Source organism: Bufo gargarizans, chromosome 1 (assembly GCF_014858855.1).
Source record: "Bufo gargarizans isolate SCDJY-AF-19 chromosome 1, ASM1485885v1, whole genome shotgun sequence".
Taxonomy (NCBI): Eukaryota; Metazoa; Chordata; class Amphibia; order Anura; family Bufonidae; genus Bufo; species Bufo gargarizans.
In genome coordinates this window covers 25,428,860-25,573,038 of record NC_058080.1, presented here as the reverse complement: position 1 = coordinate 25,573,038, position 144,179 = coordinate 25,428,860, and the positions used below count along the sequence as shown (strand labels likewise).

At 45.2% G+C, this 144,179-nt stretch overlaps 1 protein-coding gene across 1 annotated transcript; it reads left to right on the top strand.

The window, feature by feature from the left end:
• Positions 1-77,156: 77,156 nt before the first annotated feature.
• Positions 77,157-138,234, top strand: LOC122922710 (vomeronasal type-2 receptor 26-like). The gene is made up of 4 exons (XM_044273448.1): positions 77,157-77,222; positions 77,763-78,428; positions 108,357-108,545; positions 138,148-138,234. Exons 1-4 carry the CDS (start codon positions 77,157-77,159, stop codon positions 138,232-138,234), a joined length of 1,008 nt encoding a protein of 335 aa, XP_044129383.1.
• Positions 138,235-144,179: the final 5,945 nt, after the last annotated feature.

Here is a 144,179-nt window from a genome sequence, read left to right as displayed (position 1 = left end):
CCTGATTCTACTCAGTACAGACGTGGAGAAGGCCTTTGACCTGGTGGACTGGCTTTTTATGATCTATCAGGGAGACACCAAATTTTACATTCTTATTTTGTGCATTAGCAATACTGGTGGATTACTGAGCAATTGCTGACGGAGTGAAGGCGTATGCTCCACAAACAGGTTCCGTTTTTTGGGGGCTATTATTCTGACGGATCAGAGGAAGGGCAAAATAATGAGTGACGTCAACACAAACTTACAGCTGACACCCTCTCCACTCTGTCGGGGGGTGGGGGGGGGGGCTCTACTTGTATAACAGTTTAATAGAACAGGTTCTGTAGACATGTATGTGGAATCAGCCGACGGTGAAAAAGGAGTGCACTTCTTCTTGGCGCTAACATTGACCTGTAAGGCTGAGTTCACACGTGAGTTATTTGGTCAGTTTTGGCCCTGTGACCTACCAAATAAGTGAAGTGTGCAGTGATTCTAATGGCAACGCCTGTCATCTGCATGTTATTTCACTACCACAGCAGACTCTCTATGCGTGTTACTGAAGGCACAGTGTTTTTTAACACGTTTAGCAGCAAATAAATTACAGCCGAATATAATTTTTGAGATATTCGCTCATCTCTAGTTCTCAACTCTAACTGTACATGACTTTTTTTAGGTGCTAGAGAGGACCGTTCCCTCCTGCTGTGATGTGTCTTTGATAGGTCATGTTGACCAACTTTTGTATCTGTTACTATATTTATGCTTTTCAGAATATATATATTTTTTTAAATAGATAAAAGGAACCATGTTTTGATATGGATGCCTTGTACCTTTCTTTGTTGTGTGTTTTTGCAGGTTATAGTGGAGTTGGGGAACTGTAGTTGGCGTGACCTCCAATAATAATAGAGTGGGGTCCACTTGAGTTAGTTATGTCTGCTGAGCAATCCTTTCCATTAAAGTGACATAAACCTTGATCAAACCCTAAGGTGCGCAATTTCACTACAGATATGAGCATAACCTTAAATTATTAATACTGTGAATTTTGGATTCTTTGATGATGGTAGAGTATAATGAGTAGAGATGAGCAAATCAAATCCAATGAAGTGGAATTCAATCCGAATTTCAGGATAAATTTAATTCACCGCAAATCGGAATTTCCTTGTGCTTCGTGGTAGCGAATTGATTTAACCTGAAATAGGGTAAAAAACTAAATGATCATAATTACCTCCTCCAGTTGCTCGTGACGGGCTGGCCGCCGCCATCTTGATAGAAGATCTCAGCCAAAATCCTGTGTGTGGTGACGTATGATGGTAGCGGCCGGCCCATCACGAGAAAATGAAGGCGGTAAGTACGATTTAATTTTTTTAATGTTAAATTTACACTGTATTATTGCTCTCAGATGCCACAATCATGTACAGTATGAACATAGCATCTGCGGGGTACAATGATGGGGAGCGGTGCTATCGCAGCTCCATGTCATTGCAAACACTAAATACAAAAAATGTGCTTCATGACAAAGTAATTAGTCATGGAGCAAAGTTTTTTGTAAAATTTGGCGAAGCAGCCAAATCGAATTTTCGAAAACTTCATTAATCTCTAATAATGAGCAAAACATCTATTTATGACTCAATAGTAAATGATGACTTTCTCAGTCTATAGTCTGCAGATCCAAGTCAATGAAAAAATATATGTTTATTGCTTATTTAAAACTTTTCAGCATAAATTACTTACATTATTAGATGCCAAAAGGTCGATGTAGTGAACTTTGTCCTCCAGGAACCAGAAAGATTCTCAGGGAAGGATATCACATCTGCTGTTATGACTGCGTCCCATGCTCAGAAGGAGAGTTTACAAATGTTACAGGTAAAATACTATAATCATAAAATACTGTAAACTGATGTTTTTTTATTTTTTTTATACTAGTCACATCATATACCCCGGCTGTTTTTAGGCTACATTCACATCTGCGCTTTTCCTTTCTGGTATTGAGTTCCGTCATAGGATCTCAATACCAGAGGAAAAAGCTTCAGTGTTGTCCCTATTCACTGTCCATGCGGACAAACCTGAACTGAACCCGATGCACCACAATGCATTCCGTTCCGTTTGTTTGCGTTCCCATGCCAGAAAGAGAAATGCTGCAAGCAGCGATTTTGAGTGCATCATGGGATGTGGAGCAACACGGATCTGTCCTGACACACAATGTAAGTCAATTGTTTCTCGGACACAAGAAAACGGATCCGGCACCCACTGACTTACAATGGTTTTAGTGCTGGATCCGTCATGGCTATTGTAGAGATAATACAACCGGATCTGTTCATAACCTAGTTCTACTGCTTCATGAGTCCTCTATTGTTCTCCATTTCCTGGTCCTTCTAAACACAGAAAATATGGACACTATCTTCTGGTATATCTCAGCTGGTCCATACACCAGATTCTGAAAGATACACCAGCTCGGAACAGGCATAGGTTTAAGGCATTACTTGTGCCAGCTTTATAGAACCACTGATGCCTGCCCTTTCCTGCCCAGACAACTTCTACCCCGACTACTGTACTTCTAACAACAAGTGTAGAGCGTGTCCGAGAAAAGGCAGAAAGTTGCAGTCTTTTGCTATAACTAAAATGTGCAACTTCTTTACACAATAACCTTCTTGGCAGTCGGTGTATGGTACATTTCAGCCAGCATGAGTAATACATTCACTGTAAAGTAATGTTAGATACGCTGCACTTTTTATTCAATTATCTGTATGTAACAGGGTTTATTCTGTCCTGACTGGAGATGAGAGAGTTAATTTGTAGGAAATGATTCATCCTTTAGAAATTCTGAGAACTGAGGGTCTCCTCCCACTGCTCCAGAGTCTCCTCCCACTGCTCCAGAGTCTCCTCCCACTGCTCCAGGGTCTCCTCCCTCCCTTTTGATTGACATGTGCTGGACATCTTGTCAGACTCTGTCAACCAAGGGTGTGCACAGCTGTTTCTGCTGTTACTACCGGAGCAGTGACTGCGCATGTGCCCCATCACTTCTAAACCCATGATCAGGAATCTGCTGTATTACACAGGTGGCACCTGGGATCTATGCAGCAAGCTCCTCATGTGAGCCTGCTATATACATCCCCTACCCTTTAACAGTGACCTTCACAGTGGCCTTCTGCCTTAACAGTAACATTCACAGGGCCCTCCCTTTTAACAGTGACCTCCACAGTACCCTGTCTTGTGAACAGTGATTTCCACAATAACCCGCCCCTTAACTGTGACCTCTACAGAGCTCTGTTCCTTTAAAGAGGACCTTTCATTGTTTTGCACTAATGGAGATAAATACCTGTACTTGCGGAGATGGAGATAAATACCTGTACTTGCGGAGATGGAGATAAATACCTGTACTTGCGGGGTACCCCCCTCCCAATGATGTTGTCACTCTATATCACTGAGGTACGACTACCTAAAATTTAACCTTTATTTTGGTCAATTAAAATTCCCTGGAAGAGGAACAGCTAGTGCAACAAAACACAAAACAAATACAGTACAATTAACACACGGACGAGCAGGATCAGACAAGCGGATCAATATGAGAGGGAAAAAGGGGAGGAACGCATCAGGGCAACCCGTGCCATAACAATCTCTGTCCCTACGATATCCCTTTATAACTCCTCCTCAGCCCGGAGATGTGTCTTGATGGTAGGCACACTCCGTCCACGTACCTATGCTGTCTATCCTTATGGTGCCCTTTATATACTATCCCATATGGATATCTGGGTAATAGTATATATAGAAAAAGATATCGGTTGTATAATCACGTGTCCCAACGCGTTTCCCCCCTTCCTCTCATTGAAGGGGTTCATCAGGGGACAAAAACAATGTCAATCAAACACATAGAGTGTTCAACAGATATCAATGAAGATGGATCATAAGTCTGGAGGCCACAACCAAAACCAATTCACTGACTATACAAGAGTCCGCACGCGGTTATGTGAAGATAAACAGACTTCAACCCAGTAAAGAGTATACTCAGCTGGTCCACTGGAAGGATATCCAAGTCAGCGGTTCTAGGTGAACATCTTGTAAGGGCCTCCAGGGGGCAAGATGTGTTGTAGCTCCAATTTCTGTGGAGTTCCCACAAACCCTAAATAGCCAGATGGGGCTTGTCCCAACCAAAGGGACCAATCAGGGATGCTGGTGTTAGTCATGTGGTCCTGTCAAAGGGAGGAGCCAATGTAGGTTACAATAATCCTGATAAATGTCCCCCTAAATAAGCGGACATAGCCAAATTAGATCTACCTCCCTAAATGTAGGACCGGGCTATTGGTGAGCCGCATAATTCTTATCAATCTACGCAGCCACTACGATAAAAAACGATCGGGCCGTCAAAGATACAGGTGGAACGCACGCCGAGAGGTAAAATGGCCGTGCGTTCCACCTCCAACCAATAGGGACAGAGCCCCATTGGTCCTCCGTCATGCGTCACCAGAAGTAGGTGGATGGAGCGCACGTCGCTAGGAAATGACCGCGCGCTCCACCTACAGCCAATCAGGGGCCACCGCCGCTTCATATAGTGGGGACGTAGAGGTAACCTATGCCTTCCCCCATTCGGTCAGCTGACCCTGTAAAAGCACAGTGCCATTCATTGATAGAAACAGCCTCCAATATTTTTAAGCAAGATGGGCCGCAATTGGGGATAAGTAATGGCAGGCCTCATATATATATATAATGACGGTCGTAAGGATATCAAAATATGTGTCCGCCGGATAGTTACTTAAATGACCCCATTAATCACAGGGTATGGAGGAGGGGCAAGAGACCCTAAGATCCTTGCGATCTGGATCCATCAATGAATACATTTAAAAACCGATCACTGTAATGCACTTATCATGCACCGGCCACTTCATAGTTTTAACAGGACATCTTTTTGGTGAACTACCACATATTAATGAATAACGGGGTATTGTCAGTCAATGCTATGTTAATGGTGCAAACCGGATATTGAATTGGATGTAATATGGGTAATAGATAAATGTCACCCCTATCAGTGATATTGATTGAATAATTCTACGACCACCCGCTTTATCTATAATTAATGCTGTCACTCTGCCTGATTTTTTAAATAGCGCTCGTATGCCCCGCTGTGCCCCACTGCACTTTTCACGCTCAGTATGCTAATGCCGAGCATCGGTACAGGGAGGAGGAGACCCCAGGGTTTCTCAATGGGTGTCTCCCTCTCCCTGGCTGTGCCGCTCTCCGCTGTGATTGGATCGTGGCACAGCCAGGGAGAAGGATGCGCCCATTAAGAAACCCTGGTGTCTCCTCCTCCCTGTACTAATGCTAAATATTAGCATACTGAGAGCAAAAAGCGCAGGGGGCACAGAGGGGGAGTCAGAACTATTTTCAAAAATCAGGCAGGGTGGCAGCATCAGCGGAGGGTACCCCACAAGTACAGGGATTTGTCTCCATTAGTACAATGCAATGAAAGTTCCTATTTAAGGGGACAGGGACCTGTAGAAATCACAGTTAAGGGGACGTCAGCTATAGAGGTCAGTGTTAAGGGGCGGGGTTCTGTAGAGATCACTGTTAAGGGGGCGGGGTGTTGTGGAGGTCACATTTTAAGGGAACAGAGCTCTGTAGAGGTCACTATTAAGGGGACGGGTTATTGTGGAAATCACTGTTAACGAGACAGGGTACTGTGGAGGTCACTAATAAAGGGGCGGCCGTTGTGGAGGTCACTGTTAAAGGGGAGGGCGCTCTGGATGTTACTGTTAAGGGGCGGACCGTTTTTTAATGTACACTGGGGTCAATATTAACCACTTCAGCCCCCCTAGCTAAAACAACCTTAATGACCAGGCCACTTTTTGCAATTCTGCAGTACACTACTTTCACCATTTATTGATCGGTCATGCGACTTACCACCCAAATTAATTTTACCTCCTTTTCTTCTCACTAATAGAGCTTTCATTTGGTGGTATTTCATTGCTGCTGACATTTTAACTTTTTTTGTTATTAATCAAAATTTAACGATTTTATTGCAAAAAAATGACATTTTTTACTTTCAGTTGTAATTTTTTTTTTTTTAAAACGACATCCATTTATAAATTTTTCGCAAAATTTTTTGTACTACATGTCTTTGATAAAAAAAATATTGGGGGAAAAAAATGGTTTGGGTAAAAGTTATAGCGTTTACAAACTATGGTACAAAAATGTGAATTTCCACTTTTTGAAGCAGCTCTGACTTTCTGAGCACCTGTCATGTTTCCTGAGGTTCTACAATGCCCAGACAGTAGAAAAACCCCACAAATGACCCCATTTCGGAAAGTAGACACCCTAAGGTATTCAGTGATTGGCATAGTGAGTTCATAGAACTTTTTATTTTTTGTCACAAGTTAGCGGAAAATGATGATTTTTTTTTTTTTTTTTTCTTGCAAAGTCTCATATTCCACTAACTTGTGACAAAAAATAAAAACTTCCATGAACTCACTATGCCCATCACGAAATACCTTGGGGTGTCTTCTTTCCAAAATGGGGTCACTTGTGGGGAAGTTTTACTGCCCTGGCATTTTAGGGGCCCAGATGCGTGCAAAGTAGTTTGAAATCAAAATCTGTAGAAAATGACCGGTGAAATCCAAAAGGTGCTCTTTGGAATATGTGCCCCTTTGCCCACCTTGGCTGCAAAAAAGTGTCATACATCTGGTATCGCCGTACTCAGGAGAATTTGGGGAATGTGTTTTGGGGTGTCATTTTACATATACCTATGCTGGGTGAGATAAATGTCTTGGCAAAAGACAACTTTTCCCATTTTTTTATTCAAAGTTGGCATTTGACCAAGATATTTCTCTCACCCAGCATGGGTATATGCAAAATGACACCCCAAAACATATTCCCCAACTTCTCCTGAGTACGGCGATACCAGATGTGTGACACTTTTTTGCAGCCTAGGTGGGCAAAGGGGCCCACATTCCAAAGAGCACCTTTAGGATTTCACTGACCATTTTTTACAGATTTTGATTTCAAACTTCGCACGCATTTTGTCCCCTAAAATGCCAGGGCAGTATAACTACCCCACAAGTGACCCCATTTTTGAAAGAAGACACCCCAAGGTATTCCGTGAGGGGCATGGCGAGTTCCTGGAATTTTTTATTTTTTGTCACAAGTTAGTGGAATATGAGACTTTGTAAGAAAAAAAAAGAAAAAAAGAAAAATCATAATTTTCCGCTAACTTGTGACAAAAAATTAAAAATTCTAGGAACTCGCCATGCCCCTCACGGAATACCTTGGGGTGTCTTCTTTCCAAAATGGGGTCACTTGTGGGGTAGTTATACTGCCCTGGCATTCTAGGGGCCCTAATGTGTGGTAAGTAGTTTGAAATAAAAATGTGTAAAAAATGACCTGTGAAATCCGAAAGATGCTCTTTGGAATGTGTCCCCCTTTGCCCACCTAGGCGGCAAAAAAGTGTCACACATCTGGTATCGCCGTACTCCCATTTTTTTATTCAAAGTTGGCATTTGACCAAGATATTTCTCTCACCCAGCATGGGTATATGTAAAATGACACCCCAAAACACATTTCCCAACTTCTCCTGAGTACGGCGATACCACATGTGTGACACTTTTTTGCAGCCTAGATGCGCAAAGCAGCCCAAATTCCTTTTAGGAGGGCATTTTTAGACATTTGGATCCCAGACTTCTTCTCACGCTTTCGGGCCCCTAAAATGCCAGGGCAGTATAAATACCCCACACGTGACCCCATTTTGGAAAGAAGACACCCCAAGGTATTCAATGAGGGGCATGGCGAGTTCATAGCAATTATTTTTTTTTGGCACAAGTTAGCGGAAATTGATTTTTTTTTTTGTATTTTCTCACAAAGTCTCCCTTTTTCGCTAACTTGGGACAAAAATTTCAATCTTTCATGGACTCAATATGCCCCTCACGGAATACCTTGGGGTGTCTTCTTTCCGAAATGGGGTCACATGTGGGGTATTTATACTGCCCTGGCATTTTAGGGGCCCTAAAGCGTGAGAAGAAGTCTGGAATATAAATGTCTACAAATATTTACGCATTCCGTGAGGGGTATGGTGAGTTCATGTGAGATTTTATTTTTTTACACAAGTTAGTGGAATATGAGACGTTGTAAGAAAAAAAAAACAATTTCCGCTAACTTGGGCCAAAAAAATGTCTGAATGGAGCCTTACAGGGGGGTGATCAATGACAAGGGGGTGATCACCCACATAGACTCCCTGATCACCCCCTGTCATTGATCACCCCCCTGTAAGGCTCCATTTAGACGTCCGTATGATTTTTACGGATCCACGGATACATGGATCGGATCCGCAAAACACATACGGACGTCTGAATGGAGCCTTACAGGGGGGTGATCAATGACAGGGGGGTGATCAGGGAGTCTATATGGGTGATCACCCCCCTGTCATTGATCACCCCCCTTAAGGCTCCATGCAGACGTCCGTATGTGTTTTGCGGATCCGATCCATGTATCCGTGAATCCGTAAAAATCATACGGACGTCTGAATGGAGCCTTACAGGGGGGTGATCAATGACAGGGGGGTGATCAATGACAGGGGGTGATCAGGGAGTGTATATGAGGTGATCACCCCCCTGTCATTGATTACCCCCCTGTAAGGCTCCATTCAGACGTCCGTATGTGTTTTGCGGATCCGATCCATGTATCCGTGGATCCGTAAAAATCATACGGACGTCTGAATGGAGCCTTACAGGGGGGTGATAAGGGAGTCTATATGGGGTGATCACCCCCCTGTCATTGATCACCCCCCTGTAAGGTTCCATTCAGATGTCTGTATGTGTTTTGCGGATCCGATCCACGTATCCGTGGATCCGTTAAAAAACATATGGACGTCTGAATGGAGCCTTACAGGGGGGTGATCAATGACAGGGGGTGATCAGGGAGTCTATATGGGGTGATCAGGGGTTCATAAGGGGTTAATAAGTGACAGGGGGGGGGGTCGTGTAGTGTAGTGTATTGTGGTACTTTACACAACAGCTACCTGTGTCCTCTGGTGGTCGATCCAAACAAAAGGGACCACCAAAGGACCAGGTAGCAGGTATATTAGACGCTGTTATCAAAACAGCGTCTAATATACCTGTTAGGGGTTAAAAAAAATCGCATCTCCATCCTGCCAGCGAACGATCGCCGCTGGCAGGCTGGAGATCCACTCGCTTACCTTCCGATCCTGTGTGCGCGCGTTCACAGGAAATCTCGGCTCGCGCGAGATGACGCATATGTGCGTAACTCTGCGCAGGGCTGCCGCCTCTGGAACGCGAATCTGCGTTAGGCGGTCCGGAGGTGGTTAAAGGGGTTGGCCGATCATAGACAATGGGGGCATATTGCTAGGACCCATAAAGGAGCGGGGAAAGGTAGTGGAGGGCGCACAGCGCAAGTGCAGCCACCCTCTATTCATTTCTATGGGACTGTCGAAAATAACCGAGCGCTGACTTAGCTATTTCTGTTGGCAAAATAGAAATGAATGGGAGTGGTGGCCGTCCAGGTGCGGTGCGCTTCCCTTTACTGTTATGGGGAAAGCACATGGCGGTGGCCAGAACCCAGGGCCCTGGAACCATTGCTCTCCCCGTTCTGTTCTCGGTGTACACCTCAGGGACCCGCACCTACCAGACAATGGGGGCATAGCCTCATGATAATCCCCCATTCTCAAAATAATTATGTAGACATCTCTCAACATCACACCTATTTGATTCTTCCTCCAGTAGTGTCTCATTCAACCTCCAGACCCAGGATCTCGGAGGCAGAGCATGAAACTTAATCTTCACACTCACCGGCGCATGATCCGAAACTACAATATTCCCAATGCAAGCCTCAGTCACCGAGGTCATCAGGTGATTAGATAAAAGTATGTAATCTAGACGCTGATAGGTATCATGCGTCCGCGAGTGGAAGGTGTAGTCATTGTCCTCTGGATGCAGAAGACGCCAAGCGTCCGAGACCCCTAAGTCCTTAAAAGAGATAAGCAATCTCCTCATCTGCCTCTTGGAGTGCGGCCTATTCCTAGATGTTGAATCTCTGGAGGGATCGAGTGTGAGGTTGAGGTCCCCTCCTATAATGAGAAAACCTTCTCTAAAGGTCTTGAGGATCTCCAGGGTGCTGATCAGCCAGGAGGTCTGCTATTTGGTGCATATAGATTCACCAGAGTATACATAGTATTTGCCACTTTTCCTTTCAAAAACAGGTAGCGCCCATCAGGATCAGTCAGTTTAGACGTCAGTGTGAAGGGGAAATTCTGGCCTAACGCTATTGAAACCCCTCTTGCCGCTGAGGAGTAAGAGGCATGGTGCCATTCAGGGAAGTGCTTGTTCACAGTTTTGGGTATGTGCAAGTGCCTAAAATGAGTCTCCTGAATAAGCACCATGTCAGCACACTCCCTCCTAAGCAATTGGTAAATCTGACTCCTTTTCTGTGGAGTGTTCATACCATTCACGTTACAAGACAAAATCTTCAAATCAGCCATAATAGTAGACTGTAAGTCTGAGGAAATAGGCTAGAGAATCAGGTATGGGTTGACACAGGGGAACAACACAGAACAACAGAACATAAACATTGCTGTTATACAGAGCATAAAGATTAATACGGAAAGGGTAGTATCTACCTAATGGGTTGTAAAAACCCGATATGGGGGATTCGTGTGAAAGTACCCGGAGGCCAGGTCTCACACACTAGGCCCAGCGACTCTGCAACAGACAGTAGGTAAACATTGTAAAGAGCGAGCATGAAGGCGGAGATAAACCCTCTAAGGAGCTAAGCATTACCTTCCACCATTTTGAATAAAAACATAACTGGATCTAGTACGTAGCTATAGAAAAATAATCGAGCACAATTTTTCTCACTACTAAGAGAATGCAGTGACAGAATGATAGGGGAAGAGAATAGGAAGGAAAAAATTATGCGAGAGGGGATGAGAAAGGGTGAGAATAGTGAATGCAAAGAGAAGGGAGTCGAGACAGACAAAGTCCAGCCATGAAAAAGGCAGGCAGAAAAAACAGGGCTTGGAACCTGCAGGATACATTAGATCATCCACAGTCTCAGTGGTCTAAGGATCTGTAATCCCGGTTCAAAGGGTCCTCAAGTGTCCTTGCAAGGATCATATCAAGGGATCCTTTTCTTCGGGGTCTTCTTCTTCTGAGCAAGCTGCCAGCCTTCCGTCTGCGGCAAACATGGGAGATCAAGCGCCGGATTGCAGGGCAGCCACGATGGTATATCTCGGGCCTCTGATCCCAAGGCCTCCCATATAGGTGGTGAGTCCTCTGGGAACCTTATAGTGAACTGCTTCCCTCCGATCGCCGTGCTGAGGCCGAAGGGGAACAACCAACGGAACCGGCAGTTTCTTGTTCCTAAGCAGCGCGGTTAACGGGCGCAAGTTCCTTCGCTTGGCCAAAGTACTCGCCGCAAATCTTGAAAAAAGAGTATTTTATGGCCGTCTAGTGAGATATCTTCTTTCTCTCTTGCTGCACGCAGGACAGCCGCGGTATCAAGAAAGTTCATTAGGGCACATACAACGTCCCTAGGCGGTTCGCCGTTAGCTGGTTTGGGCCTGAGGGCCCTATGGGCTCTTTCTATAATGATGGCGGCCGAACGCTCTTCTCCTACCAAGGAGGAGAACAAGCGACGCACAGTGTCAGTCAGGTCTTCTGCCTGCACCGTTTCTGGTATACCCCTCAGGCGGACATTCTTCCTCCGTCCCCTGTTCTCCTGATCCTCTAAGTTCAGGTAGGCAGTGTTAACCATCTTGGACATAGCTGATAGATGGTGCTGGACTCCCGCGCCGTGACGGACTAGGAGGTCCTGGTTGCCTTCCAGGGTTTCCACCCGGAGGCCGAGCTGCTGGAACTCAGCTTTAATGTCCGACAGTTCTTTCATCACTGGCGTAAGCGCCTGAGCCAGTGACTGCTGGAGGAAGCTTCTGGTGAGTGGAAGGGAATCCGACTCACCTCTGCTGTATGCTTCATTGTCAGAGCTGTCGGCATCTGAATCGGCACATTCCTGCTCCGAGTTATTGCGCGCTTCACGCGCCATCTTGCCACTCTCCGGGTGAGACGAAGATCTACTATAAAGGAACTTATTCAGGTCTCCCTGAGTCTTCTTCGCCTTCGAGGTGATCCCCGAGGCTCCCTCTTTGTCCCTGAGGGTTTTTCCCATCTTGGGGTCTTTATCTACTGATTATAGCTGAAAAAAGCTGGGCTAGCGGTGAGGAGCTCTGGTGAAGACGTCCTACACCATGGCTTGCTGGCTCCGCCCCTCCATAATCCCCCATTCTCTATGGTGGGCCAACCCCTTTAATAATTGCTGTATAGTGTATACAGGCATTAATGCCACCATACACTGTACAAAATAAAGTAAATTTAATATATCCTATATACTACACATCACACACACTATTACATACTACACATACTACACATCACAGGGGGAAGTCGCAGAGAGCGATGAGGAGAAAGCAAAGCTGTTAAATATTTTTTTCTCCAATGTATTCACTGAGGAAAATAAATTGTCAGATGACATGCAGAATGCAAAAATAAATTCCCCATTATAAGTGTCCTGTCTGACCCAGGAAGAAGTACATCAGCGACTTAAAAAGATTAAAATAGACAAATTGCCAGGACCGGATGACATACACCCCCGTATCCTAAGGGAATTAAGTAATGTCATAGCCAGACCCTTATTTCTGATATTTGCAGACTCTATACTGACAGGGAATGTCCCACAGGATTGGCGCATGGCATATGTGGTGCCAATATTCAAAAAGGGGCCAAAAACAGAGCCTGGAAACTATAGGCCGGTAAGTTTAACATCTGTTGTGGGTAAACTGTTTGAAGATTTTCTGAGGGATGCTATGTTAGAGCATCTTAACGGAAATAAGCAAATAACACCATATCAGCATGGCTTCGTGAGGGATCGGTCATGTCAAACTAATTTAATCAGTTTCTATGAGGAGGTAAGTTCTAGACTTGACAGCGGCGAATCAATGGATGTCGTGTATCTGGACTTCTCCAAAGCATTTGACACTGTACCGCATACAAGGTTAGTATATAAAATGAGAATGCTCGGACTGGGAGAAAACGTCTGTAAGTGGGTAAGTAACTGGCTCAGTGATAGAAAACAGAGGGTGGTTATTAATGGTACACACTCAGATTGGGTCACTGTCACTAGTGGAGTACCTCAGTGGTCAGTATTGGGCCCTATTCTCTTCAATATATTTATTAATGATCTTGTAGAAGGCTTGCATAGTAAAGTATCAATTTTCGCAGATGACACTAAACTGTGTAAAGTAATTTACACTGATGAGGACAGTATACTGCTACAGAGGGATCTGGATAGACTGGAGGCTTGGGCAGATAAGTGGCAGATGGGGTTTAACACTGATAAATGTAAAGTTATGCACATGGGAAGGAAAAATGCAAGTCACCCGTACATACTAAATGGTAAAACACTCGGTAACACTGACATGGAAAAGGATCTAGGAATTTTAATAAACAGCAAACTAAGCTGCAAAAACCAGTGTCAGGCAGCTGCTGCCAAGGCCAATAAGATAATGGGTTGCATCAGAAGGGGCATAGATTCCCGTGATAAGAACATAGTCCTACCACTTTACAAATCACTAGTCAGACCACACATGGAGTACTGTGTACAGTTCTGGGCTCCAGTGAACAAAGCAGACATAGCAGAGCTGGAGAGGGTCCAGAGGAGGGCAACTAAAGTAATAACTGGAATGGGGCAACTACAGTACCCTGAAAGATTATCAAAATTAGGGTTATTCACTTTAGAAAAAAGATGACTGAGGGGAGATCTAATTACTATGTATAAATATATCAGGGGTCAGTACAGAGATCACTCCCATCATCTATTTATCCCCAGGACTGTGACGAGGGGACATCCTCTGCATCTGGAGGAAAGAAGGTTTGTACACAAACATAGAAGAGGATTCTTTACGGTAAGAGCAGTGAGACTATGGAACTCTCTGCCTGAGGAGGTGGTGATGGTGAGTACAATAAAGGAATTCAAGAGGGGCCTGGATGTATTTCTGGAGTGTAATAATATTACAGGCTATAGCTACTAGAGAGGGGTCGTTGATCCGGGAAGTTATTCTGATGCCTTATTGGAGTCGGGAAGGAATTTTATGTTCCCTTAAAGTGGAGAAAATTGGCTTCTACCTCACAGGGTTTTTTTTTTTTTTGCCTTCCTCTGGATCAACTTGCAGGATAACAGGCCGAACTGGATGGACAAATGTCTTTTTTCGGCCTTATGTACTATGTTACTATGTTACTATGTTACTATTACATACTACACATCACACACACTATTACATACTACACATCACACACTATTACATACTACACATCACACACACTATTACATACTACACATCACACACTATTACATGCTACACATCACACACTATTACATACTACACATCACACACTATTACATGCTACACATCACACACTATTACATACTACACATCACACACACTATTACAAACTACACATCACACACTATTACATACTACACATCACACACTATTACATGCTACACATCACACACTATTACATACTACACATCACACACACTATTACATACTACACATCACACACTATTACATACTACACATCACACACACTATTACATACTACACCTCCCGCACTATTATATACTTAACATCATACACACTATTACATACTACACATTACACACTAATACATCCTAAACATCACACACTATTACATACTGCACATCACACACTATTACATACTACACATCACACACTATTACATACTACACACCACACACTATTACATACTACACATCACACACACTATTACATACTACACCTCCCGCACTATTAGACACTTAACATCACACACACTATTACATACTACACATTACACACTATTACATCCTAAACATCACACAGTATTACATACTGCACATCACACACTATTACATACTACACATCACACACACACTATTACATACTACACATCACACACAGTATTATATACTTCACATCACACACTATTACATACTACACACCACACACACACTATTAAATACTGCACATCACACACACTATTACATACTACACATCACACGCTGTTACATACTACACACACACTATTACATACTACACATCACACACACTATTATATACTACACATCACACACTATTACATACTACACATCACACACACTATTAAATACTACACATCACTAGAGATGTCACAAACATAAAATTTTCCGTTCATGAACAGCGAACGCGAATTTTCGCAAATGTTTCGCGAACGGGCGAACCGGGCAAACTGCCATTGACTTCAATGGGCAGGCGAATTTTAAAACCCACAGGGACTCTTTCTGGACTGTGGCATGCCGGAGGGGGATCCATGGCAAAACTCCCATGGAAAATTATGTAGTTTACGCAGAGATGGATTTTAATCCATAAAGGGCATAAATCACCTAACAATCCAATTTTTTTTTGGAACAACGTGGTTTAAAACATCCAGTGTGAGTATACGATCAGGTATGATGCTGTATCGATCAGGTAGTGTAAGGGTTACGCCCGCTTCACAGACATTGACAGACCAAACTCCCCTTTTAATGCACCGCAAACAACTTCAAACAGTCCATTAGTCCAACCGCAAACTTCCAATTTGCACAAAGTTGGATACCAAGCTAGCCATGTCCTGTTGATGTCATTGAAGGTTTCTTCCTCCACCCAGCGACGTACAACACCAAGGGTCCTGGAAAGGTGAATTGAATTGATTTTTCGAACGGGGAGATGGTTAAAAAAACGCTGGCTCCCTCCCCTTTGTTTGAATCCACGGTCACTGCGTCTGCGCCGTGCAATTTACTGTCACACCCGATATGAGTGCTATTTTCTATAGTTCTCTCTTCTCATCAGTTTAATCCCTGTTATGTCCCCAATCTGGGGTCCATTTAGTAAATAGATTTTTCGAACGGGGAGATGGTTAAAAAATTGCTGGCTCCCTCCCCTTTGTTTGAATCCACGCCACGGTCACTGCATCTGTGCAGTGCAATTTACAGTCCCACCTGATATGAGTGCTATTTTCTGTAGTACTATTCTCATCAGTTTAATCCCTTATACCGGGGGTCTAGTAGTGTGGCCACCCAGTACAAGTCATTCTCCTTCATCCTTTTTATACGAGGGTCTCTCAACAGACATGAATGAGATGTTGCAGTGGAAACTGGGAGCTAAAGATCATCAGTTTGCAAAATATCCTGAGGAAGGAAGAATACAGAGGTGGACATACTCTTCCTGAGTACTGGGTGTCCGTCATATTTGTGGCAATCGGTGGGATGCGCTTCCTTGCCTGAGGAGACATTCAAACCACCACCGAGATGTATTTTTCAGCCGGCTGAGGAGAACTGACTCAAGCCGCCATAACCCTGGCAGTGGAGTACTCCGAATCTGTCCAATGGGAGAAAAGGGTCTGTCTATGGAAGACTACTTCACCCTCAGGCAGATGGCGCGAACAGCTCTATGGAATATTGCCAAGGCACACCAGGGCCGGTTTCATCCATTTCCAGAACAAAGGGTCTGGGATCAGATGGGCCTGCAAATGATTATCCTGGAAGAGCAGCCTCAGGAGCATTGAGTGGCTGATTTGCACAAGTTGGTTCAGCGAGAGGTAAAGCTGGATGAATGGTATTGTGCAACGCGTTGGTATGCAGAACAAACACAGCCGGGATTTACAGTTGAATATCTAGAGGGCTACAACTCTGATTACCCTGGACTGTTGTGGGACACCCTGGTGGATATGTTTGAGTTTGGGGATGAGGGAAACTCTGCCCTGGAGGGCCTTTTTGCATACCGGGAAGACTGGCTTGGTTTGGGGAGAGTCTCAGAGCTGAGAGCTGATTTGGAGTATGTGGTAAAACAAGAATGGCTACTGGGAAAGGCATAAAAGGAGCTGCTAGGACACATCCAGCAGAGTGTCTCAGACCCAGTGGAAGCCACGTACCCAGAGACTGTGGATTGAATTGACTTTTCTTTGGAGGTTGTAAAGGTCATTGAGTCCCCAGGTGAGGTGCTGACAACAGGGCAGATGGAGACCTGGGGAGAAGAGGTAGCCAACCTCTCTCCCCAGCAGCAGATGGAAACCCGGGGAGAAGAGGTAGCCAACCTCTCTCCCCAGCGGGATATGGAGACCCAGGGAGAAGAGGTAGCCAATCTCTCTCCCCAGCAACAGAGGGTGTTCCAAGAAGAAGAGGTAGCTGACCTCTCTCCCAGCAGCAGATGGAGACCCAGGGAGAAGAGGTAGCCGACCTCTCTCCCCAGCGGCAAATGGAGACAGCAATACCCAGTGACCCCATCCCGGTGGAAAAGCTGGCATCTGGGCACAGAGCAGTTGGCCTCTGCCCACCAAGTACCCACAGTTCCAAGCTAGAGAGCAACAATGCAGCAAGGACTAGCAGATGCCCACTCAACTGCTGGAGAAATACAGAACAGAGCCAGCCCAATAGTTCAACAGGACTAGTGTTTGGTTATGGGTGGGCTACTCGACTAACTCAGGCACCGACCGACAGGAGGTCAGGTACCTGGTTAGTCTACCTTTGGGGGGGGAAATGTCACGAAATCCACCGTGACCTGGGCTCCTGGAGGGAGCTAATGGGAAGCCTCCTTCCTAGCAACTACGGACCTAGGAATTTGGAGACCCCCCCTTGTTTGGTTGAACCGGGTGTCCGGGGCCCAGGGATGTATGTTGCGGTCGAGCCTGGCCCTATAGCCATCCAATTTCCCAATTCAACACAGGCTCTGGAAACCAAGGTCAATGATCATGGACTATCTCGGCAAACGGAACTGAAGAGGGTGACTGTACCCTCATGGACATCCCCAAGTGGACCCGTAGATGGTCTCACCGACTCTGCCATCCTTTAACTTAGGGGAGCTATGTGACAACATGGTCATCAGTCTGAGTTAAATGTGTACTGGTGTTGGATTATGTGTAATTATGTTATGTTGTGTAACTTGTTTCAAAAGACTGTCAGTACCCCTCCCCCTTTCGTTATAGTATCTTTGGAGGAATGAAGAATACAGAGGCGGACATACTCTTCCTGAGTACTGGGGGTCCATCACACCACGCCCAGGATTGCGAGCCCTACGTCCATCAGGGTCTCCGCCGGCAGCTATGTTACGGGCTCCAACCCCCACTTCTCCTCCGTCGCATCCTCCTCCACTTCCACCTCCAGCAGCAGTCAGCCATCAGTCGCTAGCTGGAAGCAGTGTAGCACTGCTGTGGGTAAGCGTCAACAGGCCGTGTTGAAGCTGATCTGCTTTGGGGACAGCACACCGGTGCATAACTTTGACAAGGGACCAGACCGAGCTGTGGCTCTCCCCACTCAACCAATAACCAGGCATGGTTGTGTCTGACAATGGCGGTAACTTGGTGGCGGCTTTGGAGCTCGGCAACCTGACACACATGCCATGCCTACCCACGTCTTAAACTTAGTGGTTCAGCGGTTTATTAAAACCTACCCCAATTTGCCAGAGCTACTAGTAAAGGCGCACCGCATTTGTGTGCCCAAGTCGTCCACAGCTTCAGCTGGTCTGTCAATGCTGCCGCAGCGCTTGCGGCTTCCAGCTCACCGACTGTTGTGCGACGTGAGCATGCACTGGGACTCTACGTTCTAAATGTTGGCCAGGCTTTGTGAGCAGCAGAGGACAGTTGTGGAATACCAGCTGCAACATGGTCATCATCTTTCGAGCCAACTGCCACTATTCACAAGCGAGGAGTGGGCATTGATGTCAGACCTCTGTGAGGTTTTAAAAAACTAAACACTATTATCAGCGTAACCATCCCCCTGCTGTGTCTACTCAAACGATCGCTGCTCACAATTAAGGACGACGCTCTGAATGTGGCAGACAAGGATATGGGGGAGGACATTACACAGGGTGATACCCAGACCACCCACAGTTCGTCTTCTCAGCGCAAATTGGACCATGAAGAGGAGGAGGAGCTGGAGACAGTTGCCTCTGCTACAGAGGGTAGTACCCATGGAACTTTAATTCCATCTGTTCAGAGTGGGTTTGCAGAAGAGGAGGAGAAGATAGAGAGTCACCCTGATGTCGACATCTATGTCTTGCCTGTTGGTACTCTGGCACGCATGGCTGACTTCATGTTATATTCACAGATTGAACATAGTCCTGTTCAGGGGATTCTATAGTAGAATGTGGTCGTTTAACGAAAATTCACAGAAATACCACCATTCTAAAACATAACCTTTAATGCTAATATATTAAAAGTCAATACACCCTTATGAATATAGAAATAATTGCTAATAAGAAAAGAAAAGAAAAATCTGGGGTCAGATTGCTATACCCTTCTAGGATTTTTGCATAAGTATTAGGATGTGTTAGTGGGGCCTAATGGGAGTAATATCCCTGTTTCTGGCCCTGGTATAGTGACCCTGCCTAGATACGGAATAGCCACCCCGATAGGGGCGATCCCGTTTCTCGTACCTCCTATTGTCCCTGGATGGACCCTGGCAAGGGAAGGAAAACCTAGGTAGGTTGCCCTGGCAGAAGACCTAGGCTATTTAAAGTACAAAAAATAATAAACTATTCAAAATAGGTACCCAGAAGTAGTGACAGAGAATATCCTAGTTAATGAAAAATAGTATCAAGTTAATAGAAAAATTTTGTTAATAAAGATGTTTAATATCGTCCCTACGCGTTTCGCCTGGTTGGTGTCAGGCTCATCAGGGGACATGATTGACCATGGAATACCCATCACCATAAGTAGTCACCTGAGCACTTCAAATAATATTATATACAAATTAATTCAATTTGACTTCATGTTAGGCTGAATTTCCCGCCACCCTCACGTTATACGCATTTTTGATAACACGGATTACTGGGTGTTCACTCTTCTCGACCTCCACTACAAAGAGAGCTTCTCATCTCTAATTCCTGTGGTGGAGAGGGCAAGTAAAACGATGCAATACCAGAAGGTACTTGAGAGATTGCTCCAAAATTTTCCATCTGACAACGCTGGCGGCAGAGTCTGTACTTCCAGAGGCAACCGAGGAAGGGAGACAAGGGGAACACACAGCAGTTCAAACAAAGGCAGGGCAACACTCTCCAAGGCATGGGACACTTTCATGACACCCGGTCAGCAACTGCACCCTGAAGCGAGGCCTAGTGGTATAAGGAGGGAAAAGTTTTGGAAGATGGTGAAAGAATACATAGCAGACCGTGTCAGTGTCCTCGGTGATTCCTCAGTGCCTTAAAACTACTGGGTGTCCAAGCTGGACACGTGGCATGAACTTGCGCTCTATGCCTTGGAGGTGCTGGCCTGCCCTGCTGCCAGCGTTTTGTCTGAGCGTGTTTTTAGTGCTGCTGGTGGCATGACTTAAAGGATGGAAGGTACTCAGGCATATAAGCCTACCATCTACCTTACTACCCCCTCCTATCCCCAATTAACACACCGAGACATCTTCTTGGGAAAAGAGCCTTCTCGGCCAATTTTATTCAACAACATTAATTATCACTTAACATAAATACGTAATAACACGCATAACATATCAATCACCATAACAATTACCATAACATCTGAACCATTGAATAGGATCCTAGAAGGCAACAGGTAAGCTGTGTTTTTCACCATTCACCTCCACTTGTCATATCGCCTTACCCTCGGCCGCGGTCACCGACCCGAGAGCACCGAATACTCCAAACTGTAATTATTCTCCCCTGTAGGCCCATCTGCCCAACAGGAGCCCCATGCACAAGCTTACCGAACCTCCTGAGATGCACACTCCACCTTGGCATGCACCTCTTAAACTTATCATTGCCTTCCAGGACCCTCCATTACCACGCCACGAACGACCATGGGAGACACCTCACCTATGGGAGTCCCGCCAAACCCGAAAAGCCGTCTCCAGACCCTCCTGAACTCCTAATGCCCACATGTCAATACCCACCTCATTCAGGTGGACACCATCAGCTCTAAGGAACTGAGGCGATCCCGCCTCCAGCTCCCGGTGTCGCACCACAATTCCACCATGACGCCTCACAAAACGTCCGACCTCCCTATTAAGTTTAGCCCGGGCCTTGTTGAGACGCTCAACCGACCTCGCAAAACGCCAGACTCTCCGAGCCACCACCTCAGACCAAACCACCAACACACCCGGAAAATCTGACCACAAACGCAGGAGGTCCAGCTTCATATCACAAATTACCTCCCTAGTACTGCGCACACCCAGGTCATTCCCCCCAACGTGCAACACAACAATATCAGGTGACCTATCCAACAAGACCGAAGCATGAAATTCAGGAAGCACCCTACCCCACAAAAGGCCCTGTATTCCAATCCAGCGCACTTGCATGTCAGCCGGATCAAACCCCAACTGCCGTCCGTTCCTCCGCAAGTCCGCCCGCAAAGCTCCCCAGTACACGTAGGAGTGTCCGAAGATCCACGCCATACAAGCCGAACCTGGAAACACAGAAATATTAAAAACCTAACACACTAATCAGCGCAACAAAATACTGAACAACCACTGAACATCATCCCCGTTGGCACTCACAACATGTGGGTGCGAACATACAATTGATAACACCTAGACTCCCATCGGCCAATACGTTTAATGGCCTCCTCCCCCAGGCCCCATCTGGCTGCCTCCGTAGCCGCCCCAATCCGAAAGGAATGGGACGCAAAGTCCTGAGCCGGGTAGCCCGCTGCAACCAAACACTTACGAAAAACCGCAACAAACTGATACCTTGACAACGCTGACCCATCCTCATGCATCAACAACGAACCCATCACCTCCGGCCTAACCACCAACAACTCTTCCACGCACCTGACCGGACACAACACCGACCCAAGCAACGGGCGCAGTGTAACAACCACCCCTTTTCCTTCCTGATCCGTTTTAGACCTACGCAAAACGCAACGCAAACCCCCCCAGAAAAACACACATCCTGCCGCAACAAACCTCCCCCACACGACCGATTCCCCGACACCAACTCGGACACCCGGAAATCCCCAAAAAAGGCCAAGGAAAAAGCAGCCCTAAACAAACAAACCTCATAAGGCGTCAAGCACACCACACCAACCTTCTCCCACAACGACTGCAACACCGCCCACGAAACCGGCCTACGCGTGTCCGGCCGTGCAGCGCTACGCCTATAACCCTTCAAAGCTTGCCTAACCAGAAAGCAGTTAGCCACACCCATCAGACCCCGCAACCGCAACCAAAAATTGACAGCCGCCACTCGCTTGGAAACCACCGAAACAGACACCCCCGAACTATAAGACAAACCGATAAAATATACCAACAGCATCTGAAAATCCTCCGCTACCACACAACCCCCCACCTGATCCAGCAACTGCTCCCACTGAGACCACACCGAAGAATACACCAACCACGTACTACCACTCACGGACCGTCAAATCAACTCAGAGGAGACCCCAAGGCCAAGTTCCAGAGCCACTGAGGACATGATAGACCCGTCTCGTCCGCATCCGGCACCAGCCCGCGAAAACGGTCCCACTGAAAGCGAGAAAGTGAATCAGCAATGTCGTTCTCAACCCCCGGAACATGCACAGCCACGAAACAAGCATTCAACCGCAAGCCCCTAAGCACTAAATGGCGAAGCAAGCGCACAACCGGGGGCGAATTAGCCGACTGGCTGTTAATCGCCTGAACCACCCCCATGTTGTCACAGCAAAACCTCACTCTTTTATTCCGGAGCACGTCCCCCCACAACTCTACAGACAAAACGATTGGAAACAACTCCAACAAAACCAAATTCCTCAAAAAACCTGCCTCCACCCAAGCATCCGGCCAGGCACCTGCGCTCCACTGACCCGCACAAAAAGCCCCGTAACCACAAGACCCCGACGAATCCGTACACAACTCCAAATCCGCACTGGACACAGGAGCCCCCATCCACACAGAACGCCCATTAAACTCCTCCAGAAAACGCTCCCACACCAGCAGGTCATCCCGTACCTCAGATGACAATCGCAAAAAATGGAAAGGCCTCTGCACCCCCGCCGTCGCCATGGCCAAGCGCCTACAGAAAACCCGACCCATTGGCAGAATTCTGCATGCAAAATTCAACTTACCCAGGACTGACTGCACACGCCGCAACTGCACCTTTCTAGCCCTACTCAAGAAAACAATATCCTTGCGCAAATCCGCCACCTTTTCCTCCGGCAACCGGCACTCCATGGCTACACTATCTATCACTATACCCAAAAACTTCACGGACGTCGCCGGGCCCTCCGTCTTCTCCGGCGCCAACGGGACACCGAGACGACCCGCTATGCTCTCCATCGTGTGCAGCAACACTGAACAAACACGCGACCCAGCAGGCCCCAAAAACAAAAAATCGTCAAGATAATGCAAAACAGAAGTCCACCCCGCCTCCTGCTTCACCACCCACTCCAAGAAGGAAGCAAACTTCTCAAACAAAGAACAGGAAATTGCACAACCCATCGGTAGACAACAATCAACATAAAAACTGCCCTCCCACTTAAATCCCAACAAATGAAAACTGTCCGGATGAATGGGCAACAAACGAAAAGCGGCCTCAATATCCGTCTTCGCCAACAAAGCCCCTTCCCAAAACGACGCACCCACCGAACTGCCTCATCAAATGAAGTGTACGAAACCGAACAAAGCTCCCCAGCAATACCATCATTAACAGAACCACCCTCAGGAAAAGACAGGTGGTGAATGAGCCTAAACTTGCCCGCCTCCTTCTTCGGGACCAAACCCAAAGGCGACACCCACAAACCCGGCAACGGGGATTCCGCAAATGGGCCAGCGACCCTACCAGCCGCGACCTCCTTACCAATCTTCTCCGCCACCACAGCAGGCTGACACAAAGCCGATGCCAAGTTACGAGGAGCCACCCCCGGACTAACCGAACAACACGGGATCCGAAAACCATCCCTAAAACCAATGAACAACAAAGCAGCAGCAGCCCTATCTGGGTACCTCTCTAACCACGGCAGCATCTCTTCCACCTTCACCGGGGTCACCCCTCTTCTGACCCCATCAACACCCTTTCCTCGCCCCCGCTTGAAACAGCGCGACAGACTGTGCGCCGGAACACTCATGCTTGAACCGACAGTCCGCGAGGTATCTGCAATAACCCTCGTTGAACTGCCAGCAGCAACCCTTCTTATGCCCGATACCAGGCTCGGACGCCGGGGGACCCCCGGCCGCCCCCCGAAAGGACTGCTGACCCACCTTCGGAGCCGCCATAAGCCGCATCCAAAGGCCGATATCCTTGTGATCCCAGCGAATACTTGCCCGGACCGCCTTACGCTGACGAAATTGCTCGTCGTATCTCAACCATGCCACACCCCCATACGTCCTAAAGGCCTCACCAATGGCATCCATGTAACAGAAAAGAGCGGAACAGTGTTCCGGCGCCTTCTCTCCCACCACACTCGCCAAGATGGCGAAAGCCTGCAACCAATTTAAATACGTCCGCGGTATCAACCGATACCGACGCTTCTCCTCCTCATCCTTTTTGGACTCATCAGGCCTAACCCTATCCAAACCAAACTTCTCCAGCTGGAGCAAAGAGAAAATCTCCACATACTCGCCCCTCCAAATTCTCTCCTTAACCTCCACCTTCAAATGAGCCCCCAGCGGCCCCTCAAAACAGACGTACACCTCGCCCTTAGCCGCGTCCGCCAACCGCACCTCATCCCCGACTTTCCCTTTCTCACCACCACCGACCGACACCTCCTCAGTCACTGGAACCGCCAAATCTGCCCCAACACCACTCGCGCCAGCCCCTCCAGACTGACAACCCGCACCACCTGCCGCCACCGGAGCCCAAACCGCCGCAGGGGACTCCCGCGCACCCGACCCCAACCTAGACAATAGGGACACCATCCCCTCCAGCAATTCCCGCGCCAACCCCTGGCCCTGCAAAACACCCCCCCCCCCCAGTTGCTCAACAGGAGCTCGCTGCTGACCCGAAGGCCCCTCACCTGACCGGCCCTGAGGTATCCGCCCAGCAGCTGCGGTCCGCCCAGCCGCTCCCACCACCGATGGTCCGCTCAGCTGCGCCGCTGCCGGACCGGTTCCCTCCTCGTCCATCCGGCCGTCGTCAGCTCCCCAGTCGTCCTGGCTCAACTCGCCTTCCTCCACGTCCGCCAGCCGTCCAGGCCCACCAGCAGGCGGCCGCTGCCACTCATCGCCCCCAGCAACCGACGGAAAACGCCTCTGTCCAGGCTCACCGGCAGAAAAACCGGCAGCCGCATCCGAAACAGCACCATCACTGCCGTCGTCCTGTGCTGCAGCACCTCCCAATCCAGCTCCCACATCAATCACAGGCTCCTGAACAGACCCGGCTGCAGTACCCACAACAGCCACCGGTGTCGCTGCTGCGCTCCGCCCGCTCCTCTGCAGACACACAGAAGAACGCCGCCGGCCCGGAGACAAGGGCCGCGGCGCAACCCGCTCCACCGCCGACCGCACTCCAGGATCCAGGCCCCCACCAGAAGACCGCAGGGCCGCACGCTCCTCTCCACGCCGTGGCCGACACACCACCCGCTCCTCAGGTAAGGGCCGACGTCCGGCTCGCTCCACATCCGGCGAGGCCCCCGGGGGAGACACCGCACCGCCGTAACACCTCCCACGCTGCGTATAGGACGAGGTGCCGGGGGTAGCCCGGTCCTCTCCCGCTGGTGCCCGGCACCGACCAGGATTCCTCCCGCTGCGGCGGTGAGGCGCCGGGCTCACAGCCCTCACCGCCCGCAACGAAGGGTCCCTGCTGGGGCTCCTTAAGCGCCGCCGCACCCGTGGGACAATTTCAGGGCTTAGCCTCTCTGGGGGCACAGACCGCCTATCCCTGGTACGAGCAGCAGGGGCGGCCGGTGTGGGAACCGGACCCGCCAAGACGGCCTGCAAGCTCTGCTGCAGCCAATCGGCCCCATGACTCTCTGCCGCCGCCCCCACAGCCCCCAACAATGCGTCCAAAGCCTCCATAACTCACAGAAAAAACCTTCCTCCTTCTTCCCCAGCACCGTTTGGTCAACTCCGCCCCCCAGTCCCCTCATATACTGCCCGGGAAAATGCATGACCCAAGGCCCCTCCCCAAGACTTAACCTTAACCCCTAACTGCCTGGACTTCCCCCCAAGTCAAAGAGCACTACGCCCAGGCTGCGCCTAGCTCCGTTTTCTCCCATTATAAGAGATAAGCGTATCCGCTTGTCCACTGGCAATGCTGACAGGGCCTGGATTGCCCCTGACTTCTCAACTCCACCAGAGGAAAGCTCAGCTGATGATGAACATAAAGGTCATTTCAATCTATCATTTGTAATGTACTTAATCTACTGTAGTGTATTTACATGCACCTTTTCCACCACAAAAAAAAAAAAAAAAGAGTATATGGTTGAATCTTGTTTTCTCTTCCTCCTCATCCAGATTGTATATATTCCCTCCACTCTATTTTTTTTTTTTATAGGGTCAGTACGACTGCATGCCCTCAATTCTAATTTTTTTATAGGGTCAGCTGAACAGCATGCACTCCCATATATTGTTTTATAGTGTCAGCTCATCTGCAGGCACTCACATATCATGTTTTAGAGCGTCAGCTGAACAGCATGCACTCGCATATAATGTTTTAGAGCTTCAGCTGAACAGCATGCACTTGCAGTGGCCAGGTACAGGTTATTCAATGTTCTGAATTTGTTGTGACGCCAATTGCAACATGCGCAGGGTAATACCCCAGGGCCCTTCCAAGATGTTATACTTCACATCCCAGATTAGGAATGCCAGAGTGGTGTAATGGCTTATAATGTCTTTATAGGTGGTAGTGGTGTTAACGGTGTCTCCTACCTGGGTACGGCTGGGCTCACTTGCAATAAATTTGAGTGTAGTTATTAGAGGCGTAATAGAGGAATTTTGCAGCAGAAATTATGTCCAGACATTTAGATGAAGTTTAAACTTTTCTTTACTGAAGATAACTTGAATCCAAACAGTATGCAGCTTTGGTCTCTGGTCTCAGCAGGTTTTGGCAATCATTGGCAGGAACTAATCTTCTGCTTTAAACTGTACCTTCTGCTTTGTGGGGACAGACTAGCTGAGGAGGAATGGCTTCTCCTAGGTCTTTGGACTTATCTCACAAATATATTCTCAGGGGATGCTTTCTTCCTGGAACTGGAGGTTGTCTGCTTTCTTTCTGGTTTCTTTTAATCCAGTTGAGCTGCAGGACTCAGACTGGGAATTTGATCAAGTCTCAGAACGAGACTTGGTCCTTGCTGTCTTCCATATGCAGGGGGAACTAGAACAGTTTTTTTCCTCCCTTGCTGCAGGAAGCTGGAAACCTCCACTTCTTTTCAGCAGGGAGGCAGAATAGAACAGGATAGTTCCACTCTGAACGGCCATAACATTAAAACTATCTCTACCAATGATGCTGCCACCTGCTGGTGAACATGAAAAATTACAAGGAAATTTACATTTAACATAGATTTAAATGCAAAGACATGATACAAATTATATCTGATGACAATATACAGGGAGTGCAGAATTATTAGGCAAATGAGTATTTTGACCACATCATCCTCTTTATGCATGTTGTCTTACTCCAAGCTGTATAGGCTCGAAAGCCTACTACCAATTAAGCATATTTGGTGATGTGCATCTCTGTAATGAGAAGGGGTGTGGTCTAATGACATCAACACCCTATATCAGGTGTGCATAATTATCAGGCAACTTCCTTTCCTTTGGCAAAATGGGTCAAAAGAAGGACTTGACAGGCTCAGAAAAGTCAAAAATAGTGAGATATCTTGCAGAGGGATGCAGCACTCTTAAAATTGCAAAGCTTCTGAAGCGTGATCATCGAACAATCAAGCGTTTCATTCAAAATAGTCAACAGGGTCGCAAGAAGCGTGTGGAAAAGCCAAGGCGCAAAATAACTGCCCATGAACTGAGAAAAGTCAAGCGTGCAGCTGCCAAGATGCCACTTGCCACCAGTTTGGCCATATTTCAGAGCTGCAACATCACTGGAGTGCCCAAAAGCACAAGGTGTGCAATACTCAGAGACATGGCCAAGGTAAGAAAGGCTGAAAGACGACCACCACTGAACAAGACACACAAGCTGAAACGTCAAGACTGGGCCGAGAAATATCTCAAGACTGATTTTTCTAAGGTTTTATGGACTGATGAAATGAGAGTGAGTCTTGATGAGCCCGTGGCTGGATTGGTAAAGGGCAGAGAGCTCCAGTCCGACTCAGACGCCAGCAAGGTGGAGGTGGAGTACTGGTTTGGGCTGGTATAATCAAAGATGAGCTTGTGGGGCCTTTTCAGGTTGAGGATGGAGTCAAGCTCAACTCCCAGTCCTACTGCCAGTTTCTGGAAGACACCTTCTTCAAGCAGTGGTACAGGAAGAAGTCTGCATCCTTCAAGAAAAACATGATTTTCATGCAGGACAATGCTCCATCACACGCGTCCAAGTACTCCACAGCGTGGCTGGCAAGAAAGGGTATAAAAGAAGAAAAACTAATGACATGGCCTCCTTGTTCAACTGATCTGAACCCCATTGAGAACCTGTGGTCCATCAATAAATGTGAGATTTACAAGGAGGGGAAACAGTACACCTCTCTGAACAGTGTCTGGGAGGCTGTGGTTGCTGCTGCACGCAATGTTGATGGTGAACAGATCAAAACACTGACAGAATCCATGGATGGCAGGCTTTTGAGTGTCCTTGCAAAAAAAAGGTGGCTATATTGGTCACTGATTTGTTTTTGTTTTGTTTTCGAATGTCAGAAATGTATATTTGTGAATGTTGAGATGTTATATTGGTTTCACTGGTAAAAATAAATAATTGAAATGGGTATATATTTGTTTTTTGTTAAGTTGCCTAATAATTATGCACAGTAATAGTCACCTGCCGACACAGATATCCCCCTAAAATAGCTAAAACTAAAAACAAACTAAAAACTACTTCCAAAAATATTCAGCTTTGATATTAATGAGTTTTTTGGGTTCGTTGAGAACATGGTTGTTGTTCAATAATAAAATGAATCCTCAAAAATGCAACTTGCCTAATAATTCTGCACTCCCTGTAACAGCTCTTAAAGGGCAGTAGCAGAGTAGAGGAGTGTAGTAACACAACTCTGGGACTTACCACTTGGTCCTACACTGGGTACCTAGGATATACAACACCGGGTGTAGGCCATTAGTATTAGGTGTCCGGATAGGCAGTCCGTAAAAAGAGAACAGAGCTGTAAGGCAAGGCACACAGAAGTAAGGTGCTACTGCTCTGGCTAAAGGCAAAAGTTAGTGCAGTTTCACGAAAAAAGTGCATACATTCACATTGTGGCATCTGTAAAAGAGTCCATACAATGGGCATAAGTACTTGAAAGTTGCTCAATCTGTAAACAATTAGGCAAAATTAGTGCAAGATTAGAACAGTATAAGTCACAAAGAGCTCAGGTACACGTTTGAGTCCTTTCTTTGGGTGCAAGCTTGTAACGTTGCATAACTTGTAACAAGTAGAAAAAAACTAAAATAAAATAAAAAATATTTGTAATCCAACATGAGGTATGGCTTGGCTGATAGATGGAGTCCATTAAGTCCAGGCACAAAAAAGGGTGGATGAAAAAGGCCACAAATGTAAACAATAAACAGGTGGCAAAGTTTCTTACCAGTTAAAATGTGTCCATGTCTTGGCTCCTATTGTCTTTGTAGCTAAACACTGATTTCAAAGAATTCCCGATAACGTGCAGGTGGTTTACCTTTATTGGTCTGTTGGGATTTCCGCAAGGGCAGTTCTGAGTATCCAGGGGTAGAAGTAGAATCCTGGACTTGTGCAGGAGGATCAGCTGTCTGACTTGGAGTAATTTCAGCAACTGGCATCAGGACTCGAATTTGAGGCTGGAGTAACCACTGAATGGGGTCAAGCATGGAAGGCAACTCTGTTGGATTCTTACTTACTGAAGACAATGGCAGCTCGGGTGATGTATCATCTGTTCTTGGCTGCTCTCGAACAGGTTCCTGTAGGCATTTCTTGAGCCTGTTACGATGGACTCGCTGAGTACCTTTATCCTCTTTCTGGATTCCGTAGACCTCTGATGAGGGAATGGCCACTCTTGTATATGGCTCCCAGCGACTATCCAGCTTGCTTACTAGGTGATTGTTTTTTAGCCAGACCTGGTTTCCAGGCTGTAAGGGCTCAGCATGTACATACATATCAAAGTCCTGTTTTTGTTTCTGTTGGGCCTTATCAATTTTAGAGTCCACTATTTCTTTGGCATCTTCCAGGCGCTTCTGATGGTTTTTGGCACACTCATATTGGGGAAGGAGTGGTTCAGAGTCCAGCAAAGGGACGTCGAAGGCAAGATCTGCAGGTAGACGGCCATGTCTTCCGAACATGAGCTAGTATGGAGTGTACCCAGTGGAGCAATGAGTTGTATTGTTGTACAGGTACACTAGTTCAGGGAGGAGTAATGGGCATTCAGTCCTCTTGCAAGGCAGCACAGCCTTCAGCATGTTGATCAGTGTCTGGTTCATCTTTTCGCACAGTCCATTCCCCTGAGGGTGGTATGCGGTGGTCCTCAGTTTTTTGCAGTTGTACAAGGCACAAAGTTCATAGAATAACTGAGACTCAAATGCATCCCTGATCGGTGAGTATCTTGTCAGGACACCCATACAGCAGAATGAAGCTCTTCCACATGGCAGCAGCTGTAGTTTTTGCAGTTAAGTCCTTTATAGTTAAGAAACAACAGTCACAGAAAACACATAGATTTGCGTTCACTTTTGGTGATCCTATGTGATGGGAAGTACCCTATATAGTGAGATACCCACTCAGTGTACATAAGCATACACGAACAAAGGATAAACTGAGACTAGACGGGTATAGTAGAAAAAATATACATATACTTTATTAAACAATACATTTAAAAAAATCATATTTTAATGGGTGATATATCACATCAGATATAAAAGTGGACTACACCTGAGGGGACATAACATAATTACATACAAAGAAGGGGGCAATGAGGTCAACACTCATCTATGCCTCAGCTAAGGTTTGCGAGTAGCTAGAAAAAGTGCAAGTGCGTATCTCGAAGCTTGTAACATATATAAACATATATATAGGACCTGTTTCACATACAGAAAGATTCTTTACATATATCACCAGTATCCACAAATTATGCTGATATAACAAATTAGGACATACATATGTATATCGCACAGACCCAACCCCTCATGGGAAGAGGGACTAGTGCCTTTAACTCAGCAAAAAAATGCATATGTGCATATTAACATCTATTGTAACAACTCGAAACAGAGTCCCATAAGGATGCATGAGCATGCATGTGCATGTCGCCTCAAGGGCAGATGAAAATCACTACTAGTGCCCCAAAAGTGGAGCAGTGTAAGGACACGCACATACAAATATATGCATCCTAGAAATCGATCAACTGAATGACTATATCTAAATGGATACAATCAAAGCATCAGAACCAACACAAAGATCGATTCCTGCACTAAAAAAGAGACATGGCTGAATTATGCTGCAGAACCATTAGCTATCAAAGCAAAGAGTAGCCTCATACTATAACATTACATACCCATATAATAAAGACAGTCCAAACTCAGGAGAGCCACGTACCCCGGGCACATTCTGCGGGATGTGGCTCAACCTGCAATGTGTCTGTATTTAAAACGCCCAGCTCACCCCTGCGTTCAATCAAAGTTAGATTTGTAGACTGCTGCGTCTGCCCTTGATAACATCACTGTTTGAAAGGGGCGTGGAGTGTGTGCTCGGTGGCCAATCAAGCGGCAGTGCACACAGTACCGCCTCATGACGCGGCGGGTCACGTGATGGCCAGTCACGTGACCAGCCACTTCATACACCAGGAAGGCCCTCAAACCAAGGAGCAGGGATTAGCCCCCATCACAAAGGTCCTTGACTCAAACAATCGTAGTAACTATATTGTCACAGTTTCTCCTAACATAACATGCATAAAAAAGGGGGGAGGGAAAAGAAAAGAGAGAAACAAGAAAAAGTACACATATAAAAAATAATAAATAAATAAGAAGTAGAAAAAAGGAATAGGGGAAAGCAAAGCCAAACAGGAAAGATGAGATACCAGACTGCAGATTAACAAAATAAGGTGAATTTAAAGGTATAGACCATTAAATAGATATCAGTGCATGTCCAATGAATGTGCATTGAGACATAATTACCGTGCAATGTATATTGCAAAAAAAGAGAAAGTGGTATATTACATAGTGTGATAAGTGTACCCAAAACAGATAATGATACATACAAATGGGAACACTAAGTACTGAATGAAAATAAATAAACCTAAAAATAAAATATATAAGGAAAAAATATATATACATATATCGGGAAGAGAAACAACATATAAAAACATAAAGTGTGATTGATAGAGCAAAATATACTATAAAATGTATCTCGTCTCCAAAAAGCTAAGCAGCCATATTCCTTATTACACTTCCACACAGTAATAGCAACATTCAGTTCAAATGGGACGGAGGGCATTCAATAGATTCTCTTCCCTTTCTTCTCCTCTCTCTCCCCTCCGGGAATTTGCGCCAGGAGTCAACGAGGATGGAAAACAACACATATATATATATTAGAAGGAAATGAGCTAGGTGTATAAAGAATAAAGAGGGAATTATTAACTAAAAACACTTAAGCAGAAATGAGCGCAATAGATAAAAAATAAAGAAGATTATAATGACACTAACATAAAAACATAATAATAATTATAATTAAAAAGGAGGCGTGGCACTCAGAGAAAAGGAGCGAAACCGCAGACATCATTGAGACCCTTTGGTTGTATTGCATCAAGGGTCCAGATCCATCTTGTCTCACGCTGAGCAAGCATTTTCATAACATCCCCCCCTCTAATTCCCACATTCACGTGGTCAATACCACGTATTTTTAAGAGAGACGGATTTCCTTGATGGAATTTCTTAAAATGCTTTGGGATTGGTTTCAAATTGACTAACTCGACCACATCTTTAGCTTTCAATATTTCTCGTATGTGTTCCCTCACTCTGATCTTTAGTTCCCTGGTAGTGAGACCAACATAGATTTTTGGGCATGGGCAAGTTGCATAATACATCACTGCTTTGGTGGTGCAGGTGATGGTGTGTCTGATTTGATATATTTTAGTCTGCGCTGAGTTACTGAAATCCATGGCCTTCTCTATTTTTGGACACACTTCACATCTGCCACATGGGGAGCAACCCCATTTTGGTCCCCTAGAACCAAAGATTCCTCCGCTATCTGCAGGTGTATAATAGGATTTAACGAGATGATCACGCAGATTTCTCGAGCACCTGGCTACCAATGATGGATGAAGGGGTAGGTATTGTGCCAGGACCGAATCAGTCCTCAAAATTGTCCAGAACCTTTTCAATAGTTGATACATATCCTCCCACTGGGAATGATAGTTGGTAATGTACCTCACTGTTTCAGTGGATTGGTGTCTCACCTTAGGGTTCACTAAACTCTCCCGTGGTGTATTTCTTGCTCTGTTACAGGCTTTTTTTTATCGATCTTTTGCTATATCCCCGTTCAAAGAAGCAATTTTTCAAGATGTCTGCCTGTTTCTCAAAATCTTCATTGCTCGAACATATCCTCCTTATCCTGATGAATTGACCAGTTGGAATCCCTCTAATAGTTTGAATTGGATGTGATGAGGACGCATGCAGTAAAGTATTAGCAGATGTCTAATTCCTGAACACATCAGTCTGTAAATAACCCTTGTCATCAGTCCTGATCTTGACGTCTAGAAAGTCCACCATTTTGGGACTAAAGTTGCTGGTTAGATGAATATTATAATTGTTAATATTCAAACTATCCATGAACCCCTGTAATTCACCAACGGAACCATGCCAGATCAAGAAGATATTGTCGATGTACCGGGCCCAGAAAATGACCCGGTCCATCGACATACCGTGATCTGACATGAATAGCTCCCTCTCCCACAGCCCCAGGAAAAGGTTGGCATACGAAGGTGCAAAGGCCGCCCCCATAGCCGTTCCCTGGAGCTGCAGGTAGAAGGAGCCATTAAATGTGAAAAAATTGTGTGTCAACACAAAGTACAAGAGTTCCGTGAGGTATTTAACCATAGCTCCATCATTGTCACTCATGGATAGAAAATACGATGCAGCTTTCATCCCATCCTCATGTTTGATGCTAGTATATAGCGACTCCACATCGCACGTCACTGGGAGCATGCTAGAGTCTATGTAGATGCCGTCTATCTTTTGGAGTAGGTCTGCTGTGTCTCGAGTGTATGACGGTAGGCATTTAACTAGTGGCTTCAAGTGTGATCCAGAAACTTACACACATTTTCAAAAGGCCCCCCACAACCCAATATTATGGGCCTACCTGGTGGTTTTGCCACATTTTTGTGGACTTTGGGTAGAAGATAGAGGGTCGGTATTATTGGCTTATCCACCGTAAGTGCCTCCGGCAATTGTTTTGAGATGATGCCTTCTTCGACCAATTTGTCCAGGAGATTTTGTAAGTGTACACTGTAGGATAGTAAAGGATTTAACGTGAGTTTCTTGTAGCAAGCCGAATTTCTCAACTGGCGATAAGACTCCACCTCATACATTTTGCAAGGCCAAATGACTGGCCAATCGAGCGGCAGTGCACACAAGACCGCCTCATGACGCGGCGGGTCACGTGATGGACAGTCACGCAACCAGCCACGTCAAACACCACGAAGGCCCTTGCACCAAGGAGCAGGGATTAGACCTCATCACAAAGTTCCTTGACCCGAACAATGCTAGTAACTATATCTGGCTCCTCCTGCTTCCTCTGGAGTGACAGTGCCACCTGCCAGCCCGCAAACAGAGGATCTTCCAGCAACACCACCACCTGGGTCACCAAGCATCTCCACAATGTCTCACGGAAGCGTTCAGCTCTCGATCTCCCAAACACTGGAGCGGAGAAGAGGAAGTACCCACCTACCCACCCGCGATCCCTAGCCCTGAATGCCAGCATTTCAAAATTACTGGTCTTTGAAATGCTGTCATTCCGTCTGGTGGAGACGGAGAGTTTTAAAGGCCTTATGGCGGTGGCTGTCCCACAGTACAACGTGCCCAGCCGCCACCACTTTTCCAGGCATGCCATCCCTTCCCTGCACAACCAAGTTGGGGACAAAATCAGGTGTACACTGTGCAACGCCATCTGTTGCAAGGTGCACCTCACTACAGATATGTGGACCATTAAGCACGGTCAGGGCCGTTATATCTCCATAACAGCACACTGGGTAAATGCAGTTCCGGCTGGGCCTGAGGCGGATAGCAGTTTGGCGCATGTCCTTTCACAACCAAGGATTGCAGGGCGCTTCAGTTTGCCTCCTGTTAATTCCTCCTCTACCGCCTCCTCATCCGGTCAGCCTAACACCTTCACCACCAACTTCAGCACAGCCAGGGGTAAACGACAGCAGGCTGTTTTAAAACTTATCTGTTTGGGGGACAAACCCCACACTGCGCAGGAGCTGTGGACGGGCCTTGAACAACAGACCAATGAGTGGTTGGTTCCAGTGAGCCTCAAGCCTGGCCTGGTGATGTGCGATAATGGGTGAAATCTCGTAGTAGATCTGGGACTAGCCGGTTTGACGCACATCCCTTGCCTGGCGTATGTGCTGAATTTCGTGGTGCAGAGGTTCCTTAAAAATCACCCCAATATGTCAGAGCTGCTTCAGAAAGTGTGGGCCGTCTGTGCGCACTTTTGGAGTTCTCCCCCTGCTGCTGCTCGCCTGTCTGCACTGCAGTGCAGCTTCGGCCTTCCCACTCACCGCCTCATATGCAATGTGCCCACAAGGTGGAACTCCACCTTGCATATGCTGCCCAGACTGTGCGAGAAGAAGCAGGCGATAGTGGAGTTTCAGCTGCAGCACTCACGGATGAGTCACTCTGTGGAACAACACCACTTCACCACCATTGACCTGTGTTTCTTGATGAGCTGTTTCGAGTACTTCACCAACATGGCCAGTGCTGACAACGCTGTTCTCAGCATTACTATCCCACTTCTATGCCTCCTTGAAAAAACACTGCTGCCGATGATGGAAGAGGATGTGGCACAGGAGGAGGATGAGGAAGAGAGATCAATTCATAGGATTTCTGGCCAGTCATTTACAAGTGGCTCCGAGGGTGTGTTCCTGCACCCACAAACACCAGGTACACAATTGTCCAGCCAGGGCACAGTTCTGGAGGATGACGTGGTGGAGGATGAGGAGGAGGAACCTTGTTCACAGCAGGGTGGCACCCAGACCAGCTCATCGCCATCACTGGTACGTGGCTGGGGGTATACAGAGGACACAGACGATATACACTCACCTAAAGAATTATTAGGAATGCCTGTTCTATTTCTCATTAATGCGATTATCTAGTCAACCAATCACATGGCAGTTGCTTCAATTTGTGGTCCTGGTCAAGACAATCTCCTGAACTCAAAACTGAATGTCAGAATGGGAAAGAAAGGTGATTTAAGCAATTTTGAGCGTGTCATGGTTGTTGGTGCCAGACGAGCCGCTCTGAGTATTTCACAATCTGCTCAGTAACTGGGATTTTCACGCACAACCATTTCTAGGGTTTACAAGGAATGGTGTGAAAAGGGAAAAACATCCAGTATGCGCCAGTCCTGTGGGCGAAAATGCCTTGTTGATGCTAGAGGTCAGAGGAGAATGGGCCGAATGATTCAAGCTGATAGAAGAGCAACGTTGACTGAAATAACCACTCGTTACAACCGAGGTATGCAGCAAAGCATTTGTGAAGCCACAACACGCACAACCTTGAGGCGGATGGGCTACAACAGCAGATAACCCCACCGGGTACCACTCTTCTCCACTACAAATAGGAAAAAGAGGCTACAATTTGCACAAGCTCACTAAAATTGGACTGTTCAAGACTAGAAAAATGTTGCCTGGTCTGATGAGTCTCGATTTCTGTTGAGACATTCAAATGGTAGAGTCCGAATTTGGCGTAAACAGAATGAAAACATGTATCCATCATGCCTTGTTACCACTGTGCAGGCTGGTGGTGGTGGAATGGTGTGGGGGATGTTTTCTGGGCACACTTTAGGCCCCTAAGTGCCAATTGGCCATCATTTAAATGCCACGGGCTACCTGAGCATTGTTTCTGACCATGTCCATCCCTTCATGACCACCATGTACCCATCCTCTGATGGCTACTTCCAGCAGGATAATGCACCATGTCACAAAGCTCGAATCATTTCAAATTGGTTTCTTGAACATGACAATGAGTTCACTGCACTAAAATGGCCCCCACAGTCACCAGATCTCAACCCAATAGAGCATCTTTGGGATATGGTAGAACGGGAGCTTCGTGCCCTGGATGTGCATCCCTCAAATCTCCATCAACTGCAAGATGCTATCCTATCAATATGGGCCAGCATTTCTAAAGAATGCTATCAGCACCTTGTTGAATCAATGCCACGTAGAATTAAGGCAGTTCTGAAGGCAAAAGGGGGTCCAACACCGTATTAGTATGGTGTTCCTAATAATTCTTTAGGTGAGTGTATACCTCCCACAGAGGACAGCTTTTTGTTGCCTCTGGGCAGCCTGGCACACATGAGCGATTACATGCTGCAGTGTCTCTGCAATGACAGCCAAGTTGACCACATTCTAACTTGTGCTGATTACTGGGTGGCCACTCTGCTGGATCCTCGTTCAAGGACAACATACCATCCTTAATTCCATCACTGGAGCGTTATCGTAAGATGCGTGAGTACAAGCGCACGCTGGTAGACGCGCTGCTGATGGCATTCCCACCTGACAGCAGGGGCACAGTGGAAGCACAAGGCGAAGGCAGAGAAAGAGGAAGAGGTCGCCAACGCAGCTGGGGCACCGTCAGCACCTCAGAAGGCAGGGATAGTATCCCGAAATGTGGAAAATCTTTGTCAGCACGCCACAACAACCAGCACCACCAGCTGATATGGAACGTCTTAGCAGGAGGCAGCATTTCATCAACATGGTGGAGCAGTATGTGTACACACGCCTACATGTACTGAATGAAGGGTCTACCCCCTTCAACTTCTGGGTTTACAAATTGGGCACATGGCCTGAGCTTGCCCTTTACGCCTTGGAGGTGCTGGCCTGCTCTGCTGCCAGTGTATTATCTGTACGTGTGTTTAGCACTGCAGGGGGCGTTATCACAGACAAGCGCAGCCACCTGTCTACAGCCAATGTGGACAAGCTCACGTTTATTAAAATGAACCAGGCATGGATTCCACAGGACTTGTCCGTACCTTGTGCAGAATGTATACCGGCCTTAACCAGCCATTGTTATACTACAGCGCAATTGCTCATTGTTGTATTTTGGATATTTCACACTCTTTTGGAGTTTACCCTAATAAAAAAAAAGAATAATATAAAAAAAAAAAAAAAAAAAAAAAAAGCTGTGTTGGCTACCTCGTCCTCCTCCACAGCTGCTTCCACCTACGCTGCTACGTCCACCGACTCCTCAAACTCCTACTCCATATGGACCTCCACCTCATAAATCAATATATATATTTTTATTGTACGTATTTAATTTTATGTAATTTCAAAAATTTGTCTGTTACATTTTCGGGTGACATTAACCAATTTTTGGCTGTGATATGCCACTGCTCTACCTAGTAGACAGGTTAAAAAAATTCACTAATATGTCTGTTACATTTTCGGGTGAAATTCATCAATTTTTACCTGTGCTATACCACTGCTATACCTAGTAGACAGGTAAAGAAAATTCACTAATTTGTCTGTTACATTTTCAGGTGAAATTAACGAATTGTTGGCTGTGATATACCCCTGCTCTACCTAGTTGACAGCGTTTTTTATTTTTTTATTTAATATTTATTATTTTTTTAACATACAAATTCATTTTTACAAACATTTAATTAAATTATTTAATAAGACTTACATCCCATCATCCCACCCACCCCCTTATTCATTGGCCACTTAAAAATAAAAATAAAAAAAGAAGTCATCCTCTCTCCGTCGCCTCCACCCCCCAGCCCCAACTCATGATATTTGTGACGGTCACGTACACTACACACAGGGGGGAGGATAGTGACCACTGTGCTCCACCCTCACCCCTGGCCCTGCCTACTTGCGTCGCAAGTCCTAATGACAGGAGACAACTAGACGGCAGTCCCTAACTTAGAATAGGTGCTGGGAAGACAGACAATACAAATAACGGAATGTGAACGGACCGGGTCAATACCTAGAGAGCTACGCAGTACTAAGGAATGAGCAGAGAATAGTCAGGAAAAGCCGAGGTCAAATACCAGGAGAGAAACAAAGTACCAGAGGAGTCCGCAAAGAATCGTCAGGTGGAAGCCGGGGTCAGGATACCAGGAGAGATTCGCAGTACAGGAGGAGCAGGCAAAGGATTGTCAGGGAACAGGATCAGGTAGTATTCAGTAGTCCTACAAAATGCCAGGAACCTAGAATTAACAGGCAACCTGTGGCCAGCAGGCTTCCTGTATTTATAGTGGGGTCTGAGGGTCATGTGACGTGGCCAGCGTCACATGACCGACAGACAGACAAGTCGAGCACAGAGTGATCAGCTTGGCGCTCAAGGCAGACCTAGGAGCAAGGAGCCTCCCAGCTAGCAAAGCCGCCCTGGGAACGAGGCCAAACACAGATCCTCGCTCCTGAAGCTAAGGAGCAGGTTTGTGGCTGATGGGAGACCGAGTGCGCCCTTGGTGCCCCGTGACAATATTTCCCCTCATCTTGGGACCCTATACCAACCATTTCTGCCATATTCTAGAGAATCTATATGTTTTCTTATTGTTTACAAGATGAGCTTCCTCGCAAACCAATGAAATTCTAACCAAATTCTCTCATTCCATGATCGTGGGTACAACACTACCTCCCCAATATCAGATAATACACCTCCTAGCTTGAAAAAGTAATTTGGAAGCTATTTCTCAATGTTGAGAGATATCCATTTTCCCCATCACTCCCAGTATACATATCTCGAATTGGCTAGGGACTTTAATACAATGGTATTGCTCTATTCTATCTCTGACTTTTCTCCAGAACTGGATCTTCACACATGTCCAGAGTATGTGAATATCATTCACCCCTATCTCCCAGCACTTTAAACATCTGAAGACTTTGGGTTTGTAACACTTCATTAAAAACTTGGGGGAATAATAAAGGAGATATAGTATGTTGAATTGGGTAATTCTATGGGAAAAGTTCTTTGAGATCCTATTTTTCCCCTGTATAGCCAAATCCCAGAATTCTTCTCGCTGGGGCCGACTGATTCATGCCATTTATGCATTAAGCTGTTTACTGCTATCCTCTTAGTCTTTTGTTTTAACAGACATTGGTATATTTTAGAGACTAATTTTCCCCTTTTTTTAAACCAGAAATGCCAGCTAAAGGCTGCGGAAGGGTAGATATCAATGTACCCCGCCCCAGCAACTTTCCCAATAATTGTTTTATTTGTAAGTGGAAAAACCACAGTTCTGTATTACCCAGACCATACTCCTTTTTAAGATCTTCATATAATATTACATTGCCCTGTCTCCATATCTGGCCCAGTTTATAGACTTCATGCCTCCACCAAACCTCTTGTTCAATTACTTTTAATTCTATTAAATGGGTATTATCCCACAGTATGGTGTCAGCATTTAGTCCAGCCTGGGTACAGAAGGCCCTTGCTTCCTTCCAAACCTTTTCCATCCGCTCAAACAGCGGTATCTTTCTACTTCCCTGTTGTGCCAACACACCTGCTTCTATGTGCTGAAAGATAGTACAGATCTCCAACCTTGCATTAATCCCTACTATCATGGACTTATATCTTTGTGTGTTACTCCACGTTATCATGTTTTTTATATGGCCGGAAATAAAATATAGTTCCAAGTCTGGGACTGATAGTCCCCCCTCCCTCTCATGAATATACAATATTTGTGCTTTTATCCTTGGTTTTTTCCCTCGCCATATCAAATCCATTAAAAGACTGGACTGGCAATTATTTTGAATATTTTTGGGGGGATTATTGACGGTGCATTCCACAGAATTAGGGATGAGCGAACCCAAACTGTATAGTTCGGGTTCGTACCGAATTTTGGGGTGTCCGTGACACGGACCCGAACCCGGACATTTTCGTAAAAGTCTGGGTTTGGGTTCGGTGTTCGTCGCTTTCTTGGTGCTTTTTGAAAGGCCGCAAAGCAGCCAATCAACAAGCGTCATGCTACTTGCCCCAAGAGGCCGTCACAGCCATGCCTACTATTGGCATGGCTATGATTGGCCAGAGCACCATGTGACCCAGCCTCTATTTAAGCTGGAGTCACGTAGCGCCGCACGTCACTCTACTCTGATCAGCATAGGGAGAGGTTGCAGCCGCGACGTTAGGGCGAGATTAGGCAGTGATTAACTCCTCCAAAGGACTTCATTCAGAGATCGATCTGCAGCTGTGGATGATTGAACTGCTGCTATTGAATTGCTCACTGTTTTTAGGCTGCCCAGAGCGTTTTTCAGTCACTTTTTTCTGGGGTGATCGGCGGCCATTTTGTGTATTGTGGTGTGCCAGCACAAGCTGCCACCAAGTGCATTTAACCCTCAATGGTGTGGTTGTTTTTTGGCTATATCCTACATCAGGGTGAAGCTGTCGCACCAAGTGCATTTAACCAGCAATAGTCTGGTAATTTTTTGGCCATATACTACATCAGGGGCAAGCTGAGCCTGTCACCAAGTGCATTTAACCCTTAATGGTGTCGTTGTTTTTTGGCTAAATCCTACATCAGGGTGAAGCTGTCACACCAAGTGCATTTAACCAGCAATAGTCTGTTATTTTTTGGCCATATACTACATCAGGGGTAAGCTGAGCCTGTCACCAAGTGCATTTAACCCTCAATAGTGTGGTTGGTCAAGCTGTCACACCAAGTGCATTTAACCAGCAATAGTCTGGTTATTTTTTGGCCATATAAAACATCAGGGGGAAGCTGAGCCTGTCACCAAGTGCATTTAACCCTCAATAGTGTGGTTGGTCAACCTGTCACACCAAGTGCATTTAACCATCAATAGTGTGGTTATTTCTAATTCTGTCAGTAAACTTATACCTGTCACCCAGCGCCTAAATACTAGGCCTCAAATTTATATCCAGCAAAATCTGTCGTTACTGCTGTGGCTGGTCAAGTTATTTAGTGTCCATCAAAGCCCAGTTTTTGTTCTGGGTTGAAATACAATTCCCAATTTAGCAATTTCCTAATTTAGTGGTTTCTGCTGTATCAGAGCTATTTTAAATCTATCCCTAATAGGGTATATAAGATTCAAGGTGCACATAGGGTCATTCTGAATAACTTCACACACACACGCTACTGTGCATTTCCAAGTCGAATTCTGTCAGTAAACCTATACCTGTCATCCAGCGCCTAAATACTAGGCCTAAAATTTATATTCAGCTAAATCTGTGGTTACTGCTGTGCCTGTATTAGTGTAATACGGTACCTAAATAGATAACCAGATAGTGTCTGTAAAAAAAGGCCTGAATTTGAATTCAATACATTGGGCCAAATAATATTTTTGTTGTTGTGGTTAACGATAACAATGAGGAAAACATCTAGTAAGGGACGCGGACGTGGACATGGTCGTGGTGGTGTTAGTGGACCCTCTGGTGCTGGGAGAGGACGTGGCCGTTCTGCCACATCCACACGTCCTAGTGTACCAACTACCTCAGGTCCCAGTAGCCGCCAGAATTTACAGCGATATATGGTGGGACCCAATGCTGTTCTAAGGATGGTAAGGCCAGAGCAGGTACAGGCATTATTCAATTGGGTGGCCGACGGTGGATCCAGCACGTTCACATTATCTCCCACCCAGTCTTCTGCAGAAAGCGCACAGATGGCGCCTGAAAACCAAGCCCATCAGTCTGTCACATCACCCCCATGCATACCAGGGACACTGTCTGAGCCTCAAGTTATGCAGCAGTTTATTATGCCCGTTTGAAGACTCTGCTGGCAGGGTTTCCCAAGGGCATCCACCTAGCCCTTCCCCAGCGGTGGAAGACATAGAATGCACTGACGCACAACCACTTATGTTTCCTGATGATGAGGACATGGGAATACCACCTCAGCACGTCTCTGATGATGACGAAACACAGGTGCCAACTGCTGCATCTTTCTGCAGTGTGCAGACTGAACAGGAGGTCAGGGAGGAAGACTGGGTGGAAGACAATGCAGGGGACGATGAGGTCCTAGACCCCACATGGAATGAAGGTCGTGCCACTGACTTTCACAGTTCAGAGGAAGAGGCAGTGGTGAGACCGAGCCAACAGCGTAGCAAAAGAGGGAGCAGTGGGCAAAAGCAGAACACCCGCCGCCAAGAGACTCCACCTGCTACTGACCGCCGCCATCTGGGACCGAGCACCCCAAAGGCAGCTTCAAGGAGTTCCCTGGCATGGCACTTCTTCAAACAATGTGCTGACGACAAGACCCGAGTGGTTTGCACGCTGTGCCATCAGAGCCTGAAGCGAGGCATTAACGTTCTGAACCTTAGCACAACCTGCATGACCAGGCACCTGCATGCAAAGCATGAACTGCAGTGGAGTAAACACCTTAAAACCAAGGAAGTCACTCAGGCTCCCCCTGCTACCTCTTCTGCTGCTGCCGCCTCGGCCTCTTCTGCTGCTGCCGCCTCGGCCTCTTCCTCCGCCTCTGGAGGAACGTTGGCACCTGCCGCCCAGCAAACAGGGGATGTACCACCAACACCACCACCACCTCCGTCACCAAGCATCTCAACCATGTCACACGGTAGCGTTCAGCTCTCCATCTCACAAACATTTGAGAGAAAGCGTAAATTCCCACCTAGCCACCCTCGATCCCTGGCCCTGAATGCCAGCATTTCTAAACTACTGGCCTATGAAATGCTGTCATTTAGGCTGGTGGACACAGACAGCTTCAAACAGCTCATGTTGCTTGCTGTCCCACAGTATGTTGTTCCCAGCCGGCACTACTTCTCCAAGAGAGCCGTGCCTTCCCTGCACAACCAAGTATCCGATAAAATCAAGTGTGCACTGCGCAACGCCATCTGTGGCAAGGTCCACCTAACAACAGATACGTGGACCAGTAAGCACTGTCAGGGACGCTATATCTCCCTAACTGCACACTGGGTAAATGTAGTGGCTGCTGGGCCCAGGCGGAGAGCTGTTTGGCGCACGTCCTTCCCCCACCAAGGATCGCAGGGCAACATTCTTTGCCTCCTGTTGCCACCTCCTCCTACTCAGCTTCCTCCTCCTCTTCTTCCACCTGCTCATCCAGTCAGCCACACACCTTCACCACCAACTTCAGCACAGCCCGGGGTAAACGTCAGCAGGCCATTCTGAAACTCATATGTTTGGGGGACAGGCCCCACACCGCACCCGAGTTGTGGCGTGGTATAGAACAACAGACCGACGAGTGGTTGCTGCCGGTGAGCCTCAAGCCCGGCCTGGTGGTGCACGATAATGGGCGAAATCTCGTTGCAGCTCTGGGACTAGCCGGTTTGACGCACATCCCTTGCCTGGAGCATGTGCTTAATTTGGTGGTGCAGAAGTTCATTCACAACTACCCGAAAATGTCAGAGCTGCTGCATAAAGTGCGTGCCGTCTGTTTGCGCTTCCGGCGTTCACATCCTGCCGCTGCTCGCCTGTCTGCGCTACAGCGTAACTTCGGCCTTCCCGCTCACCGCCTCATATGTGACGTGCCCGCCAGGTGGAACTCCACCTTGCACATGCTGGACAGACTGTGCGAGCAGCAGCAGGCCATAGTGTAGTTTAAGCTGCAGCACGCACGGGTCAGTCGCACTGCGGAACAGCACCACTTCGCCACCAATGACTGGGCCTCCATGCGAGACCTGTGTGCCCTGTTGCGCTGTTTCGAGTACTCCACCAACATGGCCAGTGGCGATGACGCCGTTATCAGCGTTACAATACCACTTCTATGTCTCCTTGAGAAAACACTTAGGGCGATGATGAAAGAGGAGGTGGCCCAGGAGGAGGAGGAGGAAGAGGGGTCATTTTTTAGCACTTTCAGGCCAGTCTCTTCGAAGTGACTCAGTGGGAGGTTTTTTGCAACAGCAGAGGCCAGGTACAAATGTGGCCAGCCAGGGCCCACTACTGGAGGACGAGGAGGACGAGGATGAGGAGGAGGTGGAGGAGGAGGATGAGGATGAAGCATGGTCACAGCGGGGTGGCACCCAATGCAGCTCGGGCCCATCACTGGTGCGTGGCTGGGGGGAAAGGCAGGACGATGACGATATGCCTCCCACAGAGGACAGCTTGTCCTTACCCCTGGGCAGCCTGGCACACATGAGCGACTACATGCTGCAGTGCCTGCGCAACGACAGCAGAGTTGCCCACATTTTAACGTGTGCAGACTACTGGGTTGCCACCCTGCTGGATCCACGGTACAAAGACAATGTGCCCACCTTACTTCCTGCACTGGAGCGTGATAGGAAGATGCGCGAGTACAAGCGCACGTTGGTAGACGCGCTACTGAGAGCATTCCCAAATGTCACAGGGGAACAAGTGGAAGCCCAAGGCCAAGGCAGAGGAGGAGCAAGAGGTCGCTAAGGCAGCTGTGTCACGGCCAGCTCCTCTGAGGGCAGGGTTAGCATGGCAGAGATGTGGAAAAGTTTTGTCAACACGCCACAGCTAAATGCACCACCACCTGATACGCAACGTGTTAGCAGGAGGCAACATTTCACTAACATGGTGGAACAGTACGTGTGCACACCCCTCCACGTACTGACTGATAGTTTGGCCCCATTCAACTTCTGGGTCTCTAAATTGTCCACCTGGCCAGAGCTAGCCTTTTATGCCTTGGAGGTGCTGGCCTGCCCGGTGGCCAGCGTTTTGTCTGAACATGTATTCAGCACGGCAGGGGGCGTCATTACAGACAAACGCAGCCGCCTGTCTACAGCCAATGTGGACAAGCTGACATTCATAAAAATGAACCAGGCATGGATCCCACAGGACCTGTCCATCCCTTGTGCAGATTAGACATTAACTACCTCCCCTTAACCATATATTATTGTACTCCAGGGCACTTCCTCATTCAATCCTATTTTTATTTTCATTTTACCATTATATTGCGAGGCTACCCAAAGTTGAATGAACCTCTCCTCTGTCTGTGTGCTGGGCCTAAATATATGACAATGGACTGTTCCAATGTTGGGTGACGTGAAGCCTGATTCTCTGCTATGACATGCAGACTGATTCTCTGCTGACATCAAGCCAGATTCTCTGTTACGGGACCTCTCTTCTCTGCCTGGGTGCTGGGCCTAAATATCTGACAATGAACTGTTGCAGTGGTGGCTGACGTGAAGCCTGATTCTCTGCTATGACATGCAGACTGATTCTCTGCTGACATGAAGACAGATTCTCTGTTACGGGACCTCTCTCCTCTGCCTGGGTGCTGGGCCTAAATATATGGCAATGGACTGTTGCAGTGGTGGCTGACGTGAAGCCTGATTCTCTGCTATGACATGCAGACTGATTCTCTGCTGACATGAAGCCAGATTCTCTGTTACGGGACCTCTCTCCTCTGCCTGGGTGCCGGGGCCTAAATATCTGAGAATGGACTGTTCCAGTGGTGGGTGACGTGAAGCCAGATTCTCTGCTATGGGACCTCTCTCCAATTGATATTGGTTAATTTTTATTTATTTTAATTTTATTTTTATTCATTTCCCTATCCACATTTGTTTGCAGGGGATTTACCTACATGTTGCTGCCTTTTGCAGCCCTCTAGCCCTTTCCTGGGCTGTTGACTTCAATGGGGTTCGGGTTCGGGACGAAGTTCGGATCGAGTTCGGATCCCGAACCCGAACATTTCCGGGAAGTTCGGCCGAACTTCTCGAACCCGAACATCCAGGTGTCCGCTCAACTCTACACAGAATATAATTCAGGGAGGGTAATAAGCACATTTTCACTAAGGAGATCCGACCTGCCATTGAGACATATAATCTCTTCCATACGTCTATTTTCTTCCTAATTTCTTGTATTTTTGGGATCACATTCAGCTGGACATATTCCTTAGGATTACCCAGATATTTAACGGGTTCATTGCTCTTCTTAATTTCCAATGCTCCTGGTATAAAATTGTTCAGTGGATCAATCGGGACACAAGCCGATTTAGACCAGTTTATCTTAAGACCGGCATGTTTACCGTACTGATCAAATACCTGGAAAATCTTTGTAAGTGATCTATGTAAACCTACAAACAACATAATATCGTCCGCATACAAAGCAATTTTTCCTTGTGCGCACCAAACCTGAAACCCACAATTTCTTCATCTTGCCTAATCATATCCGCCAACGGCTCCAAGGCTATAGCAAAAAGCAGGGGGAAAGGGTCTAACCGCCCCTACCAATACCAATATTATCACAATGCTCCCCATTTAGTATAACTTTTGCTGAAATTTCAGTATACAACAGCCTTACCCATGATATAAAGCCATCTCCAAAGCCTATTTTCTTCAATGTTGTAAACAGAAAGGGCCATTCTACAGTGTGAAATGCCTTTGAGGCGTCTATGGTAACAATTAGTCGTTTGCTGCAATTCGTGGGTTCAAGCTGGGTGTTCACAAAATAGCGCATAACATTATCGTTGTAGTTTTGCCTGACATAATTCCCGTCTGATCCTCATGAACAAGTCCCGAGACCACACTTCTAAGATTTTATTGTCGGTATTAATTAGTGAGATGGGACGGTATGAGTCCAGAAGGGTTGGATCTTTCCCCGGTTTTAAAATCAATGTAATTTGGGCTTCTCTCAATGAGTCTGGCAGCTTCCCTACCTTTCTCGAGTCCTCCCACATCTCCAGTAGTTTGGGGGTTAGCATTTTTTTATATTGCGCATACACTTCGAACGGGATGCCGTCTATTCCTGGGGCCTTATTTTTGGTGATGCTAGATAGTATTTTATCCACTTCCAGGGCATTTAGGGGGGCCTCCAATTTTTCACTTTGCTCTTTTGTTAGCGTAGAGATAGTAGTAACCTCCAGAAAGTATTGTATTTGTATTGAGTTCTTATTTGTCTTACTACTATACATATCTTGAAAGTATTCTTTAAGCAGTTCTAATTTAGCCGCTTGTTCAGTGGTTTTATGGCCTAATTTATCTGCTAAACAGTGAATATATATATATATATATATTTTTTTTTTTATCTGGGTCCCCACCAAGGCCGCCAACTTTTTACCCGGTATATGTGCAAAAACATAATTATCCCTCACATATTTTTCTTTCTGTTGTTGGGCCAGTAGAAGCCGCTCACCTTTCAATTTGGATACTACCTCTATCCATTCCTTATAATTTTTATCTGTGGGGTTTCCAGTATACTTATTTTCATATCTTTCCGCCTCTTGTTCCATGTCCAGTATTTTTTTCCTTAGCCCTTTTTTATACCCTGCTGTGTATTTTGTTAAAATCCCTCTAATATATGCCTTTGCGGCCTCCCATACTATATTGGTTGCTGCTGAACCTTCATTCCAATCAAAAAGCTCTGTTATCTCTTTCAAAACCTTTTTGTGTATACCCATTATATTTATCCACCCAAAATTTATGTGCATCCCTCTACTTTTTAATTTATTTGTTTTTATATTTGTGATGATTGGGTTATGATCCAAAATCTAACGCTGTCCATATTTGACCTTTTCAATTTCGGATGATCCCCTATCATTAGTGAAAACTAAATCAATTTGTGATAAACTTTTATGAGTCTTTGGAAAACATGAATACTTTTTCAATTCCGGGTGCATTACCCTCCAAATATCTATCCAAGCCAATTCCTCTGTGATATTTTTTTAATTTTGATCCCGTGCTAACATTTTGAAGGTTCCCAACTCTACATCTATCCATTTTGCTCTCCATAACGTTATTGAAATCACCCATAATGGTTTATCCCCTACCTTAACCTCCTTAACCTCTACCTCCTTAGACTGAGTGTGAGGAGTGCTGTATCCACGATCTAGCCAGTCCATTTATCGTTTCACCTGTCAGATGAGTTTCTTGTAAACAAACTATCGCAGGTAAAAATCTATGTATTGCATCAAAAACTGCCACTCTCTTTACACCCCTACTCAAACCCCTAATATTCCAAGATATAATACTCATAGAAGGCTATTTATATATCTGCCCATCTCAAGGATGTACTTGGAAGGCCCCTGGGGGGGGGGGGGGGGGAGAGAGGAGGAGAGAAGAGGAACAAAACACAGAGAGAGAGAAAAAAACTGTGGCACTTCGAAATTCCGACTGAGGTCTTGCCCTTCCGCCCCTTCTGGGATCCCCAGACATCTCAGATTATGCCTCCTGGACCTATTTTCTAAATCCAGTACTCTGCTTTTCAATTCCCTATTTTCCTCCTTCAAGGAGTCTTTTTCTACCCTAATTGTCTGTAAGAGATCCTCAGAGTCAGACGTTCTTTTCTCTATTTCTGTTAACCTTTCTTTATATTTCTGAACGTCTGCTCTGAGTGATCCCACCGACTCCCTGATATTCCCAGTCTGGAGAGAGAGAGAGGTCCTGTTTTGCCAGGCTGATTTTTTTTATTTCTTGGAATATGTCCTGCAAACCAGGAACCTGCTCCCCTTCTGTTGTCTCTTTTCCCTCCTCCCCCACCCTCACCTGTTGCTCTCCCCATCTCCAGCCTGGAAACTCACCTCAGTCACTTTCATTACGGAATTTTCCTCTAGGATAGATTCACCCTCTTGAGAGCGAGTCAGATGCTCTTTTCTATTTTGGGGGGCTACTTTGTACTTGCATAGTGGTCAAAGGTAATTGCCTAGTTTTTTTATTTTATTTTTTTTGTCATGGGGAAATTGAAGTGTTTAACTCAACTTGGCCCTTAGCCCTTTTACCCACCCCCTGTCTAGCCATCTTTAGAGTTTCCTCTTTCTCTTAATCTGTTATACTGCAAAAAACTTGATTGGAGATTGCGTTATTTTAGAGCTCGCACAGTTAATAGCCTAAAAATCATCAGCAATGACTCAATTGTTTTTTGAACGTTTGTTGAATAAACTTGAGCCATCCGTTCATCCAAACATTTCGTATTCAACCACAGCTCAAAACAGTTAATACCATAAAGTTAGTGGCAGTCACTCAGTTGGCTCAGTTCATTTGCAAAGTTAGTTGGATTAGTTCAAACCTTCAAGTCATCCAACCATCCCCTGTTTACAATATATATAGCCTATGGCAAGGCTGTCATGTTTTTAATATTCACAGCAGGAATAGTTAAACATGGGGATCGGTAGGACTCGCTTCTTTTGCAATATTAATCAAGTTACTTCAGCCCCTCATTTCATCCAGCCACTTAACTTTCAGCCGTATACCCCGTGTCAGGCTGTTAGCCACTCATACTGTTAGTATCATGCATCCAATAGCAATCAATAGCAAACACTTTTCATAGTTCTGCTAGTTTGGAAAGTTCTCCACCACCTTTCTGCAGACCTTCAGAGGGGGAGGGGGGCCACACAGATCCCACATGTGTGCCTTTAGGATCCGTTCCATGGCCCCCTTCCAACAGTCCCCAACCTACTCCCTCTCTCCACTGCCGTCCCAGACCACCAATCAGACCTCAGGATCTCCAGGCAAAAAGAGAGGCAACAAACAACTCACGTCCCGTTCGCAGGAGGAGGAGGGGGGGACGTGGCACTCACTAACCACCAGGTCGGCCCAGCCTTCCTTCTGTCACAGCTCAGCGATCAGCTCCAGTTCCGTGCCCCTGCATCACGGCGATCACACATGCTCAGCAGACCCAGGGCAATCGGCTGATGAGCGGTGGCAAGGCAGGTCAGAAGTGTGGGCCAGACCGTCAGATGTTAAGCGGCGGTGAATCAGGAGGTTTCCACAGTGTGTCCAGGCAGCAGGTGGGGTGGGAGGGGAACCAACACAGCAGCAGGGCAGCCTCATCAGGGACTAAACTTCTCATCAGGCTGGGAGCTCCGTGGCTGGGACATCGGTGCGTACGTCACCTGCGCGCGCCTGCCCACATGTCCGGACTTGGGTATTGGACTCCCTTGTTGACAGCTTAATAAATTAATTTCAGTAATTTTTCTTTTACATTTTCGGGTGACATTAAACAATTTTTGGCTGTGATAGACCCCTGGTCTACCTAGTAGACAGGTTAATAAATTTCACAAATTTTTCTGTTACATTCTTGGGTTGACATTTTACAATTTTTGACATGAATAAAATCCTACTCTGCATAGGTGACAGGGACCAAAATTTAAAAAAATAATCTGTTCCATTGGTGGGTGACATAAACCCATTTTTGGCAAAGAAAAACCCCTACTCTGCATAGGTGACAGGGACAAAAATTTCTAAAATTCATCTTTAATTGGCCCTTTCCTTCGATCCTTCTGCTTTAATAACTTTTCCCAATTTTTCCACTCGATCAAAATTACATTTAATCCATTTATCTCCCTTGGATGAGGTCTCTCTTTCTCACACTCCCTCTCCGGCGTGGAACCCTGATTCGCCGATAACCGTGATCAACATGGTAGGCTCAGAAAAGAACATCAAAAGTTGATAGAGAAGATATCCAAATGGATGGTGGACGTCACGGGGGAACCTCGGCATAGGTGACAGGAACATAAATTGAAAAAAATCGTCTGTTACATTGTCAGGTGACATTTTACAAATTTTGCCGGATATAAATCCCTACTCTGCATAGGTGACAGGGACTTAAATTTCTAAAATGTATCTTTAATTGGCCTTTTCCTTTGATCCTTCAGCTTTAATAATTTGCCCCACATTTCCACTTCATCCCATTGCAGCCATTAACCTCCCTTGGATGAGGTCTCCCTTTCTCACGCTTCCTCTCTGGCGTGACACCCTGATTTGCCGATAACCATGATCAACATGGTAGGCTCAGAAAAGAACATTGAAAGTTGATAGAGAAGATATCCAAATGGATGGTGGACGTCACAGGGACGTGCGATCAGGCAGAACTTATCTAGAGTCAACAAAGCAGCAGCAGGGCCTCTCCTGTCTAACGTTTCCTAATACAAAATACCGCAGTGACATTCCCTGTAATTTTTAATTAACCATTCAAATAACAGGGCATCATAAGAGTCCTTTACTGTTATTTATCATGATTAGCTCCCCGAGTCAGGAGTGGTCAATTGCCCCACGCCCCCTCCTTTCCTTCAATTCTTCCGTTTTAATAGCTTCTCCCAAGAACATCGAAAGTTGATAGAGCCGACATCACGGGGACGTGCGACATGGTGGGGCAGTATGTTTGCACACGCCTACACAAACTGACTGACAGGGGTCAGCGCCTGCAACTTCTGGGTCTCCAAATTGGGCACATGGCCTGGGTTGCCCTTTACGCCTTGGAAGTGCTGGCCTGCCCTGCAGCCGGTGTATTGTCTGAACATGTGTTTAGCATGACTGGAGGGGTTATCACAGGTTATATTTCTCAATGTTTTGGGGTGTACCCTAATAAAAAAAAATATTAAAATTAAAACCAAAAAGCAGTGTAGGCTACCTCATCCACCACCGCTTCCACCTACACCACCACATCCACCGCCTCCTCAACCTCCAACTCCATATGTACCTCATCCTCCTAGATCAATATTATTATTATTTTTTTACATATTTTATGTTATTTGAAGTAATTTCCCTATCCACATTTGTTTGCAGAACACTTGCTATGCTCTTAACCACATTTTGCTGGCATTTGCAGCCCTCTAGCCCTTTCCATTACATTTTTACAGACATTTCAGTGATCAAAAGTTTGGGGTCCCTATTGACTTCAATGGGGTTTGGGATCAAGTTCGGGTCCCAAACTCAAACTTTTTTGTGAAGTTTGGCCGAACCTGTTGAATCCTAACATCCAGGTGTCCGCTCAACTCTATCCGATAGTAACTTGCAAATCCGAGGAAGCTCTTAACCTCTTTGACTGTTTTGGGGGCCGGCCAGCTTTGTACTGCAGCTATCTTGTCGGGTTACGGTCTCACGCCCTCCGCACTCACAACATGTCCCAGATATTTAATTTGGGGCTTCAGTAAGCGACACATGGAAGGCTTCAGTTTCAGTCCATGTTGGGTCAAAGTCTGGAACACTTACGCCAAGTGCTGTAAATGCTCTTCGTAGGTCTTAGAGTAGATGATCACATCTTCCAGGTACAGCAACACGGTCTCAAAGTTTTTGTGTCCAAAACATCTTTCTATGAGTCTCTGGAATGTCCCAGGGGCATTGCTTAACCCAAATAGCATGTAGTTGAACTCGAAAAGACCCATTGGGGTGGCAAAAGCTGTTTCTTCTTTATATTCTGGTGCCATGGGGACTTGCCAATAGCCACTGGTTAGATCCAGGGTTGAAAAGTATGCAGCAGATCCAAGAGCTGCCAGGCATTCTTCAATTCGTGTCAGGGTGCACGCATCCTTGCGCGTAATGTTGTTGATCTTCCAGTAGTCCACACAAAAACTGATAGTTCCATCGTTCTTCTTTACCAGGACTAAGGGGGCAGCCCAGGGTCTGTGACTATCCTGGATGACATTAGCTGTCTTCATATCCTGGGGGGGCGCCAACATACCTAGACATAAAGGCTGGATCTTTAGGTTGTGTTTATGTCACTTTCTGACTTTTTCCAATGGACCAGGCACCCTCCTCTCTTCAGATCAGGGGGTGCCAAGTTGTCTCCCATTGACTTCCACTATACTCGGTTGCTCGGCCAAGCACACAAATATAGCAATGTGTTTGGGCTGAACACCCGAATACTTTGGTGTTCGATCACTACACATCACACACACACTATTGCATACTTCACATCACACACTATAACATACTACACATCACACACGCTATAACATACTACACATCACACACTACTACATACTACACACCACACACACACTATTACATACTACACATCACACACACTATTATATGCTACACATCACACACACTATTACATACTACACATCACACACGCTATAACATACTACACATCACACACGCTATAACATACTACACATCACACACTACTACATACTACACACCACACACACACTATTACATACTACACATCACACACACTATTATATGCTACACATCACACACACTATTACATACTACACATCACACACGCTATAACATACTACACATCACACACACTATAACATACTACACACCACACACACACTATTACATACTACACATCACACACACTATTATATGCTACACATCACACACACTATAACAGGGATGGCCAACCTGTGGCTCTCCAGCTGTTGCAAAACTACAACTCCCAGCATGCCTAGACTGCTTACAGCTATCAGCCTCCAGCAGGGCATGATGGGAAATGTAGTTTTACAACAGCTGGAGAGCCGCAGGTTGGCCAGCCCTGCACTATAACATACTACACATCACACACACTATTACATACTACACATCACATAAACTATTACATACTACACATCACACACACTATTATATACTACACATAACCCATACTATTACAGAGATGGCCGACCTGAGGCTCTCCAGCTGTTGCAAAACAACTCACAGCATGCCGAGACTACCTACAGGTATCAGCCTACAGCAAGGCATGGTGGGAGTTGTAGTTTTACAACAGCTGGAGAGCGCAGGTTGGCCACACCTGTACTATTACATATTACACATCACACAATAATACATACAACACATAGGACACACTATTACATATTACACATCACACAATAATACATACAACACATAGGACACACTATTACATACAACTAGGGATGAGCGAACTCGAACTGTATAGTTCGGGTTCGTACCGAATTTTGGGGTGTCCGTGACACGGACCCGAACCCGGACATTTTCGTAAAAGTCCGGGTTCGGGTTCGGTGTTCGTCGCTTTCTTCGCGCTTTTGTGACGCTTTCTTGGCGCTTTTTGAAAGGCTGCAAAGCAGCCAATCAACAAGCGTCATACTACTTGCCCCAAGAGGCCATCACAGCCATGCCTACTATTGGCATGGCTGTGATTGGCCAGAGCACCATGTGACCCAGCCTCTATTTAAGCTGGAGTCACATAGCGCCGCCCGTCACTCTGCTCTGATTAGCGTAGGGAGAGGTTGCGGCTGCGACAGTAGGGCGAGATTAGGCAGATTAACTCCTCCAAAGGACTTGATTAACTGATCGATCTGCAGCTGTGGATCATTGAGCTGCTGATCCTCAATTGCTCACTGTTTTTAGGCTGCACAGACCGTTTGTCAGTCTCATTTTTCTGGGGTGATCGGCGGCCATTTTGTGTCTTGTGGTGCGCCAGCACAAGCTGCGACCAAGTGCATTTAACCCTCAATGGTGTGGTTGTTTTTTGGCTAAAGCCTACATCAGGGTGAAGCTGTCACACCAAGTGCATTTAACCAGCAATAGTCTGTTCATTTTTTGGCCATATACAAAATCAGGGGCAAGCTGCGCCTGTCACCAAGTGCATTTAACCCTCAATGGTGTGGTTGTTTTTTGGCTAAAGCCTACATCAGGGTGAAGCTGTCACACCAAGTGCATTTAACCAGCAATAGTCTGTTCATTTTTTGGCCATATACAAAATCAGGGGCAAGCTGCGCCTGTCACCAAGTGCATTTAACCCTCAATGGTGTGGTTGTTTTTTGGCTAAAGCCTACATCAGGGTGAAGCTGTCACACCAAGTGCATTTAACCAGCAATAGTCTGTTCATTTTTTGGCCATATACAAAATCAGGGGCAAGCTGCGCCTGTCACCAAGTGCATTTAACCCTCAATGGTGTGGTTGTTTTTTGGCTAAAGCCTACATCAGGGTGAAGCTGTCACACCAAGTGCATTTAACCAGCAATAGTCTGTTCATTTTTTGGCCATATCCCAGTCTAATTCTGTCACTAAATCCATACCGGTCACCCAGCGCCTAAATACTAGGCCTCAAATTTATATCCAGCTAAATCTGTCCCTAGTGCTGTAGCTGGGCGAGTTATTTAGTGTCCGTTCAAGCACATTTCTTGTTCTGGGTTGAAATACAATTCCCAATTTAGCAATTTCATAATTTAGTGGTTCCTGCTATATCAGAGCTATTTGAAATCTATCCCAAAAAGGGTATATAATATTGAAGGTGCACATAGGGTCATTCAGAATAACTTCACACACACGCTTCTGTGCATTTCCAAGTCTAATTCTGTCACTAAATCCATACCGGTGACCCAGCGCCTAAATACTAGGCCTCAAATTTAAATCCCTCTAAATCTCTCGTTACCCACCGCTGTACTGTTGTTGCTGGGCAAGATATTTAGTGTCCGTCAAAGCACATTTTTTGTTCTGGGTTGAAGTACAATTCCCAATTTAGCAATTTCATAATTTAGTGGTTCCTGCTATATCAGAGCTATTTGAAATCTATCCCAAAAAGGGTATATAATATTGAAGGTGCACATTGGGTCATTCAGAATAACTTCACACACACCCGCTACTGTGTATTTCCAAGTCTAATTCTGTCACTAAACCCATACCTGTCACCCAGCGCCTAAATACTAGGCCTCAAATTTAAATCCCTCTAAATCTCTCGTTACCGCTGTACTGTTGTAGCTGGGAAAGTTATTTAGTGCCCGTCAAAGCACATTTTTTGTTCTGGGTTGAAGTACAATTCCCAATTTAGCAATTTCATAATTTAGTGGTTCCTGCTATATCAGAGCTATTTGAAATCTATCCCAAAAAGGGTATATAATATTGAAGGTGCACATTGGGTCATTCAGAATAACTTCACACACACCCGCTACTGTGTATTTCCAAGTCTAATTCTGTCACTAAACCCATACCTGTCACCCAGCGCCTAAATACTAGGCCTCAAATTTAAATCCCTCTAAATCTCTCGTTACCGCTGTACTGTTGTAGCTGGGAAAGTTATTTAGTGCCCGTCAAAGCACATTTTTTGTTCTGGGTTGAAGTACAATTCCCAATTTAGCAATTTCATAATTTAGTGGTTCCTGCTATATCAGAGCTATTTGAAATCTATCCCAAAAAGGGTATATAATATTGAAGGTGCACATTGGGTCATTCAGAATAACTTCACACACACCCGCTACTGTGTATTTCCAAGTCTAATTCTGTCACTAAACCCATACCTGTCACCCAGCGCCTAAATACTAGGCCTCAAATTTAAATCCCTCTAAATCTCTCGTTACCGCTGTACTATTGTAGCTGGGAAAGTTATTTAGTGCCCGTCAAAGCACATTTTTTGTTCTGGGTTGAAGTACAATTCCCAATTTAGCAATTTCATAATTTAGTGGTTCCTGCTATATCAGAGCTATTTGAAATCTATCCCAAAAAGGGTATATAATATTCAAGGTGCACATTGGGTCATTCAGAATAACTTCACACACACGCTTCTGTGCATTTCCAAGTCTAATTCTGTCACTAAATCCATACCGGTCACCCAGCGCCTAAATACTAGGCCTCAAATTTATATCCCGCTGAATTTGAATACAATACATTGGGCCAAATAATATATTTGTTGTTGTGGTGAACCATAACAATGAGAAAAACATCTAGTAAGGGACGCGGACGTGGACATGGTCGTGGACATGGTCGGACATGGTGGGTGACGTGAAGCCTCATTCTCTGCTATGACATGCAGACTGATTCTCTGCTGTCATGAAGCCAGATTGTCTGTTACGGGACCTCTCTGCTCTGCCTGTGTGCTAGGCCTAAATTTATGACAATGGACTGTTGCAGTGGTGGCTGACGTGAAGCCTCATTCTCTGCTATGACATGCAGAGTAATTCTCTGCTGACATGAAGACAGATTCTCTGTTACGGGACCTCTCTCCTCTGCCTGTGTGCTAGGCCTAAATATATGCCAATGGACTGTTGCAGTGGTGGCTGACGTGAAGCCTCATTCTCTGCTATGACATGCAGACTAATTCTCTGCTGACATGAAGACAGATTCTCTGTTACGGGACCTCTCTCCTCTGCCTGGGTGCCGGGGCCTAAATATCTGAGAATGGACTGTTCCAGTGGTGGGTGACGGGAAGCCAGATTCTCTGCTATGGAACCTCTCTCCAATTGATTTTGGTTAATTTTTATTTATTTAATTTTTATTTTAATTAATTTCCCTATCCACATTTGTTTGCAGGGGATTTACCTACATGTTGCTGCCTTTTGCAGCCCTCTAGCCCTTTCCTGGGCTGTTTTACAGCCGTTTTAGTGCCGAAAAGTTCGGGTCCCCATTGACTTCAATGGGGTTCGGGTTCGGGACGAAGTTCGGATCGGGTTCGGATCCCGAACCCGAACATTTCCGGGATGTTCGGCCGAACTTCTCGAACCCGAACATCCAGGTGTTCGCTCAACTCTACATACAACACTTCTCACACAAACTTATATATAATACACATAACACACACTATTACATACTACACATCACACACTATTACATACTAGACATCACACACTATTACATACTACACATCACACACTATTACATACTACACATAGGACACACTATTACATACTACACATTACACACTATTACATACTGCACATCAGACACACTATTCCATACTGCACATCACACACTATTACATACTGCACATCAAACACACTATTATATACTACACATCTCACACTATTACACACTACACATCAAACACACTATTACATACTACACATCACACACAGTATTAAATAATACACATCAAACACACTATTACATACTGCACATCAAACACACTATTATATACTACACATCACACACTATTACATACTACACATCACACACACACACACACACTATTACACACTACACATCACACACTATTACACACTACACATTGCACACTATTACATACTACACATAAAACACACTATTATATACTACACATCAGACACTATTACATACTACACATTGGACACTATTACATACTACACATCAAACACACTATTATATACTACACATCACACACTATTACATAAAACACATCACACACTATTCCATACTACACATCACACACTATTACACACTACACATCACACACTATTACACACTACACATTACACACTATTACACACTACAATACACACTATTACACACTAAACATCACACACTATTCCATACTACACATCACACACTATTACATACTACACATCAAACACACTATTATATACTACACATCTGACACTATTACATACTACACATCGGACACACTATTACATAAAACACATCACACACAATTCCATACTACACATCACACACACTATTACATACTACAAATCACACACTATTACATACTACAAATCACACACTATTACATACTACAAATCAAATAATATTACATACTACACATCACGCATACTATTACATACTACACATCACACAATATTACACACTACACATTACACACTATTACACACTACAATACACACTATTACACACTAAACATCACACACTATTCCATACTACACATCACACACTATTACATACTACACATCAAACACACTATTATATACTACACATCTGACACTATTACATACTACACATCGGACACACTATTACATAAAACACATCACACACAATTCCATACTACACATCACACACACTATTACATACTACATATCACACACTATTACATACTACAAATCAAATAATATTACATACTACACATCACGCATACTATTACATACTACACATCACACAATATTACACACTACACATTACACACTATTACACACTACAATACACACTATTACACACTAAACATCACACACTATTCCATACTACACATCACACACTATTACATACTACACATCAAACACACTATTATATACTACACATCTGACACTATTACATACTACACATCGGACACACTATTACATAAAACACATCACACACTATTCCATACTACACATCACACACACTATTACATACTACAAATCACACACTATCGCATACTACACATCACACACTATTACATACTACACATCACACACACTATTCCATACTACACATCACACACACTATTACATACTACAAATCACACACTATCGCATACTACACATCACACACTATTACATACTACACATCACACACTATTACATACTACACATCACACACTATTACATACAATACATTGCACACACATTTATACATAATACACATCACACACACTATTACACAAGACAAATAACACACTATTACATACTACAAATCAAATAATATTACATACTACACATCACGCATACTATTACATACTACACATCACACAATATTACACACTACACATTACACACTATTACACACTACAATACACACTATTACACACTAAACATCACAAACTATTCCATACTACACATCACACACTATTACATACTACACATCAAACACACTATTATATACTACACATCTGACACTATTACATACTACACATCGGACACACTATTACATAAAACACATCACACACAATTCCATACTACACATCACACACACTATTACATACTACACATCACACACTATTACATACTACACATCACACACTATTACATAAAACACATCACACACAATTCCATACTACACATCACACACACTATTACATACTACAAATCACACACTATTACATACTACAAATCAAATAATATTACATACTACACATCACGCATACTATTACATACTACACATCACACAATATTACACACTACACATTACACACTATTACACACTACAATACACACTATTACACACTAAACATCACACACTATTCCATACTACACATCACACGCTATTACATACTACACATCAAACACACTATTATATACTACACATCTGACACTATTACATACTACACATCGGACACACTATTACATAAAACACATCACACACAATTCCATACTACACATCACACACACTATTACATACTACAAATCACACACTATTACATACTACAAATCAAATAATATTACATACTACACATCACGCATACTATTACATACTACACATCACACAATATTACACACTACACATTACACACTATTACACACTATTACACACTAAACATCACACACTATTCCATACTACACATCACACACTATTACATACTACACATCAAACACACTATTATATACTACACATCTGACACTATTACATACTACACATCGGACACACTATTACATAAAACACATCACACACTATTCCATACTACACATCACACACTCTATTACATACTACACATCACACACTATTACATACTACACATCACACACTATTACATACTACACATCACACACTATTACATACAATACATTGCACACACATTTATACATAATACACATCACACACACTATTACACAAGACAAATAACACACTATTACATACTACAAATCAAATAATATTACATACTACACATCACGCATACTATTACATACTACACATCACACAATATTACACACTACACATTACACACTATTCCATACTACACATCACACACTATTACATACTACACATCAAACACACTATTATATACTACACATCTGACACTATTACATACTACACATCTGACACTATTACATACTACACATCGGACACACTATTACATAAAACACATCACACACAATTCCATACTACACATCACACACACTATTACATACTACAAATCACACACTATCGCATACTACACATCAAACACACTATTATATACTACACCTCTCACACTATTACATACTACACATCACACACACTATTACATACTACACATCACACACTATTACATACAATACATTGTACACACATTTATACATAATACACATCACAAACACTATTACACAAGACAAATAACACACTATTACATACTACACATCACACACTATTACATACTACAAATGAAATAATATTGCATACTACACATCACGCATACTATTACATACTACACATCACACAATATTACATACTACAAATCAAACACTATTACACAAGACAAATAACACACTATTACATACTACACATTACACATGCTATTGCATACTACACATCACACACTATTACATACTACACATCACACACACTATTACATACTACACATCACACACACTATTACATACTACACATCACACACACTATTACATACTACACATTGCACACACTATTACATACTACACATCACATAAACTATTATATACTACACATCACACACTATTACACACTACTAGAGTTGAGCGAACACCTGGATGTTCGGGTTCGAGAAGTTCGGCCGAACATCCCGGAAATGTTCGGGTTCGGGATCCGAACCCGATCCGAACTTCGTCCCGAACCCGAACCCCATTGAAGTCAATGGGGACCCGAACTTTTCGGCACTAAAAAGGCTGTAAAACAGCCCAGGAAAGAGCTAGAGGGCTGCAAAAGGCAGCAACATGTAGGTAAATCCCCTGCAAACAAATGTGGATAGGGAAATGAATTAAAATAAAAATTAAATAAATAAAAATTAACCAAAATCAATTGGAGAGAGGTTCCATAGCAGAGAATCAGGCTTCCCGTCACCCACCACTGGAACAGTCCATTCTCAGATATTTAGGCCCCGGCACCCAGGCAGAGGAGAGAGGTCCCGTAACAGAGAATCTGTCTTCATGTCAGCAGAGAATTAGTCTGCATGTCATAGCAGAGAATGAGGCTTCACGTCAGCCACCACTGCAACAGTCCATTGGCATATATTTAGGCCCAGCACCCAGGCAGAGGAGAGAGGTCCCGTAACAGACAATCTGGCTTCATGTCAGCAGAGAATCAGTCTGCATGTCATAGCAGAGAATCAGGCTTCACGTCACCCACCACTGCAACAGTCCATTGTCATAAATTTAGGCCCAGCACTAGTGTTGAGCGGCATGTCCCATATTCGAATTCGCGAAATTTTGTGAATATTCGAAAGAATATTCGTAAAATATTCGCGATTATTCAAATTCGTTATTATTTCGCATATGCGATAATTCGAATTTTCGCATCGCATAATACATATATTTTATGCAAAATTCACATGTGCGCTAATGAAATCGCCTTACGAAGATTCGCAACTCAATTCAATCACTAATGTATGAATGCAATGCCCTTTGCCTCTGTTCTGGGACAAGTGTAGATATTCGCATGTGCGCTAATAAAATCGCCTTACGAAGATTCGCACCTCAATCACTTTCTAGGGAATGTGAGACTTTTGGGAATCAATCGAGATACAGTGGGGGGTGATGACAGTAGTTGACAGAGTACAGATCAATGTAATCTGTAAGGTGGAAAGTAAAATAAAAAATACGAATTTTCGTTAATCGAATTTTACGAAGTTCTACGTATTCGCGAATATGGTGCTATACTATATGAATGCACAGGCCTTTGCCTCTCTGTTCTGGGGACAAGTGTAGATATTTGCATTTGCGTTAATAAAATCGCCTTACGAAGATTCGCAGCTCAATTCAATCACTAATGTATGAATGCAAAGCCCTTTGCCTCTGTTCTGGGACAAGTGTAGATATTCGCATGTGCGCTAATAAAATCGCCTTACGAAGATTCGCAACTCAATTCACTAATGTATGAATGCAAAGCCCTTTGCCTCTGTTCTGGGACGTGCCGATATTCGCATGTGCGCTAATAAAATCGCCTTACGAAGATTCGCGCCTCAATCACTTTCTAGGCAATGTGAGTAAGATCTGAGCTGTTGGACCTTTGGGAAACAATCAATTATATGTGTACTGTAATTTTGTGGGGGGGGGGAAAAAAACAAAAAACGAATATTCGTTTTTACGAATATATAGCACTATATTCGAAATATTCGCGAAATCGCGAAGTTGCGATATTCGCGAAAAAAATTTGCTTTTCGAATATTCGCGCTCAACACTACCCAGCACCCAGGCAGAGGAGAGAGGTCCCGTAACAGACAATCTGGCTTCATGTCAGCAGAGAATCAGTCTGCATGTCATAGCAGAGAATGAGGCTTCACGTCAGCCACCACTGCAACAGTCCATTGGCATATATTTAGGCCCAGCACCCAGGCAGAGGAGGGAGGTCCCGTAACAGAGAATCTGTCTTCATGTCAGCAGAGAATTAGTCTGCATGTCATAGCAGAGAATGAGGCTTCACGTCAGCCACCACTGCAACAGTCCATTGGCATATATTTAGGCCCAGCACACACACAGGCAGAGGAGAGAGGTCCCGTAACAGAGAATCTGGCTTCATGTCAGCAGAGAATTAGTCTGCATGTCATAGCAGAGAATGAGGCTTCACGTCAGCCACCACTGCAACAGTCCATTGGCATATATTTAGGCCCAGCACACACACAGGCAGAGGAGAGAGGTCCCGTAACAGAGAATCTGGCTTCATGTCAGCAGAGAATCAGTCTGCATGTCATAGCAGAGAATGAGGCTTCACGTCAGCCACCACTGCAACAGTCCATTGGCATATATTTAGGCCCAGCACCCAGGCAGAGGAGGGAGGTCCCGTAACAGAGAATCTGTCTTCATGTCAGCAGAGAATTAGTCTGCATGTCATAGCAGAGAATGAGGCTTCACGTCAGCCACCACTGCAACAGTCCATTGGCATATATTTAGGCCCAGCACCCAGGCAGAGGAGGGAGGTCCCGTAACAGAGAATCTGTCTTCATGTCAGCAGAGAATTAGTCTGCATGTCATAGCAGAGAATGAGGCTTCACGTCAGCCACCACTGCAACAGTCCATTGGCATATATTTAGGCCCAGCACACACACATGCAGAGGAGAGAGGTCCCGTAACAGAGAATCTGGCTTCATGTCAGCAGAGAATCAGTCTGCATGTCATAGCAGAGAATGAGGCTTCACGTCAGCCACCACTGCAACAGTCCATTGGCATATATTTAGGCCCAGCACACACACAGGCAGAGGAGAGAGGTCCCGTAACAGAGGATCTGGCTTCATGTCAGCAGAGAATCAGTCTGCATGTCATAGCAGAGAATCAGGCTTCACGTCAGCCACCACTGCAACAGTCCATTGTCATAAATTTAGGCCCAGCACCCAGGCAGAGGAGAGAGGTCCCGTAACAGAGAATCTGGCTTCATGTCAGCAGAGAATCAGTCTTCATATCATAGCAGAGAATCAGGCTTCACGTCACCCACCACTGTAAGAGTCAATTTTCATAAATTTAGGCCCAGAACCCAGGCAGAGGAGAAAGGTCCCGTAACAGACAATCTGGCTTCATGTCAGCAGAGAATCAGTCTTCATATCATAGCAGAGAATCAGGCTTCACGTCACCCACCACTGTAATAGTCAATTTTCATAAATTTAGGCCCAGAACCCAGGCAGAGGAGAAAGGTCCCGTAACAGACAATCTGGCTTCATGTCAGCAGAGAATCAGTCTTCATATCATAGCAGAGAATCAGGCTTCACGTCACCCACCACTGTAACAGTCCATTGGCATATATTTAGGCCTAGCACACAGGCAGAGCAGAGAGGTCCCGTAACAGACAATCTGGCTTCATGACAGCAGAGAATCAGTCTGCATGTCATAGCAGAGAATCAGGCTTCACGTCAGCCACCACTGCAACAGTCCATTGTCATAAATTTAGGCCCAGCACCCAGGCAGAGGAGAGAGGTCCCGTAACAGAGGATCTGGCTTCATGTCAGCAGAGAATCAGTCTGCATGTCATAGCAGAGAATGAGGCTTCACGTCAGCCACCACTGCAACAGTCCATTGTCATAAATTTAGGCCCAGCACCCAGGCAGAGGAGAGAGGTCCCGTAAAAGAGGATCTGGCTTCATGTCAGCAGAGAATCAGTCTGCATGTCATAGCAGAGAATGAGGCTTCACGTCACCCACCACTGCAACAGTCCATTGGCATATATTTAGGCCTAGCACACAGGCAGAGCAGAGAGGTCCCGTAACAGACAATCTGGCTTCATGACAGCAGAGAATCAGTCTGCATGTCATAGCAGAGAATCAGGCTTCACGTCAGCCACCACTGCAACAGTCCATTGGCATATATTTAGGCCTAGCACACAGGCAGAGGAGAGAGGTCCCGTAACAGACAATCTGGCTTCATGTCAGCAGAGAATCAGTCTGCATGTCATAGCAGAGAATGAGGCTTCACGTCAGCCACCACTGCAACAGTCCATTGTCATAAATTTAGGCCCAGCACCCAGGCAGAGGAGAGAGGTCCCGTAACAGACAATCTGGCTTCATGTCAGCAGAGAATTAGTCTGCATGTCATAGCAGAGAATCAGGCTTCATGTCAGCCACCACTGCAACAGTCCATTGGCATATATTTAGGCCTAGCACACAGGCAGAGGAGAGGTTCATTCAACTTTGGGTAGCATCGCAATATAATGGTAAAATGAAAATAAAAATAGGATTGAATGAGGAAGTGCCCTGGAGTCCAATAATATATGGTTATGGGGAGGTAGTTAATGTCTAATCTGGACAAGGGACGGACAGGTCCTGTGGGATCCATGCCTGGTTCATTTTTATGAACGTCAGCTTGTCCACATTGGCTGTAGACAGGCGGCTGCGTTTGTCTGTAATGACGCCCCCTGCCGTGCTGAATACACGTTCAGACAAAACGCTGGCTGCCGGGCAGGCCAGCACCTCCAAGGCATAAAAGGCTAGCTCTGGCCACGTGGACAATTTAGAGACCCAGAAGTTGAATGGGGCCGAACCATCAGTCAGTACGTGGAGGGGTGTGCACACGTACTGTTCCACCATGTTAGTGAAATGTTGCCTCCTGCTAACACGTTGCGTATCAGGTGGTGGTGCAGTTAGCTGTGGCGTGTTGACAAAAGTTTTCCACATCTCTGCCATGCTAACCCTGCCCTCAGAGGAGCTGGCCGTGACACAGCTGCCTTGGCGACCTCTTGCTCCTCCTCTGCCTTGGCCTTGGGCTTCCACTTGTTCCCCTGTGACATTTGGGAATGCTCTCAGTAGCGCGTCTACCAACGTGCGCTTGTACTCGCGCATCTTCCTATCACGCTCCAGTGCAGGAAGTAAGGTGGGCACATTGTCTTTGTAGCGTGGATCCAGCAGGGTGGCAACCCAGTAGTCCGCACAGGTTAAAATGTGGGCAACTCTGCTGTCGTTGCGCAGGCACTGCAGCATGTAGTCGCTCATGTGTGCCAGGCTGCCCAGGGATAAGGACAAGCTGTCCTCTGTGGGAGGCGTATCGTCATCGTCCTGCCTTTCCCCCCAGCCACGCACCAGTGATGGACCCGAGCTGCGTTGGGTGCCACCCCGCTGTGACCATGCTTCATCCTCATCCTCCTCCACCTCCTCCTCATCCTCGTCCTCCTCGTCCTCCAGTAGTGGGCCCTGGCTGGCCACATTTGTACCTGGCCTCTGCTGTTGCCAAAAACCTCCCTCTGAGTCACTTCGAAGAGACTGGCCTGAAAGTGCTAAAAATGACCCCTCTTCCTCCTCCTCCTCCTCCTCCTCCTGGGCCACCTCCTCTTCCATCATCGCCCTAAGTGTTTTCTCAAGGAGACATAGAAGTGGTATTGTAACGCTGATAACGGTGTCATCGCCACTGGCCATGTTGGTGGAGTACTCGAAACAGCGCAACAGGGCACACAGGTCTCGCATGGAGGCCCAGTCATTGGTGGTGAAGTGGTGCTGTTCTGTAGTGCGACTGACCCGTGCGTGCTGCAGCTGAAACTCCACTATGGCCTGCTGCTGCTCGCACAGTCTGTCCAGCATGTGCAAGGTGGAGTTCCACCTGGTGGGCACGTCGCATATGAGGCGGTGAGCGGGAAGGCCGAAGTTACGCTGTAGCGCAGACAGGCGAGCAGCAGCAGGATGTGAACGCCGGAAGCGCGAACAGACGGCCCGCACTTTATGCAGCAGCTCTGACATGTCGGGGTAGTTGTGAATGAACTTCTGCACCACCAAATTCAGCACATGCGCCAAGCAAGGGATGTGCGTCAAATTGGCTAGTCCCAGAGCTGCAACGAGATTTCGCCCATTATCACACACCACCAGGCCGGGCTTGAGGCTCACCGGCAGCAACCACTCGTCGGTCTGTTGTTCTATACCCCGCCACAACTCCTGTGCGGTGTGGGGCCTGTCCCCCAAACATATGAGTTTCAGAATGGCCTGCTGACGTTTACCCCGGGCTGTGCTGAAGTTGGTGGTGAAGGTGTGTGGCTGACTGGATGAGCAGGTGGAAGAAGAGGAGGAGGAAGCCGAGAAGGAGGAGGTGGCAACAGGAGGCAAAGAATGTTGCCCTGCGATCCTTGGCGGCGGAAGGACGTGCGCCAAACAGCTCTCCGCCTGGGGCCCAGCTGCCACTACATTTACCCAGTGTGCAGTTAGGGAGATATAGCGTCCCTGGCCGTGCTTACTGGTCCACGTATCTGTGGTTAGGTGGACCTTGCCACAGATGGCGTTGCGCAGTGCACACTTGATTTTATCGGATACTTGGTTGTGCAGGGAAGGCACGGCTCTCTTGGAGAAGTAGTGCCGGCTGGGAACAACATACTGTGGGACAGCAAGCGACATGAGCTGTTTGAAGCTGTCTGTGTCCACCAGCCTGAATGACAGCATTTCATAGGCCAGTAGTTTAGAAATGCTGGCATTCAGGGCCAGGGATCGAGGGTGGCTAGGTGGGAATTTACGCTTTCTATCAAATGTTTGTGAGATGGAGAGCTGAACGCTGGCGTGTGACATGGTTGAGACGCTTGGTGACGGAGGTGGTGGTGGTGGTGTTGGTGGTACATCCCCTGTTTGCTGGGCGGCAGGTGCCAACGTTCCTCCAGAGGCGGAGGAAGAGGCCGAGGCGGCAGCAGCAGAAGAGGCCGAGGCGGCAGCAGCAGAAGAGGTAGCAGGGGGAGCCTGAGTGACTTCCTTGGTTTTAAGGTGTTTACTCCACTGCAGTTCATGCTTTGCATGCAGGTGCCTGGTCATGCAGGTTGTGCTCAGGTTCAGAACGTTAATGCCTCGCTTCAGGCTCTGATGGCACAGCGTGCAAACCACTCGGGTCTTGTCGTCAGCACATTGTTTGAAGAAGTGCCATGCCAGGGAACTCCTTGAAGCTGCCTTTGGGGTGCTCGGTCCCAGATGGCGGCGGTCAGTAGCAGGCGGAGTCTCTTGGCGGCGGGTGTTCTGCTTTTGCCCACTGCTCCCTCTTTTGCTACGCTGTTGGCTCGGTCTCACCACTGCCTCTTCCTCCGAACTGTGAAAGTCAGTGGCACGACCTTCATTCCATGTGGGGTCTAGGACCTCATCGTCCCCTGCATCGTCTTCCACCCAGTCTTGATCCCTGACCTCCTGTTCAGTCTGCACACTGCAGAAAGACGCAGCAGTTGGCACCTGTGTTTCGTCATCATCAGAGACATGCTGAGGTGGTATTCCCATGTCCTCATCATCAGGAAACATAAGTGGTTGTGCGTCAGTGCATTCTATGTCTTTCACCGCTGGGGAAGGGCTAGGTGGATGCCCTTGGGAAACCCTGCCAGCGGAGTCTTCAAACAGCATAAGAGACTGCTGCATAACTTGAGGCTGAGACAGTTTCCCTGGTATGCATGGGGGTGATGTGACAGACTGATGGGGTTGGTTTTCAGGCGCCATCTGTGCGCTTTCTGCAGAAGACTGGGTGGGAGATAATGTGAACGTGCTGGATCCACTGTCGGCCACCCAATTGACTAATGCCTGTACCTGCTCAGGCCTTACCATCCTTAGAACGGCATTGGGCCCCACCATATATCGCTGTAAATTCTGGCGGCTACTGGGACCTGAGGTAGTTGGTACACTAGGACGTGTGGATGTGGCAGAACGGCCACGTCCTCTCCCAGCACCAGAGGGTCCACTAACACCACCACGACCATGTCCACGTCCGCGTCCCTTACTAGATGTTTTTCTCATTGTTATGGTTCACCACAACAACAAATATATTATTTGGCCCAATGTATTGTATTCAAATTCAGCGGGATATAAATTTGAGGCCTAGTATTTAGGCGCTGGGTGACCGGTATGGATTTAGTGACAGAATTAGACTTGGGAATGCACAGAAGCGTGTGTGTGAAGTTATTCTGAATGACCCTATGTGCACCTTGAATATTATATACCCTTTTAGGGATAGATTTCAAATAGCTCTGATATAGCAGAAACCACTAAATTATGAAATTGCTAAATTGGGAATTGTATTTCAACCCAGAACAAGAAATGTGCTTGAACGGACACTAAATAACTCGCCCAGCTACAGCACTAGGGACAGATTTAGCTGGATATAAATTTGAGGCCTAGTATTTAGGCGCTGGGTGACCGGTATGGATTTAGTGACAGAATTAGACTTGGAAATGCACAGAAGCGTGTGTGTGAAGTTATTCTGAATGACCCTATGTGCACCTTGAATATTATATACCCTTTTAGGGATAGATTTCAAATAGCTCTGATATAGCAGAAACCACTAAATTATGAAATTGCTAAATTGGGAATTGTATTTCAACCCAGAACAAGAAATGTGCTTGAACGGACACTAAATAACTCGCCCAGCTACAGCACTAGGGACAGATTTAGCTGGATATAAATTTGAGGCCTAGTATTTAGGCGCTGGGTGACCGGTATGGATTTAGTGACAGAATTAGACTTGGAAATGCACAGAAGCGTGTGTGTGAAGTTATTCTGAATGACCCAATGTGCACCTTGAATATTATATACCCTTTTAGGGATAGATTTCAAATAGCTCTGATATAGCAGAAACCACTAAATTATGAAATTGCTAAATTGGGAATTGTATTTCAACCCAGAAGAAAAAATGTGCTTTGACGGACACTAAATAACTTTCCCAGCTACAACAGGACAGCGGTAACGAGAGATTTAGCAGGATATAAATTTGAGGCCTAGTATTTAGGCGCTGGGTGACAGGTATGGGTTTAGTGACAGAATTAGACTTGGAAATACACAGTAGCGGGTGTGTGTGAAGTTATTCTGAATGACCCAATGTGCACCTTGAATATTATATACCCTTTTAGGGATAGATTTCAAATAGCTCTGATATAGCAGAAACCACTAAATTATGAAATTGCTAAATTGGGAATTGTACTTCAACCCAGAACAAAAAATGTGCTTTGACGGACACTAAATAACTTTCCCAGCTACAACAGGACAGCGGTAACGAGAGATTTAGCGGGATATAAATTTGAGGCCTAGTATTTAGGCGCTGGGTGACAGGTATGGGTTTAGTGACAGAATTAGACTTGGAAATACACAGTAGCGGGTGTGTGTGAAGTTATTCTGAATGACCCTATGTGCACCTTCAATATGATCTACCCTTTTAGGGATAGATTTCAAATAGCTCTAATATAGCAGAAACCACTAAATTATGAAATTGCTAAATTGGGAATTGTATTTCAACCCAGAAGAAAAAATGTGCTTTGACGGACACTAAATAACTTTCCCAGCTACAACAGGACAGCGGTAACGAGAGATTTAGCAGGATATAAATTTGAGGCCTAGTATTTAGGCGCTGGGTGACAGGTATGGGTTTAGTGACAGAATTAGACTTGAAAATACACAGTAGCGGGTGTGTGTGAAGTTATTCTGAATGACCCAATGTGCACCTTGAATATTATATACCCTTTTAGGGATAGATTTCAAATAGCTCTGATATAGCAGAAACCACTAAATTATGAAATTGCTAAATTGGGAATTGTACTTCAACCCAGAACAAAAAATGTGCTTTGACGGACACTAAATATCTTTCCAAGCAACAACAGTACAGCGGTAACGAGAGATTTAGCAGGATATAAATTTGAGGCCTAGTATTTAGGCGCTGGGTGACAGGTATGGATTTAGTGACAGAATTAGACTTGGAAATACACAGTAGCGGGTGTGTGTGAAGTTATTCTGAATGACCCAATGTGCACCTTGAATATTATATACCCTTTTAGGGATAGATTTCAAATAGCTCTGATATAGCAGAAACCACTAAATTATGAAATTGCTAAATTGGGAATTGTATTTCAACCCAGAACAAGAAATGTGCTTGAACGGACACTAAATAACTCGCCCAGCTACAGCACTAAGGACAGATTTAGCGGGATATAAATTTGAGGCCTAGTATTTAGGCGCTGGGTGACAGGTATGGGTTTAGTGCCAGAATTAGACTTGGAAATACACAGTAGCGGGTGTGTGTGAAGTTATTCTGAATGACCCAATGTGCACCTTGAATATTATATACCCTTTTAGGGATAGATTTCAAATAGCTCTGATATAGCAGAAACCACTAAATTATGAAATTGCTAAATTGGGAATTGTATTTCAACCCAGAACAAGAAATGTGCTTGAACGGACACTAAATAACTCGCCCAGCTACAGCACTAAGGACAGATTTAGCGGGATATAAATTTGAGGCCTAGTATTTAGGCGCTGGGTGACAGGTATGGGTTTAGTGCCAGAATTAGACTTGGAAATACACAGTAGCGGGTGTGTGTGAAGTTATTCTGAATGACCCAATGTGCACCTTGAATATTATATACCCTTTTAGGGATAGATTTCAAATAGCTCTGATATAGCAGAAACCACTAAATTATGAAATTGCTAAATTGGGAATTGTATTTCAACCCAGAACAAAAAATGTGCTTTGACGGACACTAAATATCTTGCCCAGCAACAACAGTACAGCGGTAACGAGAGATTTAGCAGGATATAAATTTGAGGCCTAGTATTTAGGCGCTGGGTGACAGGTATGGGTTTAGTGACAGAATTAGACTTGAAAATACACAGTAGCGGGTGTGTGTGAAGTTATTCTGAATGACCCAATGTGCACCTTGAATATTATATACCCTTTTAGGGATAGATTTCAAATAGCTCTGATATAGCAGAAACCACTAAATTATGAAATTGCTAAATTGGGAATTGTACTTCAACCCAGAACAAAAAATGTGCTTTGACGGACACTAAATATCTTTCCAAGCAACAACAGTACAGCGGTAACGAGAGATTTAGCAGGATATAAATTTGAGGCCTAGTATTTAGGCGCTGGGTGACAGGTATGGGTTTAGTGACAGAATTAGACTTGGAAATAGACAGTAGCGGGTGTGTGTGAAGTTATTCTGAATGACCCAATGTGCACCTTGAATATTATATACCCTTTTAGGGATAGATTTCAAATAGCTCTGATATAGCAGAAACCACTAAATTATGAAATTGCTAAATTGGGAATTGTACTTCAACCCAGAACAAAAAATGTGCTTTGACGGACACTAAATAACTTTCCCAGCTACAACAGGACAGCGGTAACGAGAGATTTAGCGGGATATAAATTTGAGGCCTAGTATTTAGGCGCTGGGTGACCGGTATGGATTTAGTGACAGAATTAGACTGGGATATGGCCAAAAAATAACCACACTATTGCTGGTTAAATGCACGTGGTGACGGGCGCAGCTTGCCCCTGATGTAGTATATGGCCAAAAAATGAACAGACTATTGCTGGTTAAATGCACTTGGTGTCACAGCTTGACCAACCACACTACTGAGGGTTAAATGCACTTGGTGACGGGCGCAGCTTGCCCCTGATGTAGTATATGGCCAAAAAATAAACAGACTATTGCTGGTTAAATGCACTTGGTGTGACAGCTTCACCCTGATGTAGGCTTTAGCCAAAAAACAACCACACCATTGAGGGTTAAATGCACTTGGTCGCAGCTTGTGCTGGCGCACCACAAGACACAAAATGGCCGCCGATCACCCCAGAAAAATGAGACTGACAAACGGTCTGTGCAGCCTAAAAACAGTGAGCAATTGAGGATCAGCAGCTCAATGATCCACAGCTGCAGATCGATCAGTTAATCAAGTCCTTTGGAGGAGTTAATCTGCCTAATCTCGCCCTACTGTCGCAGCCGCAACCTCTCCCTACGCTAATCAGAGCAGAGTGACGGGCGGCGCTATGTGACTCCAGCTTAAATAGAGGCTGGGTCACATGGTGCTCTGGCCAATCACAGCCATGCCAATAGTAGGCATGGCTGTGATGGCCTCTTGGGGCAAGTAGTATGACGCTTGTTGATTGGCTGCTTTGCAGCCTTTCAAAAAGCGCCAAGAAAGCGTCACAAAAGCGCGAAGAAAGCGACGAACACCGAACCCGAACCCGGACTTTTACGAAAATGTCCGGGTTCGGGTCCGTGTCACGGACACCCCAAAATTCGGTACGAACCCGAACTATACAGTTCGAGTTCGCTCATCCCTACACACTACACATCACACACACTATTACATACTACACATCAAACACGGTTACATACTACACATCACACACTATTACATACTACACATCAAACACGGTTACATACTACACATTACAAACAATTACATACTACACATCACACACACACTATTACATACTACACATCACACACACTATTACATACTACACATCACACATTATTACATTGTCGCGACTGTGACTGATCCAGACAGGTCTGGGAGGAGAAGGTCGCAGCGACTTGCTACTCGCGATAGCTTGTGAGTTTGCTCTGTGGTTCAGGGTATGTCATCCAGGTTTTGCCTTGTGAACCATTTTGTCCTGACTGGGAGTTTGTAGGCATCCTCCTCAGGTGAGTCCTGTCTGCCACTCCCAGCTACTATATTAGTTTCAGTTTCACTTGCAGTCATTGCCAGATATAGTCCTTACTTCCAGTGCTATTCTGACCTGTGAAGGAGATCGTTTGATGGTATTGCTGTGGAGCTCTTGTCTGGTGTGGACTATCGTTATTGGGATCACCTTCTCTGCTCGTGACTGGATAAGTCTATCTATGTTTGATTGTTTGTTTGTTTGTTGCTGTCTTCCCCTGTTGTTCTCCTAGACGTGAGTGATGGTGACTAGTGCTCCCATCTGCCTTTCCCCAGTCTAGTCTTGTTAGGGTGACTGAGGGTTTAGGCATCCTGCTCGCCGCACGGGTTCACACCCCGTCTAGGGTATCAGGGCAGACAGGTGCCAGCTTAGGGTTAGTCAGGGGTGACCGTTCTATTTCCCATCCGTAGATAAGGTTACCCCTTCCCCTCCGTCTGGTGCGACACGACTATAGCGGTCGTGACATACATACTACACATATGCACTCACTTTTTTGCAGGATTCCAGGGGCTCCATCATGCAGTAAAAGGACAGTCCTGAAGCTAGAGGGGTGGGCACAAGGCAGGACCACAGTACACGCTGTAGGCCTGACACACACACTTGCAGGCAACTGCAATTATATTACAGTCTAAACAGTTATTTTTTATGTAATCTACTGTGACACCAGATATGAGTGATGGCACTGGGCATGTGGGCACAGTATACGCTGTGAGCCTGACACACACGCTGGCAGACAACTGCAATTCGATTACAGAGGAGAAGAAAAAAAAAGCAGACTGATATTCTAGCCCTAAAAAGGGCTTTTTGGGGTGCTATCCGTACAGCAGAGATCAGATGAGTCTTTCAGGACTGGAGTGGACACTGAATACACTGGCCTAGCTATTGATTTCTCTATTGAATCAGCAGCAGCAGCAGCACTCTCCCTCCTCTCACTAAGACTTCAGCTTCCGAATAATCTAAGATGGATGCTGTCCTTGCTTTTTGCTAGGATGTGGGAGGGTCTCGGAGGGAGGGTCTGCTGCTGATTGGCTGGAATGTTTCTGCTGACTGTGAGGTACAGGGTCAAAGTTTGCTCAATGATGACAAATAGGGGGCGGACTGAACATCGCAAATGTTCGCCCACCACGGCGAATGCGAACAAGCGATGTTCGCCGGGAACTGTTCGCCTGCGAATAGTTCGGGACATCTCTACCCGGGATGCACCCTGAGTAACTCTAAATGAACCAGAAAATACTGGCGATCTGACAAAGAAAGCTTCTCTTGAGTTCTGACCAACAGGATACAAACTATAATATATAGACTCTGTGTGTGTGCAGTATTTGCTGAATTTATGGATTTGCTGAATTTATGTGCCTGGCTGTCACATATGCAGTGCAGGCCTCAGTGGTACTTTACACCCAAAAATGGGAATTTGTAGTCCAACAATGTAACAGTGGTATTTACTGGTTTTATTTGACTGTCGGGAATACAGTGCAGGCCGCAAATGTACTTTCTAGCACCAAAAATTGGAATTATTCAACCAACAATGTAACAGCAGGATGTAACGGATTTAGTGGACTGTCAGAAATGCAGCACAGGGCAAAAAGGTCCTTTCTTGCCCCAAAAAAGTTTTTTTTTTTTTTTTTTCACCCACATTGAAACAGATGGATTTTACTGAGATTATATTTTACTCTCACAAATGAAGCTCGGGGGTACACTACAGAAAAAATGTGGATATGTCACCCCACAATGGAACAGATGGATTTCACTGATTATATTTCACTCTCACAAATGCAGCACAGGGGTACTTTACAGAAAAAAATGTGGATATCTCATCTCCGGGGGCCCTGAACTCACAGACGGTATACTTTTCCCTTCCCCTGGCACATATGCAGTGCAGGTTCACTGCACTGCACTTGCACAAAATGGCCGCCAATGCCTACATAACTAACAAATGGATTAAAACCTTTTTTTCAGTGTCACTGGGCTCAGAGCAGGGTACTAAAATGTTGCATTGCACCCAGACAAAAAAATTGTTGTAGAATGCAGACTTTACACCAAGTGCAGATATCAGATTAAGATTCTTTCCTAATCTTTCTCTCACAGCAGCTGCAACCTCTCCCTACACTGGTAAGAGCAGAGTGACGTGCGGCGCTACGTGACTCCAGCTTATATAGAGGCTGGGTCACATACTGCACTTGGCCAATCACAGCCATGCCATTAGTAGGCATGGCTGTGATGGCTTCTAAGGACACACAAATTAAACACTTGTTGTCCTGCAGCCTTTCAACAAGCGCCATTAAATCGCCGAACTCCAACGAAATTGTTCGGGTTCGGGTCCTGGTACAAAAAACTCTAAAGTTTGGTACAAACCCAAACTTTACAGTTCAGGTTCGCTCAACCCTACTCCTGAGTCCCTGCTTAAGTTGCTTGTGGGTCAATGACTCAATGGCCCACAAGCAAGAAGCGGGGAGGAATGGAAAAAAAATGTTTTATTCTAAATATGTGCAAATTCTCAAACTTACAACATTTGCGATTAAAATTTGCTGTTCGAATGTTCGCGCTCTACTCTTTTCCTATTGTACACAATTGCCTTTTCTAGACTTTACCTTCACAGTCCCTGACACTAGAATAGAAGCTGGATTGTGACTGTACACTGCCCCTAAGATGGTTTTCTTGCAGACAATGCACATGCCCATCCAACCTCATTCTCAGCCCAACACAGAATGACGTTCTGCTCGTTCTGCAAGGGCACCCCCTTGCCTGCTGCAGTTCTGATTGGCTGTCAATCTGTGAGCCAATTAGGGCAACCCCACCTGCACACTTTCTCTTAGGGTTATGTGAAAATCCTTCTTCTTCCTCCCTAATGCATTTTCCCGCTGATATGTGCAGTAAAATGGTGATGCTCCAAAATGAGCCAGAAAAGCTTTGGTTTTGGCTGCCAAACTAAATTTTGGAACGTTAAAAATGAACCCGGTTCATTACAGACTGGCTCGCTCATCTTTAATAGACAGTATATAATCAGTGAGAGAACACCTTGACAAAGTTTTGCAGTAAAACAAATTTATATTGAACTTTAGAAAAAATCTCCAATTATGGAAGGATGAAGAGATGCTTCTTTTTCATTTGTGTTTTACTTTTTCGTAGACACTGAAAATTGCCAGAGATGTCCTGATCACGAATGGCCAAATGAGTCTAAAAACAAATGTGTCGTCAGAGATGATGAGTTTTTCTCCTATGAGACTGATGTTCTTGCTGTAGTCTTTTCCATCCTCTCCATATTACTTGCTCTTATAACTTCATTTATAATTAAAATATTCACTTTATTCCAGAAATCTCCCATTGTCAGAGCCAATAACCAGAACCTCAGCTTCATTCTACTGACCTCTCTCATGTTCAGCTTACTCTGTGTGTTTCTATTCATCGGTCGTCCAGTGGATATAACCTGCACGCTACGACAAATCTGCTTTGGGATCTTCTTTACAGTTGCTGTGTCTTCTGTCCTGGCCAAGACCATCATAGTCTGCATAGCATTCAAGGCCACCAGACCTGACAGCTCCTGGAGAAAGTGTATGGGAGTTAAGCTTCCTTATTCTGTAGTGTTGGTCTGTTCATCTATTCAGGTCCTCAATGCAATTATCTGGTTGTCAGTTTCTCCTCCATATCAAGAACTAAACCTGGATTATCCTGGGAAGATCATCCTCCAGTGTAATGAAGGTTCTGTCTTGGCTTTTTACCTCATGTTGGGTTATATGGGGTTTCTGGCGGCTTTGAGTTTCGTTCTGGCTTTTATGGTGAGGACATTACCTGACATCTATAATGAAGCCAAGTTCATCACCTTCAGCATGCTGGTGTTCTGCAGTGTCTGGATCTGCGCCATCCCAGCCTATCTGAGCAGTACAGGAAAGCACATGGTCATCGTAGAGATATTTGCCATATTGTCCTCAGGAGGTGGAATATTGAGCTGCATGTTTTTACCTAAATGTTATAATATTCTGGTAAAGCCCGAAGTGATCAGTAAAGGACAATTTTTAGAGAAATGTCCTCAATACAAATAAATGAATATATAAATAAATAAAATAACGGTTTATATTAGATAAATGCTTAATTAAAATACAGAATTGCATGACCATTAAATACAAGAATGCAGTGTATCTTATTCATTCTTTTGATAAATGTACCATATTCTTCAGACTATAAAACACCTCGGGTTTAGACAAAAAGAAATAGAAATTAAATATTTTCTACTTACTGTATTACAAACTCCTCTGATAGTTTAATGAAGGTGAGGGGTCAATGCCTCTGACATTAGTATCTAGGGTAGAGAGATTTACTAGATTACAGTTGCAGCAGTGGTTCACCGGCAAAGGGGGTTTTCATATGCATTTCTGGATGAATGCTACAGAAAAAAGGCTAAAACTGATAAAAAAAAGTGGATGAAAAGATCCAAAGATATATCTAATAGCAGGCTAGAGGCAAGGAGGAAGAGGAGGGAGGAGAAGTCCCTTGGTGAAACGATTCCTTTTAATGGGTCTGTGGACACAGTTTTCACACATCATTAAAAATCGCTGATTGTTCTATATTCTGTGATTTTCAAGCAGCCCTGGTTCCATAGAAGTGAATGGGACTCGCATGAAAAAAGGATTGCATCCGGATGCATTCAGCAGGTAATGTGTATTCACCGATGGTTGCTAGGAGATGTAGCTTGTAATTATTTAGGTTTTTTTGGGGTGAAAATAGATCAACTGTTGGAGTAATTTTTAGAAAGGAAGAGGATAAAGACGACTGTCAGTTTCCCTTGGACTGGGGCTCCATGCAAGATTTCACCTTGTGGGGTTTTACTGATAATAAGAAAGGTGAGGAATCAGCCAAGAACTACTCAGTAAGCCAAGGACTGAAGGAAGGAGGTTGTTGCTCAAAATCTCACAATAAATGTCCCCATACATCCTCGCCTTAATATAGTGCAGTTGTCCTGTCCCCTACACAGAAAAGCACCCCCAAAGCATGATGTTACCCCCTCCATGCTTCACAGTAGGGATGGTGTTCTTGGGATGCAACTCATCTTTCTTTTTCCTCCGAAAACACGACAAGTAAAGTTTGTACAAGGGAGGAGCTGGTAAATGACATGAAGAGAGTTGCGACCACAGTATCAAAGGTCACTGTCGGTAGAACACTACGTCGTCATGGTTTCAAATCATGCATTGCATGGAAGGTTCCCCTGCTCAAGTCATCACATGTCCAGGTCCGTCTGAAGTTTGCTAATGACCATCTGGATGATCCAGAGGAGGCATGGGAGAAAGTCATGTGGTCAGATGAGACCAAAGTAGAACATTTTGGTCTAAACTTTACTTGTCATATTTGGAGGAAAAAGAAGAATGAGTTGCATCCCAAGAACACCTTCCCTACTGTGAAGCATGGAGGGGGTAACATCATGCTTTGGGGGTGCTTTTCTGCCAAGGGGACAGGACGACTGCACTGTATTAAGGAGAGGATGTATGGGGACATTTATTGTGAGATTTTGAGCAACAACCTCCTTCCCTCGGTCAGAGAATTGAAGATGGGTAATGGCTGGGTCTTCCAACAACAACGACCCAAAGCACACAGCCAAGATAACCAAGGAGTGGCTCCATAAAAAGCATATCAAGGTTTTAGAGTGGCCTAGCCAGTCTCCAGACCTAAATCCAATAGAATTGTTGCACTTACTTCACCGGGGAGGGGGGTATAGGATGAAGCTCAAGACACCTATAACTCAACCTCCCCCGCCGAGATTGCTTCAAATGATGTGATAATGGCTTCCTGGTCCCCAAAAAGATGACACCGGGGCTCCAATGTAGTTGAGAAGTTTATTTGTTCAGCTCGACGCGTTTCGGGAATATATCCCTTTCTCAAGAGCATATACATATAATACAAAGACACAAACTTATATAGGGGGATACAAGCACATGGTATAGGGTCATCCTCCTTAGGGGAGGGGAAAAGGTCAAAGAAGTGGGGTTACTTCCTGTCTACTATTTTATTCACTATTAGTAGTGGGAAAACCTAATCCCTTCCAAGGATTCCTGTTTATTTATTGCAAGGAGTTCCCAATATATTCATAAATATACATTATTTAAAAGCCTGTCCCTAAAAATCAAAAGGAAGTGATGGGACCGGAAGTCAATGTGTCCTGCGTTCCACTGTGGAACGAAAGAGTTTCCAGTATGTATATTATTGTAGGGCTCAATATGAGCTTAGGGCAGAGGGGGACATGTCTCTTAAGTATTTGTGAGTCGATGCGCTTTCATTTCTGAGCGCATCGAATGCATCACTAGTAGAGTGGGACTGTGCTTTGAAAAAGACGCTCCGATGCGTTCCACTGTGGAACGTACCATACAGGAAGTGAACCATATCAAAATTTCGAATGGTGTAAAGATATGATATGGGTAACTTTAGACGTATCCTCTCTATATAGCAATATCATACATACTTTGGGCATTCAAGCAATAAATAAATTTCTCTCCATGGACCCCTATATGCCACCGAAACAAATTAGCTTTATTTTAGACTCAATAAATTTTATCCTAAATCATAACTATTTCACTTATAATGACGGGTTTTATATCCAGAACCGTGGGACAGCGATGGGCACGAAATTTGCACCATCATACGCTAATTTGTTCATGGGGGCATTCGAAGAAACTTTTGGCCTATTGGATCATCCCAACATTAAACTTTATAGACGGTATATTGATGATATCATTTTTATCTGGGAAGGACAAAGAGACACACTAGACAATCTCATTTCACACATTAATCATAACGATTGGAATTTGAAATTTACTGCGCAGATGGATTCCTCGACCACCGTCTTCCTCGATTTGAAACTATCAATAATGATAGAATTGAGACGAGCACGTATTTTAAAGAAGTCGATGCCAACAGCTATCTGAATTATAAAAGCTGCCACTATCATAAGTGGAAACGGAATATACCGTATGGCCAAATGAGGCGGGTCAGAAAAAACTGTTCCAACGATGCTATCCTTAAAGACCAATTAAAAATTATAGAGTCTAGGTTCTTAGAGAAGGGTTATCCAGAGGGCCTGATTTCAGATTCCATTAATAAAGTCGGGAAAATCACCCAGACCGAGTGTCTACGACCAAAACCCCAAACACAACCCAGTGAGAATAATCAGTATATCTATAATTTTCTCACCCGATATACATCATCTCACAACTCAATTACAGCAATTTTTAAACAACACTGGCCTTTGCTATTAAAGGACCCCATTTTGAGCAAATCAATACCAAAGACACCTCACATGACATTCCGTAGAGCTAAGACTTTAAAACAGATTCTAGCACCATCCCGTCCGAAGCTAAATAAACTTAGTACTGCTATTATCCCCGGAACAAAACCCCTGGAATCCGTAGAGAAACCCAAGGGATCCTATAAATGTGGGCACACACAATGCAAATGCTGCCTCACCATCACTAATGGCACAGACGAGGTAACCATTAAGTCGTCGAAAGAACGAATTCCCATTTTAAGTTATATGGACTGCGGCACTACAAATATAGTATACATGCTGGAATGTCCCTGTGGGCTACAGCATATAGGTCGGACCACCCAAAGCATCCGAGAAAGACTCAATTCCCACCGTTCTAACATCCGGAAAAAGTATGATAAGCATAGTGTCTCAAGACACTTTGCATTGAAACATGATGGTGATACATCACTCCTACGTCTGACTCCCATTGAATGGGTCCCGAAATCCTTCCAACAATTGTGTAGGAAGGAGATGTATTGGATCTTCCGGTTTAATAGTCTAATTCCTTTTGGTCTAAACGAATCCCTCGAATATAGCAATTACTAAAAATCTGCGTAAGATTGATAACTACCTAAACATTAATCCAATTACTTATACATACCCTTTACCCTTTCCTTCCCCCACCCCCCTAATTTATTACGCTGATTATATATATATTCTTTTATACACCAAACCCCCTCCAACCAGTCCGCTTTAATAACTCAAACTGTGCATTGATTTATATATATATATATATATATATATATAATATATACTATATTTTATATTTTATATTTTAGGCACCCCCCCCCCCCTTTTCTTATGTATACATCAAGTGTATTTTTACACATCATATTTTTTAGATATGTTTGTCCCTTTATTTTATTTTACTTTTAAAGTGATTTATTTTATGTATAGTTTCCATTTCTCTTAAATATTTAATGGTTTCTAAATATTTAATAGTTTCTATTGAATATTTAATAGTTTATATTTCTCTTAAATATACATTTAATCCCATTTAAATGTATATGTACTTGACATGTATATGTACTTGACATTTAATTGTATACCCCTATAAATCTTTGTAACAGCATAGTCCACCTACAGATGAAACATATTCCTCCTCCCACCCACAATCGAATGGGGCGTACTTCCCTGGTCCTGAATCCGCCCCTGCACTCCTGTAGTGAAGCACTGTGCAGCTGATGCGGACTGCTTCCTGTCCGGTGCGTTCCACTGTGGAACGCATCGGGATTGATATGGTTCACTTCCTGTATGGTACGTTCCACAGTGGAACGCATCGGAGCGTCTTTTTCAAAGCACAGTCCCACTCTACTAGTGATCCATTCGATGCGCTCAGAAATGAAAGCGCATCGACTCACAAATACTTAAGAGACATGTCCCCATCTGCCCTAAGCTCATATTGAGCCCTACAATAATATACATACTGGAAACTCTTGCGTTCCACAGTGGAACGCAGGACACATTGACTTCCGGTCCCATCACTTCCTTTTGATTTTTAGGGACAGGCTTTTAAATAATGTATATTTATGAATATATTGGGAACTCCTTGCAATAAATAAACAGGAATCCTTGGAAGGGATTAGGTTTTCCCACTACTAATAGTGAATAAAATAGTAGACAGGAAGTAACCCCACTTCTTTGACCTTTTCCCCTCCCCTAAGGAGGATGACCTTATACCATGTGCTTGTATCCCCCTATATAAGTTTGTGTCTTTGTATTATATGTATATGCTCTTGAGAAAGGGATATATTCCCGAAACGCGCCGAGCTGAACAAATAAACTTCCCAACTACATTGGAGCCCCGGTGTCATCTTTTTGGGGACCAGGAAGCCATTATCACATCATTTGAAGCAATCTCGGCGGGGGAGGTTGAGGTATAGGTGTCTTGAGCTTCATCCTATACCCCCCTCCCCGGTGAAGTAAGTGCAACAATTCTATAGTGTATCCACTATAATTGCAAAATACTTTATTGTCTACACTGGAGACTTTGTGGCGCCCCCTGGGTATCATTAAGACTCCTGTGATACCTGCCTCATCAGCAACCTTACTTATATTTCAGTCCACTAGTTGGTACTGATTCTTTTCCCCCTTTTTTTCTTGGGGGTTCTTTGGGGAGCTGCCTATTCTTCTCCACCTTTTCATATATTCCACACACACATATTATATACATCCTCCTCAATATTGGGGTCACCCCTTGGCGCCTTCTTCATCTCCTTTACCCTTGTTTCTGTACAATCGTGCAGAACATCCCGTCTTCAAAATCTTTTTTCTTTCCACTAAATCCAATAGAACATCTTTGGAGGGAGCTGAAACTCTGTGTTGCCCATCGACCGCTCCGAAACCTGACAGATCTAGAGGAGATCTGTGTGGAGAGTTGTGGGCCAAAATCCCTGCTGCAGTGTGTGCAAACCTGGTCAAGAACTACAGGAAACGTTTGACCTCTGTAATTGCAAACTAAGGCTTCTGTACCAAATATTAACACTGATTTTCTCAGGTGTTCAAATACTTCTGTTCAGCAGTGCAAGACAAATACATTCTTTAAAAATCATACAATGTGATTTCCTAATGATTATTTTTTTTAATTCTGTCTCTCAGTGTGGTAATGCACCTACAATGTGAATTTGAGACGCCTCCATGAATTCTAAGTGGGAGAACTTACAAAATTGCAGGGTGTTCAAATACTTCTGTTCCTAAATGTATATACAGTATATCTCTTATATGATAAAAATGAGCTTCTGTCTGTCTAGACGTCTGTCTGGACATTCTTTATGCGTGACCAAACGACTGGACCGATCTTCACCAAATTTGGCGCACAGGTACATCAGGTGTCCGGGAAGGTTTTAGACCAGGTCTCAGCTCTCCAGGATGTACCGTTCCTGAGATATTCCCAAAAAAAGACCTGCATTATCCAATACAAAACAACCCAGCTATTTTTCTTCACTGCTATAAGTCAGCTTTAGGCTAGGGCTACACAACGACATGCACAGCTCAGCAGAGAGTATCACACAATAGACTTAGATACACAGCAGACAAGATAACACATCATAGGATTAGATACACAGTTCAACAGACAATATCACACATAATAGGATTAGATACAGCAGACAGTGGGGCGAGGTGCTGTAGAGGTCACTGTTATGGGGGAAACTGTTGATATCGTTTTATGACACACGGAAACATGAAAGGAAATAGATGAAATATACCAGTGCAAAGCCGAGTCCTTCTGCTAGCCTCTGATATATATATATACAGTCATGTGAAAAAATTAGGACACCCTTTGAAAGCATGTGGTTTTTTGTAACATTTTTAATAAAAGGTTATTTCATCTCCGTTTCAACAATACAGAGAGATTAAAGTAATCCAACTAAACAAAGAAAACTGAAGAAAAGTCTTTTCAAGATCTTCTGTAAATGTCATTCTACAAAAATGCCTATTCTAACTGAGGAAAAAGATAGGACACCCTCACATGTATTCCCTCTTAAATTGGCTCAGATCTCACACAGGTATATCACACCAGGTGCACATAATTAGTAGATCGTTACTCTGCATGTTGAATGAGGCTTGCCCTATTTAAACCTCAGACATTTAGTTTGGTGTGCTCCTGACTGTTGAAGTGAGAGTGAGCACCATGGTGAGAGCAAAAGAGCTGTCAGAGGACTTCAGAAAAAAGATTGTAGCAGCCTATGCGTCTGGGAAGGGATTTAAAAAGATCTCAAAAGATTTTGAAATCAGCCATTCCACTGTCCGGAAGATAGTCTACAAGTGGAGGGCTTTCAAAACAACTGCCAACATGCCCAGGACTGGTCGCCCCAGCAAGTTCACCCCAAGAGCAGACCGCAAGATGCTAAAAGAGGTCTCCAAAAACCCTAAAGTGTCATCTCGAGAACTACAGCAGGCTCTGGCTACTGTTGATGTAGAAGTACATGCCTCTACAATCAGAAAGAGACTGTACAAGTTTAACTTGCATGGGAGGTGTGCAAGGAGGAAACCTTTGCTTTCCAAGAGAAACATCGAGGCCAGACTGACATTTGCCAGAGATAAAGTTGACAAAGACCAGGACTTCTGGAATAATGTTCTTTGGACAGATGAGTCCAAAATTGAATTATTTGGACACAACAGCAGAGGACATGTTTGGCGTAAACCAAACACAGCATTCCAAGAAAAGAACCTCATACCAACTGTGAAGCATGGAGGTGGAAGTGTCATGGTTTGGGGCTGCTTTGCTGCAGCAGGACCTGGTCAGCTCACCATCATAGAATCCACGATGAATTCTACTGTGTATCAGAAGGTGCTTGAAGAACATGTGAGACCATCAGTTAGAAAATTAAAGCTGAAGCGGAACTGGACCATGCAACATGACAATGACCCAAAACATACTAGTAAATCAACCAAAGATTGGCTGAAAAAGAAGAAATGGAGAGTCCTGGAATGGCCAAGTCAAAGTCCAGATTTGAATCCCATTGAGATGCTGTGGGGTGACTTGAAAAGGGCTGTACGTGCAAGAAACCCCTCAAACATCTCACAGCTGAAAAAGTTCTGCATTGAGGAGTGGGGTAAAATTTCCTCAGACCGATGTCGAAGACTGGTAGATGGCTACAAGAACCGTCTCACTGCAGTTATTTCAGCCAAAGGAGGTAACACTCGCTATTAGGGGCAAGGGTGTCCTATCTTTTTCCTCAGTTAGAATAGGCATTTTTGTAGAATGACATTTACAGAAGATCTTGAAATGACTTTTCTTCAGTTTTCTTTGTTTAGTTGGATTACTTTAATCTCTCTGTATTGTTGAAACGGAGATGAAATAACCTTTTATTAAAAATGTTACAAAAAACCACATGCTTTCAAAGGGTGTCCTAATTTTTTCACATGACTGTATATATATATATATATATATATATATATATATATATATATAAATGAGTTTCTGTCTGTCTGTCTGGACGTTCTTTATGTGCGACCAAACGACTGGACCGATCTTCACCAAATTTGGCACACAGGTGCATCTGGTGTCCAGGAAGGTTTTAGACTTGGTCTCAGCTCTCTAGGACATACTGTTTCTGAGATATTCCCCCCAAATCACACACATTAGCCAATAAAAGCCTTCAAGTCTTTCTCTTCAAATTCCAACTGCCATAAGCACAGTTTTACTCCAGGTTTCCATAACAACTTAGAAATTTTTCTAAACTGCTTAAAGGGGCGGGCACTGTGGAGGTCACTGTTTTTAAATGGGTGGGCACAGTGGAGGTCACTGTTATTAAAGGGGCGGGCGCTATGAAGGTCCTTGTTAAAGGGGCGGGCACTGTAAAAGTCACTGTTAAAGAGGCGGTCACTGTGAAAGTCACTGTTAAAGGGGTTGTCACTGTTAAATTCACAGTTAAAGAGGCGCCCACTGTGAAAGTCACAGTTAAAAGGGCAGTCACAGTGAAAGTCACAGTTAAAGGGATGAGCACTGTAGAGGTCAGTGTTATGGGGGAAACTGTTGATATTTTATTTACGACACACGGAAACATAAAAGGAAATAGATGAAATATACCCGTGCGAAGACGGGCCCTTCTGCTAGTCTATTATATATATATATAAAAATGAGTTTCTGTCTGTCTGTCTGGACGTTCTTTATGCGCGACCAAACGACTGGACCGATCTTCACCAAATTTGGCACACAGGTACATTAGGTGTCCAGGAAGGTTTTAGACTGGGTCTCAGCTCTCTAGGACGTACCGTTTCTGAGATATTCCCCCAAAATCACATATATTAGCCAATATAAGCCTTTAAGTCTTTCTCTTCAAATTCCGACTGCCATAAGCACAGTTTTACTCCAGGTTTCCATAACTACTTAGACATTTTTCTTTTCTGCTTAAAGGGACGGGCACTGTGGAGGTCACTGTTTTTAAAGAGGTGGGCACAGTGGAGGTCACTGTTATTAAAGGGACGGGCACTGAAAAGGTTACTGTTATTAAATGGGCAGGCACTGTTGAGGTCACTGTTATCAAAAGGGCGGGTGCTATGAAGGTCCTTGTTAAAGGGGCGGGCACTGAGAAAGTCACTGTTAAAAGGGCGGTCACTGTGAAAGTAATTGTTAAAGGGGTTGTTACTGTTAAAGGGGCAGTTACCGTGAAAGTCACAATTAAAGGGTTTCTACCACCTGATTTTGACCTAATTAGCTCTCAGACACTAGCGATCTGCTAGTGTCTGATCTACCTAACAATGCTATTTTAAGACCTTTGTGTGGATCCGTTTCACTAAAAAACGAACTTTTATTGATATGCTAATGAGTCTCTAGGTGCTATGGGGTGTCTTTTCAGCACCTAGAGGCTCGGTCTACTCACACTGCATGCCTCCCCGCTCATCCGTCAAGCCTGCCCACCTCCTCTAGAATGCCATCCTCCATCTCAGCTATAGAGAGAAAGAAAAAATGTGAGGGTTAATCCAATCTAGTGGATGACACCAAGAGATAGGATATAACTAGAGGCGCCAGTGGATGGAGAACAGGAAAAAAGCAGAAGCAGGAAGAAACAGGTGTATCAGGGTAGGCAGCTGGAAGGGGTGTCCACACTGAAAGAAATCAGTGTGTGGAAGGGAGTGAACAATAAAGACTTAAAAAGTCCAGGAGATTACACCCCTATAAGAAGCGCCAAAAACCCAAAATGCATATCAAAGAAAATAATTTATATGTGACAGGGTGATCAAAGGCTAATAAGCTGTAAATAAACGTTAGGCGTTCACCCTAATCAGGGTGACTAAAAGAAAGAGAGGGAGTGAGTGGACAATAGACACACCACTATATCGTACCTATAATCATAATAGGTGGAAATAATCACATAAATTAGCTGTATAACGGTATATTGAAGTAGTCAAAGATAGTAATTAACTCACTTCACGGGGGGTGGCCTGCTGGATAAACTCAAGACACCTGCATGGACCAATAACCCCCCAGCCAGAAGCGCCCGTAGAGTCCTCAAAACTGATGGTTGCCCAATAGGAGGAAAAGGAGCTTCACCTCAGTGTTGTTGTTGAAGGCTTTGGCTTCTTTATTGTAGAAAACTGGTACATAAAAGGCTCAACGCGTTTCGGGGTATGCAAACCCCTTCATCAGGAGCAGGTACAGATAAAAAATGGCTATAATAACAATAGTGGTATTTACCTGGCGCCAAAAGACATTTTAGACATGGGACGCTGAAAATAAAGGAGCGCCTCCTTCAAAAGCCCGCTCACGGCTTTAGTCAGTTTTAAGAAGGGACGGAAAACGAACTTCCGGTCTACCATGCGCTCCACCCTGGAACGCATCTGGGGCTTCCGGTCTGGCAAGCGCTCCAACCTGGAACACATTGAAAACTTCCGATTCCTCCCTCAAGATGTTCGATCATGGACTTCCGGTTCTTGTTGTGTGCCTCACGCTGGACCGCATATGTGAACTTCCGTTCTGGCGGTGATATAGAATTTTTTAGCACAATACAGTGGAGGAGGGAACTAATATAAATGCTTAACAATCACATAAAAGAAGGCCGGATGTGGATGTACACTGAAAATGCAAAGGCATACATATCATATTGTGGAAGACATATATGTCCTCAAGTGTGCAAATATATACTTGTCCATAACGATCGTGTACATGTATACATCTGAATATGTTATCCCAACCAATAAATATATATATACATGGATAAAAAATATAGATAGATAAAAAATATATATATAATGTATTAAATGGGGGGAAATACTATATATGGGGGAAAATGAGGTTGGCCACAATAATATGGTCAAAAATATTAGCACTATTATAAGAAGGTATTTTAATCATCCTATATGGAATGAAATAAGATTATATAAAATAATGAGATAAGATTATAAAAATGTTATATTACTGTAATTACTTGGTGGTAATTAGGGGATGCCTAAAAACATATAATAATACAATAATCTATCTAAAAGCAGAGGAAACTCCCATCAATAGTTGACATATTCGAGTGCCTCATTAAGGCCAAAAAGCGTTAATGTATTAAGGTGATATATCCAAAACATCTCTTTGAGGCTAAGTTGCTGGAAGGAAGAAGATACATGTTCTAGAGGAATCATTTTTAACATACTCAAATTACCCTCGTGCTTTAGAGCAATATGGCGTGATTTTTTTTTTTTTTACAATGTGCGACAGATGAATTCGAACTACCAGCATCTAACAATAAAATCACCTTCAAACACCACATGAACTGTGGCACAACGAACGTCATATATCTACTGATGTGCCCCTGTGGTCTCCATTATGTAAGTCGTACCACCCAAACGCTAAGGGAGCACATGAATGAGCACCGCTCCAACATTAATAGAAAAATCACAACCCACAGTGTATCACGCCATTTTGCTCTAAAGCACGAGGGTAATTTGAGTATGATAAAAATGATTCCTCTAGAACATGTATCTTTTTCCTTCCAGCAACTTAGCCTCAAAGAGATGTTTTGGATATATCACCTTAATACATTAACGCCTTTTGGCCTTAATGAGGCACTCGAATATGTCAACTATTGATGGGAGTTTCCTCTGCTTTTAGATAGATTATTGTATTATTATATGTTTTTAGGCATCCCCTAATTACCACCAAGTAATTACAGTAATATAACATTTTTATAATCTTATCTCATTATTTTATATAATCTTATTTCATTCCATATAGGATGATTAAAATACCTTCTTATAATAGTGCTAATATTTTTGACCATAATATTGTGGCCAACTTCATTTTCCCCCATATACAGGGAGTGCAGAATTATTCGGCAAATGAGTATTTTGACCACATCATCCTCTTTATGCATGTTGTCTTACTCCAAGCTGTATAGGCTCGAAAGCCTACTACTAGAGTTGAGCGGACACCTGGATGTTCGGGTTCGAGAAGTTCGGCCGAACTTGCCGAAAATGTTCGGGTTCGGGATCCGAACCCGATCCGAACTTCGTCCCGAACCCGAACCCCATTGAAGTCAATGAGGACCCGAACTTTTCGGAACTAAAAAGGCTGTAAAACAGCCCAGGAAAGGGCTAGAGGGCTGCAAAAGGCAGCAACTAGAGATGAGCGAACTTCTGTTTTAAGTTCGGCGTCTAAAGTTCGGGTTAGGATTAGCGGAGAATCCCGATCTGGAACCGGATATGGATTCCGACTTCCGTTGTGGTCCGTGGTAGCGGAATCAATAATCGGCCATTATTGATTCCGCTACCACGGACCACAACGGAAGTCGGAATCCATATCCGGTTCCAGATCGGGATTCTCCGCTAATCCTAACCCGAACTTTAGACGCCGAACTTAAAACAGAAGTTCGCTCATCTCTAGCAGCAACATGTAGGTAAATCCCCTGCAAACAAATGTGGATAGGGAAATGAATAAAAATTAAAATTAAATAAATAAATAAAAATTAACCAAAATCAATTGGAGAGAGGTCCCATAGCAGAGAATCTGGCTTCACGTCACCCACCACTGGAACAGTCCATTCTCAGATATTTAGGCCCCGGCACCCAAGCAGAGGAGAGAGGTCCCGTAACAGAGAATGTCAGCAGAGAATCAGTATGCATGTCATAACAGAGAATTAGGCTTCACGTCAGCCACCACTGCAACAGTCCATTTTCATAAATTTAGGCCAAGCACCCAGGCAGAGGAGAGAGGTTCCGTAACACAGAATCTGGCTTCATGTCAGCAGAGAATCAGTCTTCATATCATAGCAGAGAATCAGGCTTCACGTCACCCACCACTGCAACAGTCCATTTTCATAAATTTAGGCCCAGCACCCAGGCAGAGGAGAGAGGTCCCGTAACAGACAATCTGGCTTTATGTCAGCAGAGAATCAGTCTTCATATCATAGCAGAGAATCAGGCTTCACGTCAGCCACCACTGCAACAGTCCATTGTCAGATATTTAGGCCCAGCACTCAGGCAGAGGAGAGAGGTCCCGTAACAGACAATCTGGCTTCATGTCAGCAGAGAATCAGTCTTCATATCATAGCAGAGAATCATGCTTCCCGTCAGCCACCACTGCAACAGTCCATTTTCAAAAATTTTGGCCCAGCACCCAGGCAGAGGAGAGAGGTCCCGTAACAGACAATCTGGCTTCATGTCGGCAGAGAATCAGTCTGCATGTCCTAGCAGCGAATCAGGCTTCACATCAGCCACCAATGCAACAGTCCATTGTCAGATATTTAGGCCCAGCACCCAGGCAGAGGAGAGAGGTCCCGTAACAGAGAATCTGGCTACATGTCAGCAGAGAATCAGTCTTCATGTCATAACAGAGAATCAGGCTTCACGTCACCCACCACTGTAACAGTCCATTTTCATAAATTTAGGCCCAGCACCCAGGCAGAGGAGAGAGGTCCTGTAACAGACAATCTGGCTTCATGTCAGCAGAGAATCAGTCTTCATGTCATAGCAGAGAATCAGGCTTCACGTCACCCACCACTGTAAACAGTCCATTTTCAGCTGAGGTAAGGGACTCAGGCTGGGAAGGTTGATCTTGGGCCTCAGCAGAGGCTTGGATCCTTGGTTGGGGTCCCTGTTTCTGGGAGCTCCTATTCACACAGCCTACCCCAACAGGGGGTGGCTGGTACACTGCCTAGAACTTTCTTTCCTCCCTCTGAAGTAGGATGTGGGAACAGTCCACTCCTCCTGAGAAAGGGGGAAGCTAGCCTGGAATGATCTACTCTAGTCTAGATCTATTAACTAACTGTGGCCTACTTACATATTGCTGCCACCTGCTGGTGTACATTGAGAATTACAGCAAATCACATGAAAAAGTCACAGTAAATCCATATAATACACAGGATGTTAATACATTTACACTTTAACATCATATAGCAGGGTGACAGAGTTTTAGTGACATACTCTAGGATGTTACATGTCCCTTTGCCAAACTCTCAGTAATATACTTTTGCATAGCAACTCTTTCGGGTTCAGAAAGGTTATACAACCAAGACTTTGGCAACTTAGCTATGGGAATCAGATTGACAGGGCAATCATATTCTCTATGAGGGGGCAACTCCTGATCCACACTCTCAGTGAACACATCAGAAAAATCTGAGAGAAATGGGGGGAACATCTTAGTTGATATCTCAGCAAGCAGGGGTGTTGCTAGGGTCTGAAGACATCCGGGGCACGAGCCCACATGAAACCACGCCCACATCCCATGAAACTACGCCCCCATCTAATGAAGCCACTGTCACGGAAGGTGTACAGGAAACAAGACAACACAAAATTAATATACGACTCACTGGATCCAAAACTAAGGAACAAAAAGGGAGACCCCTGCATCAGACCTGGCACTCTCCCTGACTGCTCAGCCTATGCGAAAATCCCAATGGTAGATGATCGCATATCCTCGTACCTCGACTGTATAACACCTGAACACCCTATAATAGTGAGGGGACACGACCACCGGCTCCCTACACTAGATACGGAGGGAGTCAGGGTCACCTGGGATCCAGCAAACATAAAATCACAAATTAATGCACAACACTTATCTTGTAGAAGACTGGGAAGTAGGATCAGCATGCACACATAGGAAGAACTATAAACCGCACACTAATGCACTATGGGGAGGAATATAAAGGGATGCAATCAGTACAACTACATGACAGCTGAGAGAGGCTAACGAGATAAGGAACTGAAAGCAAAACAAAGGAAGCTCAAGGAGGAGGTTCTGAAAGGCATCTGTCCTTCTACGAGTGGACTCCGGACACTCAGAGCCCACCTTCTCAGGATGAGACCTATGGAAAGCCCTGATGAGACAAGTGGCCTTAATGTCCGTCACATCCTCTCCTCAGGACCATAACCCTCCCAATGAACGAGGTACTGGAGAGAACCGCGGACAACACGAGAATCCACAATCCTAGAGACCTGAAATTCAAGATTACCATCAACCATAATCGGAGGAGGAGGCAAAGACGAGGGTACAATGGGCTGGACATAAGGTTTTAATAAGGACTTATGAAAAACATTATGGATCTTCCAAGTCTGAGGAAGATCAAGACGGTAGGCAACAGGATTGATGACAGACAAGATATTTTAAGGCCCAATAAACTTAGGACCCAATGTCCAGGAGGGAACCTTCAATTTGATATTCTTAGTAGACAACCACACCAGATCACCAACATTCAGGTCCGGACCAGGCACACGTCCCTTATCCGCCACACGCTTATATCTCTCACTCATGCTCTTTAGATTATCCTGAATCTTTTGCCAAATAGATGACAAAGACGAGTACAATCTGTCCTCATCAGGTAAACCAGAAGACCCCTCTCCTGAGAATGTCCCAAACTGCGGATGAAACCCATATGCACCAAAAAATGGTGACTTATCAGAGGACTCCTGACGACGGTTATTTCAACAAACTCAGCAAGGGACAAAAAAGAACACCAATCCTTCTGATTCTCCGCCACAAAACAGCACAGATATGTTTCCAGATTCTGATTGACGCGCTCTGTCTGGCCATTCGACTGCGGGTGGAAAGCAGAAGAGAATGAGAACCGAACCCCGAAGCGAGAACTGAAAGACTTCCAGAATCTGGAAACAAACTGAGTGCCCCTATCAGAGACTATGTATGAAGGAATACCATGCAATTTGACAATGTGATCAATAAATGCCTGTGCCAGCGTCTTAGCATTGGGCAAGCCAGGAAAAGGGATGAAATGCACCATTTTGCTAAAACAGTCCACCACCACCAGAATCACAGTCTTCCCCGAGGAACGAGGCAGGTCCGTTATGAAGTCCATGGACAGATGTGTCCAAGGACGGGAAGGAATGGGTAACGGAAGGAGAGGACCTGATGGCCGTGAATGAGGGACTTTGGCACGAGCGCAGGTCTCGCAGGCTGCCACAAAACCCTCAACCGACTTACAAAGCGCAGGCCACCAGAATCTCCGAGCGATGAGATCCACTGTGGCTCTTGCCCCCAGGTATTTGTTCCTTACAAATCTTGTGTCTTAAAGCAAGACACAAACAACCTCCCAGGAGGACAAAGATCAGGAGCCTCTGACTGGGCTACCTGCACCTCTGCCTCCAATTCAGGATAAAGAGCAGAGACCACCACACCTTTAGCCAAAATGGGACCCGGGTCTTCAAAATTCCCACCTCCCGGAAAACAACGCGACAGGGCATCTGCCTTCACATTCTTAACCCCAGGGTGGAACGTGACAACAATATTAAACCTTGAAAAGAACAAAGACCATCTGGCCTGTCTCGGGTTCAGACGCTTGGCTGACTCCAAGTAGGCAAGATTTTTATGGTCAGTAAACACAGTAATAGGGTGTCTGGCTCCCTCTAGCCAATGGTGCCATTCCTCAAAAGCCAACTTGATGGCCAACAACTCCCTATCTCCCACATCGTAATTTCTCTCTGCGGAGGAGAGTTTCTTCGAGAAAAAGGCACGCGGTCGCCATTTGGCAGGAGAGGAACCCTGAGACAAGACCGCCCCCACACCCACCTCAGAAGCATCAACCTCAACTATGAAGGGTAGAGAAATATCAGGTTGTACCAAGATGGGAGCGGAAGCAAAACTCTCCTTGATATTAGAAAAGGCCTTACGCGCCTCTACCGACCAGGAAGAAAAATCTACCCCCTTTCTGGTCATATCAGTGAGTGGTTTAACAACAGAGGAATAATTCAAAATAAACTTCCTGTAATAATTGACAAAGCCCAAAAAACGCATCAGCGCCTTCTGATTCTCAGGAAGCTCCCACTCAAGCACAGCGCGGACCTTCTCAGGGTCCATGCGAAAACCAGAAGCGGAGAGAAGAAACCCCAGAAATTTAATTTCTGGAACCGCAAACACACATTTTTCCAGTTTCGCGTACAATTTATTCTCTCGCAGGATGAGCAAGACCTGACGTAAGTGTTCCTTATGAGTTTTGAAATCAGGAGAAAAAAATCAAAATGTCATCCAAATACAAATTTCCCCATTAAATGATAAAAAATGCTGTTCACAAAATGTTGAAAAACGGCTGGAGCATTCATCAAACCAAAAGGCATAACAAATTCTCAAAATGGCCCGCAGGGGTATTGAAGGCCATCTTCCATTTGTTTCCTTCTCTGACCCTGACCAGGTTGTATGCCCCTCTTAGATCTAATTTGGAAAAAAACTTTAGCCCCAACAATCTGGTTAAACAGGTCCGGGATCAGAGGAAGCGGATAAAGGTCACGAATTGTGTTACTGTTCAGCTCCCTGAAATCCAGACAAGGTCTTAAAGAACCATCTTTTTTCTTAACAAAGAAAAAAACCAGTGGCAACAGGTGACTTTGAGGGTCGTATGTGTCCTTTTCTTAGACTCTCAGAGATATAAGCACTCATAGCGACCCTTTCAGGTTGGGAGAGATTGTATAAACGAGATTTAGGCAGCTTGGCGCCTGGGATGAGATTAATAGGGCAATCGTACTCCCTGTGCGGGGGCAAATCCTGAACTCCACTCTCAGAGAAGACATCCGAAAATTCAGAGAGAAAGGATGGTGCAGTCTTAGTAGAAACCTCAGAAACAGATGTCGTGAGGCAATTCTCTCTGCAAAAGTCACTCCAACCATTTATTTGCCTCGCTTGCCAATCAATGGTGGGGTTATGTTTAGTGAGCCAGGGTAGCCCCAACATTAGAGGAGTAAGCAATCCGCTAAGGACGAAACATGACGCATTCTCAACATGAGCATCACTCACAATTAAACAGATATTGTGAACTATGCCCTTTAATTATTTCTGAGAAAGTGGAGGGGAATCAATAGCAAAAACAGGAATATCCTTTCCCAAAGTGCATACCTGGAAACCATGAGTTATCGCAAATTGATTATCAATGAGATTGACAACTGCTCCACTATCTACAAAAATCTCACCAAAAATGTTCTTGCTCTCTAGCGCCACCCTGGCAGGCAGGGCAAAACAGGAACTACAAGCAAACGGAAAACCTTCAATTTCCGCCTCAACCATGCCAATGGTAACAGATGGAACATTTTTAAAGGATTTTTTCCTTTTTGTTTCTTTATTGCTCCCAAAAAACTGCCTGAATCTCCTAGAGGGACAAACATTTGCTAAATGATTTATACCTCCACAACAAAAACAAACCTTTCCATGCGGGCTGAATCTTCTATTGTCAGAGGCATTCAACCCCAGCTGCATGGGCTCCTGCTCAGAAGAGGTTGACAGCCACTGAGACCCCTGCGCAAAAAAAAAAGACCGCTGCACTGTCCTGGGATTGAGTATGACAGGAAGGAGTGATCTCTCCTCTCTCTCTAAGACACCTGTCAATACGAACGGCCCGAGACATAGCAGGAAGGAAGTAGGCCTCTCATGAAAGGCAAATGCATCTTTCAATCCCTCTGAAAGACCATGGCAAAATTGACTTCGGAGTGCAGCATCATTCCAACCAGTATCAGCTGCCCATCTCCGAAATTCTGAGCAGTATATCTCTGCAGATTGTTTACCCTTGCATAACAGACGTAGTCTAGACTCAGCCAAAGCAATACGATCCGGATCATCATATATCTGACCCAGGGCTAAAAAGAATTCATCCACTGAACAGAGGGGCCGTGCCCCCACTGGCAGAGAAAAGGCCCACGACTGAGCGTTACCCCTGAGCAGCGATATAATGATCCCCACCCTCCGTTCCTCATCACCAGAGGAATGGGGAAGAAGGCGAAAATGGAGATTGCAAGTCTCTCTGAAACGCACAAAATTCTCACTCCCCCCGGAGAATGTATCCAGGAGCAAGATCTTCGGCTCAGAACAAACTCCATGAACGCAAGCTGAACCGGTCACTTGAAACTGAGAAAGAGTCTTACGGAGATCAGCTACCTCCAATGAAAGACCCTGGAAGCGTTCAGTCAAAAGTGAAACCGGATCCATGCTTGAGACGGTTTAGGCGGTTTATAATGTCACGGAAGGTGTACAGGAAACAAGACAACACAAAATGAATATACGACTCACTGGATCCAAAACTAAGGAACAAAAAGGGAGACGCCTGCATCAGACCTGACACTCTCCCTGACTGCTCAGCCTATGCGAAAATCCCAATGATAGATGATCGCATATCCTCGTACCTCGACTGTGTAACACCTGAACACCCTATAATAGTGAGGGGACACGACCACCGCCTCCCTACACTAGATACGGAGGGAGTCAGGGTCACCTGGGATCCAGCAAACAGAAAATCACAAATTAATGCACAACACTTATCTTGTAGAAGACTGGGAAGTAGGATCAGCATGCACACACACTCCAGGAAGAACTATAAACCGCACACTAATGCACTATGGGGAGGAATTTAAAGGGATGCAATCAGTCCAACTACATGACAGCTGAGAGAGGCTAATGAGATGAGGAACTGAAAGCAAAATAAAGGAAGCTCAAGGAGGAGGTTCTGAAAGGCATCTGTCAGAGCTTCTCAGATGTCTGGTGGTGACAGCCACACCCTCATCGCTACTAAAAAAGGGGGGGCCTTCACAGTAGTTATTAACCCCTTTCAGCAGTCCTCCCTTCAGTGAATAGGCCCTGGGGTACTGCTGAATGGGGTTAATAACTACAGTGAAGGGCCTAGCCGTCTGGGCAACCCCACAGAACATCCATAACAGTGCCATCCACAGATCCCCCTCCCCATAACAGTGCCATCCACAGATCACCCTCCCCATAACATACAGTGCCAACCACAGATCCACCGGCCCTCCCCATAACAGTGCCATGCCATCCATAGATCCCCGGCCCTCCCCATAACAGTGCTACCCACCACAGATCCCCCTCCCCATAACAGTGACATCCACAGATCCCCCTCCCCCACTCACAGGAGTGTACAACTGTACATTATTTTAAACTGTAATAATCCTAGTAACTTTAACTCATAGTGATTTAGTCTTACTCAGATCAGAGTCTCGAGTCTCAGCTAGTCAGATCCAGGCAGTGCGGGTGGCGCTCACTCACTGACATCACGCGCCTGCGCCACCTAGTGGGAGGAGCAGGTGCCTGACGTCAGTGAGCGAGAGCCGCCAGCACTGCCTGCTGTTACCGGAGGGGGCGCTGCAGTGGAATCTAGTGAGATGAGCAGCCGGCTGCAGAATCTGTGGATGATTTTTCAAGTTAAGTTAAATCTGCACTCTGCAGGCACAGGGCAGGCGGCGGATTATGATTATTTACACATGAGCGGCGGTGCAGGAAACTCAGAGCGCCGGCCGGCCCTGCCAGTGCCAGCAATGCATTCGGGGCACTGGTCAGCTGGAGATGAGACGAGACAGTTGTCCATACAATAATCACTCCAGCCCTTGATCTGTCTCACTTACCAATCAATGGTAGGGGTATGTTTGGTCAACCATGGCAACCCTAGCACCAGAAGAGCCGGCAGACCCTTCATTATAAAACAAGAAATACCCTCAACATGAGAATCCCTCACCCTTAAATGGATATTCTGCACCATGTGAGTCAAAGATTTTTGAGAAAGGGGAGCAGAATCAATAGCGAACACTGAGATCTCTCTGTCCAGTGCATTAGATTTAAAACCATGCATCAGGACAAACTGGTAATCCACAAGGTTAACCCTTGCCCCGCTGTCCAAAAATACCTCCACATCAATATTTTTGGAATCTAGTGCCACCCTGGCAGGCAGGAGAAAACAGGTACTATCAGTAAAAGACAAGAGCATGTTCTCAGATGCCCCAACTACTCTGCCAAGAGCTAGAGAACAAAACTTATTGGTAACTCCTTTTTTTAATTTTTATTCTCGCCTTGATATTCCTGTGGTGGGGAGGACTAGCAAAATGGTGCAATACCAGAAGGTGCTTGTGTAAAAATTGCTCCAAAAATTTCCAGCTGATAACGCTGGCAGCAGAGTACGTAGTTCCTTGGGCAACCAAGGAGGGGATATGAGGGGAACACACAGCAGTTCCAACAGGGGCAGGACAACACTCTCCATGGCCTAGGACAGTTTCATGGCACGCCAGCGTTTTGTCAGAGCGGGTATTTAGTGCTGCAGGGGGCATAATAACTGATAAGAGCATCCGCCTGTCAACTGAAAATGCTGACAGGTTGACTCATAAAAATGAGGAAAGCGGCTGAACATAAAGGCACTTTAAATGTGGCTTTTATGGTGTATTGAATGCACTGTATTCCCATGCACCCCTTCCACCACAAAAAAAGGTATATGGTTCAATCTTCCTTTTCTCGTCCTCGTCCTTCTCAACATGCTTATTAGGCTGCCCTCGCTCCTAACGTTTTAGAGGGTCAGCATAGCAGCAGGCCCTCAACCATAATTTTTTCTATGGTCAGATCAGCAGCAGTGGCGTCTCTGGCTTTTAAATTTTGGGGGGGGCACACTGGGGGCCAGGACAAAAGTGTGTGTGGGGGGGCAGATATAACAACGATACATTTACACAAGTATGGTTAGAAATGCTGCAATACTTTACCCAATGCCTAAAACCGCAACAGGGAAGAAAAAAAAAAAAAATCACTCAGATTTCAACATGTCCTAGCTGCCTGGGCATGCTGGAATTGCTCCTGAGTCAGAGGTAAGTCCCCTTCTCTTTGTCACATGGCATGACCCGATAGTATCGCTATCGGCGAGCACCTGAAGTACTTGTACAAAGACAATATCTGTAACAAAAATAGAGGCACAAAGGAAATGGTGGAAAATTGTGTGCAAATATTACTCCTAAATAACTACTGTGTAAGGAATATCTTCAGTTTTATACATACCTTTGCAGTCTTTGCTTCTTTTCTGCAGGAGGGTATCAAGCTCTTATGGGCCCACCACACTGAAGCTGAGCCTCACCCACTGCCCTTTCACGATAAAAGAGTTCGTGTCCCAGGGATTTATCTTGTGTGCTTTGGACCTTCAGCAATGATTTAAAAAAATAAAGTAAATAAAAAATATATACAGTACAGACCAAAAGTTTGGACACACCTTCTCATTCAAAGAGTTTTCTTTTTTTTCATGACTATGAAAATGGTAGATTCACACTGAAGGCATCAAAACTATGAATTAACACATGTGGAATTATATACATAACAAACAAGTGTGAAACAACTGAAAATATGTCATATTCTAGGTTCTTCAAAGTAGCCACCTTTTGCTTTGATTACTGCTTTGCACACTCTTAGCATTCTCTTGATGAGCTTCAAGAGGTAGTCACCTGAAATGGTCTTCACTTCACAGGTGTGCCCTGTCAGGTTTAATAAGTGGGATTTCTTGCCTTATAAATGGGGCTGGGACCATCAGTTGCATTGAGGAGAAGTCAGGTGGATACACAGCTGATAGTCCTACTGAATAGACTGTTAGAATTTGTATTATGGCAAGAAAAAAACAGCTAAGTAAAGAAAAACGAGTGGCCATCATTACTTTAAGAAATGAAGGTCAGTCAGTCAGCCGAAAAATTGGGAAAACTTTGAAAGTAAGGGCTATTTGACCATGAAGGAGAGTGATGGGGTGCTGCGCCAGATGACCTGGCCTCCACAGTCACCGGACCTGAACCCAATCGAAATGGTTTGGGGTGAGCTGGACCACAGAGTGAAGGCAAAAGGGCCAACAAGTGCTAGGCATCTCTGGGAACTCCTTCAAGACTGTTGGAAGATTATTTCAGGGGACTACCTCTTGAAGCTCATCAAGAGATTGCCAAGAGTGTGCAAAGCAGTAATCAAAGCAAAAGGTGGCTACTTTGAAGAACCTAGAATATGACATATTTTCAGTTGTTTCACACTTGTTTGTTATGTATATAATTCCACATGTGTGCAATAGTTTTGATGCCCTCATAGTCATGAAAATAAAGAAAACTCTTTGAATGAGAAGGTGTGTCCAAACTTTTGGTCTGTACTGTATATATACAAACCCCTGTTTACAGTAGAAGAGCAGGGGTTCCTGTCAACATGATAGGAGTTTCTGCACTTTAATGTTATTCTAAGTGCAAAAGGTGTGCCAACTCTAGCTGGGCCTGTGACCATCTGCACTGCAGCATAGTATAACTGTCAGTATATTATGACAGTTTGCCAGTGAGATCCACTGGCTTCCAGACAGGTTCTGCCACCGATCTCGAGGTGCAGTGAGAATGCAGGACGTATGCATACGTCCAGTTGTGTGAACATTGCAGCTGCAAGAACATAGGCATACATCCTGAAGTAAGAAGGGGTTAAAGGGTTTTTCCCTATCTCATTAAGTTATATATATCCACAGTATCGGGGATAACAAGCAGATAGGTGGGAGTCTGACTGCTGGAACCCCTGCCGATCCTGAGAATGTAGACATGCATAGGGAATGGATGGAGTGGTGGACACGCAGGTGCAGTCCGCACCATTCACTCCAGGCACAATTATGTCCCATTCTCAGGATTGGTGGGGGCCCCAGTGGTCAGACCCCCATGTACTGCTTTGGCTTATAGAGCAGTGGTCTCCAAACTGTGGAGCTCCAGATAGTGCAAAACTGCAACTCCCAGCATGCCTGGACAGCCAACGGGAGTTGTAGTTCACTGAGGGCAGTGATACAGCTGAATACAGGAAAGCGCCCACAGCTGCTGGCCAAGTGCATAAGTACCTAAAGCTCCTAGCATTAAGTAATGCTGAGAGCATCAGATCATTATGATCTGCTGATGGCACTGTTATGGGGGGGGATCTGTAGATGACACTGTTATGGGGGAATGGGGATCTGTGGATGGCACTGATATAGGGGGGGGGGATCTGTGGATGACACTTATAGGGGGATCTGTAGATGACACTGTTATGGGGGGATCTGTGGATGGCACTGTTATGGGGGATCTATGGATGGCACTGTTATTGGGGATCTGTGGATGACACTTATGGGGGATCTGTGGATGACACTTATGGGGGATCTGTGGATGACACTTATGGGGGATCTGTGGATGACAATGCTATGGGGGGGTCTGTGGATGACACTTATGGGGGGGATCTGTGGATGACACTTATTGGGGGGATCTGTGGATAACACTGTTATGGGGGAGGGATCTGTGGATGACACTGTTATGGGGGAGCGATCTGTGGATGACACTGTTATGGGGGATCTGTGGATGACACTGTTATGGGGGGGGATCTGTGGATGACACTGTTATGGGGGGATCTGTGGATGACACTGTTATGGTGGGTGAAGGATCTGTGCCACTCTGTAGATGACACTGTTATAGGGGGGGTCCCAGGATGACACTGCTATGGGGGATCTGTGGATGACCAATACCGTATATAGCATCTTATGCTATATGTGTCACCCACAGATCCACCCCATGACAGTGTCATCCTGGGATCCCCCGCCGATAACAGTGTCATCTACAGAGTGGCACAGATCCTTCCCCCCACCATAACAGTGTCATCCACAGATCCCCACCACCACCATAACAGTGTCATCCACAGATCCCCCCCACCACCACCATAACAGTGTCATCCACAGATCACCCCCCACCATAACAGTGTCATCCACAGATCACCCCCACCACCATAACAGTGTCATCCACAGATCCCCCCACCACCATAACAGTGTAATCCACAGATCCCCCCCACCATCATAACAGTGTCATCCACAGATCCCCCCCACCATAACAGTGTCATCCACAGACCACAGATCCTCCTGCCTGCCGCTCACATTTGACATTTGAACATTTCTAAACAGTAAACACTGTAATCCATATCCTGCAGATGGTAACTGATGGGATATAGGTAACTCCATCTTGTCTCTCTAAGCTGACCAGTACATCTGTTTAAGATCTCCATCTCCCTTTGGAATGTGAGAAACTTCCTGAGCGGTTTCAAGAATACCCAAACATTCCTAAAAGTTGGAAGGTTTACCCTATAAGGTCATCAGGATTTTAAATGCATAGTAGCCCATGTGTCCATACCTAATTGGTCAAGTGCTGTTACTACTGCATCCTTTATGTTAATGCAGAGCTCATGTGTATGAATACTATAGGTTGTGATAAATGCTAACACATGATTGGATGTAAAGAAAGTTCAACCCCTCCTATATCAACTGTTGCTCTTCTGCCATTAAACAGAGTGAATTTGAACAAGGCACATGTTTGTCATTCATTCACCCTCCTGGTACCAGACAGACTTAATCCAAGCTGATCACCGAAATCATGTGTCAGGGACACGTTAGGCAAGAGAGTATATTGCCCAACAGTTTTGGGGGCTCGGGTCCGGGATTGGGAGGGTCCTCTTCAGGTCTACAGTGAAAGACATCAATTCTTGTCCTCCTCTTGGACCTGGAGCAATGACCAAAATCTCAACCAAGTAAGTTGAACCATCTATTTATGATTTTGGTAGATTGCTGTGTCCGGGACACGCAATTATAGCTCAGGGAGCTAAAGTTGGCAGTAAGAGGCTCCGGGAGCCCATGCCGTTTGTAGTACGTACTAAGAGATACTGTTCAGGGAACAGAAAGATTAAAAGCTTGGATTAACTCTTATATATATATATATATATATATATATATATAGTATAAGTATTTTAGAAGTGATAAGATTATCTGTTTGTGTGAGATACTGACCGGGTGGTAAGTGTACGGTCATATCGCACTGTTATTGTCAAATTGATGTATTTTGGGTTATTTACTGTTAATGTGTAAAATTGTTTGTGCTGTGGAGGACCGCAAGACGCCCCATTTTTTCGGCTAGGAATAATCTGATGACCCGGAAAATATGAACGCAAGTGGCGGTCCGAAACAACAATAGTCGATAGGGGTCCAAAGAGTATAGAGAGACATTAAGATAAGAATCAGCTGAATCAGTTGACAGGATTTTTGTAGGCACTTTCACGGGTCAGTACAGCCAGTCCTGACAGCGATTGTCTCACTTATTCTTTGAACTATAAATACTAACGTGGGAGGACAAGGGTCTCAAACTAAATTCCCTAAACCAGAACCAGGAGAGACTTGCAAAATCAATGTAGCTTGTGTTAGTCCAACAAATTATTACCTGATCAACCCGTGGGTAGATAATCTAGCAGGCTGGACTGAGGTAATGGATGCTGCAGATCCATTCCCCAGGGACGGTGATAATAGTATTTATCATATGGATATGGTCAAAGGACTATGTCTAGGTGATAAAACAGCCTGGCCGCATTTTGATGCTGATCCTTCCTGGGACATGGAGTACATGTCCAGGGGAGGAGAACAGTGGCTGGAAATAGCCCCCCCCCCCCCCCCCCCCCCACTGGTATGATGCAGGTAATAGCAAGATATTAATGGAGAAATTGAAGGTTGGGGAAATGAGTAGCATTTCTTATTACAAGATGGAGGATTTTGAATCCTACAGAGAACAAAGAAGTTGCCATGTGGCATCCCTTCCCCCACCATATCTGCTGTAACATTCAAAAGTCATTATTTCACTTGTAGTACCACCAGTTCTCTCTGGAAATGTGCTCTTAGAGAGAACTCCCTCTCATCTCACATCCCCCTCCTGTGCTCAGGAATTTCATATGGGGGCTGGGGGGGGGGGGGGGGGGAGGCTGGTAATTGGTAATGCATCTGCAGACTGTGAAGATGCTAACCTGTGTTATCTATAGATCTTACAGACAGGACTTCAGCATTGAATTAGATCCAATGATGTTTGCAAATCCACTGATTAAGAAAGTGCCCATGTCCAATCCTATCAATCTAAGGTTGCACCCATTCTAAGTCCCTATTCAGATATAAGTAAAAGTTTGAGAAACATGTGGGACAGTTGAACGTCCTGTGATGGATTGCTTTACTTCCCCTGCTTGAACACTCCTGAAATAAGAGACGCAAGGCAAAGGAAAAGGGGGGGGGGGAGGGGGATTATATAGAGTAAGTGACGATGTGTGCAACACTAAACTAAAACCACATGGCATAAGATAATTTGGATTTTAACAAAATTACTGTACTGTATAACATGTATATTGTCTTCTTATAAGAGTTGATTAATCACAGAGTGAAGAACAGAAGATATTGAAAAAAAGTAGTTCACTAGTGACAAACCATTAGCAATTCTGGGTGTGGATATCTGTTTCCAGGAAAGCTGTGTTTGTCTGTGTTGCAAGTTTTGGAATGTAACAAAGAAATTGTGTGACTAGATTGAAAGATATATGATTCAGTGGAATGTGAATGAGAGTGGCTTTGAATTATAAGTGAAGTTGAAAAATGTACGAAGACTGAGATGTTTAGCAGAGCTGTGTGAGCAATTCAGTTTTTATGTGTAAGGGCGAGGTTATGAGTTGTTTGTGGAAATGAGTACATGAAAATGTGAATAATATGCGCATTGAGAATTAAATTTTATTTTTTCTTGGAAGTTTTTGGTTTTTATTGGTGCCAACAGCCTTGATCAAGCTGTATATTTTTATTTATTGAAGTCAATGAAATCTTTTTATGGGCCCTTTGTGTGTTCATGTCTGTATTGTCAGATCTGTCCGTTTCAATGTTTGGAGTTATGTGTTACATGTTCAGTGTTGTGCTTAACATCAGAGCTCTGTTCTTATGGACAGCTGGCATACTACTGACGGACGGAACGATGACCGCAGCGTCCGACTAAAAGGGGTTGACTTAAGATGACAGAGTGGGTGGAAGGAGAATCTGAGCCGTCTATGTGAAATAATGGGGTTTTGACAAAATTTTTCAAAACTGACTCACTACCATTCGAGACCATGGACAGGGAATACATCACAGATCATGTATTTAGCATTATACTAGATTGCCCAGTCAGCCTATTAGGGAGAGATTTGTTCATTAAGCTTGACTTGCAGGTATCAGCAAAGAATCAGGGCATAAGAGTACACTCAGGTCTCATCCAATCTCTACACCAGGCCCACTGATTCTTGCAAACATACAGGACCACCCAGAACTTAAAAACATTAATCCTGCATTATGGTCCTCAAATGAATATGACACAGGATTCATAGATTGCACACTTTACACAGCTACTGTGAAACCAGGTGTCATCTCAGTATATCCGAAACAATACCCACTGTAAAAAAAGAGGAACTTGATAGACTTAGGCCAATAATGGAAGAATTCCTACAAAAGGGAATCCTGGAAGAGGTGATTTCACCCTACAGCATGCCCGTGAATCCAGTGGCAAAGGCAGGTGGTGCTACCCGCTTTGTACAGGATTTAAGGGCCATCAACAGCATCATTGTGCCTATAGCCCCTGTTGTACCTGATGCCCCTCAATTATCTTCTGCCATTCCAGCAGACGCTGTTTGGTTCAGTGTGATAGATCTGAAGAATGCATTCTTCTCTATCCCAGTTGATAAGATAACCAGACTACTTTTAGTTTTTTTCCTTTGACAGACGTCAACTGACCTGGTGCAGAAAGCCGCAGGGATATGCTGATTTACCTGTAGTGTACAGCATGGTCCTCCTAGCAATTGTAAAACCATGGTAAACCCCCCAAGGTTCTGTGCTGCTGCAATATGTCGATGATTTGTTACTGTGTAGCATGTCAGCAGAGGCCAGCATTCAGGATGGTTTATCACTGTTAAAATGGTTGTCAGGATGTGGTCACAAAGTGACACTCAAGAAAATGCAATGGTGTAAAATGCAGGTTGAATACTTGGGCTTTGTCCTCACAAAAGGTGAAAGGAGAATCAGCGCAGAAAGAGTCCAGTCTATTGCGGGTTTGGTCGCCCCGCACACCAGGAAAGAAATGTTGTCTTTCCTTGGTATGATAAACGGTAGACAATGGATTCCTGGTTGCTCCTATTATGACAATGTTTTGAGGCAAGCCACTCTGGATGAAAATCCAGATTTGATTAAATGGTCTTCTGAAATGTACAATGCATTTGATTATTTGAAATGTTCACTCATGTCGAGTCCAGGGCTGGGCCTCCCTGACTATAATATGCCCTTCCACATGTTTGCACGCCAAAATTGTAAAACCATGGCGGGTGTACTGACACAAGAAACTGAGGCAAGTTGCGTCCTTGTGCGTTTTTTCTCAAAGGTAATGCCCACCCCTGTTCAAGGGATGCCGGCATGTCTGTGTTCTCTTGCAGCCTGTGCTATGATGGTGGAATTGACAGCTTCTTTCACAATGTGACATTACACCATTTAGCACACCACTCATGATGTTGTAGGCCTACTCAAGGACATCCACACTCAACACAGCAGGCAGCTGAGCTCATTGCACTCACTAGGACATGTATTCTACATACTGATAGACCTGTCACCATTTATACTGAGATGGTATGATCTGGCAAAAGAGAGGCGTTACGACAGCAGATGGTAAGGATCATGTCTCACAGGGCACTGCGCTGGCAGATGAGGTGGCCAAATGCAACCTCACAGGTTTTTGTAACCATTGGGAGATGCCATGTTTGGCACCTCCAACCCCTGAGATGTTACAAATGCTTACTGATCTTCAGTGGTATGCCACTGAACAGGAGCAGCAAGACTGGTGTTATTCAGTATTGCAGACAAATCCTAAGACAGGATTAGTCTGCGAAGAGGGGAAGCTATGCATTCCCCAACACAGTGCTTCCATCTTAAATAGCACATTTCCACAGAGTAGGACATAAACAGCATTGAGATACTCATGGGTAGGCCTTTCCCCACACCATGGGCAAGACGCCCCCTGGTAGTGCAGGAAGGGGACTTGGACCTGATCAGAGAGGAGTAATAATCTGATCAAGGTCCTCAGTAAAACTGAAGAAAAAGTTGCTTGTAAGTCTCCTTCTCTTTCACAGGAACCAACCCATCCATTCCGGGTAGGCGACCAGGTGATGATCAAGATCTTAAAGAAGAGAAAGGAACCAGGAAGCTTCACCTACGGACCACCCACCGAGGTAGTCGCGATCACCAGAACAGCAGTCCTCACTGAACAGTCGCCCACGTGGATCCACGCCACAAGGATTAAGTTGGTGAAGAAAAGAGAGGTACTAACGGGGGCAGACAGCCCTGAGCTCCAACAAGGCCCAGAGGTACTAACGGAGGCAGACAGCCTTGACCTCGAAGAAGATACAGAAGGGGTGCTAACGGAGGCAGACAGCCTTGACCCCCAACAGGATGACGCAGTCAGGGCATTCCTCGAGATGGCTGAGATACAGTGCCTTAATACTTGCAATTTTGTGTCTCCTACTTACTGTCCCACGGCTGTGGAACAGACAGACATACTTGAAAACGGAAGGCAGAGGGGAAGACAATCTATGGAAGACAAAGGAGAACTTATGGCTGTACCTGGCCAAAACTCTGAACTTAACTGACTTTTGTCTCCGAACCACTTTATCTGCATCTAACATTTTGGAGACATGTCTGGTAGCAGTCCCCACCCCAGTAGATGTATGGACGGGGCTCCTACGTTCCCAATGGAATGACACAGACTTGGAGGGTCACGATGTTAGATATGGATATATAAATCATTATCATGCGTGCTATAACTGTCATACATATGAGACTCTGCAAAGTAATATGATAGAAATAATTACAGGTCTTGTTACAGCAGCAGAAATATGTTATAATTTCACCTGTGATGAGACACTATTGCCTCCCTGCATACAAGCAAAAATGCAGAACAAGAGTAAGCCAAATATTTGTGATAGAGATCTAGGTAGCTGTAAAAAGATAGTATCAGGAAAGAATATGCAATGTAATATTACCAAAACAGTACCATCCCTAGACAAACATGTACCTCTACCAACAGGATGGGTATTGGCCTGTGGAAATTCTAGTTACACATACATACCAGCCAATATTACAGAGGGGCCCTGTACAATAGCTAGGTTGACATTAGCAATGTTACCACTATTCCTAGCAATGCAGACACGACACACGAGAGACACTTCCCTACAGCTACCGGAAAATTGTGAATCTCCTCTCTAGAGCAGAATATATGGGTACCAGGGTTGGCCATATATAACCACAGGACAATATCAAAACTTGCCTGTTTTATGGTAAGACAAATAAATGTCACTAGTGCAATTCTGCAAGATATGCTGCTGGATATACAACCATATAAAAAGGCTATCTTGCAGAATAGGGCAACTAGTGACTATTTGTTGCTTCAACGTGGTATAGGATGTTCAGCGTTCGCAGGGATGTGTTGTTTCAATTTATCAGACCACTCCAGTGGAATAAAAGATAGAATAGGCCAATTAGAAGAGATGATAAAACATATAAAACAAGATGTTGATCAAGGTTGGTGGGACTGGCTTTTTGGCTGGATACCTGACTTTGGTCAAATAAGGTATGTTTTAGGAGTGGCATTCGCTGTGATCGCTGCAATGGTGTTTCTCTGCTGTTGTTTACAATGTGTGCCCTCCCTTTTTGCCATATGTAAAAATGTGTCCGAAAGAGGGGTACACTCAACATTCCTCTATACTCCGGTAGAGGTAGAAGAGGCAAACACAACCCCAACAAAACCTGAGGATTATACTCCTGAAGGGTATATGGAATATCTAAAGGCTTACAAGCAAACCAAGGGAGAACAGAGAAAGAACCATATAGATAAGATATATATATATATATATATATATGTTCTAAAGAGAGGATTGATGGGATATAGGTAACTCCATCTTGTCTCTCTAAGCTGACCAGTACATCTGTTTAAGATCTCCATCCCCCTTTGGAATGTGAGAAACTTCCTGAGCGGTTTCAAGAATACCCAAACATTCCTAAAAGTTGGAAGGTTTACCCTATAAGGTCATCAGGATTTTAAATGCATAGTAGCCCATGTGTCCATACCTAATTGGTCAAGTGCTGTTACTACTGCATCCTTTATGTTAATGCAGAGCTCATGTGTATGAATACTATAGGTTGTGATAAATGCTAACACATGATTGGATGTAAAGAAAGTTCAACCCCTCCTATATCAACTGTTGCTCTTCTGCCATTAAACAGAGTGAATTTGAACAAGGCACATGTTTGTCATTCATTCACCCTCCTGGTACCAGACAGACTTAATCCAAGCTGATCACCGAAATCATGTGTCAGGGACACGTTAGGCAAGAGAGTATATTGCCCAACAGTAACTTTAACTTTTAAATCAGGAAGGAAGATTCAGCGGCCGCTCTCAGATCTCTCTAGTTTGTACCTTACTCTCTCAGCTAGCTTCGGTAGGGCCAGGCATAGGCTACATACAGCCTACAGGCAGTGCGCGGGCTGCGCTTACAGTGACGACATATGCCTTCGCCGTCTAGTGGGAGGAGCAGGCGCGCCGCCCGCACTGCCTGTAGTTGACTTATTACCATACCGAGCGACAGCGAGCGCTGATTTCTGCACTGGTCAGACTACTGGGGATGGGGAGAGAGAGGATATAGAATCGAAGTTTAGAAGAATATAGAGTAAACAGTACACACCTGTGATGAGCAGTTCAGTTCTGCCTGCAGCACACCAAAATGAATGGGGGCACATTTTAGTTGGGGGGCAACATGGGGGGGAACAGTGTGATGTAGGGGGGGCCGTGGCCCCCTCTGGCCCCCCCTGGTGACGGCACTGATCAGCACCAGGCCCTCGCCCCTAATGTTTTAGATGGTTAGCTCAGCAGCAGGACCTTGCCCATAATGTTTTAGAGGGTCAGCTCAGCAGCAGACCCTCACACCTAATGTTTTATAGGGTCACCAGCAAGCCCTTGCCATTAATGTCTTAGAGGGTCAGCTCAGCAGCAGGTCCTCACCCCTAATGTTTTTTTTTTTTTTTTATATTAACAATTTTTATTGTTTTTATCAAATGGTCACACATACCCATAAGCATGAAGTCATATCTCAGGCAAATGTAATACAGACATATGTGTTACATACATGAATGGACAGGGCGGGGAAACGCCTCTATCCGTCTCACAATGGGGATATGAGTTATTGCTAAAATAAGTTTGATAACATAACAGTAATAACTGAAATAAGACATGAGGTGGTGTCAGCATATCAGTGTAAATTAGTTACTAAGCCGCGATACAGTTACTCACAGGGATAAATACTCAGTGTAGGGGGGGTGGGTTAGGAGAATTTCCTATACTCTCTCCAGGGAGACCAAATTAGGAGGAAAGTGTGTCTTGATCTCAACTCCCAATGTGAAATCTCTTCTAATCTATAAATCTGATCAACCTTGTTGATCCAATGTTGAGTCGTTGGGACTTCTGTTGAGAGCCAACAGGATGGTAGGAGGGTTCTGGCCGCCGCTAAGTGCAGAGAAAAGAGAGAGGATTTGAATTTGTTGCTACCTTCCAAACCCAGAGTAAGCAATACTAGTTCTGGGGTACATGGGAAGGCTGTCTTACATATTTGGTTACTGAGCTCCACTATTTCTGTCCACCAAGGACATATTACCCTGCAGGACCACCAAACGTGGAAGAAAGTGCCCTTCTCTTCCTGGCATCTCCAGCATGTATCAGGAGAGTTAGGGTTATACTCACCCCTAATGTTTTAGATGGTCAGCTCCGCAGCAGACCCTCACACCTAATGTTTTAAAAGGTCAGCTCAGCAGCAGACCCTCACCCCTAATGTTTTAGAGGGTCAGTTCAGCAGCAGACCCTCGCTCCTAATATTTAAGATGGTCAGATTAGCAGCAGTCTCTCACCCCTAATGTTTTAAGGGTCAGTTCAGCAGCAGACCCTCACCCCTAAGCTATTTGATGGTCAGCTCAGCAGCAGGCCCTCATCCATAATGTTTTAGATGGTCAGCTCAGCAGCAGGCCCTCACCCATAATGTTTTAGATGGTCAGCTCGTCAGCAGGCCTTCACCCATAATGTTTTAGATGGTCAGCTAAGCAGCAGGCCATCGCCCCTGATGTTTTAGATGGTCAGCTCAGTAGCAGACTCTCACACCCATAATGTTTAAGATGGTTAGCTCAGCAGCAGGCCCTCACCCATAATGTTTTAGATGGTCATCTCAGCAGCAGGCCCTCACCCATAATGTTTTAGATGGTCAGCTCAGCAGCAGGCCCTCACCCCTAATGTTTTAGATGGTCAGCTCAGCAGTAGGCCCTCGCCCATAATATTTTACAGTAGATGGTCAGCTGCGACTGCTGCCACCCCCACCCCCTTCTTCTTCTGCTACTTCTGCCAGCTCCAGAAACATTTTTGCCACTGCCTGTTCCCTTGGATGGCCCTAGCCACCTGGCCACCTGTCTGTCGAACATACCGTTTTTTTTTTGTTTTTTTTTTTAAAGGAGAGGAGGCAGCGCCTCGTGTGTAGAACCTTACAGTAATGGGTAATAGCAAATACACTGATTATGCTTACCGAATGGGGTTGCGATGGGTCACAACTAGAGTTGAGCGAACACCTGGATGTTCGGATTCGAGAAGTTCGGTCGAACTTCCCGGAAATGTTCGGGTTCGGGATCCGAACCCGACCCGAACTTCGTCCCGAACCCGAACCCCATTGAAGTCAATGGGGACCCGAACTTTTCGGTACTAAAAAGGCTGTAAAACAGCCCAGGAAAGGGCTAGAGGGCTGCAAAAGGCAGCAACATGTAGGTACATCCCCTGCAAACAAATGTGGATAGGAAAATGAATAAAAATAAAAAAAATAAAAATTAACCAATATCAATTGGAGAGAGGTCCCATAGCAGAGAATCTGGCTTCATGTCACCCACCACTGTAACAGTCCATTGTCATATATTTAGGCCCCGGCACCCAGGCAGAGGAGAGAGGTCCCATAAAAGAGAATCTGGCTTCATGTCAGCAGAGAATCAGTCTTCATGTCATAGCAGAGAATCAGGCTTCACGTCACCCACCACTGTAACAGTCCATTGTCATGTATTTAGGCCCCGGCACCCAGGCAGAGGAGAGAGGTCCTGTAACAGAGAATATGGCTTCATGTCAGCAGAGAATCAGTCTGCATGTCATAGCAGAGAATCAGGCTTCACGTCACCCAACACTGGAACAGTCCATTGTCAGATATTTAGGCCCAGGCACCCAGGCAGAGGAGAGAGGTCCCATAACAGAGAATCTGGCTTCATGTCAGCAGAGAATCTGGCTTCATGTCAGCAGAGAATCAGTCTTTATGTCATAGCAGAGAATCATGCTTCCCGTCACCCAACACTGGAACAGTCCATTGTCAGATATTTAGACCCAGGCACCCAGGCAGAGGAGAGAGGTCCCGTAACAGAGAATCTGGCTTCATGTCAGCAGAGAATCAGTCTTCATGTCATAGCAGAGAATTATGCTTTACGTTACCCAACACTGGAACAGTCCATTGTTAGATATTTAGGCCCAGGCACCCAGGCAGAGGAGAGAGGTCCCGTAACAGAGAATCTGGCTTCATGTCAGCAGAGAATCAGTCTTCATGTCATAGCAGAAAATCAGGCTTCACGTCACCCACCACTGTAACAGTCCATTGTCATATATTTAGGCCCCGGGACCCAGGCAGAGGAGAGAAGTCCCATAACAGTGAATCTGGCTTCATGTCAGCAGAGAATCAGTCTTCATGTCATAGCAGAGAATCATGCTTTACATCACCCAACACTGGAACAGTCCATTGTCAGATATTTAGGCCCAGGCACCCAGGTAGAGGAGAGGGGTCCCGTAAAAGAGAATCTGGCTTCATGTCAGCAGATAATCAGTCTGCATGTCAAAGCAGAGAATCATGCTTCACGTCACCAACCACTTGAACAGTTCATTGTCACATATTTAGGCCCCGGCATCCAGGCAGAGGAGAGAGGTCCCGTAACAGAGAATATGGCTTCATATCAGCAGAGAATCAGTCTTCATGTCATAGCAGAGAATCATGCTTTACGTGACCCAACACTGGAACAGTCCATTGTCAGATATTTAGGCCCAGGCACCCAGGCAGAGGAGAGAGGTCCCGTAACAGAGAATCTGGCTTCATGTCAGCAGAGAATCAGTCTTCATGTCATAGCAGAGAATCATGCTTCACGTCACCCAACACTGGAAGAGTCCATTGTCAGATATTTAGGCCCCGGCACCCAGACAGAGGAGAGGTTCATTCAACTTTGGGTTGCCTCGCAATATAATGGTAAAATGAAAATAAAAATAGGATTGAATGAGGAAGTGCCCTGGAGTACAATAATATATGGTTAAGGGGAGGTAGTTAATGTCTAATCTGCACAAGGGATTGACAGGTCCTGTAGGATCCATGCCTGGTTCATTTTTATGAACGTCAGCTTGTCCACATTGGCGATAGACAGGCGGCTGCGTTTGTCTGTAATGACGCCTCCTGCCGTGCTGAATACACATTCAGACAAAACGCTGGCCGCCGGGCAGGCCAGCACCTCCAAGGCATAAAAGGCTAGCTCTGGCCACGTAGACAATTTAGAGACCCAGAAGTTAAATGGGGCCAAACCATCAGTCAGTACGTGGAGGGGTGTGCACACGTACTGTTCCACCATTTTAGTGAAATGTTGCCTCCTGCTAACACGTTGCGTATCAGGTGGTGGTGCAGTTAGCTGTGGCGTGTTGACAAAAGTTTTCCACATCTCTGCCATGCTAACCCTGCCCTCAGAGGAGCTGGCCGTGACACAGCTGCCTTGGCGACCTCTTGCTCCTCCTCTGCCTTGGCCTTGGGCTTCCACTTGTTCCCCTGTGACATTTGGGAATTCTCTCAGTAGCGCGTCTACCAACGTGCGCTTGTACTCGCGCATCTTCCTATCACGCTCCAGTGCAGGAAGTAAGGTGGGCACATTGTCTTTGTACCATGGATCCAGCAGGGTGGCAACCCAGTAGTCCGCACACGTTAAAATGTGGGCAACTCTGCTGTCGTTGTGCAGGCACTGCAGCATGTAGTCGCTCATGTGTGCCAGGCTGCCCAGGGGAAAGGACAAGCTGTCCTCTGTGGGAGGCGTATCGTCATCGTCCTGCCTTTCCCCCCAGCCACGCACCAATGATGGGCCCGAGCTGCGTTGGGTGCCACCCCGCTGTGACCATGCTTCATCCTCTTCCTCCTTCACCTTCTCCTCATCCTCGTCCTCCTCGTCCTCCAGTAGTGGGCCCTGGCTGGCCACATTTGTACCTGGCCTCTGCTGTTGCAAAAAACCTCCCTCTGAGTTACTTCGAAGAGACTGGCCTGAAAGTGCTAAAAATTGCCCCTCTTCCTCCTCCTCCTGGGCCACCTCCTCTTCCATCAAAGTGTTTTCTCAAGGAGACATAGAAGTGGTATTGTAACGCTGATAATGGCGTCATCGCCACTGGCCATGTTGGTGGAGTACTCGAAACAGCGCAACAGGGCACACAGGTCTCGCATGGAGGCCCAGTCATAGGTGGTGAAGTGGTGCTGTTCCGCAGTTCGACTGACCCGTGCGTGCTGCAGCTGAAACTCCACTATGGCCTGCTGCTGCTCGCACAGTCTGTCCAGCATGTGCAAGGTGGAATTCCACCTGGTGGGCACGCTGCATATGAGGCAATGAGTGGGAAGGCCGAAGTTACGCTGTAGCGCAGACAGGCGAGCAGCGGCAGGATGTAAACGCCGGAAGCGCGAACAGACGGCCCGCACTTTATGCAGCAGCTCTGCCATGTCGGGGTAGTTGTGAATGAACTTCTGCACCACCAAATTCAGCACATGCACCAGGCAAGGGATGTGCGCCAAACAGGCTAGTCCCAGAGCTGCAACGAGATTTCGCCCATTATCGCACACCACCAGGCCGGGCTTGAGGCTCACCGGCAGCAACCACTCGTCGGTCTGTTGTTCTATACCCCGCCACAACTCCTGTGCGGTGTGGGGCCTGTCCCCCAAACATATGAGTTTCAGAATGGCCTGCTGACGTTTACCCCGGGATGTGCTGAAGTTGGTGGTGAAGGTGTGTGGCTGACTTGATGAGCAGGTGGAAGAAGAGAAGGAGGAAGCCGAGTAGGGGGAGGAGGCAACAGGAGGCAAAGAATGTTGCCCTGCGATCCTTGGCAGCGGAAGGACGTGCGCCAAACAGCTCTCCGCCTGGGGCCAAGCCGCCACTACATTTACCCAGTGTGCAGTTAGGGAGATATAGCGTCCCTGGCCGTGCTTACTGGTCCACGTATCTGTGGTTAGGTGGACCTTGCCACAGATGGCGTTGCACAGTGCACACTTGATTTTATCGGATACTTGGTTGTGCAGGGAAGGCACGGCTCTCTTGGAGAAGTAGTGTCGGCTGGGAACAACATACTGTGGGACAGCAAGCGACATGAGCTGTTTGAAGCTGTCTCTGTCCACCAGCCTAAATGACAGCATTTTATAGGCCAGAAGTTTAGAAATGCTGGCATTCAGGGCCAGGGATCGAGGGTGGCTAGGTGGGAATTTACGCTTTCTCTCAAATGTTTGTGAGATGGAGAGCTGAACACTGGCGTGTGACATGGTTGAGATGCTTGGTGACGCAGGTGTTGGTGTTGGTGGTACATCCTCTGTTTGCTGGGCGGCAGGTGCCAACGTTCCTCCAGAGGCGGAGGAAGAGGCCGAGGCGGCAGCGGCAGAAGAGGCCGAGGCGGCAGCAGCAGAAGAGGTAGCAGGGGGAGCCTGAGTGACTTCCTTGTTTTTAAGGTGTTTACTCCACTGCAGTTCATGCTTTGCATGCAGGTGCCTGGTCAAGCAGGTTGTGCTAAGGTTTAGAACGTTAATGTCTCGCTTCAGGCTCTGATGGCACAGCGTGCAAACCACTCGGGTCTTGTCGTCAGCACATTGTTTGAAGAAGTGCCATGCCAGGGAACTCCTTGAAGCTGCCTTTGGGGTGCTCGGTCCAAGATGGTGTCGGTCAGTAGCAGGCGGAGTCTCTTGGTGGCGGGTGTTCTGCTTTTGCCCACTGCTCCCTCTTTTGCTACGCTGTTGGCTCGGTCTCACCACTACCTCTTCCCTCTTCCTCCGAATTTTTTAAAGTCAGTGGCACGACCTTCATTCCATGTGGGGTCTAGGACCTCATCGTCCCCTGCATCGTCTTCCACCCAGTCTTCCTCCCTGACCTCCTGTTCAGTCTGCACACTGCAGAAAGACGTAGCAGTTGGCACCTGTGTTGCGTCATCATCAGATTCGTGCTGAGGTGGTATTCCCATGTCCTCATCATTAGGAAACAATAGTGGTTGTGCGTTAGTGCATTCTATCTCTTCCACCCCTGGGGAAGGGCTAGGTGAATGCCCTTGGGAAACCCTGCTAGCAGAGACTTCAAACAGCATAAGAGACTGCTGGATAACTTGAGGCTCAAACAGTTTCCCTGATATGCATGGGGTTGATGTGACAGACTGATGGGCTTGGTTTTCATGCACCATCTGTGCGCTTTCTGCAGAAGACTGGGTGGGAGATAATGTGAACATGCTGGATCCACTGTCGTCCACCCAATTGACTAATGCCTGTACCTGCTCAGGCCTTACCATCCTTAGAACGGCATTGGGCCCCACCAAATATCGCTGTAAATTATGGCGGCTACTGGGACCTGAGGTAGTTCGTACACTAGGACGTGTGGCTGTGGCAGAACGGCCACGTCCTCTCCCAGCACCAGAGGGTCCACTAACACCACAACGACCATGTCCGCGTCCCTTACTAGATGTTTTCCTCATTGTTACCGTTCACCACAATAAGAAAAATATTATTTGGCCCAATGTATTGAATTCAAATTCAGGCCTTTTTTTACAGACACCTAACACTATCTGGCTATCTATTTAGGTACCGTATTACACTAATACAGGCACACCAGTAACGACAGATTTAGCTGGATATAAATTTGAGGCCGAGTATTTAGGCGCTGGGTGACAGGTATATGTTTACGGACAGAATTAGATTTGGAAATGCACGGTAGCGTGTGAAGTTATTGTGGATGACCCTATCCGCACCTTCAATCTAATATACCCTTTTATGGATAGATTTAAAGTAGGTCTGATACAGCAGAAACCACTAATTTAGGAAATTGCTAAGTTGGGAATTGTATTTCAACCCAGAACAAAAACTGTGCTTTGACGGACACAAAATAACTTGACCAGCTACAGCAATAACCACAGATTTAGCTGAATATAAATTTGAGGCCTATTATTTAGGCGCTGGGTGATAGGTATACGTTTACTGACAGAATTAGACTTGGAAATGAACAGTAGCGTGTGTGTGAAGTAACTGAGAATGACCCTATCTGCACCTTGAATCTAATATACCCTTTTAGGGATAGATTTAAAGTAGGCCTGATACAGCAGAAACAACTAATTTTGAGACTTGCTAAGTTGAGAATTGTATTTCAACCCAGAACAAAAACTGTGCTTTGACAGACCCAAAATAACTTGACCAGCCTCAGCAATAACCACAGATTTAGATGAATATAAATTTGAGGCCTAGTATTTAGGCGCTGGGTGACAGGTATACGTTTACAGACATTACAGACAGAATTAGACTTGGAAATGCACCGTAGCATGTGTGTGAAGTTATTGAGAATGACCCTATCTGCACCTTGAATCTAATATACCCTTTTAGGGATAGATTTAAAGTTGGCCTCATACAGCAGAAACCACTAATTTAGGAAATTGCTAAGTTGGGAATTGTATTTCAACCCAGAACAAAAACTGTGCTTTGACGGACACAAAATAACTTGACCAGCTACAGCAGTAACCACAGATTTAGCTGAATATAAATTTGAGGCCTATTATTTAGGCGCTGGGTGACAGGTATACGTTTACAGACAGAATTAGACTTGGAAATGCACAGTAGCATGTGTGTGAAGTTATTGAGAATGACCCTATCTGCACCTTGAATCTAATATACCCTTTTAATGAATAGATTTAAAGTTGCCCTGATACAGCAGAAACCACTAATTTAGGAAATTGCTAAGTTGGGAATTGTATTTCAACCCTGAACAAAAATATATCCTTTGCCAGACAGCAGATAGTATTACAATTGGCTTCAGATTCAGGGTACTGCTATTTTGGTAATTGTATTTCACCCCTCAATAAAATAGCAAGCACAGCCAAGCCCTCTGATGTAGGAAATAGTCAAAAAATAACCACACTATTGATGGTTAAATTCTCTTGGTGACAGCTTGCCCCTGATGTAGGATATAGCCAAAAAATAACCACACTATTGATGGTTAAATGCACTTGGTGACAGCTTGCCCCATATGTAGAATATAGCCAAAAAATAACCAGACTATTGAGGGTTAAATGCACTTGTTGGCAGCTTGTGCTGGCGCACCACAAGACACGAAATGGCCTCCGATCACCCTAGAAAAAAGTGACTGAATAACGCTCTGGGCAGCCTAAAAACTGTGAGCATCTGAATAGCAGCAGTTCAATGATCCACAGCTGTAGATCGATCACTGACTTAAGTGTTTTGGAGGAGTTAATCACTGCCTAATCTCGCCCTAACGTGGCAGCTGCAACCTCTCCCTATACTGTTCAGAGCAGAGTGACGTGCGGCGCTACGTGACTCCTGCTTAAATAGAGGCTGGGTCACATGCTGCACTGGCCAATCACAGCCATGCCAATAATAGGCATGGCTGTGATGGCCTCTTGGGGCAAGTAGTATGACGCTTGTTGATTGGCTGCTTTGCAGCCTTTCAAAAAGCGCCAAGAAAGCAACGAACACCGAACCCGGACTTTTACGAAAATGTTCGGGTTCGGGTCCGTGTCACGGACACCCCAAAATTCGGTACGAACGCTTATCCCTAGTCACAACACCTTTGAATTGTCTTGCTGGATATTTCCCGTCCAGCTTACGGGAAAGTCTGCGTCTGCTGCCCTGGTCTATGCCCCTTGCCATGAGTAACGGTTAGCGGGATAAGGATACATGCAGTGAAAGAAGAATTCAGACCTTTCCGGGTGGAAAGAAACTCCGTACTCCAATGTTACCAATAAAGGTAATCTTTTATTCAAAGGTCGACGCGTTTCATTGGCAAAACAGCCCCCGTCATCAGGACAATAAAATTATTACATACAAACATACTTTTTCACATTGTTTTATGTGCTCTGTTTAGGCTCAATGTGTGTAAGTCACAGGGGGCGGGAAGGGTGAGGAATTGGGGGCGTGGAAACTTGAGGGGTCACTAAGATACACTGACTCCCCTCAAGTTAAACCAGCCAATTGCTCCATATTGTAGGCAGTATTGGTATCATATGCCATCCCTCACGGTGATGTTTTGTGGGCGGTGCTATCTCTCATTCGCCAGGCTTCTGGATGACGTTTATGGGGCGGACCTAAGATCTCTCTTCAGGTCGGTCACGTGCTCACTTAGTGACGTGTATTGAGGCGTGTATAGAGTAATAACATAGTGCAGTCACATGGTCTATCCTTGGTCAGGTGACCGCCGTCACCTGATCTGTTTCGGGAGGAGCGTGCTCACTCAGTGACATGTACTGGGGCGTGTATAGAATAATAACGTAGTGCGGTCATATGGTCTATCCTTGGCCAGGTGACCGCCGTCACCTGATCTGTATCTGGCTGTCATCCGGGAGGAGCGTCGACCACAGGTGGTATGTGTGGTGCATTGTCTCTGCGCTGTCTCTGAGGGAGGTGCTTATAACGTATCGTGTGACTAATAGATGATAAGGAGAATAAAGGAGATGGATCGTGATTTTTTAACATTATGCATCCTTAGTCTCAGTGTCACAGGTATCGGGCTAAAAGCGCTGCATGGATAGAAAGATCAATAGAGACAGAATGTCATATTTCTATCGACATATCGGGAGTGCCACACTATAGTATAATAGATATTATTCGGTGTTAGTAAAAAGAATAATATACACTAAAATACAGAATCCACTAAAAAACATTGGGTCAATAAATAGATAAATGCAGGGCTTTTTTTCTCAGAGAAAAAGTGGTGGAACTCACCCCCCTCCCCTGGCCACGCCCCTACCCACCCCTAGGACCGCCCCCTAAATCCGCCCCTTTAGAGAACAGAGATGCAAGTAAAATTTCGGGGGGCTATAAAAGTCCAGCCCAGCAAAGAAACCCCCCAGATGGGGATGGCACTGTTAATGGGGGATCTGGGGATGGCACTGTTATGGGGTGGAGGATCTGGGGATGGCACTGTTATGGGGATCTGTGGATGGCATGTACAGATCCCCCATCCTATAACAGTGCCATCCACAGACCCCCCCATCCTATAACAGTGCCATCCACAGACCCCCCCACCCCATAATGCAACACGCCAGACCTGCAGGGTATAGCGAAGTGAGGTCACGGTTATGGGCAAACGAGGGTTGCTCACTGTATTGGAGAACCCTGGGCAGGCATGTGGCAGTGAAGGAGAGGTAGACACGGTTCCTCTGGGGCACACTCTGTATGTAGGGACCAGGCTTGATGGTGGATGAGGTGCCCTGGATGTTACGGGTATTTTGAGTGCCTGGGGCAAGGTCCCTTTAAGGTTTGTGACGCCAGTGCCTGTGACGGTGGCACACCGGTTTATAGTTGGAATAAGTGAGGTACACAGGTGGTATAGTGAACCAAACGTTGCTTTACTTAACAGTCCAACTTTATACATCAAGTACAGAAGAGGTTAAGGCAGTCCTTTACAGTTCTAAGAGTACAGCAGGTTTATATCACAGCAGGTTGCAATCTTGCAAGATACGTGGAGGGTATATAATTAATGCTTGGCAGTGCTATGCTGCTCTATCCCCACAGCTATTCTAGCTGGCTGGATCCCAAGGCCCGGATGCCTATTCGCTGGCTTAAATCCTTGGTAAGAATTCCCTCCTCCAGTATTGGCGCTTGCTTAAGGTTACAAATACCTTTGCTTCCTAGCTGTATCTCTCTCTGCTTCCGCTGACAGGTGACTGCAGGTTGCTCCCAGGAGGTGCTGTCCTACTACTGGGGTATCTCAACTGAGCTATCCTTAGCCTCAGGAGCTTCAGGCTGACGAGGTAACTCCTCTAGTCCCCTGGAATACACTAACTCTCCCCTGTCTGGGCCTTACTATATATATCTAGGGCTCTCTACCTCCCTCTAACGTCTGGGAGGCTAAACTACACCCTGACAGGCCTGACACCCAGATAACACAGGGAAAAACATGCACATGACATTCAATGCAATGAAACACATTAACCTGTGTAGTGCCCACCTTTACCTAGTGGGACACTACATACCCCCACGCTATGACGTTGCACGTCCTCGGCGCAACATGGAGGGTCCGCCCATCTGGAAGCGGCAACCTGAAAGACAGTCGAGAACATGCATATAACAGTATTTCACCACATTAACAATATAACAGTTGACAAATAGGATCACTGAAAGGAGTGGTGACAAGGGGCGTCGTTCTCTTCTCTCAGGATAACATAAGGGAACGGGGGCGCTGACCTGGCACAGCATATCAAATAACCAGGATAGTCCATATAAATGTAAATAAACATAAGTCCTTGGAGGCTCAAAGAATCACATGAGTCCATACCCAGGCTTGCAAAGGTTAAACAGGGGTTTCCCGTGAGGGGCTACCTGGGCCCATAATGTAGTCCCCAAACCTCACAGGTGGATGCCCCCCGGTAGAACGGGTGGACCTCCTTACTGGCAGGGATTCTTCCTGCCTGGCTTCAGGAATGTCAGAGGAGCCCATCGCCTCTGGAGCTTCTTCAGGAGCTCTCTGGGGTAAGGTGTCCTGAGGCTGAGGGCTAACAGGAACAGGAGCAGGAACCAATAAATTCAACCAAGGCGTGAGGGCCCAGTGGAGCGGCTCCTTATCATGGATCAAGTTCTCCACAGCCTGCATAGGGTCCATAGGTGGAGCCGGCAACCCTTCCTCGGAAGGCTCAGGCTCCATCTCCTCTGCCGCTGGTTCTCTTTCTATACAGGGCTTGAGGCGGTTCCTGTGAACAACTTGGGGACCTTTTCCTTTACCAGGTCTCCTTCTCTGGAGACCTGGTAAATGTGGGCCGCAGCATTGGGTATGGCAGTAATAAGGTAGGGAATCCTTTCCCATTTGCTGTCCAACTTGCTGGTCCGGTGGTTGTTTTTCAACCACACCTTGTCTCCAAGAGCCAGGGGTTCCGCATGGGCAGTCTGGTTATATTCGTTTTGCTGGCGTACCCGGACAGTTTCTATGCGTTCTTGCACGATCTCCTTGGCATTAAGAAGACGGGCAGTGGGTTGATCACATCCGGAACTTGTACCCCCAGGGAGTGATCCGCCGGTAATCTCCCTTGTCGCCCAAACATCAGATAGAATGGGGTGTAACCAGTGGAACAATGGATGGTGTTGTTATAAGTGTACATAAGTTGGGGCAACAGAGTAGGCCAATCACCCCTCGTATCAGGGGGTACTGCTCTCAGCATTTCAATGAGAGTCTTATTCATTTTTTCACAGAGTCCGTTACCTTGCGGATGATAGGCGGTGGTCCGGACTTTCTGGCAGTTGTGCAGCAGGCACATCTCATGGAACAGCTGTGACTCAAACGCAGACCCTTGATCGGTGAGGATCCTTTCTGGGCAGCCGTAGGGCAACAGGAAATGCTTCCAGAACGCCTCCGCTGTGGTCCTGGCTGTCAGGTCTTTCACAGGCACTGCTACGACAAACTTGGTGAAGTGATCAATTATAGTCATGGCATATGTATACCCAGAACGACTCGGCTCCAACTTCACATGGTCAATAGCGACAAGTTCTAAAGGAGCTGTACTTACAATAGGATGGAGAGGCGCCCTCTGGTCACGGCGTACAGTCCGCCCCAAAGCACAGGCAGTGCATTCTCGGCATTTTTCGATATCCTCTCTCATCCCAATCCAATAGAATCTTCTCCTTATGGTGGCCTCAGTCTTTTGCACACCGAAGTGTCCGGACTGGTTGTGGTACATGTCCAGAACCAGGCTGGCATCCCGACGTGGCAGGAGAATTTGATAAACTCTATCACAGGACACTGGATCGAGACTCCTTCTGAGCAACAGGCCTCTTTGAAGGGATAATTGGTGGTGATGTCTCCACAGTCTCACTAGTTCTGGGTCTGCACTCTTCCTGCGGATCCTCTCAGGGATTTTCCCACTGGTAAGGAAGTCAAGCAGTTTACCGAGGACTCTACTTTCGGACTGGAGCTTAATCCATCTTTCTTGATCGCCTCTGGACTCAGGACCATCTGATGAGGAAGGATCAGCAGCAGGGGAACCTTCAGTACGGATATTATCCTGCTGGGTAAATTTATTGTAGAACGCTGGCATCTCCACCTCTTCCCAGGCATCTTTTGGTTCATCTGGGGCTTCTGTAGTGGGGAGTCGTGACAGAGCATCAGCGTTATCATTGGAGCGGCCTGCCCGGTATTTCACAGTAAAGTCATAGTTGGCAAGGCGGGAGGCCCATCTTTGCTCCAGTGCCCCTAATTTGTCTGTATTCAGATGTGCCAGGGGATTATTATCCGTGAAGGCAACAAATGGTGTGGCAGCGAGATAGTCCTTAAACTTTTCAGTCACAGCCCACACTAAGGCAAGAAACTCCAGCTTGAAAGAACTGTAATTCTGGTCGTTCTTCTCAGCTCCCTTCAGGGATCTGCTGGCGTAGGCAATCACCCTTTCTTTGTTATCTTGCACTTGAGCCAACACGGCCCCCAGGCCTCTTTTACTGGCATCTGTGTAGAGGTGGAATGGCTTCTGATAATCTGGGTAACCCAGAACAGGGGGTTCAGTCAACTTCTTCTTTAGGAGTTGGAAGGCAATTTCCCGCTCTTCATTCCACTCAACAGGAATAGGAGTCTTTTGGCTCTTTTTTGGATGCCCCCTCAAGAGTTCCTGGATGGGATCCGCAATTTGTGCGAAATGCGGGATGAAACGCCTGTAATACCCTGCAAAACTGAGAAAGCTTCTCACCTCTTTCACGGTGGTTGGAGTAGGCCAGTTACGGACAGCAGCAAGTTTATCAGGATCAGGCTGTACTCCTTCGGCACTGACAACGTGCCCGAGATATTTGACGGCTGGTTTCAGCAGGTGGCACTTGGATGGCTTGATTTTGAGGCCATATTTAGCAAGAACTTGAAACACCTCACCCAGGTGCTTTAGATGGTCCTCATACGTCTTGGAGTATATAATGACGTCATCCAAGTATAATAGTACAGTCTCAAAATTCCTATGGCCTAAACAACGTTCCATCAGCCTCTGGAACGTTCCTGGAGCGTTACATAGTCCAAACGGCATATAATTGAATTCAAACAGGCCCATAAGTGTAGTGAAAGCAGTCTTTTCTCGATCTTCTGGGGCCATGGGTACCTGCCAGTACCCACTGGTTAAGTCCAAGGTGGAGAAATAGGCTGATGACCCCAGGGCAGTCAAGGACTCTTCAATGCGTGGCAAGGGATATGCATCTTTGTGGGTGATTTGATAAATTTTCCTGTAATCCACGCAGAACCTTATGCTGCCATCTTTTTTCCGGACAAGTACTAGGGGCGCAGCCCAGGGACTATGACTGTCCCGGATTATATTAGAGTCTTTCATCTCTTGTATCATCTCTTTCACAGACTGATAGGTAGTAGGTGGTATGGGTCTGTGCCTCTCCTTAATAGGAGGGTGAGAGCCAGTGGGTATGGTGTGTTTGATTACACTGACCTCTCCATAGTCCGTGGAGTGCTTGCTGAAAGCCTGGTGGTGCTCCTTCACCAGCTTCAGGACTCCCTCTATTTGCTCTTTTGGGGTGGATTCGTTCCCCACATGTAGTTCTTCCCACCAGGATGCCGTTGGGGTGCTGCTGCTCTGTGTGGTCTGGAACGCCTCCGTGGCAGGCAGACGGATAACATCCTGGAAAGACACTTGGAAAAGCTGAGCAACGGGGCAATGCTTAAGGAGAGTAACGGGATGATCACCAAAGTTAATTAAACGGACAGGCTCTTTACCTTGAGACACGGTCACCAGGCTCTTGGTTGTCCGTATGAAGGGATGATCTTCAATAGGAATAGGTTCCACTAGGGTTTGATAGTCCTGGCCCTGGATCCCTAATACAGCACGGCACCACAGGATGATCTGGGAATTTGGAGGCAGAATTACCGGCCGGTTATCCCGGATCCGGACAGTACAAATTTCTCCTTTCTTGTTGGCGAACCTTTGTTGAGCACACAGCACACTAATAGTCTTTTGAATAACCCTTCTGGAAGCAGGTGAGGCTGAAGATATGGTTTGATTCAATGCTTCAAGCACTTCGGAGTAACAATTTTTTAGAAGTTAGTCCCTAAGATCACAGGGTGTCCTCCTTTATCTCCTGCTTGTACCACAATTACGCCTTGCTGTGGCAGGGTGGCTTCTCCCACCTGAAGGGTAGGTTCCCAATACCCATGCACTTTCACTGGCTTACCGTTGCTGGCGATGATATCCAGCCAGGACTCTGGTGGCTGGGTGAGGAGACTTGGATCCCAGAATTTTTCAAAGGCAGGCCGTTTAATGATGGTGACCTGTGACCCAGTGTCCAACAGGGCTTCAAAGGGTATCCCGTTGATACTTATATAAATTTTCGGATGGGATCCTACATACTTAGGCATCCAGCTTGGATCTTTTGGACCTACTGTTCTACCTCCCGAGGGGTGGTCCTCTGCCTCAGGGGTTGCCCGTTGTAACTGCCAGCACATTGATTCAGTATGTCCATATTTCTTGCAATGGTGGCAGACAGGCTGCTTTCTACTTCTGGGCCGATACCTCGGTCGCCCATCAGGTTCTTTTGGATATACTTCTCCATATGCAGGTGGGAGCCTTGGAGGAAAAGAACCTTCATCTTCCAGTAGCAGAGGTCTCTCCCACTCCTCTATTTTCTTACACACCTTCTCCAAGCTTAGAGTAAGATGGTTCACTTGCTCCATTAATGCGGCCACCACATCTGTGACCGGAGCCTGGGTGGCCTGACTGACTCCTGCAGGCCCCACATTAACAGTCTTTGGTTGGCAAGCCTGAGGTTCAGGGAAGGCTGCTGGCCCTGGAGCAGGGTTCTGGCCTAGTATACTGATGGCCAATTCCTTAAAGTCCAGAAATGTACAGTGGGGGTGTTGAGCTGACAGCATGCGTAGCTAGCCCTTTAAGTGCTCAGTACCGATGCCCGCAATGAATTGCTCTCTAAGAGTCCGGTCCTGGTCCTCAGCTTCTTTAGGATCCACTTGGACAACAGCTCTCAGTGTCTCTTGTAAGGACAGGGCAAATTCACGGAGCGACTCCCCAGGCTGCTGCTTTCTGCTGAAGAAACGCATTTTAACTTCTGACACCGTTCTGGCTTCAAATGTGGTGCCCAAGCGTTCAAAGATCTGTTCCAGGCTACTCTTCTCAGAACGGGGCCATGACATTACTTCCCTGCCGGCGGCCCCTTCTAACTGAGCTAGGACGATCTCCATTTGTTGTTCAGCAGTTATGGGATAAAGCCGGAACAAGGCCAGTATCTGCTCCCTGAAGTCTTTTAACTTGTGGACTTCCCCTGAATAACGTGGGAACCAGGGGGCCCCGAAATAGTACGGCATGGTTAGCGGCATCAGGCTTGGCGGTGCCGCGGCGGCAGGGGCCCTAGAGTCGGCTGCGGGTACTTCGGCAGGCACTACTGGGGCTGCCTGTCCGATTTCCTCAGCTGCGGACATGGCGTTGCTAGGTGGGTATGGCCCTTTAAATGTAGCGGAGTGGAACGGAGCGGCAATGGCAATAACTTTTCAGACAAGTCTTTGGTTACTAACTGGGGTCCCTCCGGTGCCCTGGCAGGGGTCGGGAAGCTTCCGGTAAGGTAAGCGGAGAAGCCGGCAAAAAATTTTAAAGTCTGTACTTACTCCGGTGGTGCTCGCTCCAGGTCTCGCGAGATGCGCCGCTACAGGTGTCGGACTTCCTGCGTACCGCGTCAGCAGATGGGCGCGGCCTCTCGTAACTCCGGGACTCGGGTAGGCGGCACCTTTTCCTCCAGACAGGGCGGCGTTCTTCTTCCTTGTTGGCTGGGCGATGGCTCCGCCTGGTTCTTTTCGCGCCAAAGTCCTCTTTTTCACGCCAAACAGCTCCACGAGGCGCACTTGTAATCCAATCAGGTTAAGTGGGCAATATGGCTGTCTATTCACTGACAGCAAGCGGTGACTTCAATCGGCAGCCAACAGTCCAGATAATACAATCTTCACACCGCAATTATCACAGTTCACTTTGGCCCAGCAATTTTCAATAAAGCAATTAGGGCTTGTCACTTTAAGGCAATAAACAGCACACAGTTTTTGTATCCGCAATGGTGCAGGAATGTTCGTATCCTGTTCGTGATGCCAATTTATGCAGCACGCCATTGCCGCTCCAGTACAGTTATAAAATGTGTAATTCAATTAATAATGATTCATGCTGTCCCCTCTGTAGTATAACATTCAATATATCCTACTCACAGGGCTACTGTTATATCATAATGCAGGCCGGCCGGGCAGACGAGCGGCAGCATGACTGACTGACGTCACGTGCCTGCCCCTGCCCGGCTTACTTTATCAATGAAGCAGGCGGCGCAGGCACGTGACGTCAGTCAGTCACACTGCCGCTCGCCTGCCCGGCTGGCCTGAATTACGATATAACAGTAGCCCTGTGAGTAGGATATATTGAATGTTATACTACAGAGGGGGCAGCATGAATCATTATTAATTGAATTACACATTTTATAACTGTACTGGAGCGGCGGGGCCGGAGCACAGTGAACGCACCGGCCCCCAGCTCCTCCTCCCAGTCCCTCCCCGCTGACACATCGCAGGCTGCGATGTCAAAAGGTGGCGGAACGCCGTTCCGGTGCGTTCCGCCAGAAAAAAAGCCCTGGATAAATGAATGGCTAAAAATTATGAAAAGTTAAAAGGTATACATGTGTATATATATATATATATCTGTATATCCAGAGATGCATCGAAGGCATCGTCCAACCCAATGTAAATGCTTGGTCATTATCGTGCTATAAGCACACGGGACATTTATATTGTTTTAGAGGTTCTGAGACTATGCTCTTTGGGTATGGTGTATATGACTCTATTCTTATGTCCGTTTTTGTTTTATTTCCTTTTGTACTTTTATTTTTGTGCTCTTTTAGTTCTACTGTTAGTCTGGGGGGGAGGGGAACTGGCCTTATATCTAAATGGAATTCTGACTTTCCTTACAGTAGTGTTTCAGTAGTTTATTTATTATTTTATTTTTATTTTACAGTATTCTCTGTACTTTTCTTCAAGTTGTATGGGTTACATGTTAGATCTACCCAACAGTCAGCATATCTGGTCGTTTTTGGACATCGTGAGTTACAGTACAGTCTCACTCATCTCATTTAGTCCATGTGGGGTCAGGGTATCCAATTGATAGATCCAATATACCTCTCTTCTCTGGAGGTTACTAAATCTATTATATGGATTATCTGGTATATAGTCGATAGGTGTGATTTTTAGTGTGTGTTTGTTTTTTTCTGGTGTAGCTGCACAGTGCCGCGAAATGCTATGTTTTGGGCATAGTTTTTGTATATTGTGTCTGTGTTGATTGACTCTACAGTGCAATGCTTGTGTCGTGCGTCCTACGTACTGGAGCCCGCATTCACATTCTATTAAATATGTCACATAGCTGCTTTTACAGTTTAGATGGTGTTTCATTGTAAAGGTGGCACCGTTTTTTGTTGAACTAAAGGTTTTTCTATTATGTGCGATTATCTTGCAGCAGAGGCAACATCTTGCCCTACATTTGAAGCTGCCCGCTGGCTCTTTTGTGGTTTTCTTCTGGGTTTTTGTGTGTTTTTTCAGCTTGCTGGGAGCTAAAGTGTTTCTTATTGTGGGTGCTCTTTGGTAGATAATCACAGGTTCCTCAGGAAGATGTTTTTCGAGATAGGGGTCACGTCTTAGAATGTGCCAGTGTTTTGCCAAAATTGCGCGTATAGCTTTATTTTAAGTGTTATATAATGTTTTAGGTGTTTTCCTGTTTTGCTTGTTCCGCAAAATCTGTGTCATCTGCCGTCTTATAGGTTTATATTGGCTGTATGGAACATTTTGAAGCCATTTTTTGTGGTGAAAACGTTTGTAGTGTATGTAACTGTTGGTGTCCACTTGTTTAAAATATGTTTTTGTTATGAGAGTATTGCTTTTGGTGGTGATAGAGATATCCTAAAAGTCTAATTGGGTTTTATTGTAATTAGGGGTGAATGTAATCCCCCAATTTGTGTTATTAAGTTCATCACAGAATTTTAATGCTGAGCACTCGTCCCCATCTCAAATGATAACAATATCATCTATATACCTTTTGTAGTAGACAATATGTTTATATGTGTGTGGGTTATTGTAGATATGTGCATTTTCAAAGTGGCCCATAAATATATTTGCAAAGGCTGGTGCCACTTTCGTACCCATTGCGGTCCCCCGGCATTGGTGGTATATAGTGCCATTGTAAATAAAGAAATTATTCTCTAGAATGAAGCGCAGACTGTCCACTAGGATTTGAATTTGTGGTGACTTGAGGGTGATATCATTACGTAATGTGGTTTCCACGCACTCAATGCCTAAATTGTGTTGGATGTTTGAATACAGTGCGGTCACATCCATAGTGAGTAGTGCATATCTGCTGTTCTGTAACAGTAACTGTAAGTGTAAAATAGCAGTAGTTTTTCAGTTAGAGAATCAAGGCCAAATGGAATTACTTATTTATAAAATAAGGTGGGAAAACCAATAACTGTAACAATTGAGCACTATTCACCCCAGTTACAGAATCAAAGTGTTATAGAAGTGCTAGGTGCTTGAATGGTTAATCATTTGCAGATATTACTGACACTCGCTACTTCCTTGAATTGCATGAGCTTACGGCTTGTTCTTCTTGGTTTTGCTTTTTCAAAGTTGAGGAGTGTAAAATAGAAAAATTAAATCAAATTTTAAGAATCAAACTTCTGCTTTCTGTTTGCAGTTCTGAGAGGTCCCTGATGGATATGACTTTTCTCACTTTGTGTCCTTTTCTAGATAATACACAGGAGGATACTGTGCTTATTTCTCGGTACAGACCTGACCGGTGATAAGATATAAACCTCTCCCTGTCTCATCCCTTGATCTACTGCTGAATAATTCCCAGTGATGCAGGCCTGTGCAGACACCAGTGTGCCAGAGATACCATGGAAGCAATGATCATGCAGAAGATAATTTCCATCATTTTGTGTTATTTTCTGAAAATGTTCCTTTTGCTGGTTTTGTGTGTGACCTTCTGTGATTCTGAGACACAGGACCCTGCAGCTCAATGTCATCTTGTAATGAAGGATTACACCTTTGAGTATGAATATTCTCAGGAAGGAGACATCATTATCGGAGGGATCTTCACTGTACATTCTTGGGTGACACGATGGTTCTGGGAAGGGAGCAGTGACTACAACCGGATGTGTTCAGGGTCAGTACAAATGTTAGTCCTGCAGAGCTGGAATTCACACAGAAAATGTGCAGGAAAATTACAGGGATCAGTGAGGCGATCACCTCTTATTGTATTCAGTCTATACAGGCATACATTTATTAAAGGTGTTGTCCTGGTTCAGAGCTGAACCCAGGCAGCCCCACTGACTTGAGCATCAGAGCAGTTCATGCTCTGATGCTCTCCTTTTCCCTGCGCTAAATCGAACAAGACAAAGGCTCTTTTGTTTACTATAACACACTGCCGGGCGGAGGCTTCGGCCCAGCAGTGTGCTCGGTGACATCACCGGCTCTGATCGGAGGGCTTTGGGGCTGTCCTAGCCATTTTTACAGCTGAGGCCCACCCATCAGTGCCGGTGGCGTCACTGGGCTCCCTGAGCAGCCGGAAGAAGAGGCTTCAGCTCGCCTGCAAGAGACCCGGTACGTCACCGAGTATAAGAAAACAGTCACTTCCGGCTAAGAATTTCCTGTATGAAAACAGGTCTTCAGAAATATAAGGCAAAGATAGGACATGTATGTATTCTGTATGCCACTCTAGTACTATTACACCAATGTCCCCGATCCCGGACAACCCCTTTAACTTACTGTGATATAAAACCTTGTAAAGGTTCGTTGATGAGTAACGTAAATAAATCACTTCATCCAGGTCTGTATTGTGTGATCTGGGGTATGTACAACTAAATGCAGGTAAGTACATGTCACTTCTGCCTTGGTATTGCAGTACTTTCAGTTTTGATTGCACACGTGATATACATACATATGTTATAGGTTAAAGATACAGATGAGCGAACCATTTCGTAATGAACTCATCTGGCAGCCAAAACTGAAGCTTTTCTGGTTAATTTCCAGTAACCAGAAAGATTATCAAAATTAGGGTCATTCAGTTTAAGACGACTAAAGAACTTTCACTCTTACGTTGAAGGATTCCGGCAGGCAGTTCTCTTGGCCGGAGAGAAAAATGCAGCATGCTACAGTTTTTTCTCCGTCCAAAGACCGTAAAAGGACTGAACTGAAGACATCCTGATGCATCCTGAACAGATTGCTTTCCATTAAGAATGCATTAGGATAAGACTGATCAGCCCCTAGGACGGAACACAATTCTGGAAAATTTTAATGCAAGTGTGAAAGTACCCTAAGAGGAGATCTAATAACTGTGAATAAATATATCAGGGGTCAGTACAGAGATCTCTTCCATCATCTATTTATCCCCAGGACTGTGACTGTGACAAGGGGACATCCTCTAGAAAAAGAAGAAGTCTATACAAAGGTTTTAACACAAACATAGTAAGAGCAGTGAGACTACGGAGCTCTCTGCCTGAGGAGGTGGTGATGGGGAGTACAATAAAGGAATTCAAGAGGGGCCTGGATGTATTTCTGGAGCGTAATAATATTACAGGCTATAGCTACTAGAGAGGGGTCGTTGTTCCAGGGAGTTATTCTGATGCCTTATTGGAGTAAAAAAAAATGTTTCCCCTAAAAGGAGGAATATTGGTTTCTACCTCACATATTTATTTTTGCCTTCCTCTGTTTGAACTTGCAGGACATGTTAAATTCGATGGACAGATGTCTTTCTTTCAGCCTTACAAACTATGGGGGTAATTTAAGACCAGAATTTTAGGCGCCGATCTTAATAACCCCTATATCTGGTGGTGGATCCGCCAAAGTTATGAAGAGGGGCAAGAATCTACATAACTTTTACACATGCAGCACCAGTCTAAATATAAGGCAGCTTCCTTGCTGTCTTACATTTAGACCATTTTGTACAACTAAAACAATAGAAAATAATAAATGAGATGGGCCTGGCTTTCCGTCCCCTCCCCCGCCCATGCCACGCTCACTTTTTGAGACCTAATGTAAAAGATCAACAGTACACGATCTGTTTTCCACTCTGCACGGGAAGGGTCAATCCCCACGATCAGTGTAAAAGTAATCCCAGGAGGCGTATTGCTTTCTACATGGTGTATTCCTTATTGTAACTTCCAAATCATAGGTTTCCAGGATGCGTTTCGGGTCGTCCAGCCTTTCTCAACTGATAAGAGAAACTGACACATAATTTAAATATCTATATACATCACTTCCTGTCTGTATAATGAATTTGTGATGTCATGAACATGTGATCCAACCCCCTTACCTATAAATAGAGTTGAGCGGACACCTGGATGTTGGGGTTCGACGGGTTCGGCCGAACTTCGGAAAAAAGTTTGAGTACGGGACCCGAACTTGACCCAAACTTGACCCCGAACCCTAACCCCATTGAAGTCAATGGGGACCTGAACTTTTGAGCACTAAAATGGCTGTAAAAATGTTATGGAAAAAAATAATCTTGATCTAGGAGGACGAGGTCCATATGGAGTAGAACGTTGAGGAGGCGGTGGATGTGGCGGTGTAGGTGGAAGTAGTGGTGGAGGAGATTTTTGGTTTTAATTTTATTTATTTTTTATTAGGGTACACCCAAAAACATTGGGAAATATAACCTATGATAACCCCCCTGCAGTCGTGCTAAACACACGTTCAGACAATACACTGGCTGCAGGGCAGGCCAGCACCTCCAAGGGGTAAAGGGCAAGCTCATGCTATGTGCCCAATTTGGAGACCCAGAAGTTGCAGGGGCTGACCCCTGTCAGTCAGTTCGTGTAGGCGTGTGCACACTTACTGCCCCACCATGTCGCACGTCCCCGTGATGTTCACGATCCAATTTGATATCAACTTTCGATGTTCTTTTATGCGCTTACCATGGTGATCACGGGTGGCGGGGAATCCATCCAAGGGAGGATTCATTTTTTCAAATTAAAAATTATAACGTGGAATTATGGGACAAATTATTAAAGCGTAAAAGTGGGACAACTTTTTAAAGTTTAAGCATTGAATGAAAGGATGTGCCGCACATTAATTAATGAAGAATTTATAAAATTTTATTCCCTGTCAACTATGCAGACAAGGGGTTTCTATCTGGTAAAATTTGAAAAATGTCACCTGACAATGTAATTGACGATTTTTTAAAATTTATGTTCCTTTCACCTATGTAGAGATGCCCCTGTGACATCCACCATCCATTTCGATATCTTCTCTATCAACTTTCAAATCAATGTTCTTTTCTGATCCTACCATGTTGATCACGGTTATCAGAGAATCAGGGTTCCACGCCGGAGAGGGAGCGTGAGTAAAAGAGACCAAATTTAAGGGAAATAAATTTATAAAAAAATATTGGGATCGAGCGGAAATGTGGGAAAAAATATTAAAACGCAAATGTGGGACAAATTACAGAAGCCCAAATGTGGGCCAGAAGAATAAAGCGGAATTATGGGAAAAGTTATTGAGGCATAAATTTGGGACAGATTACAGAAGCCCAAATGTGGGCCAAAAGAGTAAAGCAGAATTATGTGAAAAGTTATTGAGGCGCAAATGTGGTACAAATTACAGAAGCCCAAATTTGGGCCAAAAGAGTGAAGCGGAAATGTGGGAAAAGCTGTTAAAGCGCAAATGTGGTACAAATTACAGAAGCCCAAATGTGGGCCAAAAGAGGCAAGCGGAATTGAGGGACAAAGTATTGAAGCGCAAATGTTGGCCAAAAGAGTAAAGCGGAAATGTGGGACAAATTATTGAAGCGCAAAATGTGGTACAACTTGTTAAAGTTTAAGCATTGAATCAAAGGAGGTGGCGCGCATCAATTACAGAAGAATTACTGAAATTTTATTCCCTGTCACCTATGCAGAGCAGGGGTTTATTCACGTCTAAAATCGTATAATGTCAACCCAAGAATATAACAGAAAAATTAGTGAAATTTATTAACCTGTCTACTTGGAAGAGCAGGGGTCTATGACAGAAAAAAATTGTTTATCACCCGAAAATATTAAAGAAAAATTATTGAAATTTATTAAGCTTTCAGCTAGGTAGAGGAGGGGTATATTACACCCAAAAATTTGTGAATTTCACCCGATAATGTAACAAATTTGTTTTGTTTTACCTGTTTACTAGGTATAGCAGTGTTACATCACACCCAAAAATTGTTGAATTTCAACTGAAAATGTAACTGACAAATATTTTTTTTTTTTTACCTGTCTACTAGGTATACCAGTGGTACATCACACCCAAAAATTGGTGAATTTCACAAGAAAATGTAACTGACAATTTATATATATAGTTTTTTTTTTACCGGGCTACTAGGTATAGCAGTGGTACTTTAGACCCAAAAATTGGTGAATTTCACCAGAAAATGTAAATGACAAAGTAGTTAAATTACATAGCAGTGGTACATCATAAAAAAAAAATGTACAAAAAAATAAAAAAATTAAAAAATAGATTTATGAGGAGGAGTTCTATATGGAGTAGGAGTTTGAGGAGGTGGTGGACGCAGAGGTGTAGGTGGAAGCAGTGGTGGAGGAGGACGAGGTAGCCAACACAGGTTTTTGGTTTTAATTTTATTTTTTTAAATTAGGAAACACTCCAAAAGAGTGTGAAATATACAAAATACAAGAATGCGCAATTGTGCTTCAGCATAACAATGGCTGGTTAGTGCCGGTATACATGTCTATTCTGCACAAGGTACGGACAAGTCCTGTGGGATCGATGCCTGGTTCCTTTTAATGAACGTGAGCTTGTGCACATTGGCTGTGGACAGGTGGCTGTGCTTGTCTGTGATGACGCCCCCTGCCGTGCTAAACACACATTCAGATAATACACTGGCTGCAGGGCAGGCCAGCACCTCCAAGGTGTAAAGGGAAAGCTCAGGCTATGTGCCCAATTTGGAGACCCAGAAGTTGAAGGGGGCAGACCCGTCATTCAGTACATGTCGGCGTGTGCACACATACTGCTCCACCATGTTGGTGAAATGCTGCCTCCTGCTAATGTAGTGTCCCGCTAGGTAAATGTGGGCACTACACAATTGTCAATTGGGCCACAATGTTCTCCACCTCCTGTGGAACAGGGCCATTGTAATTTGTATGTCATTTTAATGTATAATGTCATTTTATTCCTGTTGTTTATGTGTATTTCCAAGTTACCAGGCCTGTAGGGGTGTAGTACCTCCTCCTAGACGTTAGAGGGAGCTAGGGACCCCCTAGTATAAATAGCCAGGTCTAGACAAGAGAGGGAGGTGCAGAGTCAGTGAGAGCTGTGGATTCCTGAAGTCAGTGAGCACCCTAGGCAGAGGGTAGCTGGGATCCAGCCTCTGATATGCAGCTAGATAGCCCAGGCTTCTAGTTGCCCCACCAGGATAAGGGCCTACCTCCTGAGAAACAAGTTCCCACAACAGAGCAGAGCAAAGCTAGTATTACAGCCAGACAATAAAGCTGAAGGGCAGAAGGATTATATATTGAAAGCAAGGACGTATACCTGAGGAAGTTTCCCTATCCAAGGATAAAGCCAACAATAGGGCATACGGGCCTTGGGATAAAGACAGACAGGATTTCTGAGGAATAGTGCACAGGATTTCTGAGGGAAAGTGCAGCCTGATCTGTAAGTGTGTTAACCCTCTGAGTATCTTGCAAGAACATTGTGCCTGCCAATTTATATAAGCCTGCTTGTTGACTGCTACTGTGACATATGGAACTTTACCAAAAGACTGTAAATAGTTAATTGTTTCCAGTAAAAGGAAGTTCTGGTTCACCACAACATTGTGTTCCTCAATTATTCCTATTATCAATCGGTGTGCCACCGTAACCAGCACTGGCGTCACAAACTTTAAGGGATCTTGCCACAGGCACATTAAACCTGCAACACCCAGGGCACCTCACCTACCACCGGCTTGGTCCCTATACATTGAGAGTGCCCCAGAGGACTTCTGTGCCAGCCTCTACATCACTGCTGTACGCCTGCCCAGGGTCTTCCTATAAACTGTGAGTAACAAAGAGCAACCCTCGATTGCCTATTAACCATGACCTCACCATCGCAATACCCTGCAGGGCTGCGTACTGCATATTTTGGCGTCACAAACAGGATGCAATCATTCCTACGCTATTGTGGAATATAAACTGTGTGCCATTATTGCCATAAAGTGATAAAGCCCTATATGTTTATTAGTAAAATTGCTGGGCCAGGAACTGTAAAAATCGTTGTATTGCTGTGGACTGTTTTGCCGTTTCAAAGTCACCGCTTGCTGTCAGTGAATAGGCAGCGTTATGCTCAAAGATGGCCGCCTAAGCTGACTGATTAATTTCTGCGTCATCTTTGTACTGTGTTGGCGGGAAAAATTGGCGCCTTCTGCTAAAAGTGCGGGAAAGGTACTGGATGTCCGTGCCACCGCCTTATCAACTTATTTGCATGTCTGCCAGTATGGACTCCGCCTCCCTTATGTTGGAGTACCTAGGGGGTGACTTCCCGGAGCAGTGCGAGGTCCTGGGTGAGATAATGTGTGCCGCCCTATCGCTCTTCCAGGAAGGATTGAGCATGTTGCAGAGTAAGGACTGCTTTGATGTAATGGCCGCACCTGCTGTTCAGACGATGGAAGCTACCATGCTTTAACGAGAAGAAGCTCCACCGGCCTATACTCCGAAACCGGAGAGACCATCCTGCCTGCCACAGGGATCACAGCCCGAGCCATACTTCGGCTCATGGAGGGACTTTGCTCGACCCACGGTGCAATGGTCTGCGCTGATGGCTGAAATACGCGAAGCAGCCATACAAAAAACTATGCGCAAGAAGATTTACTTTGAGGAACTGGCCAAGACTGTGTATGAGCGCCACTCCAATACCCAACCCCGCCTGGAAAGGAGGATGGGGATAGTGGTGGCCTTTGACAAGAACCGAGGAATCGGCTTCATAAATGACTATTCCACTGGCAGAGACTTGTTTGTGAACTGGAGGTCAGTGAAGCGCAGCTACCTGCCGGAACACCTGCACGGCCTCCGCAAGGGAGAGGAGGTAGAGTTGACCTGATGGTATTCAAAACTGATTTTACAAACTTTGTTAACCCATTAGGTGTTGCACAAGATTTAATAGGAAATAGAGATAAAATTTCAAAATTTCTCATTTTTGGCAGATTTTCCATTTTAATATTTTTTTTTCCAGTTACAAAGCAAGGGTTAACAGCCAAACAAAACTTATTTATGGCCCTGATTCTGTAGTTTACAGAAACACCCCATATGTGGTCGTAAAATACTGTACGGGCACACGGCAGAGCGCAGAAGGAAAGGAATGCCATACGGTTTTTGGAAGGCAGATTTTGCTGGACTGTTTTTTTGGCACCATGTCCCATTTGAAGCCCCCTGATGCACCCCTGATGCACCCCAAAAAAGTGACCCCATTTTAGAAACTGCGGGATAGGGTGGCAGTTTTGTTGTTAATAGTTTAGGGTACATATGATTTTTGGTTGCTCTATATTACACTTTTTTGTGCGGCAAGGTTACCAGAAATAGATTTTTTGGCACCTTTTTATTTTTTCTTATTTACAACATTCATCTGACAGGTTAGATCATGTGGTAATTTTATAGAGCAGGTTGTCACAGACGTGGCAATACCTAATATGTATACAATTTTTTTCATTTATGTAAGTTTTACAATGATTTCATTTTTAAAACAAAAAAACATGTTTTAGTGTCTCCATAGTCTAAGAGCCATAGTTTTTTCAGTTTTTGGGCGATTATCTTAAGTAGGGTCTCATTTTTTGCGGGATGAGATGACGGTTTGATTGGCACTACTTTAGGGTGCATATGACTTTTTGATTGCTTGCTATTACACTTTTTGTGACGTAAGATGACAAAAAATGGCTTTTTTTACACCGTTTTTATTTTTATTTTTTTACGGTGGTCACCTGAGGGGTTAGGTCATGTGATATTTTTATAGAGCCGGTCGATACGGACGCGTCGATACCTAATATGTATACTTTTTTTTATTTATTTAAGTTTTACACAATGATTTCATTTTTGAAACCAAAAAAATCATGTTTTAGTGTTTCCATAGTCTAAGAGCCATAGTTTTTTCAGTTTTTGGGCGATTATCTTGGGTAGGGTATGATATTTGCGGGATGAGATGACGGTTTGATTGGTACTATTTTGGCGTATATGCGACTTTTTTATCACTTTTATTACCTTTTTTGGGAAGTAAGGTGGGCAAAATTTCAATTTTCTCATAGTTTTTATTTTTTTATTTTTATGGCGTTCACCGTGCGGGTAAAGTAACATAGCCAATTACTAGATTAGGTCGTTACGGACGCGGCGATACCTAATATGTGTATTTTATGTTTTATTTTTTTATTCAGTGATAAATGTGTTTTTTTTTTATCTTAACTTTTTTCACTTATTTTTTTACATGTTTTTGACCCAGACCCACTTGGTTCTTGAAGATCCAGTGAGTCTGATGTCTGTATAATACAGTACAGAACCTATATAGGTTTCTGTACTGTATTTTACTTACACTTTGTCTGAACAGATCTCTGCCTTCAGCACAGATCTGTTCAGTACGCCTGAGAAGGCGTCCTGTTGCCATGGGAACATAGCCTGTCTGCCACAACTTCACAGACGGGGAAGGGTAAGGACGGGGCAGTCGGGGGGCTGTCTGGGGGCTCTCTCCCATCGGGGGGCTGCAAAGGCACAGCAGCCCCCCGATGGGAGAGGGAGGGAGCTCCCTGCGCTGTTAACCTTTTCCATACAGCGGTCCGTACGGACCGCTGTATGGAAAGGGTTAAACGGCTGACATCCTGGTATACCCACTAGAAGCCAACGATTATTCAAGGGGAGGCGGGCGGGGGATCGCGATCCCGCCTGCCGCACCGCCCGCCTCCCGCACCTCCAGCTCCGCCTGCGACACCCCCCCTGCACCACCCGCCCACATAATATCATTCAGGGGTGCAGGGGGGTGTTAATAAAACTTAATTTCGGGCATTTTAACGTTTGATCAGAATCGGCTAAAAGCGCAGCAAACCGCAAGTCTGAATTGACCTGCGGTTTTCTGCGATCGTCGATATGGGGGGGGGGTCAAATGACCCCCCCTGCATTGTCACGGGATGCCGGCTGAATGATTTCAGCCGAAATCCCGTTCCGATTAGCCCCCGCGGCGCCGGAATAGCAAATTAAAGCCATGACGTACCGGTATGTCATGGGTCCTTAAGGATTCGGGACCCATGTCGTACCGATACGTCCTAAGTCCTTAAGGGGTTAAAAACAACTGAGCGTACTAATGCTCTACTGCCATACAGTTTACAGGACCTCCTGCATGCTTCAAATACTTAAACCAAGTTGTGCCTGTTATTTTTGCACCTTAACCCTTTTTAACCGCCTTTTCAGGTTGAATAGGGATATTGCAGCACTATTTTCATATGCCAGGACTTGCCAGGGAAATTAACCCTGAGATGTGGACCTTTGGTGCTGTGACTTTTATGTGCAATATTAAAACTTTAAAGAAATGTGCCCAGAGATGACCCCAATGCCTGAGGGCCTCTGAGATGCTGTTTTATGGGACTATTTTATTATTACTATGGACTATCCTGGGTATCCTTGATACGCTGTACCAGGTCAGTGCCCCTGTTCCCTATACTATCCTGAGTGAAGAGAACGATGCCCCTTTTCACCGGACTTGTTCCTTTGCCTGATATTGGTATTGCAATAGTAGATGTGTGTGCCTGCTTTGCATTTTATTTTTGTCTTTCAGGTTGCAGTCTCCAGCTGGGCGGGCCCCTTGTGTTGCACCGAGGATGGGCAACGTCAAAGCAACGGGGTATGTAGTGTCCCACTAGTTGAACGTGGGCACTACACAAGGGTCAATTGGTCAATGTATAATGTCATTTTATTCCTGTTATTTATGTGTATTTCCAAGTTACCAGGCCTGTAGGGGTGTATGATCTCCTCCTAGACGTTAGAGGGAGCTAAGGACCCCCTAGTATAAATAGCCAGGTCTAGACAAGAGAGGGAGGTGCAGAGTCAGTGAGAGCTGTGTATTCCTGAAGTCAGTGAGCACCCTAGGCAGAGGGTAGCTAGGATCCAGCCTCTGATATGCAGCTAGATAGCCCAGGCTTCTAGTTGCCCCACCAGGATAAGGGCCTACCTCCTGAGAAACAAGTTCCCACAACAGAGCAGAACAGAGCTAGTATTCCAGCCAGACAATAAAGCTGAAGGGCAGAAGGATTTTATATTGAAAGCAAGGACGAATACCTGAGGAAGTTTCCCTAACCAAGGATAAAGCCAACAATAGGGCATACAGGCCTTGGGATAAATACAAACAGGATTTCTGAGGAATAGTGCACAGGATTTCTGAGGGAAAATGCAGCCTGATCTGTAAGTGTGTTAACCCTCTGAGTATCTTGCAAGAACATTGTGCCTGCCAATTTTTATAAGCCTTCTTGTTGACTGCTACTGTGACATATGAAACTTTACCAAAAGACTGTAAATAGTTAATTGTTTCCAGTAAAAGGAAGTTCTGGTTCACCACAACATTGTGTTCCTCAATTATTCCTATTATCAATCGGTGTGCCACCGTTACCGGCACTGGCGTCACGAACTTTAAGGGATCTTGCCACAGGCACATTAAACCTGCAACATCCAGGGCACCTCACCTGGCCTGGTCCCTATACACAGAGAGTTCCCCAGAGGATCCATGTGCCAGCCTCTCCATATCTGCTGTACGCCTGCCCAGGGTATATAAAAACTGTGAGTACCAAGAGCAACCCTCGGTTTTTTAACTACCCTTATGACCTCACATTCGCTCACCCTGCTGGACTGGCGCACTGCACTAAGACGTTCCATATCAGCTGGTGGTGCTGGTTGTTATGGCGAGCTGACAAAGCTTTTCCACATTTCGGCCATGCTAAGCCTGCCTTCTGAGGTGCTGGCGGTGCCCCAGCTGTGTTGGCGACCTCTTCCTCCTCCTCTGCCTTCGCCTTGTGCTTCCACTGTGCCCCCGCTGTGGGAATGACACAAGCAGTGCATCTACCAGCGTGCGTTTGTACTCGCGCATCTTACAATCACGCTCCAGTGACGGAATTAAGGACAGTACGTTGTCGTTGTAACGGGGATCCAGTAGCTTGGCCACCCAGTAATCAGCACAAGTTAGAATGTGGGCAACTCAGCAGTCGTTGCAGAGACACTGCAGCATGTAATCGCTCATGTGTGCCAGGCTGCCCAGAGGCAACAAAAAGCTGTCCTCTGTGGAAGGTGTATCGTCTGTGTCCTCTGTATCTCCCCAGCCACGCACCAGTGATGGCCATGAGCTGGTCTGGGTGCCACCCTGCTGTGAACATCGTTCTTCCTCCTACATCTCCTCCTCCTCATCCTCCACCTTGTCATCCTCCAGAACTGTGCCCTGGCTGGACAATTGCGTACCTGGCGTTTGTGGGTGCAGGAACCGAACCTCGGAGCCACTTGGGAATGACTGGCCGGAAACCCTACGAAATGAGCCCTCTTCTTTCTCCTCTTGTGCCACATCCTCTTCCATCATCACCAGCAGCGTTTTTTCAAGGAGGCATAGAAGTGGTATAGTTATGCTGAGAATGGCGTTATCGACACTGGCCATGTTGGTGGAGTACTTGAAACAGCGCAACAAGGAACACAGGTCTCGCATGGAGGCCCAGTCATTGGTGGTGAAGTGGTGCTGTTCAGCCGAGCGACTCACCCGTGCGTGTTGCAGCTGAATCTCCACTATCGCCTGCTGCTGCTCGCACAGTCTGGCCAGCATGTGCATGGTGGAATTCTACCTTGTGAGCACCTCGCATATGAGGCGGTGAGTGGGAAGGCCGAAGTTGCGGCTGGGCACAACATACTGTGGGACAGCCACCGCAATATGGCTTTTAAAACTATCCGTCTCCACCAGACGGAATGACAGCATTTCAAAGGCCAGTAATGGTGGTATTTCAAATATCTGAATAGAACCCCCTGTATTTAAAGGGTGTATCTCACAAAGACATCTTCAGCAAAGGCTGCCAACAAATTTTTTTTGGCCCAAACTGGTGTTAGTTTATTAACTGAATACGACAGCAGTATATAACTTTGGAATTTCAAACGTCTTGATGCTGCAAGGCCTGAAAAATTGTGTATTTTGCCCCAAAAAGGGTGTTTTATTAATAGAAGAATATAAGCCCTGTATATAAGCCCTGAGTTTAATAACTGAATATTACAGCAGTATATAACCCTTGAATTTCACATGTGCTGATGCTGCAGGAGCTGTACAATTGTGTATTTTGGCCAAAAAGTGTGTTTTCAAAAACCCAGAATATGAAAAACAGAATATGAAAGCTGTATATATTAAACTTGAATTTCATACTTGCTGTAAAATAGTGTTTTTTGGCAAAAAAAAGGTGTGTTTTTAAAAAACCTAGAAAATTATGGCTGTATTTGTAGCTTAAATTGCACACTGACTAATCCAGATGTTGTATATTGCCCAAAAAAGTGGGTGTTTTACTAACAGAATATGAAAGCTGTATATAACGTTTGAATTTCACACGTCCAGATGCAGCTAGGGATGTAAAATAGTGTATTTTG

Excerpts from the sequence above, each read along its gene's own strand:
- LOC122922710 (XM_044273448.1), top strand. The coding sequence starts at position 77,157 with ATGACGTTCTGCTCGTTCTGCAAGGGCACCCCCTTGCCTGCTGCAGTT. Across the intron at positions 77,223-77,762 it reads TTCTGATTGGCTGTCAATCT|AAATCTCCCATTGTCAGAGC; the intron begins GTGAGCCAATTA and ends ACTTTATTCCAG. Across the intron at positions 78,429-108,356 it reads CTAAATGTTATAATATTCTG|GAACCAACCCATCCATTCCG; the intron begins GTAAAGCCCGAA and ends TCTCTTTCACAG.